At 37.0% G+C, this 138,023-nt stretch overlaps 12 protein-coding genes and 2 pseudogenes across 17 annotated transcripts; 8 read left to right on the top strand and 6 right to left on the bottom strand.

Annotated features, from left to right (window-relative positions):
* Nucleotides 1–13,209: 13,209 nt before the first annotated feature.
* On the bottom strand, nucleotides 13,210–21,194 carry LOC110734456 (sulfate transporter 3.1-like). The gene is made up of 12 exons (XM_021914613.1): nucleotides 20,638–21,194; nucleotides 19,453–19,660; nucleotides 17,828–17,999; nucleotides 17,561–17,626; nucleotides 17,177–17,290; nucleotides 15,475–15,591; nucleotides 15,102–15,228; nucleotides 14,671–14,957; nucleotides 14,378–14,568; nucleotides 14,176–14,261; nucleotides 13,863–13,939; nucleotides 13,210–13,748 (listed from the first exon to the last, which is right to left on the bottom strand). The coding sequence occupies exons 1-12, from the start codon at nucleotides 20,987–20,989 to the stop codon at nucleotides 13,569–13,571; spliced, it is 1,977 nt and encodes a 658-aa protein (XP_021770305.1). The 5' UTR covers nucleotides 20,990–21,194; the 3' UTR covers nucleotides 13,210–13,568.
* A 17,900-nt stretch (nucleotides 21,195–39,094) lies between these two features.
* LOC110734454 (serine/threonine-protein kinase Nek2-like) lies at nucleotides 39,095–46,037 on the top strand. 3 transcript variants are annotated; one of them, XM_021914609.1, is made up of 15 exons: nucleotides 39,095–39,446; nucleotides 40,529–40,667; nucleotides 40,784–40,850; nucleotides 41,173–41,238; nucleotides 41,750–41,796; nucleotides 41,908–41,953; nucleotides 42,076–42,156; nucleotides 42,248–42,290; nucleotides 42,372–42,421; nucleotides 42,511–42,592; nucleotides 42,686–42,735; nucleotides 42,974–43,047; nucleotides 43,206–43,257; nucleotides 44,421–44,885; nucleotides 45,298–46,037. In XM_021914609.1, the coding sequence occupies exons 2-15, from the start codon at nucleotides 40,582–40,584 to the stop codon at nucleotides 45,910–45,912; spliced, it is 1,824 nt and encodes a 607-aa protein (XP_021770301.1). In that variant the 5' UTR covers nucleotides 39,095–39,446; nucleotides 40,529–40,581; the 3' UTR covers nucleotides 45,913–46,037. The 3 variants fall into 3 exon arrangements, with proteins under 3 accessions (XP_021770301.1, XP_021770303.1, XP_021770302.1); XM_021914611.1 differs by lacking the exon at nucleotides 39,095–39,446 and adding an exon at nucleotides 39,500–40,337; XM_021914610.1 differs by lacking the exon at nucleotides 39,095–39,446 and adding an exon at nucleotides 40,343–40,433.
* Nucleotides 46,038–46,802: 765 nt separating this feature from the next.
* On the top strand, nucleotides 46,803–53,107 carry LOC110734455. Of its 2 annotated transcripts, XR_002513808.1 has the most exons (4): nucleotides 46,803–47,488; nucleotides 48,720–50,062; nucleotides 50,363–50,432; nucleotides 52,319–53,107. XR_002513808.1 is itself a non-coding variant. In XM_021914612.1 (2 exons), the coding sequence occupies exons 1-2, from the start codon at nucleotides 47,216–47,218 to the stop codon at nucleotides 49,830–49,832; spliced, it is 1,386 nt and encodes a 461-aa protein (XP_021770304.1). In that variant the 5' UTR covers nucleotides 46,803–47,215; the 3' UTR covers nucleotides 49,833–50,324. The 2 variants fall into 2 exon arrangements, 1 of the variants encoding a protein (XP_021770304.1); XM_021914612.1 differs by lacking the exons at nucleotides 50,363–50,432; nucleotides 52,319–53,107 and having other exon boundaries at nucleotides 48,720–50,324.
* A 1,375-nt stretch (nucleotides 53,108–54,482) lies between these two features.
* LOC110734451 (VAN3-binding protein-like) lies at nucleotides 54,483–75,938 on the top strand. Its single transcript, XM_021914606.1, has 7 exons — nucleotides 54,483–55,006; nucleotides 55,360–55,506; nucleotides 73,829–74,276; nucleotides 74,704–74,922; nucleotides 75,008–75,057; nucleotides 75,146–75,200; nucleotides 75,366–75,938. Exons 1-7 carry the CDS (start codon nucleotides 54,665–54,667, stop codon nucleotides 75,605–75,607), a joined length of 1,503 nt encoding a protein of 500 aa, XP_021770298.1. The 5' UTR covers nucleotides 54,483–54,664; the 3' UTR covers nucleotides 75,608–75,938.
* Nucleotides 58,081–72,341, bottom strand: LOC110734452 (caffeoylshikimate esterase-like). Its single transcript, XM_021914607.1, has 3 exons — nucleotides 71,792–72,341; nucleotides 59,116–59,260; nucleotides 58,081–58,550 (listed from the first exon to the last, which is right to left on the bottom strand). The coding sequence occupies exons 1-3, from the start codon at nucleotides 72,289–72,291 to the stop codon at nucleotides 58,212–58,214; spliced, it is 984 nt and encodes a 327-aa protein (XP_021770299.1). The 5' UTR covers nucleotides 72,292–72,341; the 3' UTR covers nucleotides 58,081–58,211.
* A 651-nt stretch (nucleotides 75,939–76,589) lies between the features above and the next one.
* LOC110734453 (BI1-like protein) lies at nucleotides 76,590–79,463 on the bottom strand. Its single transcript, XM_021914608.1, has 4 exons — nucleotides 78,844–79,463; nucleotides 78,158–78,271; nucleotides 77,223–77,380; nucleotides 76,590–77,096 (listed from the first exon to the last, which is right to left on the bottom strand). Exons 1-4 carry the CDS (start codon nucleotides 79,085–79,087, stop codon nucleotides 76,890–76,892), a joined length of 723 nt encoding a protein of 240 aa, XP_021770300.1. The 5' UTR covers nucleotides 79,088–79,463; the 3' UTR covers nucleotides 76,590–76,889.
* A 3,227-nt stretch (nucleotides 79,464–82,690) lies between these two features.
* On the top strand, nucleotides 82,691–83,880 carry LOC110734629 (annotated as a pseudogene).
* A 2,723-nt stretch (nucleotides 83,881–86,603) lies between these two features.
* On the bottom strand, nucleotides 86,604–87,449 carry LOC110734628. Its single transcript, XM_021914786.1, has one exon. The coding sequence runs from the start codon at nucleotides 87,447–87,449 to the stop codon at nucleotides 86,604–86,606; it is 846 nt and encodes a 281-aa protein (XP_021770478.1).
* A 3,498-nt stretch (nucleotides 87,450–90,947) lies between these two features.
* LOC110734450 (ETO1-like protein 1) lies at nucleotides 90,948–96,054 on the top strand. Of its 2 annotated transcripts, XM_021914604.1 has the most exons (5): nucleotides 90,952–91,893; nucleotides 92,004–93,716; nucleotides 94,039–94,330; nucleotides 94,920–95,229; nucleotides 95,652–96,054. In XM_021914604.1, exons 1-5 carry the CDS (start codon nucleotides 91,763–91,765, stop codon nucleotides 95,870–95,872), a joined length of 2,667 nt encoding a protein of 888 aa, XP_021770296.1. In that variant the 5' UTR covers nucleotides 90,952–91,762; the 3' UTR covers nucleotides 95,873–96,054. The 2 variants fall into 2 exon arrangements, with proteins under 2 accessions (XP_021770297.1, XP_021770296.1); XM_021914605.1 differs by lacking the exon at nucleotides 95,652–96,054 and having other exon boundaries at nucleotides 90,948–91,893; nucleotides 94,039–94,325; nucleotides 94,920–95,089.
* Nucleotides 96,055–97,157: 1,103 nt separating this feature from the next.
* On the top strand, nucleotides 97,158–101,181 carry LOC110734448 (probable protein phosphatase 2C 51). The gene is made up of 7 exons (XM_021914603.1): nucleotides 97,158–97,470; nucleotides 98,302–98,592; nucleotides 99,133–99,352; nucleotides 99,743–99,827; nucleotides 99,964–100,111; nucleotides 100,221–100,395; nucleotides 100,791–101,181. The coding sequence occupies exons 2-7, from the start codon at nucleotides 98,325–98,327 to the stop codon at nucleotides 101,071–101,073; spliced, it is 1,179 nt and encodes a 392-aa protein (XP_021770295.1). The 5' UTR covers nucleotides 97,158–97,470; nucleotides 98,302–98,324; the 3' UTR covers nucleotides 101,074–101,181.
* A 755-nt stretch (nucleotides 101,182–101,936) lies between these two features.
* Nucleotides 101,937–116,499, bottom strand: LOC110734447 (annotated as a pseudogene).
* Nucleotides 116,500–120,452: 3,953 nt separating this feature from the next.
* LOC110734446 lies at nucleotides 120,453–121,099 on the top strand. The gene is made up of 2 exons (XM_021914602.1): nucleotides 120,453–120,642; nucleotides 120,783–121,099. Exons 1-2 carry the CDS (start codon nucleotides 120,478–120,480, stop codon nucleotides 121,083–121,085), a joined length of 468 nt encoding a protein of 155 aa, XP_021770294.1. The 5' UTR covers nucleotides 120,453–120,477; the 3' UTR covers nucleotides 121,086–121,099.
* Nucleotides 121,100–121,590: 491 nt separating this feature from the next.
* Nucleotides 121,591–126,037, bottom strand: LOC110734627. The gene is made up of 4 exons (XM_021914785.1): nucleotides 125,572–126,037; nucleotides 123,130–125,324; nucleotides 121,737–123,035; nucleotides 121,591–121,646 (listed from the first exon to the last, which is right to left on the bottom strand). The coding sequence occupies exons 1-4, from the start codon at nucleotides 125,594–125,596 to the stop codon at nucleotides 121,596–121,598; spliced, it is 3,570 nt and encodes a 1,189-aa protein (XP_021770477.1). The 5' UTR covers nucleotides 125,597–126,037; the 3' UTR covers nucleotides 121,591–121,595.
* Nucleotides 126,038–128,213: 2,176 nt separating this feature from the next.
* Nucleotides 128,214–134,857, top strand: LOC110734445 (heat stress transcription factor A-2c-like). 2 transcript variants are annotated; one of them, XM_021914601.1, is made up of 4 exons: nucleotides 128,214–129,344; nucleotides 130,091–130,949; nucleotides 131,035–131,256; nucleotides 131,358–134,857. In XM_021914601.1, exons 1-2 carry the CDS (start codon nucleotides 129,033–129,035, stop codon nucleotides 130,931–130,933), a joined length of 1,155 nt encoding a protein of 384 aa, XP_021770293.1. In that variant the 5' UTR covers nucleotides 128,214–129,032; the 3' UTR covers nucleotides 130,934–130,949; nucleotides 131,035–131,256; nucleotides 131,358–134,857. The 2 variants fall into 2 exon arrangements, with proteins under 2 accessions (XP_021770293.1, XP_021770292.1); XM_021914600.1 differs by having other exon boundaries at nucleotides 130,091–131,256.
* The last annotated feature ends 3,166 nt before the right edge of the window (nucleotides 134,858–138,023 follow it).

The following is a 138,023-nucleotide window of genomic DNA, read 5'->3' as shown; positions in this document are numbered from 1 at the left end:
TTTTTAGGTACTCAAAAGTCATAACTCACTTTGTACTAAGAGTGGACTTGTTTCCCTAATTTTCAGCTTTCATAATTAATAATACAAACTAATTTAAGGGAGAACAATTTTAAATAAATTAAGTACGTAGTATGATATTTATATAATCTCATAAGTTGCATTATTCCTCTATATGGTAACATAAGAAAAAACAGTCATATGCAAAGTAAGATTTTATTAGATTTATTTCGCTACATATTATTAAAGTATCAATCTAACACGGTGTATAATACCTAATGATCACTGAAGATGTTAATGGTGAAACACTATCTATATTGTCAATTTTTTATTATAAATGACAATCTAACAAAGTAAATTTCGTACAAAAGAATTACACATACGGAGTACATTTTAAACTTGAGATATTTCTTAGTAATAGTTAGGCCTCCTTATTTAACGATTATCATGCTTAAACACGTGGTATAGACAAGATGAAGACATGAATGTCCACCTTATTTTTCGTCGCTAAGCTAATTTAGGTGGAGAGAATAGTGGCAGTAGGTCAAATGATCAAATAACCCCCCCCCCCTCCTCTTTCCTCCTCCCCAACCCTAAAAAGGCAATCACAACGTACTTTTACATATACAAATTTGTGAAATTGTTTAAGAAATTATATAAGATTACAACAATTGAATTTAATTTCAACAAAGTGGTATAGGTTCGGCTCCTCCCGCTATATTATTGGGGATCATGTAATTAAAGTTTCTTCGAGTCTCTGATTCAATAATATATAAATTAAACAAACGAACAATTGACAAAAATAAAGTATTTAAGGTCAAACTTATGAATTGAAGGTGCATATCTAAAATATAAAATTAAGATTTGAGTGTCCAACCCGAATATATGTAAATACCATTGACATGCTCTTATCTTTCCTTTTTTAATGTGGGACAAAATCACATGTTTTCTCCGACAAGTCCTTAAAAACAAAAGGTTAGGGATAGTTTGATCTAACAAAGTGACATATGATTAGGGGATTTTTATCCACCAATCACCGCCTGACAAGTGGACCAACCAGGTTCCGCCACGTGTCCTTCACGAAGGCCAACAGGAGCCTGCCACGTGTCAATCACAGATACGTCCTCTACGGACCAATTGAGACACGCCACGTGTCCACCCATGCCAAATGGGAAAACCGGCCATCAAGGCCCAATCTTGTCTAGAGGCCCGCTCAGCTCTAGGTTTACCCTGAACCTAGAGAGTGGCACGCTTCTCAAGGCTATAAATACTTAATTAATCCTCATTAGTTAGGCAATCGAGAAATCAAGAAATCAAGCAGAGAAGAACAGAAATATTACGGAACACCAACAACCGGCTAATCTCGCTAACGACGCAGATTACCAACATTAAGCACTCTCACCTAGAGAGATCTTAGTACTTTAATTTCCGTATTAATAACTCCTTAATCAGGTACTAACTTGACCGTTGGAGGCGGAGCTCTCAGGAGTCTCCGTTATTTTGCAGGTACAGGCGTCCGGTTCCAGTCTCGGAATTGTAACTCTCCCGCAGGACATCAGAAAACCCCGAAACATTTGGCGCCGTCTGTGGGGAGAGTACTTCAGAGATGGCATCCAAGTTTGTACCGACTCCAGAAGAGAGGCGTCCCCTAGACGACCCTCAAGTTCAGTCGGACCATGATACCGAAAGTGAATTTGAAGTTGAAACTCATACAGCTCCAGACGGGACCCTAAGGGCCCGACGTACCCGTCATACCGAAAGGAGGGAACGGGAGCATCTTCAAACAGGAAGCGAGCCAGCAGGCGCACCGCTTGCTCGGCAACAGCCGACTGATGGGTCTGCTCCCATCACAAGGAACGAACTCATGACCTTCATGAGGGACTTCAAGGGAGAGATTCAAGAGTTGATCAACAAAAAACCGCCTGCTTCAGTCAAAGAGCAGTCGGCCAAGAAACCTTCCACTTCACTGAAGAGGAAGCCAGTTCAAGGGCGAGAGGCGACTCCTCATCCTAAATCCAAGAAGCGGGAGCCACCTGCTCTTGATTTCACAAAACTCCGTTATCCTACGGGAAATAGGAAACCGGTTCGTCATATTCAGGCGAACGGGTCAAAGCAAACGTTCACAGATGCTCGGCTCCTGCTAGAGCAGAAGAAGAGTGACCGATTATCAGAGTCGGCTTCTACTTCAAATTTTCAAGACACTTTGCGAAATGCCTCGATGAGGCATACTCAGTCGTACCATGAGAGTCAGTCAGGCGGCACCTCCCATCAGTCCGGCTTTCATAGTGCCCAGGCGGTACCAAACTTACCATTTGTGCCGCAACAACAGTATTTTATGCAGCCACCTCCATTTGGTGGACCTGCAGCAAAAAACGTCCAACCTATGGACTGGCAGCTACGGCTGCTTAGACTTGGTGAACAACCGTCGGCCTTCTCCAAGGAAATTACTGAAGCCGCTCAGCCGGCCAAAGTAAAAAATGTTCTAGTAGGCGCCTATGACGGCACTACTAACCCAGAAGACCATCTGATGGCATTCACCAACCTGATGTACCTTCAAGGGTTGGATGATCCCACTTGGTGCAAGTGTTTCCCAGCGACTCTCAAGGGAATTGCACAGCAATGGTTCGGCAACCTGCCGACTGGTTGTGTAAACAGCTTCAGGACGCTTGCTTACTTATTTGCCTCCAACTTCGCTATGAACATCCCTGCGAAGAAAACGACCCTTGATTTGGGAACAATTCAGCAGGGCGAGGAGGAGCTTCGTTCTTACATCAGGCGGTTCAACCTGATGAGAATACAGATTCAAGGGTTACCGGATGAGGTAGCTTATACTGACTTTTTTAGAGGTCTCAAAGACGGGTCTACCTTCAAATTTGATTTAGTTCGAAAAAGGGTGGCGACTCTTCAAGAGGCCTTGATTGAAGCAGAAGCCTATATACAGGCGACTGATCTGTGTACGATAAAACAGTCGGACGGGAAGAGGTTCGACAAAAGAGAGGGACGACAGAAACAGTCGTCCAACAAAGATGAGAAGAGAAAAGAGGTCTGGGCGGCTGATTCCTCTAAACAGCCGGCTCAGAAAAAGAAAAAAGAATTCAAACCATACTCCCCAAAGTATGTGTTTAACAAGGATAACCAGTTTATCCTAAAAGAAATAAAGGGACGGTTCTCAATTGAGAAGCCGCTCCCCATGAAGGGTTCTCCAAACAACCGGAACCAAGATAAAATCTGTGCTTATCATGATGACGTTGGTCATCACACCAATGACTGCATCAGTCTCATGCGGTACATAGACCGCTTGGCTGATCAAGGTGATCTTGACACTTATGTCGAGAAATCTACGGGGAACACTTCCTCAAAAAAGCAGTCGGCCAAAAAGAATCAACAGGCCGACAGTTCTGATACAGATGATGCAGTCGTCTACACCATTGCAGGCGGCTTCTCAGGAGGCGGCCCCACTATTAGGGGCAACAAAGATAATATAAGGCGGTTAGATGTAAATTCCGTTCACCAAGAACGGCCGTCCAAATATATATTTCCTGAGATTGTCATCACTGAAGAGGATCTAGGAGGGGTAAGGGGGCCGCATGACGACCCTCTCGTTATTGAATGTAAAGTGGCCAACCAGAGAGTTGGCCGAATCCTCATAGATACCGGGAGCTCCTCAGATCTCATCAGCAGCAAATGTCTGTCAAAACTGAAATATCAGACGGACTGCATACATCCGGCCTCCCACCCTTTAATAGGGTTTGGAGGAGGAGTCGTCCACCCACTGGGACGAGTAGATTTACCCATTCGCCTGGGCGAAAAAAGGGGAAGGACGACACATGGTAGTCCGGTTCCTAGTAGTAGAGGAACTCTCGGCCTACAACATGATTCTGGGTCGACCAACCCTGAATAATTCCAAGGCTGTTATAATCCCGTCTCTTATGCTGCTTAAGTTTGAAAGGGATAATGGAACAGTCGGCTCCCTAAGGGGAGATCAGAGGATGGCCCGAGAGTGCTATCTCTCGGATGTCAAGCCCACTGTTATGACCACTGGGTCAAGTGGAGAAAAAACAGACCTTGACAATGTCAAGGAGAGTGCGCCTGTTCAAGAAACAGGCGACAAAAAGAGAAAGGCGTCCCAGACAGAGTCCGCAAGAAAAGCAAGAAAATAGCAATCATTGGCAGAGGAGCGGTCGGATGAGTTCCGCCCTCAGCCGGCTGGTGAGCATGCGGACCTGATATTAGACGACTCACGTCCTGACCGAACAGTCAAGGTTGGGACGACTGCTCTGAGAAACCTTGGTGACGACTTTCACAACTTGTTGAAAGAATACAAGGACATCTTTGCATTTGAAGTCCATGAAATGCCAGGCATTAGTCCTGATCTGGCAGTACATAAACTCGTTGTGGATCCGAAAAAGAAGCCGGTACGGCAAAAGAAGCGGAACCATGGTGAAGAAAGAGGTCAGGCGGCAGCCGCTGAAGTCAAAAAATTACTTGATGCAGGGTTCATTCGACAATGTTACTTCCCAGATTGGGTTGCAAATGTGGTGCTTGTTAAAAAGCCAAATGGCACCTGGCGAATGTGTGTAGACTACACAGACTTGAACAAGGCGTGTCCCAAAGACAGTTACCCTCTGCCTAAAATTGATAACCTGGTCGACTCAACAGCCGGCCATGCCTTGATGAGTTTTATGGACGCCTATTCTGGTTTCCATCAAATTCCTTTATGGAAGAAAGATCAGGAGAAGACGGCCTTCGTCACTGATCAGGGATTATACTGTTACACGGTCATGCCGTTTGGTCTTAAGAATGCCCCGGCTACCTTCCAACGAATGATAAACACAGTGTTCTTTGATCAGATTGGGAGAAACGTCGAGGCATATATTGATGATATGATTGTCAAGACTAAACTTCAGAAAGATCATCTGGCGGACCTCCGAGAAACTTTCGCCACACTCAGGCGGCACCATGTCATGCTCAATCCCAAGAAATGTGTATTTGGAGTTGAGTCTGGGAAATTTCTCGGATTTCTTATCAATCAGAGAGGAATAGAGGCGAACCCTGAGAAGGTACAGGCGGTCATTGACATGTAGTCGCCTCGTACCGTCCGAGAGGTTCAGAAGTTAACAGGTTGTCTGGCGGCCTTGGGGAGATTCCTAAGCCGATCAGGCGACAAATGCCTATACTTTTTCCAGGCAATTAAGAAAAAGGCAAGGTTCGAATGGGGGCCGGATGCTGAGGCCGCCTTCCAGAAATTAAAGGTTCACTTGCATTCCTTGCCGAGGCTGGTCAGCCCTTTGCCCAAAGAATATCTCTACATGTACCTGGCCGTCTCTGATCATGCGTTAAGCGCTGTGCTCCTTGCTGAAAGGGACGGCTGTCAGCTCCCGGTCTACTTTGTCAGTCACGTACTGAAAAATGCCGAGTTGAGGTATCCCCTAGTGGAGAAATTTGGTCTTGCACTCTTCATGGCTGTTAAAAAATTGAAGCCCTACTTTTTGGCACATGCAGTCGTCGTGTATACCGACCAACCAATCAAGCGGCCCCTTACCATCATGGAGTCGTCAGGACGAATGATCAAATGGGCCATAGAAATACAGAGCCTCGAAGTTACTTTCGAGCCTAGAAAAGCAGTGAAGGGGCAAGCCTTTGCTGACTTTATTGTAGAGATGACTCGTCCTCCTGACTCTCAAGTTCCAGACCAAGTCTGGAAGGTATATGTGGACGGAAGCTCTACTTCAAATGGTTGTGGAGCAGGCGTCGTATGTCAATCTCCAGAGGGCGACAGGTTCGAGTATGCTCTACGCTTCAGTTTTCAGGCTTCAAACAATGAGGCAGAATATGAAGCTTTACTAGCCGGGATCCGCATGTGCAAGGCGGCAGGGGCAAGAAAAATAGACGCCTGTTCTGATTCACAATTGATAGTGAGTCAGTACAATGGCGAATACGAAGCAACCCATCCGGCCATGATCAAGTATTTACAGGCGGTCCGACAAGCAGTCGGCTCCCTTGAGGATTTCCATCTGATCCAAGTGCCGAGATCAGAAAACAACCAGGCAGATGCACTGTCAAAATTAGCATCATCCGCCTCCTCCGATACTCCTCGAACTGTTTTTTGGGAAGTAATGGAGAAGAGAAGCATCGAGGAAAACCCTATTGGAATCCTAGACAGAAGCTCAACCTGGATGGATTCAATCAGGGCATATCTGACAAACGGTACACTGCCAGATGATCCTCAACAAGCGGCAACACTGAAAAAACGAGCCTCCTGTTTTGAAATGATACAGGGAGAACTTCACAAGAGGGGGTACCTTCAACCCTTCTTAAAGTGTGTTACTCCTGAAAAGGGGCGAGAGATACTAGATGATCTTCACTCTGGTTTCTGTGCTTCCCATATAGGTGGTAGGATGCTTGCTCAAAGGGCAAGGCGCCAGGGCTACTTTTGGCCTACTTTGGAAGCAGATGCAATGGAGATGGTGAAAAAATGTGACAAGTGCCAAAGGTTTGGCAAATTAATTCACCGTCCGGCTACTGACCTCACTACCATTCACAGCCCACTACCGTTTGCTAAGTGGGGCATGGACATTCTGGGTCCATATACGCCTGCTACAGGCGGCAGAAGGTATATACTTGTTGCCGTTGACTACTTCACTAAATGGGTAGAGGCGGAGGCTGTAAAGGGAATCAAGACGAAAGATGTAATTTCATTCATTTGGAAAAACGTCATCACTCGGTTCGGGGTTCCCATGTCTATGGTTTTTGATAATGGTCCCCAATTTGAGACGCCTGTTCTCAAAAGCTGGTTGGGAGACCAAGGAATTGCACACTACTTTGCATCTGTCGGTCGTCCACAAGCAAACGGGCAGGTAGAAGCCTTTAATAAAATCATCTCAGACGGTCTCAAGAAAAAGATTGAACGAGCAGGCGGCCTATGGGCAGATGAACTACCACATGTTCTCTGGGCCATTAGGACGACTGAAAAAGGGGCGACTGGAGAAACTCCATTCCTCCTAACTTATGGTGCAGAAGCTGTTCTTCCAATAGAACACCACGAGCCGACTCTTCGAGTAATGCTGTATAACGAAGAGGCAAACTGGGAAGCCATGCGCCTGGCATTAGACTCACTTCCTGAAAAGAGGGGCAATGCTGTTTTGCGCCATGAGATCTATCGCCTGAGAATGACTAGATCATACAACAAAAAAGTACACAGGCGTCCACTCAAAGTGGGGGACTTTGTACTTAGAAAAATGGAAGCAGTAGGTAGGGCTAATGAGTCTGGCAAACTAACTCCCAACTGGGAAGGACCCTACCGAATCTATGAGGAAGTCAGGGACGGTACCTACCGTTTGGAAACACCAGACGGACAAACGTTGCCTCGAACTTGGAATGTAGATAACCTTAAAAAATATTTCTTCTGAGAGATATAAAGTAAAGAGCTACTTAATAAAGTTTGCACTTACTATTTCATTTTGTATTACGAGGGGCATGCCGTCTGTACCTTTACAGTCAGCTACTCTCCATTGAGTGTTTCACTCTATCTTATGAGGGGCATGCCGTCTGTTCCTTTACAGTCGGCTACTCTCCATTGAGCATTTTACTCACAACACTTAGCTAAAAAGATTAGGGCCTGGCCGACCCTGTGCCTAACAGGCGGCTACCCTTCTTTTACTTAGCACCTACGTTCACCAAGAACTTACCAAGGCCACTGGCCGAATGATCAGACCAGGCGCCAAGCCAACTGATCAAATCTACAAAACTAATTCGACCTGTCCCAACATCATAGCAGGCGTCCGACGGCATCCCTTCGGATGAAATTCGTCGCAGAGAGCAGCTCCCTTTTGGGTGGAACATTGTTCTATAAACTAATTACACGGCACCTATACGACTGTCCCCAAGGGCAACCACGTAGCCGTTTTTGAGACAAGGATAACTCTATCACTAACCAAACCAGTGGTAGCAGTTGACATCTGAGTCAGATGACCGCCTGTATTACTTGGGATAAATGCAGGGGGTACCTATTGAGTTAATAGCCAACAAACATTGGCGAATCAAGGGGTCTAGCCGGCCTACGCCGCCTGGTACCTCTACTTCTCAAACAAAAGTGACGGCGACTGAGTAACTCCAACGTTAACTCATAGTCACTCCTTCAAATTTGATATGGAATCTAAAAAGTTTGAGTCGTCCGCCTGTTTTAAACAAACAAGGGCACTCAAACCCCTATTCCTACTAAGTAACTTATTGAGGTAATAGCCAACAAACATTGGCGAATCAAGGGGTCTAGCCGGCCTACGCCGCCTGGTACCTCTACTACTCAATCTAGATTGTGACGAAGACTAAGTAACTCCTATGTTAACTTAATAGTCACTCAAACTTAGTATGGAGCCTAAAAGGTATGAGTCGTCCACCTGTTTTTAATAAACAGGGGCTCTCAACCACTACTCTTGCTAGGTTAACAAATTACGAGTTAACAGCCAACATTGGCAATAAAGGGAAACAACCGGCACCAGCCGCTTGTTATCCTACTTAATTCCTTGGCAACTAGGTAATACTATTTACTTGGTCAGACCAATTGAGTAAATAATTCGAATACCGATTGAATAAATGGCCGACTGATCATCTATCCTGGAAACAGACAACCAGTCGTCCAGGGGCATAGGCGGCGTACTCACTATTTGTACCTGTCTGCAACGTTCGGCCATACACAGCAGTCGGTCTAGTGAACAATGGGATATTAGATATGGAATACTTAGACAAATTTGAATCAAAACAAAAATTTGATTGAAAATAAGCCGGTCATTAAAGACCAGCAGAATATTCAAAACCCCGGCCCCCTGGCCGGGTAATTACAAAGCAAACGGCACGCAGGCCGTGGAAAAAATACTTAAAGCTTAAGAAGGGGGCAGTTCAGTATCAGCAGCTGCCGCCTGGTCAGCACTCTTCTTGCTGGACTCGGCTTTAGCTGCACCCTCTTTTGATGCCTTACCCCCAAGTGGCACAAGCGCCACAACCGGCTCTTCCTCCTCCAACGCACCTTCCAACGCCTCTTCTTCAGCAGCCGCCAGGATCTGTTGATTATATGTTTTCGAACACTGGCGGTACGTTCTTTCCCATGAGGCAAAGTCGGCACTGGGGAACAGTCGTTCCCAGGTCATGCGCTGGATTTGAGCGGAGTCTTCCACCATCTCCCGGACGAGCTCTTTCTTCTCTTGCTCGGCCTTTTCCGAGAGCTCTTGGGTAAGACTCTTCTCTTGGCTCACCAGGCGTTCTTTTACGTTGGCCAAAGATTTCTCCATGGCTTCGTAAGAGTGCATTTTTTGGCGAAGAGGTTTCAGCTCGGCCTTAAGGTTTGTGACGGTCGCCTCCAGCTCGTCAACCTTCTTTTGGGCCGACTCTAACTGAGCCCGAACAGCGGCGGTAGCCTGCGCCTGATAATAAAGAAGATCAATGGTCAGTACTTCATTTTGGGCAATTTGAAACATTGCCTTATCACAGCTGGAGGCGGCCATAGCTTTTGCGGCCTTTACCTCTTTGTTTTTCCGATCAATCGGCTTGCGAAGGCTGTTGACTCGGAGCAGGGCCTAAGTACAAAGAAAAACAGGCGTCACCTTCCAAACAAAAAAGATAACAGGCGTCCTGGAACTCAAAAACATGCTAAGTATACCTCAGCAAGGACCCCTGAAATCCCATCAAGGTCAAGGGTGCCGGCACCCCTGACCGCCTCCCTTTCAGATGGAGGAACTACTTTAACCATGGACTTGGCTACCTCAACCAAGTCAAGCCCCTGAGGCCCGGCTGCATTAAGCGAAAGGAAAAAAACAAGTTAGACCTAGTCAAGAAGGAAGCAAGTGTGAGATTTTACAAGTGATTGTCCATACTCCTAGGCGGCCCCGCCGGGGTTTTAGAAGAAGTGGCCGGCTGCTTCTCAGCCGCCACTGTTTTCCTGGAAGACCCAGGAGAGCTTGCAACAGTCGTCCTCCGGGCCTTGGGGTCCGGCTGTTGCGAGGAAGAAGCCCTTGGAGTGCCAGACTGAAAACAAAAAGAGTTAGTATATGCATAAGACAACTAAAAGAGGAAGAGTTTTCGAAGCTTACCAAGGGTGCCCCCTTGTTGGGGAAGTCGGCATAAGACTGTTGCATGAGAGAGGCCCGCAACATGGCCGCCGCAGTCTTGGATGCTGTTATTTTACTCATGGCGTCAGCTGCAAGAAATAAACAGCAAAGTTAGTAAAAATCCCAAGTAAACAAGGCGTGAAAAAACAGAGTAATTGTCAGGCCGGCTACCTCTAGAGCACCGACTGCTGAGGCCACAGGCGGCCAAAAAGTACTCGTCATAGAGCCACCTGAAGCTCGGGACGCAGTTTAGGGGTACTTGCTCTCGTACCCCTGACGTAGGGTTCACCCTAGTCTCTACTTTGAAGAGTCCTTTGTCTAGGATCTCTCTTTTAGCCTTTGGGGGAACAGGCGGCATGCTGCGGCCGCCTGCGAGAAGAGGCGGATCCCTATTCCAGTTGTTAAAACGTTGGTTCAGCTCCGTGTCTGAACCCTCAATGATAAGGAAGGTGTTCCGCCAATCCTTCCATTTGTTCGCTTTACCTCTCGTCATGAGGTAACCCCTATGGCTTGTTAATTGATACCAGCTGGTACCTCCCGACTTAGGGGTCCGGCTGAGATAGTTCATGTGGGCGAAAGCCTCAAAGCTTGGCTCCACCCCGTACATTTCGCACCCGGCCACGTAGCCGAGTACGTTTACCCAAGAGTTGGGGGCTAACTGCCATAACCCCAGATCATACCCATCTAAAATCCGCTGAACAGCCGGATGTAATGGGAAGCGCAGTCCGGCTTTGATGGCCGCCACATAGCAGCCAAAGCAGCCGTCATCATAGCTGGTACCAGCCGGCCAGACGACAGTGTCTTCTGGATCTGGCACGAACAGTAAAAATTTCGGGCCCATTCTGTGGTTAGCAATAAAGCTCGCCACGTTGTCTTGCATGGTTGCGATCCGGCCCCGGGGTACCATGCAGTAGTAGGGGGCGTTTTCCTCTCTGTAAGAGGCGGACGGCTCCGCCCAATTGTCCCCCTTCTCAACTGCGTGAGAAAGTCTCGCCTCTTGTAGGCGGCTATGTTTTTCTTCTGAGCCTGGAGAACTGTGGCCAGAAGAGCTGGACTCGGACTCGTCCTCTGACGAGTCCGAAAAGGATGACTCCTCCCCTCTCCCAGAGGGGCCCGCCTCCTCTCCCTTAGAAGGGGCAGGAGGAAAATTAGACATGTCAACGGTAAGATGGGAAGGGACCACCTTGGCCCCTCTCTCAGAACTGTCGGCTTGGCAGTCGCCTCGTTTCAATTCTACATCTGGCGCCTGGTCAGATGTTTCACTAAGGAGCACCCTTTGGGAGGAGCCGTCTGAGTTTGATATCATAGCAGTCTGTTTCGTTCTGGCCATCACGTTCTGCATAGACACAGATACAGTCGGACTTTGTATAAAGGGCAAAGATGGGTCCAGAAAAGGGCAGGCGGCACTCCTAGTCCTAGATTCAGCCGTCCCCGGTGACCGGCTGATCACTAACTTAGGTCGTGTCGTGTGCTTCCGTGGTGCTATTTCAAAAAATAAAAAGAAAGTTAAGAGTAAGAGAACTGAGTTACCTGAACGAGTGACGGTTGATGAAGTTCTGGAAGTCCGGTGCAGTCGGCTTGTCAGAACAGGCGGTAGGCAGAAAAGGTCCGAAATGTCAGAGCAAGTTCAGGGGTCCGAATGTTCTCGCAAAGTTCTCAAATGTGAAAATGACCAAAGTCAGCACTTCCTTATATAGGCAAGGTGAGAAGGCGAAAGGTCGCTTCCAAATTCAAAATTTGGGCGGGAAAATCTCTCGGCCGTTTGCAAGGTGACACTTGTAACAGGCCGTCGCCTGTCACCGTGCGACACCTATCACAGGCGACACGTGACCAGTCACGTGCCACCTGTGAGGGGCAAATGATTAGGGGATTTTTATCCACCAATCACCGCCTGACAAGTGGACCAACCAGGTTCCGCCACGTGTCCTTCACGAAGGCCAACAGGAGCCTGCCACGTGTCAATCACAGATACGTCCTCTACGGACCAATTGAGACACGCCACGTGTCCACCCATGCCAAATGGGAAAACCGGCCATCAAGGCCCAATCTTGTCTAGAGGCCCGCTCAGCTCTAGGTTTACCCTGAACCTAGAGAGTGGCACGCTTCTCAAGGCTATAAATACTTAATTAATCCTCATTAGTTAGGCAATCGAGAAATCAAGAAATCAAGCAGAGAAGAACAGAAATATTACGGAACACCAACAACCGGCTAATCTCGCTAACGACGCAGATTACCAACATTAAGCACTCTCACCTAGAGAGATCTTAGTACTTTAATTTCCGTATTAATAACTCCTTAATCAGGTACTAACTTGACCGTTGGAGGCGGAACTCTCAGGAGTCTCCGTTATTTTGCAGGTACAGGCGTCCGGTTCCAGTCTCGGAATTGTAACTCTCCCGCAGGACATCAGAAAACCCCGAAACAACATACAAGTATATATTAGCTAAAATACAGCTCTCAAGCATCAAGTTGCATTACATGTAGTTAATTATTAAGTAATTTAACTTATTATTACGTTAAGCCTTCCCAAGGTCCGTGATTTTAAAAGGTCTCCACCAATTAATTCACGAGTATAATTCAGATTAAGCACTCATATTAGTCATACAGTATATGTTATTATGTTATTAAATCATCAATCATCTAAACAATGAAAATTAAAGCTAAGCTAACAGCATTTCACAAATTAAATAAACTACTAGGGCCTAATTAATTAACATCATAAACATGCAAATTGGATGTAATTTAATAAGAAAATGTTGAATTATTATATCTTTATTTGGAAGCTTTGTTAGTCACCAAGTCAATAAGGATAGAAAGTAATAAACAAGAACATAGCCCTTAGGCGGAGCTAGGACTATTATGATTTTTAAAATTATGATTGACTATACTGTCAGTAATCTATCCTATGATAATCTTGTCATTATATACTACGTATGTTTTTTGTTTTCAATGATTAAGTATCTATGTGAAAGTGTAAACTTTTTGAATACAATGTTATATATTAAACTTGTCGAACTGTGTGATTGAAAGATAAACTAGAGAACCAATCGACTACATATAGTATTATTCATACACACATAACAAAAGGTAATTCATTATATATAGGAGTAGATTATAAAGAAAGGACCTTTAATTTATACAAGGATAAAGAAGCTAAGTAGCAATGACGTACAATACATTACAATGTGAAGAATATTACAAATTTCATGAAATATTTTATCATGATTCTTAAATATACACAATATAGCATCATTTTGATGCACTACAAAATAGTTTTACATGTTGATGGTTTGGAAGGTATAAAAAGCTTCCAATATATATAGAATCACAACTTCTCTCTAAACTTCATTAAGTTGCTATAAATACCTTCTTCCCCACCTAATTAATGTAATTGTTCTTAATTTCTTATGATTAAGCACCAAAACAAAATTAATTAATATACTAGCAAATTTATCAATAATTTAAAACGAGTCAAACATTGTTGCTCCACGTCTCGGGTTGACCATCAGCCTTGTAAGTATGAAGCGTGTACCTACATGCTCCAACTGCCTCCCCAACGGTCAAATGTATCCATTCTTGCCCTAAATTTTCAATGAATTTGGCTCTGTCCAATTTCTTCATCACTTCTCCTCCTGGACTTGCTAATACAAGCTGAATTTTACAAGAAAAGAACACATAAAAATAAGAAACAATATTACTTTTAGTAAGATAATATGAATCGATTTTCGTACTTTTAAGATTGAACTATTGTGAAACTATGTATACCTGAAGCTTTCTTCTGTCAATGATCTTCTTAACTTCTTCAAACATGCTGATTCCACTTGTATCAATGCATGAGACGGCTGCAATAATACCGAATTTAGTCTTTTAGTTTATGTCACGAGTTTAAACTCGCCTTTATATAATAACAACCACACAGTATGTTGTGGTCTAGAGTTGTTGACTCCCAAGAGCTAAATAGTGGTAAGATTCGAACTTGTAACCTTAGGGTAACAAGAATCCTACCACTTAGCTAGACAAACAAAAACATTGGTTATTGGCCTTATTGCCATTTTTATGACTTTTATATATAACGTACCTCTCATATCCAAAATTACATAACGTAAACTAGTCTCTCCAGATGACTTCAACCTCTCTTCCTCATCATCGATCCACCTCGAAATCCTAAGAACAAGCATACAATTATTCATATAAGTATATAATTAATAATCTAAATTCCTAATTAAAAAAATGCTATTCATTATATATAAAAAACATAAAGAACTATTCTTTTGAATTACCTTTCTCTTAAGTAAGTAGAATTGGCAAAATATATAGGAGCACCAATTTCAAGTATGAGAATTCCTGGCACAGTTTGAGCTGCAGGGTATTGATCAACACTCCTATAGCAAATCGAATTCGGCACATTACCCAGGACCGTGGTCCTTGGTCTAGCCACAAATAGCAACACCCTCAACACGGACAATGCAACCTACTTATTACAAACAATGTTAATTACTTAGCTAGCATGTTCTGAATAGAGCTTATTATTAACCCTTATTTGAACTTATATTTTCTTGTAACTAATACTTACCGCGATCACTAGGCCAATTTCAACGCTGCCAAAAACCACGCCAATGTAGGCACTAATGCAAACAACAAAATCAAATTTATCTGTTTTCCATAGATGAACCGCGGCATCATAATCTATAAGGCCGAGCATAGCAGACATGATAATGGATGAGAGGACCACAAGAGGAGTGTAGTAGAACAATGGTGTGAGGAATAGAAGTGTGATCATCACAGCAATTGACATGATTACGTTTGAAAATGCTGTTTTGCACCCGGCGTTGTAATTCACAGCTGACCTCGAAAATGGACCTAGCAAGTGATTTATTTGAGGTTAGTATAATGAGAAAACTTAATCATTTTGAAGTACTTCTATATTACGCTAATTTATTTTGGTGAAGCTATTACACTAATTTTAATTAGTTAATTATATCATATGTAAAATTTAATGTATACCTGAGGTAAGATAACAAGAAGTGCAAGAGCCAATAATGTTCATCACCCCAAAGGCAACCATTTCTTTGTTCCCATCAATATTGTAGTTCTTGAACATAGCAAAGCTTCTTGCCACAGCAATTCCTTCCTGCATTTGATTATATCATAATAATTAATTAAGGCATGCACTTTAATTTTTGTTCATAAATAAGTTATGTGGACGACCTTGACGTGGTGCAAAAAAAGTCGTATAAGAAATCTTACGAAACCATATATTCCAAGCTAAGGTCATAAGAGGTTAGGTTATATTTTTGATGTGGTGCAGCAATTGTATAAGAAATATTGTTGTATCCTTGCTTAGTAAGAAGATTAAGGCAAAGATGTAGCAACTCACCGCCATAGCAATGATACCGGTAACAATGCCAGTTTTGAGAGCCACCGGAAAGTAAGGAGAGTACAATACAAAGTCTCCAAAAGAAGGTGGATTAATGCCCTTCTTCAAGAACCCAATCTGCATATCCATCAAAAATGAAAGCTCAATGATTATTCATTCGTTCATATATTGATAAAACTGAAACTTTTCGTCAAATCTTATCTTTGGTATATAATATATTCAATTCATTGGTATCTGAGTGCCAACTAGCTTTGTTAGTTAAATTATTAAAAGACATATCCGTAGATAGCCAAAATGTTGGATCAAATCTCAATCATCTACATTAAATGCCCTTATGGATCAAATCACTAATGCACCCCTAAATGTTCACAAAGTATACAAATTATTCAGTATAATTGTTTAGTGGGGCTGTCCCATGCATGTATGTGCATAAATACACCCCCAAATAAAAAGGAAGATTCTGCCATATATAGGAATCTTCACACAACCAATTATGATATAATGGGCCAGCCCAAAGACTTCCTCATGGCAAACAGCCATTTATTTAATAGCTTGAGGGCCCAACAACTAGTGGTGGGCCCTACTTTAGTAATACGTCAAGATTTAAAATGTATAGTGGGTATGGATTTAGTGGCACAGACCAATATTCTTTTTCAGAGTTCTGATTTTATGTATGGAATGGAACTCACTACTTATGTCGTGGACTGTGGTCCAAGGTTACCACTATTACTGGATATTACATTGTGTAGATCTCATTTTTGGCTAACTTTCAAAACACCAGAAGGACAGATAATATAGACGGGATTTGATCACAGATCTTAAGTACCATCCCTCGAGAGTCAAGACATTAACCAATTAAATTAGTTGATATTCTACTGTCAATTTTATTTTCTTAAATATACCAAGAAACTTGTTAATTTATATATGCCCCAAATAGGCTACTTTCAAAACGTACACACCCGCTTATCCTCTTTGTTTTTCCTAGTTTGTCCCCTTTTTTTTTCGTTTTACAAAGATATTCTAAATGAGAAGAATAAAAAAGATCGAATAAGTACAAGGAGTTTGATAATATTATTTTTAATAATTTAATCTGTAATAAGTATAGAAGGTTGTCTTCAATAATTGTTATATAAAATGTTATGTTTTTAAAGTTGTGTTTTTGCCTTGTATTTATCTAACTTTCACTATATTTGATAATATTTATGGATTTTATATTAATCAAGGAGGTCATTTTCCAAGTTCAAATGTTGTGTTGATCTAATGTGTTTGTCAATGTACTTTTATGTTTATGTGTTTTTGCTACTTTAACACTTTGTTTGGATTGAAGGAAATGGAGGGAAAGAAAGGGAAAGGAAATGAAAGAATGAACTATCTTTCATTTGGATAAAAATTGAGGGAGGAAAGGAATTAGAGGGAAGAGAAATGGAGGGATTATATTGTGAGAAATTGAGCTATCCAATAATGGAGAGATTTGGAAGGAAAACTCATCTTTCTTTCCTCCCCTCCCTTTCTCTTCCCTCCCCTTCTTTTTTTTTCCATTTCTTTATCCAAACACACCGTAAAGGTTTGATTATCTCTAAAAAGTGATATGATTGATATAAGAAGAACTGGCAATCAATTAATTTAAGAAGCATGAGTCATATACATAATAACAAAAGTGTAGAATATTGAGATAAGACGTCGCTAAAAGTCTAAAACTTACCACTTGGACACCATGATTTTCAGCATGGGTGAGATAGACAAGTAGGCTTCCCAATATGATTGAGATCAAAGGAGACATCACTGATATCCAAAAGAATATTGGCTTTCTCTTGCTCTGCATTTTTATAGTACCAATAAGCAGCACGTAATTAGTAACCGGAAAGGAAAGACACAAAAATCGCGTAAACATAGACACTTACTCTATGATATATCCTACATCTATTCCTTTTTCTCATTCATGGTTTTCTAAACTTATACAGGGTATACTTACTTTTGTCACTTACAACCCCGCTTTTTGACTTAATGTCTTCATTTTTCAACTGGATCTTGTGCATGCATATAATAAGTGTCAAGAACATTAAGAAATAATATAGGTTAAACTTACAAAGTATTTAGTGAGAAGAAGAAAAAAGAGGAAACCACATCCTAGTACTGCACTTTCCCATCTCCACTGCACAATTACAAAAAAATCAATTTTTGGCAATTTGTCTAGTCAAAACAAATTAAATACTCAACATTTTACATTATGAAATGTAAAATTAATCAAAAGATCATTGATGAAGATATGTACTGTATTAAAAAGCAAGTGGATGGTTTAATTAAACTTTGTACATCAAGTATAATTAGTAATTAAAGAAAACAAATATAGTACCTGGTGTTCTTGGGAAAAGACAGAATGCATAACATCAATGATATCTGTAGATTTAGTAAAATGAGTGAGTCCAAGTATTCCTTTCAGTTGTTGCAAACACACCACTGTTGCTGCTCCTCCCATGAATCCCACAATTGTTGCATGTGATAAGAAATCCACTATGAAACCTAGCCTTCATTATTATCATCATTATTAATCAAACAATTAATTATCTATTTTAATTTAGAATTAACTCATCAATCTATACATACATACCGACTCAACACTCTAGTATTAACATTTGCATATTAAATTTGTCGTTTGCCCATTAGTCATTTTAGATCAAATTGTATTGTATTATCAAAAAAAAGTATACTCGCATATCATATTTCAAAGTTGATAATGTTATCGAATTGATTTTAGAGATATACAAGTACTCAACTCGTATATCATATAAGCAAAACCCTTAATTTATATACACTTTTTATAATTGTACACTTTTATAGTTTTATAGTGAATGACAATTAGCCTAAATAGATCTTAGCAAAATCATGTCCCAGGAGACAAACAAAAAAAATCTCCATATGGGAAAAATCAATATTCTTATCTTTTTTCACGTTAATACTGCATTGAAAAAATAAAGTTTAAGATCAAAAAGTAAGAAATTAAAATTCCAACAATAATTTCAAAAAAAGTGCTATCTCTGAAACCCTTTTTTTGTCTAATAATGCGTGACTTATTGTGTTTGTGAGTGCAAATAATTTTATTCCTTGGCATAAAATATGCACAAATATTAGAAATTGTAACATTGGATATTTGGATAGCATATGCTTCGATAAGGTGAATCGAACCTTACCCCATGCTCCCAAACAGCGATCTTACTGGCATTTTTCCCACTATTTTCTGACCAATCACAATCTAAATATATGGAGAAAGTGGTATGAAAAAAGATGAATAATGCACCCAAAATCAACTTAAATCTCTACTTAGATATGGCCACTTGCTTCTCAAAGATATTTCTCTGTAAGTGAAAATTATAGTCACATATACGAAGTACTATTTTAGTATATATTTGCATAGTTAAAGTGATTCATGAACGATTTATGTAGATATTAGTATATATTTGCATAGTTAAAGTGATTCATGAACGATTTAGTATATATTTGCATAGTATATATTTGCATAGTTAAAGTGATTCATACCCTTATTAAAATTGAGCGAGTGAAAATATGTAGATAGTGCAAGTTGCGCAACTGTTATTATATAAGTACTTGGTACATGTTATATGTAGAAGAGTTTTGAGTGAAATTGTGTACTGTCATGTGTTAAAAAAAATTAATTAGCTTTATCCATATTATTGGTACAACAACGTTAAAAGTATAAAGAACAATAAAATAAACTGTGCTTTTTCTGTGTGGCCGTCCACATTGTGTGGTCGAGATTATTTATTTAGGGTTTACTCAGTCGTTCACGGGTTACTTATAATGAGGTTACTCATTCGGTTAGCACGTTTTCTGTGTGAGAATAACTCCTGACCAATTAACCGAGTAACCCCTGAATAAATAATCCCTAAATAAGTAACTCCGGCCACACATTTTAATCAGCCACATATAAAACTTTGTGTAAAATAAATTTACTGTACCGACCTTAATAGGCCTAAAGTGGCTTCAAAAATTCCAGCAACAAGGGTGGCAGTAAAAGCAAGGTGAAGGAACAGCTTCGGATTCTGGTTCGGATCAACGGCGGTGCTTAGCATAGCTCCCGTCAAGAGTGACCCCACCGCGATGGTTCCTACGGCCACATCTTTAGAAGTTCCCATCATGGCATAGACCAAAGGTGGAACAAAGCTAGAATCTGATTATTTAAAGATCCACAAAATAAAATTAATTCTTGATAATATATCACAAAAAAAGTTAATTTAATGTTGTCTGGTAATCGAATGACATGGTCATTGATTAAATCATTCACTCGGATCACATCGTACATACCATCATGTTAATTAATTAGTTCTACTAGTTATTAGCAATAATTGAACTTTTAGTTAGTCGTGAATCGTGATATTAATCTTATATGTTTGTACTACGTAAATAAATCAATATAATATAAATTAGTTGAAATAATGAATAAACTTATGTTACCACTTAATTACTGTAAAAAACATGAATAAACTTTAGTAAATTTTTTAACCTAGATAGTATACATATAACTCGTATAAGTTGTCTTATATCATTGATTAATGAAAATGACTAATTATAAGATTCGTTTACTTTAGAATGAAACAACATTATAACCGTGTTAGGCTTTCCTACTAATTAGTGTGCATATACTACGTATATAGTATATAAATATGCCTAAATTATTACGAAGTATATATTTATAGTTATATAATTTAGTGCTCTCCAGTCTCTCTACACCACTTGCAACATTCAGAATCTTAATTAAGATTACTACTAAACAGTCATGCACTCCACATTATTACTATTTTTTTAATACAAAACACTCGCTCTTATTTGTCATTAAAAATTTAAAACTCTAATTTTGCACTAAACGTAGTTTTATTTAAGAAAAAGTAGCTGTCCTTACATTACTAATTAGCCCCTTAAAAAGATAAGTTGACTAATTAATCTCTTCCACTTTAGTGCATGAAGATACTTAAATCATCATATGTACAAGTAGCTTTATTTCGAATCAGATTAAGATATTAACATCTAAAATAGTTAAATATAGTATCTCATATTTTAATTTCTAATTAATAGTTTCATAAAGTAGAACACTAAGATAAATAATTAAATTTATCAACATGAGTATTATTTTACTATACTACAACTTACATAGTCCAAGAATTGGGGGCAAGTTGGCAAGCTTAGCATAGCTGATCCCTTGGGGGATAGCAAGGCTAGCAATGGTGATCCCGGCAACGAGGTCCGACTTCAAGAAGTTCAACGTATACTTCGGCCCCCACTCGAGGATGGGAAAGAAGTATTGCAACCCTAGTATGAACTTCCTAGACCTTGGCTGGTTTTTGAACTGCCTCAAGGGATCGTCGGGGAAGAATGTCTCTTTCAATGAGCCTTGTAGAGACTTGAAAAACGGCTGAGGTGGTGGCACCGCCACTCGGCTCTTACATTGCTCCATATTCATGTTAGGATACACGTACTGATGATCCTCTAGCACCGTCCCCATATGATAACAGTAACACTGCTGACGGGGTATTACAAATAAAAACTTGAGATATGTATAAATGTTATATGGTCGGTTCGAGTTATAGTAAGTTGGGGAAAATGAAGAGGAGAATAATGTATAAACAGTAAGTGTATGAATGTTGTAGGAGAATTTGGAGGATGAGAAGGTTGAGATGAAGGTAATGATGTAAAATGAAGGGTTTATATAGATGAAGAGATAGATTATTTATGATTTAGGCATTGTATTTGGTAATGGTGTACTAAGTAGGGTTAAGGAGAGTGCGCAATGGGACCCACTAGTGAGTATGCGTCAGCTGGACACGTGGCTGGTGTTCATGCACGATGATAGATGTTGTATTATTTGTACAGTATGTAATGGAGAAGAAGCGCTTTTCCGATTGTTATACTCTTTTTTGCCTTTTGTAAGTATTGAGATCACAATAGCTTTTGGTATTGGTCATTTTTTACCTAGAGAATAAGAGAATGGAGTTAGATCTTATCATAAAGGTTGTAATGCTCATGTTTTTTAATTATATAATAGGTAGGTATTGCTACTTGCAATATATTGTCCCATTGTTAGAATTGTTATCAGATGTGTACATGACTACATGTATTGATTATTCTCTTTAATTTTTAAGGGAGGTTTTCATATATACTTGTAATTTAGAAGAACTGATTTTTGGAATTGGTGTGATAATAGAATTGTAGTATTAAACTGGAACTAGTGTGATAATAGAATTGTAGTATTAAACTATTAATGATTTTTTTTTTTTTTTGACAGAGTATTAATGATTCTAAATCAGTATAATTTCACATATTCTAAATGGTAAGTATTGAGATACAATTCAGGTTGTGGTTGTAAAACAATATGATACCAACTTATCAAGGGCCATGATACGGTTGCTCGTAAGTTATAGAAATGGATTGGGTTTATCAAAAGAAATTTCTAGCTAGTTTTTTCAAGCTATCAAAATTTTCCACTTCATTAATTAGCGTTCTAATATATGTATACAATTAAATTTTAACTATTCTTGGTTTTCTTAATATCAACGAAACAAGCACTATAAGTAATTGCAAAGTATGTCGTGATTTGTAATTAGTTTGTTACTAATGCATATGAAGAATTAGTGAAGTGTATCACGTAGATGGAAAGGAGGGACATGGAAGGTTCTTGGTTGCATATTGCATAGGTAGGTTCATGCATGCATTGTATCATGAATATCCTAAAAGTGATAGATTCTAGTTAGGTGTTGGACTGTGATTGGCTTAGGTGTTTAACCTGATTCATTATAAACATGACACATGGTACAAAGATTATTGGCCAGCTAGCTTACCTAGCTATGACCAGGCTAAAGGTTACCGAAAGGGAAGTTTAGGTTTAAAAATTATGGAATGATAGTAGACCCAGGGTCGTGCTATACAGCTAGGGGTGAGCGCGGATGGATATCCGATCCAAATCTCGATAGCCCAAACTTGGGATATCTGTCTAATTGATAGACTGATATCCAAATTCAGTCTAAAAATTTTCGAGATATTTGAAGATTTTCGGATTAAATATACCGGATATCCAATATCCAAACTAAATATTTAGTATATAATAAATTTTAATTTTGATTTATTGTTAAAGAAAATGTGAAATAATACCCAATTGGATCTTTGGATCCAATATCCAATATTCAAAATCTTGATACTTCGTATTTGGATTATATATCCAAATACGTATTTGATTCAGAATTTTTCAAATCAGATATCTTAAAATTATCGGATCAAATTGAATGCAGATCGGATCTTTGGATAGTTTTGCTTAGCCTAAACTATACCTGAACTTTGAGTTCTTGAGTCATTAAAAATTGATTTGATTTTATGTATATTTAAAGTGTATACTTTATCTATTTTAATTTTCACTTATATCACGACTTATAAATATAAGTTTTAGCGAACATATTGAAACTAAACTAAATTTATTTGAACTTATTTTTATTGTAATATATTAAACTTGCGTACTCATTAATAGTACTTGTCCAAATTTATTTAAACTTAAATAATTTAAATTATCAAAATTTATATTTTTCGAAAATTAAGTGAAAATAATATGAACAAAATTAATTGACCCTAAAATGGCCATAATGTCATATTTGCATTCTTTATTTATACAAGTACAATTTTTATCAATTGAAGTTGTAATGACTATCATTGTACTTAATTTTCATTAGCCGATTTTTTATTTATTCTTTGGAAAATTCTACATGAAGGCCTCCAAGTTTTAAAAATTCTACATGGAAGACAATTTTTTTTTTCAATTCTATCAAGTGGCACTCTGGTTTTGCAAAATTAAGTGTAGTGCCCTTTTATTGGTTTTATGGCTAACTTTTACAATTAAAATGGTTAACCTTAGATTTTTTTTTTATTTAAAAATTCATTTAATTATATTTTAAAATAATAAAATTAAAAAAAAAAAAAAAAAAAAAGGAAAAACCACCACCACCCTTTTCCTCTTCCCAGCCACCAAATTCGCCGCCGTCGCTATCCTAGCCGCCACCTAACCTTTCTCTGCCCAGCCAACCCTAACCTCGCCGGTGAACAGATCCCCTGAGCCGGGGACCCACCAAGCCTCCCCACCCCCCTTTTTCCTTTTTCCTTTTTCCTTTTATCTCGACCTCCGACCACCGATCCCCTTTTCCCCCAACCCTCCTCTCCTTTCACCGACAACCCCCAACCAAACTCCTAAACCCTGCACCTCTTCCCCCACCACCGAAATGACGACGAAAGGAAGGGGGAGTTGTTTCGATGGAGAGGGAAGACGTGCGGGGGTTTAGAGTTTAAGAGATAGGTCAGGGGTCGTCAGTGAGGGAAGTAGAGGGCTGGGGTGCCAATGGGATCGCCAGTGGGAGAGGGGAAAAGGAAGAGGTGGTTGGCCGGCGAGGGGATAAGAGGGCCTGGGGAGGTCAGGGCAGCGGATATGGTGGTGGCTGGGAAGAGGCGGTGGTGGTGGTTTTTCTTTTTTTATTTTTATTTTAAAATATAATTTAATTAAAAAAATAAAAAAAAAAGATAAAATAAAAAAACCTAAGGTTAACCATTTTAATAATAAAAGTTAGTCATAAAACCAATATAAGGGAGTATACATTTAATTTTGCAAAATCAGAGTGCCACTTGATTGAATTGAAAAAAAGTTTGTCTTCCAGGCCACCATGTAGAATTTCCCTTATTCTTTTGTTGGTCAAACTTATTAAAAATCAATTTTTCCTTTTTTAAAATTCTTTTTTTTTCGAAAATTAGTTATGAAATCAAAATATATTTTTGAAAATTTTGAAAATTAATTTCAGAAAAAAAATAAATTTTCAGATATTTCAATTGACTACTTTAGAATTTTCAAGGGACAAATAAAAATTGACGTGATATTTCACTTGATTAAATTTGTATCTAAGTATGATTATCTTTGGATTTGAAATTAAATTACGTCTCATAACTTACTTTTTTTACTTATCATTAATAAGACAACAAAATTTTATAACTACTTTTTTAAATCTCGAATCCTAATTAACTAATTAATGTTGGCCACCCACATATAAATTATACCTTAATTAATTATCTTACGGATGATCAATTAAAAGACAAACATATAAAAAAAATCGGATGTACAATAAAATATTGTACATTAGTTATAAAGTTATCTTAAAATGATCAAAAATTACCCTATAATAAATGAAACTTATCCAATATATAAGTTACCCTATAAATAAAAGTTAACTATGTTTTATTGATAAAAGTTAAAAAAAAAAAAGTCTGAAAGTTCTTTTTCTCAAACCAAAAAAAAAAAAAAGTCTGAAAGTTACCTAAATTCAATAAAAATTATTTATGTTTAATTGATGTATACAAAAGTTTTTGCAATTAAAAAGACCGACAATAATCTACCAACTATATAAATATATATGGACTCATCTAGGCCAGCTAATAACTGGTTAGATGAAGGCAAATGTTGCAATGTATAATTGTGTAATTCTATAGTTATTTTCTACGTGATTTAACTTAACATGGTTGTAGCAAGAATTTGCGTATCATCATTCTACTTTACAAAGGTAAGTTCTTCTTTGTTTGAAGTATTATTGCCCATTTATAGGACACTGACAGGAAGGTTATGGGCCTATAGCCCATAAAAAGGCATACATGTCCACATGCATAGTCAAAAGTTTTACCTCTACTCCTTTTTGTTTGCTTCGTTTAGAATAATCCCTCCGTTTTTTTTTTCTTATTTGCATCACTTAATGATGCGTGGTATTTTAGGAGAGTAATATAATATTATAAGTGGGTGAATAATTTATTATAGTAAAAGTTAGATGGGACCATGAAAGAGAAAGAATGTGAGAGAGAGTAAATATTTTTATTATATAAGTGGGGACCATGAAGGAGAGAGAAATGATAAAATAATTTAAGTAGGGTTTAAAATAAGAGTGAAAAATAATAAAATATTGTATAAAGTTATCAAATAAGGAAGTGATGCATTTAAAGAAAAACACCCATAAAAGAAAAGTGATGCATTTAAAAAAAACGGAGGGAGTATTTCATTTCATTAAATGTGAGATGTGAGATGTAGATAAATTCATCTTGACATGTTCTTTTAAAATATATACTTGTAATTATAATTTATTATTCTGCATATATTTATTTGTAGATTATCTCATTGTGATACTCATTATGAGATAATGGAAAACATGCTTCTTGAAGATACTTTTTCATTGTATGTCCTCTAAATTTTTTTTGCTTCTAAGTTTGCCATAGTTTTTAAGGACAATTCGTCGATGTGATAGTCATTTTGGTAGCAAAGTAAATAGAGAGCTCGTATGATAAACATTGAAATGGATATGAGATGGGAGCATGAGAAGTCTTGATCCAAGTAATTAGAAACGTGTACATACAAGCAACCATATCAAATCATGTTACACATTTTTTTGAGCACGTATCATAAGAAATAAACTTATTATTAAGTCTTGTTATTGGAGTGAATTTATACCCTAAAAAGGCACACAAGTCAACTCGACCCAATTTAACATGCTAGATCCTTTAGAGTGTCAACTCCATCCAACCATTCACATATTCACAAATCACAATGAAAGAATTGCTTAAGAGTCAAAGCATCATTGTCCATGAGTAATCTCTATCAACAAGCTAAAGTCAAGTTAGTTTCAAGAGTTATCAACTTATCATAGTGTTGAGTTTTTTTTTTTTTTTTTTTTTTGGCAGGAATAAACTCGGTTAGTTGCTACCGATGAATTCCATCAAAGCATTTACGGGCTATGCTATGTATATAGAGACTAGAGATAAGTCTCCAAAAAAGTGTATAGCCCAACACTACCATCAAAGCTCATCATTGTCAAATTAACCTATTACAGTTGTACAGTAGTCTCCATTATTACTAGCGTATAGTCGTGCCTTGAAATTGGGATAACGCAAAAATCTAGCTAAAGGAGGTTCCATTTCAAAACTAATTGAGTAATTAGTATTTGAATGACAATCCCACATGAGCAAAGCCTAAATAACTATTTTAATATATCCCTCTACTCCATATTGTTCTTAATTCCAATTCAAATTACCATATACATGTCCAAGTAAATTAATTAAGTCATGCAAGTGAATAATCCTTGTGATATTTTTTTTTAGAAGATACGAGTGAAATAAATAAATAACTTTGGAATAGTGAGCTAATTTGAGGTTAAATAATACTTTCTTTATTTCACATTAAATTCCACTTTACGTTTATCATGACAATGTGATAGATAATTAAGTTGCTCTTTTTTAAATTTTATAAATGTGGATGTGATTCAAATTATTAATGATCACATATTTTTTGAAGAATGTTGGTAGGAAATTATTTTATAGTTACAATTTACAAATTTTGTGGAAGAAAATTTTCAAGGGGTTGACATTGTGATAGATAATCAGGGATGGAATAAAAAGAATGTAACAGCTTATTGTCCACACACTTTAGAGTGATCAATGATAATTGATAAATGTTCTTTTTGCGTTGTTTGTTTGATATCCATTAAAAATAATGGGAATTCACATGTATTGAAGCATATAAAGGACTAATTAGGAAATTAGGAGTGGTATAAATAATGCAGCAAGTCAATGTATACAGAAAGGAGCAATCACAGATGATACAATACTATTGCCGATTGCGCAAGCATTTTGGGTGGCTACAGTAACTAAATACTTCGCGGCATTATCCAATCATCAATCATCAATATGTTAATACCTCTTCTATCTTTTTTGTTGACGTCTTGATTTTTGACACTATTTATTTTATTTTATTGTGACTATATTTTATGATTTATATTTAAAACGGAATATAGTCATTTGAAATAGAATTAAATTCGTTTTCAACCTTTTAACGGCGTACCTCCATTTCATATTAGATGTAACTTTTGAATTTTTTATGTCTCACAAAATAATACTCAAAAAAGGTGCATCTGATTAATATGAAATAGAGGTAGTAATTTATATTGGCAATTGAGATATAAAAAATTTGTCAACTACAAAGGAATAGAAGAAGATAAAGCACAGATTTTACTACCCTTATAAACTTTGCAATATGAGAATAATACTCGTAGTCTCGTACTACATAAGTTGTTGGTTACACAACTTACACTATTTCGATGACCCACCACATTGTAACGATCTACTTTAAAAGTTTGAATAATTATTTTGAATAACATTAGTTTTACAAAACGTGTCTATATGATATTGGGGTGTATCTTTAATTGTTCAATTCCTTTCATATATACCAAAACATGGGTGTGCCCACACACCCACATTAAGTGAATATTTTTAAGTTACCTTAATAATTGAACAGTGTTGGTTTGAAATTGAATTGTTAGGGTAAGGCAATGCCAAGTAGAAATTTTTAATAAAGAACTATATGATTGATTGCTTGAACAATAGTCTTTGTCTTGCAACATACATGGGCTTATCTAGTCTTTGGCCCATGGGGCAATCGGATGGCATCCACAGACAATTTGAAGGTTTTTTTAGGATCTAGGTAGCTAGGCAAGTCACAAGTGAGTGTCAACTTTTAGTCATGTGTCACTCATTCACTGAACATTAATTAAGTCGTATCAAAATAGAAAACATTGATAACATGAGAAGAAACTCTCTACCAATAACTATATTTGTCAAACATGACAATAACAAGCGTTATTGTTACTTTTTAGGCTTTGCCTTGATACAAGTATTGTACTAATGGAAGGTTTAAATAGCATCAACAAGACTATTGGTGCTTGTAAACATCATGTTGATACAATATTCGTACCAAAGTAAGGTCTTGTTATATCAATTCAATAAGCATCTATATGTTGTATTGTTGTCATGTTTAACAAGAGTGCGTAGTTATTGAATTATAAAATCCCTCTAGCGTGGATCATCGCCTCATCGGTGTTGAATGCCATTCAAATTGTCTAAATTTCTCTGAACGATTATTATAATTTTTAATATTTTAAAATAAATTATCACCAATAGAACAAAACCGAGTCGTTCCTAGTTTTACTCTTAAACTCAAAAGTTTGTCCAAAATTTGGCTTCTATTTCTTTCAAGAAAAATTGGATCTCACCATCTCACTAAGTGCCAACCGTTAAATCAAAATTTTGAGAAGAAAAAGTGCCCCATCCTTAATTGAAAGCAACTACCACCTTCTTGGCCATCATATAACCGGTTCACATGGCCTTACTATATTTGTATACGTACCTCCATTTTCCGTTTACCATATCAAGAAATTTAAAACATAATTAAGTTCCCTAATCAACGTATAATCAAAGTCAAATCATATTACATACCTAAATTCTTTGCTACCTAGCTTTTCGTTATTTGACGGTTGCTTTTACTAGTGCTTTGCCCTTAAGGAGTAATGTACATGTGTATTGGTTGATAATATAATGACATAACATGTATGTATTTCGGCCTACTTGAGAAGTTGTGATTGTGATTGATCCAATGTTATTTGAACATGGAGTAGACTATTCAGATTAATGGCGGACCATTCTCTGAAAATTACTTATTTATTTATATATTATCAATTACAGTTCAAGGTAGTTTTGGATATATGTACAACTACTACTACAAAAATGGGAATACAAAACGCCTAAAACAAGCAATATAGAACGCCTCAGAGGCGTTCTTTTGGGGGGGGTGCCCTATAAAGTCTACATAACGCCTCTTTGAGGCGTTCTATATCAATCACAATACAGTTCGCCTATCTCAGATAGGGGCTTCATATTCTAGGTACAAAATTATAAGGAAAAGAGAGTTGTCATCTTAGGATAGGCTTTCTATAGATATATAAAAAGAGAACGCCTACCACAGACAGGCGCTCTCTTTTCCTTACCTTTCTGTTAAAAAAAATTATATTATTATTATTAATCAATAATAATAATAATAATTTGTATACAATGAATAAAAAACCGTAGCAATAACATTAAATTAATTTTAAAAAAATTACAAATATTTCAATTGCAATTATAAAATTCCTTACAAGAAATTTACATTACAAGTTCTATAATACAAACTACTTAAGCCGATTGTGTCAAGAAGTCAGAGCCTGCCATTGTCAAGCAAATTTCCACTCATAAAATCTGTAAAAACATATAACAACAAATGATAAGACTATAATTGCCATGTAATTTAAAGTGAATTTTATACAACTTCAATCACGTCCTTGCTAGAAACCCAGATGACTCCACCGAATTCAACATAATATTAATTGACTCATTCAAAACTCAAAATCCACCCCAACAAAAATAGATCTTAATACAATTTTAATTACAACAATAGTATTATCATCCCACAAGAAATTAAAATAAGGGAATTGTTAAACATCGCCCACAAATCTCTACATAACGCCCATAATTATTTTTATTTTGACGTTTTTGCCCTTTTTCTAATTTTTACCCAAAACGTAATTCTCTCTCACGAAAAAGGTCTGGATCGCCGAGGGACACCGGAGAGCTGTCGTCGTCGCCGGAAAGAGAGGTACTTTTCGGTCAACTATTATGAAATGTTGGTCGGCGTATGGCCTGACCGCCACCACCGTGGCGGTGGCGTCTGGCCGGGACGTCGTCACCGTGGCGGTGGCGCCTAGCCGGGACGCCGCCACCGTGGCAGTGGGGTGGCGGCGGTCAAGCCATACGCCAACCAACATTTCATAATATTTGACAGAAAAGTACCTCTCTTTCCGGCGACGACGGCGGCTCTCCGATGTCTCTCGGCGATCCAAACCTTTTTCGTGAGAGAGAATTACGTTTTGGGTAAAAATTTGAAAAAGGACAAAAGCGTCAAAATAAAAATAATTGTGGGCGTTATGCAGAGATTTGTGGGCGATGTGTTTATTATTATGTTAAAAGCAAATGGAGTTGTTACCTAAGATAGGCGCTCTATATTGCAAAGTCACTTTTTCATTAAAATAATAATAAATCATATAGAACAGTTAAGTAGGGGAGGCGTTCTATAAGTTTCAACTTACACAACGCTCATCTTACTTAGGCGGTCTGTAAAATTCTAGAGATCGCCTATCCAACTTGACTGTTGTGTATTGTATGTTGCTTATTCCTATTTTTATAGTAGTGAACCCTATTACTATTACGGCCCATAATTATTATATTTAAAATTTTGTATGCCGAGTAGTCAATGCAAGCGCGGAGTACATCAGTCTTACATTATTCTTACTTATCTTGTCCGGGTAAAAGGATATTGTTTGTGGACGACCCTACCATTCATAAACGACTCGTTGCTTTGAAATGGTCGGCGTTTTAGATAAGTCGATCTTAGTATGGTGCTGACTGCTACGGGTTGCGCTACTCATGAAGATTTAGGTGCGATGCACTGCTCGCATACACGAAAATGGTCATCTGTTTCATAGGCCACGTATATTACATGTGGACGTGTAATATATAACTTCGTATTTGTAGTTTGGGGCTGTAACATAGCGTATGGTCTTCCATGCAATCATGCATATCAATGAGGCTCTTAATTGAACTGATGCAAAAATTTTCATCCATCATCACTATTTCAATTAATTAGTTGTGTTAAGTGTTATGTGTTCCGGGTCAGCTTATATAACTTGTATTTGGAGTCGGTAAAGATTTATCGTCCAACTGATTACCTACATAGTCAACGTGGATTAGCTAGTTCGGGGTTTTATCCGGGGATAACCGCTCCGACAATGAAGTCAGTAACATGGTGATATGAGTAAGAAAGGAGATTAATGAGAGTTCTAGATAGAGGTTTAGAGAGATATATAAAATAATACCTTAGAAATGAATTGTGTTTGGGTATTTATAGGTAGATAACCAAGCTGGTGCCACGTGTAGGTCCACGTAGCTAGCATGTCAAATGTAATACCCTTCAAATTTCCTTCTTTTAAAATACTCTTTTTACTCTAAATAAAACCCTTTTTAGGAAATAACCAAAATATTACCGCTACTGTGATAACGGTTAAGGCTAATTTTCAAAGTCTTACAGCGGAAGTCTAAAAACAAAAAAAAAAAACCAACTTTTAAAATAAAACTTGAGTTCATAACTTCAAAACAAAAATAGAATAAAACATTCACAAGTTGGAACCAATTCAAACATGGCCCTTCTTAAAAACCAATTAAAAATAAACACAATAATGTTAGTCCATAAACAATAACCAATAATTCAAAAATATTAAAACTAAGAAACACAACAAGTAGCTCTCTGCACTCTATCTCATCATGCTCTTCATGCTTCAAGTACCTGTTACTTCCCCTTTATTTCAACCCTCTACTCACCATATAAATGGGTCATAGTAGGGCCAATCCAAACACAAAAGTACGAATCAGCAAAGCTGAGTACATATGCACCACACTAACATGAATATCCTAGTATCAAAATAAAAATAATAATTAAAACATGCTCGCCATACAATCACAAGTCAACTTACCTTTGACTCATAACTAGCAATATTAATCATCAATAATAATTTTGGATTACGTATCGAACGGGTTCCCTTCCTTTAAAATAGCCTATTTTAAATATTGAGTTTCCAATCAGGGAGCTACCCCAATTGACACCTACTATATCAAACAATATGCTAATTGTTTTTTTTTTTTTTTTTTTTTTGGTAGGACAATATATACGCAAATTGTTATTGGCTTATTGCCACGCATAGAGTTGAGGACCACGAAAACAAATGTCCCAAGGAAATCACATGGCAAAAGGGGGGAAAAGCTTTCAACCTTTCCCTCACCATGTATGGTGTTGTTACTTGTTAGGTCCATTGCCCAAATCCCTTTTCCAAGAAACGCCAAAGAATGAAATGAAAATGAAACCCATGTTTTGAAGCTTCCTTTTTTTTCCTTTATTAGCTCTTTATACCCACTACTAGCACTAGTCCATTCATTTCAATTTTGTTAAAAAGGAGCATGAAACAAAATAACTGAATATACTAAAATTTTCAAACGTCAAAGATATATACATCATCTTCTGTTGCTTTAAAATTACAATAATTTGACCAAATGATAACAAGCGGCCCGAGGGCGTTATATAAGTACTAAATGTGAAAATATTAAAATAAAATTAACATTAATTACACCGATCGATGCGTGGTAATATATTAATTAGTTATCTAACGCCTTGGGGTGCTTATTAACAAGATCCATATAAAAAAAAAAATATAAGTATATCTTATTTAAATTTCCGTTATTAATTATTTGATACAATTAATGTACAATTTGAAACATCGATCATCCTTTATATGAAATAGCTAATTAATACATACTTCTGATTATGATCGGATCAAAGTTAGTTGTACGTTGTATGGCTAACGTAAAACTCAACTTGTTAAAGCAATCAAAATGGAGGAAGTCAACCCTAATTTAATTAACCTTACTCAACAATATAATAGGAGCATCAATCACTTTTTAAAACACGCTTTATATTTGAAAAGCTTTCCACCACAAAACCTTATGCTTCTGAAACTCTCTCCCCCCTTAGCAAGCTAGGTTTAGTGGTGTTTGGGTGACCACAAACACACACATTCAAAACATTTTCGGCCTTAACATTTCATGTCGAAATTGTGATATGTTGCAGCGTACGACCTTGACAGTCCATTCATAACATTGTAATATTATGTGATGTGATGGTTTAATTAATAATGAATATTGTTGTACATTTCAAAAGTAATGGTTGCTATGTTTTGACAAAAAAAAAGATGCCAAAAGAAGAGGCGGTAATGAGGTACGTAGTAATGATCTAAAACAATTTGGAAGACGAAAGGTCACATCTTAAGTCACTTAAATTATATGCATAAATCGTGAAATCCAAATAGGAAAAAGATGTGCATCACCATATATAGCTCATAGGTGGTCCGTGGTCATTGGTTGCTCCGATCATTGCTAGTTGAAAGAGGTTTTAGCCCGATAGAGTATAAAACATAATCCTGGGCTAAGCTTATGGTTAAAGCCTAGGATTATGTTTTATACTCTATCACAGCCAAAAAGAGAGGACGGGTTGATTCAAAATTTTAATTAGAGTGTGAAAGGATTGAAAAAGTGTAAAGGTTTGAACCTAAAAGAATAGTTTTGAAAAATTGATTGAAGGAGGTTTTTTTAAACAAAAAAAAAATAATTCTTTCAGTATAATTCTTAATTATGTTGTTTTACACAAAATGAATTAATTATTATCTCTCTTTCAATATAATAGTCTCATTGTGATTTTGCACGGTTTTTAAGATGTACTTTTGACCATCAATATCTTTAATTATTATTATATATTAACAAAAATTATAAAATTTGATACTATAAAACTACATATCAAGACAAATCTAATAATATACGAAGTATCACATAACTATATTTTTTAGATATATTAATGTGAGGTATTGGTCAAAGTTTTAAAAGTTTGACTTTAAAAAAGCCAAAATAAAACTATCAAATTAAAACGAAGGGAGTATCAACTACTGAGTAATTAAAAATTATTTGCCAAATATTTTTACACATAGAACTAATATGATTAGTTAAATAGGAAAAAAGATTGAGGTTTTTTTTTTTTTTTTTTTTTTTTAACAAGTGAGAAAATAAATGCCCTCCACTAGATATATTGAGAAGAGTATTTTGGAATGATCATTGCCTTAAAGACCAACCCCCACCTTGTGTTTTTGTGGATTGATTTTGTATGGAATCATTCTAGGCGACTTTATTGGATCAATATTTACTTAAAGAAAAACATTGGGCCTTTTGAGTCAATGTTCTTGAAAAGCTTTACCCAAGGTATTAGCAGCCCAAATCTCCTTCATTTCCTGCCCAAAAAAAGGTGTTACCTGGACCGCTAGTCCAAGTATCCCAAAGCCCAATCCTCTTTCTTTAGACTTTAGCTACAATTTATTATTGTAAAAAAAAAGGAAAAATTGTGACAAAGGTCCTTTTAAAGTGACTCTCTTGTCACAAAGGTCCTTATAAAAAAAAGGTGGCAGTAAAGGTCCTTATAAGTGAGTTTGGTTGTGCAGAGGGGCCTTTGACCCAATTCCGGCCAAATTTCGGCATTGGCTTTTGAATTCAGGCCAAAAAAAATCACGTGCGTTGCACGTGACTTCTTTTTTTAATTTTTTTTTCTTTTTTCTTTTTTCTCCTTTTCTTCTTCTTCCTCGTTTTCCCCTTTTTTCAAGCATTTTCCCCTTTTTGAACCCTAAATTGCGAACGTGGTTGCAATTTGTAACCCAAAAATTGCAATTGAAGGCGAATTGAAGCAATTGAACGCAAGTTGAACAAGGTAAGGTGACAAACCCACTGCCAATTCCAGTTTAATTTTTCAAATTGAAATTTATCTTTCTTTATTCTTAATTGTAGTTGCGCATTCATGAAGAAGTGTAGTTGCGCATCTGCAGAAGGATGTGATTAATGTGTTGTTGGCTGAGAAACACAAGATGGCCACTGACCATAATCTCCTGAAGGCAAGAGTGACATCTTTGGAGCAAGAAAACAGAAGACTCACTCAGCAAATGCCAGGAAAGCCAACTGCAAACAGGGTTGTTCATGGCCACTGACCATAATCTCCTGGGTTGTTCTTCACCATTTTTACAGAAAAAATTAGCTATTTTCGTAAAAAAATTTGCAAGATCAAAAACCTTTCAAAGAGACTTACCACAGACAACAGCAGAATTGTTTAATCTCCACCTCAATTGCACTTCACCATTAATTCGCCATTAATGGTTGCTTGCTTCCTGTCAGCAATTAATTGTGGTGAATGAACAGGAATGGAACAAAGGTGAAAATTTGGGAAGTAGTAGAAGAACAGGGCTTGCTTCGTAGTAGAAGAAGGAAAGGAGAAAAAAGAAAAAAAATTAAAAAGAAGTCACGTGCGTTGCACGTGATTTTTTTTGGCCTGAATTCAAGAGTCAATGCTGGAATTTGGCCGGAATTGGGTCAAAGGCCCCTCTGCACAACCAAACTCACTTATAAGGACCTTTAGTGCCACCTTTTTTTTATAAGGACCTTTGTGACAAGAGAGTCGCTTTAAAAGGACCTTTGTCACAATTTTTCCTAAAAAAAATTATAAAAAGTTCATACAGTTTTGCACTAAAACCACACTATATACAAAATTACACTAATATAAATAATTCAAATTTAATTTAATAATACGGTTACACGGACCATTTTTTTTCTTATATATGAATGAATATTAATAATGGTGAAAATTACGGACAAAGTTTGTATTTTTTTTTTTAGTGATCGAGACAACATTTCATTTAAGATAAACACATAGGAATAGAACATGTAACAAGATTAACAACATATAAAATCAAGATACAAATTTAAAACTCTGTGATTTTTCGAAAACTCTTTTGCCACAGCAACATTAGTGATTAGTGAAAAGTCTAGCACATATATAATTGATCGATAGTCAATCAAAAACTCCATTTTCCCTAAAATTATTGACAACCAATATATTATCATTTCAAAAATCTAATCTTCCTACCTTCCAAATATTATCATTAGATTTGATTAATAAGTTGGCGTAATCGACGGATGGTGACTCTCAAGTGTATGGTGTGCGGTGTGCCTATATCCATAATCAAGGCGAAAAGCATGTTGAAAAGATTGGAAATTCCTTTCACAATATGACAATATACCAACCATATATATATATAGATTATTATAGTACTATTAATATTTGTAGCTAAAATTAATTCTTCAAATAATAATTAATTAAACATCCAACCGTGTGGCACCAACCCTAGATTATTGAGACGTACCATACCCAAAAAACCTTTTTTTTTTAATGCCTCCAATGTCCCATCTTTAAAGGGCTATTTTACTTTTCCATGCAATTTTCCTTTGTATTAACATTGCCGTCAACCACAGAAATTTGTGCATGGCAAAGAGATACTCCGTATATTGTATAGATCGAGCAAGCCGATAAGATATGCCTCCACGATCTAGTCCTCGGTGCCTTCAGAGGAGATCGAGCCTTTAACCTTGTAGTATATCTCATTTGTTTCCCTAATTTGGGGGCCGGACATATATTCAATATCATCATTTATAAGATAGGACAACCAAATAATGAAACTCAAGCGCTTATATCTTATACATTATAATTAATAGAATATATGATAAGATATTCTGTCATAGGTTAGGACATTTTTTGTGAATATTGTATAATTATTTTTAGAGATTTTTTGATACAGTTAACTACTTAAACTCACTTTGTAACCCTATATATTGATCAATGGAGATTATTTCAATCTAAGGAGTACAGTTTTACAAAATCTAATGAAAAAAAAAAGAAAAAAAACTCAGAGATTTTTGTTGTGTTTCAAATCATTTAATTCAATGATTTTGGGTATCTAAAATAGTGTATTACTATGTATTGGTACACAAGAATCTACATGGTTGAATATATTTATGTACTATTATGTCTCAAATAGGATAAAGACATCTTACCCCATTTATTAATTTGCTTGATATTTCTTTGTTGATCATTTATTACCATGATTTTGTTCATCTGTTCATGGGATAATGGTGTTTGAAGAAAATAGTGGACACTAGTAGAAGTTGCCCTAGCGTTGGTATGAGGTTGACATAATATCATAATTAAGCATGTACTAATTCGATCGAATATTGTGAGTAGTTGTGGAGGATATATTATCGGGACCTTAATTAAGTTTTAAGTACTTGTACTTTGTGTATATGATATTCAATTCCGTCAACTTGATTATTAGGTGTATAAATCGAATACAAACACGCATATATACCTATATGAATGTTTTTTTTTTTTCAATTTTATATACATAAAATGCATTATCAAGCGGATGAGCGGTGCGTATAAATTTAACCGTTCTGAAACATGTGGAGTACTAACTGGTCAAACTAATTTTATCTGTAAAATGTCAATGAATATAATGTTGAAAATTACTACAAGACCATACTTGATTTGGTAGAAAGATTATTGAAATCATATCATGGTAATTAAGGAGCACTTTAAGGGTAAGAATTCCCTTACCCTAATCCGGCCACATGCCACATTACCACATTACCTTGTTATTCAACACTCACCTATTGTATGGGTAACTAAAACAAACACTCCCTTAATGACTAGAATATGGATTAGAAAATTAGCAGGTTTTTTCAAAAATTGTCTCACAAAATAGTATATGTACAATAATAAAGGACTAAATATTCCGATTAACTACTCCGTATTAATTAATATTTTAAAAATATTGTATTACAAACTGGATCATCCTTAATTTGTCATAATCAAATCCGATATTGTCTGAGTAGTTTAAGTGTCTACTTCAAAGTTAAAAGGACGCCGAATGCCTTAGGTTTTTAATATTTGATCACCTACTACTTGCATGAGTTGTGTCCACATCTTATAAAATTCAACAAGTTTTTTAGTTCTTCATTAGTCATTACATACAAACAATAATACAGTGCACGAGTGCTTAATGTCTTTTCCACATATTTATAATTATTATGTGACGCACCTCAATTATTTTTAGTACTTGGAAAAATAAAATACATAAAGCTTATGAAAAAAGTGTCCAACCACCTTAATAGTATTTACGAAAAAATTACAATAACTTTCAAATAGAAAAGCGTAACAATGTACCATGAACATGGTACACCCATACTTGTTTTGCTCATCATCGTTTGCTGATGACTGTTCTTTCTAAGTTACTCTTGCTAAAAAGAGCAAGTGTATATTAGGACATGCTTATCACTTTAGCTCAATCGAATTTTTCCCAAACTAACTCCATGCACACTGTTAGAAAAAGTTTGTTCAATTTAGATTTTTGCCGGTGAATATCTATAGTTGTTAAATCTTCGTTCATGTATTATTTCTCTTAGAACAAATACTACATACAATTTTTCATTTAACAAAATTTATTACTCATTTTTCCATGCGCAGGATAATTGTTGACTCTTTTTTAAACTACCATATATGGGCGAGACCCAAGATTAGGGCTGGCAATCCCCGACCCGATAACCCAACCCGAAGTTACTGAGAGAAACCCGAATCTAACCCAAATCGAACCTGAACAACCCGAATTCGACCCAATAATTTGACCAAAGTTCATATTTCGTAATAATATTAAGTTTTATACTATTTTTGATAGTTTTTAAGCACAATCCGAAATTGACCCGAAATCTTACTCAAACTTGACAAGCTAACCCGAATTGCCACCCCTACCCAAGATCAACTATCATCGAAATAATAACAGTTATGTCTATTAATCAATAATCAATCGAACGTAGTTCAGTAGCAACCTAATAGGCGAATTGGTCCATAACCCCGCACACCAACAAAACAAAATTCATTAATAAATTCAACTTTCCAAGGTGCAAACATCTATCCTTAGTCAAATTAAGCCAACTACATACACAAAGATACCATCCTCCTAACTTCCGAACACAAAGGTTATCTTTTTAACTTAAAAAAAGGTTAAAATTTCCTCATTACCCACCACCATTCCAAGTGCTAAGCTACCGACAAAGCATGGAATTTTATCCTAAGTTTTATATAATCCTCTAACCTCCTTGAAAGTGCTCATATATTAATATCCAAATATTTAAACACTAATTAGCAATTAATCAAATCACGTGGCATAAATTGATTAGTTAACCTCCAAAGCACGGGGATCTTCCCATTTTCCAACAGTATTTTTTATTTTATTTATTTATAAATTGCTTTACTTCTTCTCCTGTCTTTTTCAGGATTCTCTTCTTCTCTTCTTCCCCACTCTCTCTTTTGACTCCCCCATTTTTTCACTTCTCTTTTTCTTTTTTTTGAAGTTTGAATTTCTAATTTCTATAACTTTTTTTTTTTGTCACTTTGTTTATTTTAAATAAATTTTCTGGTTCAATTTTATCTCTTTCTCATTTATACTTGTTGAAGAGCGGGAAAAAGAAGAACACTAAGAGATCTGTTTTACCCAAGAATGCTCCATTTTCAGGTACTCTTCTCTACCTATTTCTTTTTTCTAAAGTTTTGGTCTTTTTTGGTTTTATTGCTAAAATTGTATGCAATGCAGTTTAGTTTTCCTGGTTAATTTCTGGGTTTATGAAGTTTTGGGGTTTTAGTGAAATTTTTAACTTATTTTTTTTTGGGGTTTTGGGGTCTGGGTTTTGTTTCTTGTGTTTAAATGTTTAATGGGTACTTTATTAATTTTGGCTTTGTGTATATTGCTGGTAACAGAAACCCAAAATTTGAGGGAAAATTGTATTTGTTACTTTCTTAAACTTGAAGAAGATGGGTTTAAGTTGCTTAGTAAGATGGAAAAGGGTGATTTTTATTTTTATTTTATGCGGGTGAATTACTCAATAATGCTTTAGCATGTGTTGTAGAAAGTAGAAACCCAATTGTTGAAAGCACATTTTACTGATTTTAGTGAGTTTTTTTGTTAACTAATTTTGTGCTAGGGTTTTAGCCTAAGTTATGATTTATGACTAATTGAAACTTTGTATTATGCATTAATGTGGTATATTAAGAGGGTTAGTCACTTTCATATCCTGTTTTAGTTTGAACTTTAGCACTACTGGGAGGCTTATTAGAGAGCCTGAAATTAAGAAATTGTTTCTCTTTTACTTCACTTTGTTGGTATGAAAGATTTCACTTAGCTTTCTACAGTACCTGCTAAAAACTCTTGTGAAAAGGGATGCCACAAAATTTTCTAGCTATGAAAATTACATTTATATCCATGCACCTGCTTGCGAAAAGAGTTCGAGGCTGACTGTTGCTATTAAGAATTCTAGTAATTTAGTTTGGGAGTGTTTCTGGCCTCTCTGTTACTAGTAATGTGCTAATAAATGGTGTCATGTATCAGATGTTGTAATATTTTCTGCAGGTCTGAGCTTAGATGCAATAGGAATCATTTATAGAATGCTAATGTTATGGATTATTTGATTTAAAGGCTATTAATAGCAGTCAAATCCCAAACTGTGTAACTGCCTTTTGAATTCTTGCCGCCTTACCCTTTTCTTTTCATCTTTATGCTTTCCGGGAATGTTATTTATGTTGGCTTGTTTTAAATTGTAGGAGTAGAACTTGTTCCTGAAGTTGCCAGAACTTAAGAGTTAACGGCGGTAGAAATGGATCAGTATGAGGTACTAGAACAAATCGGCAAGGGTGCCTTTGGTTCAGCCCTTCTTGTGCGGCACAAACTTGAGAAAAAGAAGTGAGTGCATTCCTTCCTACCATTTGCTTTGAAAATATAGTTTTAAGTTTCTAGTGATGCAAGGTCTATTACCTATTTTAGCTATTTTCTTAATCTAACGGCCATATTCTTCCTAGGTATGTCCTGAAGAAGATCCGACTTGCTCGTCAGACTGACAGAACGCGCAGGTCTGCCCATCAAGAGGTCAGTTCTAGATGTGTATTTTACAGACATACTGACTAGATATGTTATTCAGGCATAATTTAAAGCTTTCATGCTAGAGATAAAATATGATGAATAGGTGCAGTATAAAGATGTTGCTGCACTAGCTTTAGTCTATTTTCATTGTGTGGACTACTGGACTACAGACAATAATCCATGGGGTTCATTGAGTGAAGGGGACAAGTGGCTTCTTTTTACAAAAATTTGGAGTAATTTATAATCCCCTTGATTGTTCCTGCAAACAGGCTATTCACTTTCTAACTATGAGTATTGACTAGTATGTTATGTGTCCAATTATTTGCAGATGGAGCTGATTTCTAAAATAAGGAATCCATTCATCGTGGAGTATAAAGATTCATGGGTGGAGAGGGTAAGTAGTTCCCTTTTTGTAAAAAGGTCTCTCAAGTATATCAGTCATTTTGATGTCTAAACCATATTGTATTTTTAATTCTCTCAATTCTCTATAGTATCCATTGGAAAATGGCTGATGAATTGGCAAGAACTATCTTACTAGATCTTGAAAGTCAATTCTAATCTGCTTCTGGGATTGCAACTTGTAACTATCATCTGCATTTTGGCACTGAATAGTTAAAACGTTATTAAAGTGCTAACGTGGCATGATAAGTTTATTTAGTGCAGAACTGCCACCTTACTGTATAACGTCAGAGAAAGCAAGCTGTGTCTTTCTTATCTGAAGGCTCTGTCTTTCTTATCTGAAGATAATTCTTCATCAAATAACTTCGTTTCCTTACATATATCTAGATGCTTTTTCTGTACATTCTAAAAGACAAAAATTGTCTAGTCCTTTGGTTATGTGCTATAGCTGTTCATGGTGTGTATACTCGTAATAATTCTGATAATTTTTCTATGCTTTATCACAGGGTTGCTATGTCTGCATTATCATTGGTTATTGTGAAGGAGGTGACATGTAAGTTATCCTGCTTTTCTTTTATACGTGCCTGTGCTGCGCTGCTGTTAAATTGTTTGCCTGTTGGCCTTCAGTTTGTAATCTGTGTTTTTTGTCTTAATGTGCTTGTAGGGCAGGTGCCCTTAGGAAAGCTAACTGCACTCATTTCTCTGAAGAGGTAAGTACTAAGTAGTTAGCAGCAGTTTTAGTTTCTCCTGCTTTAATTATCACTTAAATTTTCCAGACTTGATCTTACTTATGTGGCCGCTTATTTTATCTTAATATATTGAGCTCTTGTAGAAACTTTGCAAGTGGCTGGTTCAGCTTCTAATGGCGCTTGATTACTTGCATATGCACCATATTCTGCATCGAGATGTTAAGGTGAGGCAGGCTTTTTTTGCCTAGATCTTTGCCATGTGTCTGTCATAATTATAGGTCTTCTCATATTGTCCTTGTTCTTTTCTTTCCGCAGTTGTCAAATATATTTTTGACGAAAGAGCAAGACATACGTCTTGGTAAGATTTTGCCTAAATCAACTCTTGTATAATGACATATTTTAATACTATATATATTAACATTTTAATTGATGGACGCAGGTGATTTTGGTCTAGCTAAACTGTTAACTTCAGATGATCTTGCTTCATCTGTAAGTAGTTTTTTCTATCTATTGGTTAACTCGACAATTTAATGTTTTTAAATGTGTCTTAATCCTTGGTTTACCTTTTTCAATTGAAGGTGGTTGGAACTCCTAGCTATATGTGTCCTGAGCTTCTCGCTGATATACCTTATGGCTCCAAGTCTGACATCTGGTCATTAGGTCTGTTAATCTTATAAAGCCTACCTGACACTTTGATTTTTCTATTCCCTTCTATTTGTTGGGTGATCGCAATCTGTCATGTGTCATTTTCAGGCTGCTGTATCTATGAAATGGCTGCTTTGAGACCTGCATTTAAGGCCTTTGTAAGTTGCTTGTATCCATTTTCCAGCACTGATTTATGTAGTTTTGGATGGCATCATATGATCATTGCGCTTCTGAAATATTCATTTAGAGTCTATGTTATGTAAATATATAAAACCTTCTTTTAGGTTTTATTACCTAGACATTTTTATGAAGTTTTTTCCATTTGTGTAATTTGCTCCCTTGCATTCGTGGTTCTGCACTTAATATTTTTGAGTAAATTGTTATCTTGTTGTGCAGGACATGCAGGCACTGATTAACAAAATAAATAGGTCGATTGTTTCCCCACTTCCGACTATGTATTCTGGTCGATTGTAAGTGCTTTCTTTGCAGTATGTGAAAACTTTCATGCGTGTTATGAGTTGCACACTTGCACAGTAGGAAATATTTGCGGGCTTGCCTTTTTTTTTTGCTGTGTAAGGTATATTTAGCTATGGTCTTTCTCATTTCACTGTATCATCTCATTTTGCAGTAGGGGTCTTGTTAAGACCATGCTGAGGAAAAACCCTGAACTTCGGCCCAGTGTATGAATTCTCTTCTTTTTTAGTTTCATACTTACAATGCTGCATGCCACTTTGCTCTGATATTATACTTGTCACTATGACTCTGTAAGCTTTAGGTGAAAACGTTGATTAAAATCAGGGGTCTTTTGGTTCGCTGTAATAGGGAAAGGGAATGGGAATGATTACCTTTGTTGGTGTTTGTTTTCCCTCTTTTGTCATTCCCATTCCCCCTTTTTATTTTTGGGTTTACCCAAAATCCTCCTAATCCCATTCCCCACCCCCCCTACCTTTCCCATTCCTTTCCCCAACCACCACCATACCCCTTAACCCTAAACCACCTCACCGGGACTAGTAGCACCTCGCCGAAACTCGCTGCACCTTGCCGGATGCTCGCCGGCCTTCCCCCAATCCTCGCCGCCCTTCGCCGCCCCTCCTCCCACCCACGTATAACCCTTAAAAAACCCTCCCCTCCACCGGAACCAAAGGCCGCACCTCACCGGACGTGGTTTGTGGGGTTGCTTGGCTAGGTTTCGGTCGTGGTTTCGCCGCACCTCACCGGATGTGGGTTTGGATTTCAGTCGTGGTTTGTGGGGTTGCGTGGTTTGGTTTCGGTCGTGGTTTGTGGGTTGCTTGGCTGGGTTTCGGTCTTGGTGGTTCTTGGGGGTGGCGTGGGTTTGGATTTGGGTTCGTGGAGGTCTGGGTGAGGTGCAGCCGTTGGGGTGGCTGTTGGTTGGGCGGTGGGGTGGCTGGAGAAGGTGGAAAAAAATGAAGGGCGGGTGTTGTGGTGGTGCAATGGTGGTGTGATTCCCTAGCTTTTTTTTGTAAACAAACAACATGCTTAATTTTGAGGGTTTCATTCCATTCTCCTCCATTCCCTTTCTGCATTCCATTCCAATTCCCCTCTGCGAACCAAACGGCCCCTCAGTAACTTCATTTCAGAAATATATTAGTGAATTGAACAAAATAAATAAATCAGGTTCTATACTTTATTCAATAAATATCACTTTATCAGCAAAAATGAAATTTTACATGTAAAACTGTAAAATTATTTTAGCTACATAGGTCTTGCAATCGTTTACAAGTTGAAACAATTTGTGTCCTTGCATCTGAATTTCATTTTTCCCCTATCAGCACATTGGCTATGATTATTTGACGTGGATATGATTTTGGCTGCACTGTTTCAGGCTACTGAACTGCTCAGGCATCCTCATCTTCAGCCATATGTTTTCAAAATTAATCTAAAGTTTGGGAGCCTCAGAAGAAACACCTTACCAACATCCTATTATGATAATCCAAGGAAAACCAGATTTCTCGAGGCGGAAGAGATTCCAAAGCGTGTTGACAGACAGAACAGAAGATTGTCATACAGTAATGACCGAACCCAGAATCCCAGCATCTCTGGAGCTGAACCAGACTCCCCGTATTCTATCAGACAGCAACAGGAATTTTCTACTTATATGAATCGAAAGCTGGAGGAAATGTCCATTAGTAGCTCACACAAGGAGATAGGTGTGGATAAGCCAATAATTGGCAAAGCTTCTACTGTGGCAAAAACCCCTAGGTTCTCAACTCCTTCAAAAGGTTCTTCTGCCTTTAGGAGGTTGTCAACACCCTCTAAGATGTCCACAAATGCATCCAGTCGTACCTCTGTAAGTTCATTTAAGCCATTACTATTCAGTTTAATAGGCCACATCTTTGTTTTGAGACATGCCATAACAATAGACCACTAATCTAAAATTTCTTAAGTGAAAATTTTATGTTGCCCATACAAACCTTAAAGATATCGTAATACTAAAACCTTTAATATTAACACGAGCTGAAAAACTTGCAAGGAGAAAAATACTTGTGGAATTTCAATTCAATTGAAATTATAGAAAAATTCAACCGATCAATGGTTGTCCTTTAGAATTGGGATGAAAGAACTAGGGGGTTGTACATTGAATCATTGATATCATTTCCCCTGATAAAACCTTTCTGATGGGCCGTGTTAGTACGTGTTTCTCTTGCTAGTATGTATTTGACACTATTAAACTCTAAGCTTTGAATAAATTAAATGTGCAGCTTCCCATGTCGCATACTCCGACGACCAAATATTCCAGATCAACACGTAGAGTTTCCCTGCCGCTTTCAGTCTCAAGCAACAAGGCAGCAGACTGTGAGACTCAATATAAATCCAAGACAGGATTTCTTCACGGTGTCGAGTCTCCTGATGTATCTGTCAATGCCCCACGTATTGACAAGATGGCCGAGTTCCCATTAGGATCTTCTGAGAGCCCCCTTTACCCTGTAAATAGAACCTCATCAACCTCTGCTCAGTGCTCTTCCACCTCCCCAAAGGCTGCTGATCGCTCGATGATGAAGGACAAGTGTACAGTCCAGATAATAGACAGAGCCTTGGATAAGCCAAGTATGGCCAATGAAAATTCAGAGCATAATCAAGTCAGTGGTTTATCCAGCAAATCATCATCAGACTCCAGGCAACGGCGGTTTGATACCACCTCATATCAACAACGTGCTGAAGCATTAGAAGGTTTGCTTGAGTTCAGTGCCCGACTTTTACAGCAGGGGAGACATGATGAGCTTAGTGTACTCTTGAAGCCTTTCGGTCCTGAAAAAGTGTCTCCAAGAGAAACTGCTATATGGTTAGCTAAAAGCATCAAAGAGACTGGAACCTAGCTATGGTACTAACTTTCTTCCACAACTAGTCCCTTGTATATTGGCTAGCAATGTTAGTTTAAAATTGTGTGAACTAGTGAATCTAGGCCCTAGGATCAAAATCCTTGGATGGGATTTTTGATTTGTTAAGGAGGCTTGAAGCTGTAGTTTAGAGTTGCAGCTGTTTCTAATTTTGTTAATCCCCGCGATAACCATTACAGGTGCAAGCAAACGGTGCTACATGCACTTGAATAATGTAGTGATGTGATTCTAACAAGTTAGTTCTCTTAAGGATATGGGTTCTAAGATGTGAATTTTCCGGAGAGTAATAGTATGTTGGTATCAGTTTTTCTTCCTCGTGTCCTTGGGAAAGAGATGTTTCTGGAATGGAAAGAGGTTTCGGGAAGACTGGAATGTAGATTATGCGAGTTTTACATCTCTCAGTCTCTCATGTAATACAATTGTTTGGATTTTGCATGTAAATTTTTTGCATAAACTTGATACTAACGCACAAGATAGGGCACCGTTTCGTCTAAATCGTACTGACTATGCTATGTTGGTTGTCATGGTTGAGGAAATACTAATACGAGTACCGATATAGTGACTCTTTTTCCGAAACAATAAGCTGTTGCATGCTAAGTAGTAAGTACGCCTAAATGTCTCAATTATACTCTAGACGGAAACACTCTATAATCACTCTCTTAGGCTCCGTTTACTTTACCTTATTTTTGTTAATCTGAAATTATTTTTACTGAACTGAAATTAATTTTGTTGAACTTAAATTATTTTTACTGAACTTAAATTAATTTTACTGACCTGAAATTAATTTTGCTGAACTGAAATTATTTTTACTGATTCTCTATTATATCTTCTTTAAAGTTACTGATTTTTACTGAACTGAACTAAAATTATTTTTGCTGAACTGAACTGAAATTAATTTTATTAAATATTTTTTTTAAGGTGAAGTAAACAAGGTCTGACTCTATTCTCATCAGTTATCTATAACATTTAATGAGTAAGTTTATAAACAATTTAATTACCACAATATAAAACTAATATAACAATTAGATTATATTTTACAACACGAGTGTGCCCCCATCACTTCTCTAGTCTAGTACTCTAGTGATTAAATTTCTAATAATCCCAACGTCCAAAAATCTAGAAAGAACCATAAAATTTAAACCTTTTTTTTTTACGGGAAAGCTTTTACTTATAGCGGGAAATGCTTAATTGACTTGGAATTTTCTTAAGAACCCTAAAATTCAAATTTAGACTTAAAAGCGTCAACTTTTGGAGAGAGAAAGAAGAATTTGCAGAGACTTCAATGGAGGAAAAGAAGATAGAAGTTCTAGAACCCTACCAACTCCATTACTCGGATCTTCTCAAACTTTCGTCATCGTCTTCATCTTCATCATCGATTGAAATCGGACAGTTGGAATCAGTCACGAGAGCAGTAATGGAAGCCCTAGGGCCCACTGGTCCAGGCCTTCTCACCATTACTGGAGTCCCTAATGTTGCGGAACTCCGCAATTACCTGCTCCCTCGCGCACGGGATCTTTCCCTCCTTCATCATCGTCATCGCAATCGCATTCTCAAGGTCTTATTTATTTATTTTAGTTTTAAAAGTTGTTTTCAATTATTTGCAGTTTTGCTGAAATTGTTGGGAATTATGAATGATGAGACTTATTTTAATTGATTGTTTGTGATTAATTGTTAAATAGTGAATGTTTTCAATCATATAATTGGTAAAAAGTTTTTAATGTGGATGAGGATAATTTTTCTTTTTTGGAGTGTTTAAAATGTCATGATTGTATTTAATTATATAGGAATTTAGTTTGTTAAAGACAAATTGATGAATTTTCTCGAATCGTGTGGTTGAGGATACTCGAGAAATATTGATGAAAATCTAAATTTAAGCTGTTAGAAAGGGCAGAAAATAAGCAAAAATTGACCTTGGATAATTTCACATTAATGGAGAATATTGATAGGTGACATTAATGTTATGGGGATTGGGGAGATGTTGATTGATAATATTGACAGTTATGGCATTGAAATTTAAGCTATTGATTGATTTAATCTGGAAATTATAGGATAATTTTGATTGATAACATTGATAGTTATGTCAGTGAAATTTTAGCTATTAATTGATGTATTTCTTCAGGAATTTTGATTGGTCATGTTGAAATATATGGAGAAATGCTGATAGGTGTCAAAGATGTTTGTCTAGTGTTGAATGAACAATGCCAAGGAAATGGCATGGTGGTGCCCAAAATGGCAAAAGATATGAGGTATCTATTGGTCAGTTGGTCTTATCGAGACTTTGGAATTGGTGTGCTATGATGCATTGTTAAACATAACTTTGGTTGAGAACTTGTGATATATGGGAGATCCTCGCAATGACATGCGAAAAATATTGCAAGTTTTGCAGATCCTTTACTCATTAAGTCATACTGCTTTATTTATTGCTTAATGGCTTCTTTATGAGATTTTTTTGGTGGGTTTCTTCATTAGTTAATTTTGGAAAAACATACTTAGGAGTGTCTTGTACAACCTGAGCCTTGAGGGATGATAGGCACATCCCATATACCGGAGAAATTTGGATTGATATTAGGATTTTGTTGACCAATACGGATATTGTATTTTAGGATATATACCCATTAGAATGTATTATTTTGTCCACTCTCCAAGATGGTTTAACGTTCCTTGTATACAACACTATAACATGTACTTAATAATTGCCTTGATCTTTTCAGCAGTTTTCTTCTAGATGTTTTTCATACCTGTCTCCCATACTGTACTGTTGACTTGTAATTAAAGAGAAATGGCAGGATCATGGCTTAGGGAGCGATGTTCCATTGAAGAATTTGGATAGATGTGTCTCATCATTTGCTATGCAGCTGAAATATGGGCATGAATTGGATATGAGTAAGTTGAGCCATGTATGTTCTGAGGGCCTTGAGAAGCACAATGGGGCTGAAGAAAATATTGATGCTGATGAGTATGTCAAATCAATGAATGATCACTTCAAGGATCTTGGTTGTAATTTTAGGGAACTTGGGTTATGTATGATGGACTTGGGACTTCGTGTAGCACGTATTTGTGATAGGGCAATTGGTGGGAAGGAATTGGAGAATAGCTTGTTAGAGTCAGGGACAGCAAAGGGTCGTCTCATTCACTATCATTCTTTTCTTGATACTTGTATAATCAAAGAATCTGGGAGAAGACAGGGGTCTAAGAAAGGACAACAAAAATCTGTACCAAAGAACTTTCATTTCAAGGATGAAAAGAGGTCATGCAGGAGTGAGGAAATGCATAGAGATGGTGATAGAAGGGCATGCAAGAAACATTCCGATCTTTGGCAACAGTGGCACTACGACTATGGTACCTTCACTGTTCTTACTAGTCCAATGCTCATCAAACTAAGATGTTGCCACACAGAACAAGGGGATGATGATTACAAGAAATTCAGTGGGTTAGAATGCTCGTCACCCAGTGGGAATACTTATATGCAGATTTTTCATCCAAAAAATAACAACATTTGTGCTATAAAGGCTCCTCCTGAGAGTTTCATTCTTCAGGTGGGAGAATCAGCTGATATTCTGTCAAGACATAAACTCCAGGCAACGCTTCACTCAGTATCACAGCCAGTAGAGCTAGAAATTTTGAGCAGGGAAACTTTTGTTGTTTTTTTGCATCCTGCGTGGAATAAAGTTTTTGATATTTCAGATTATCCAATGGAGCAGTTAACATTAAATGATCAGAAGGGGAATCATGGGGAGAGGCCTCAAGGTGAGGGAGAGCTCGAGAAACTTACACAAGAGATTCACAGAATCATTCCCCCACTCTCTGCACGGCTAAAGGATGGGATGACATTTGCTGAATTCTCCCGGGAAACAACCAAGCAATACTATGGTGGTAGTGGCTTACAATCAAACAGATGAGGGTCGCGAAGCAGTGAGGTTGCATTTGACTCTGCCATATGCATTGTATTCTTGTTGTGGTTGGTCTACTTGCTCTGGTGTTGAGGAAGCATCTGCAGAGGAACACCTTATCTTATTTGAGGATGCTGTGATCCAAGTATATATTCAATTGACAAAATTCTTTATTGAAGAATTTTGCCATTTTACTGTACATCTACTCTCTACCAAACCATATGAAGCTTCCTAGAAAGGTAGCTATCTAATTTCCTGTAGGATGATTTGGGGATGTAAATTTTTAACCTGCAGAAGGATTATTCTCTTTGAAGCAACATTACTGGCATCTGTCATGTCATAATTTATTCCCTTGTCCATTCATTCTGATGATTATTGAATGACCAAATATCTTGTTGTAAAGTGTTATGGAACTTGAAATTCTTGTTAGTAATTGTGAAGAAGACGTTTGAACTTCTGCAATGTATGAAATGATTTCAGACCACCTCAGATGTAATTTTTAGCATTGAGGAGGCTCTTAATTTTCTTATCTTTGGCAGGGTGAATAATATTGACGCACGCTTTGCCTACAATCACAACATGATCATTTCTCTATGATATCCTGACAAGGTAATGGAATCTTTCTCGCAAGCAACTTTAAGCTTTGATTTAAGCCCATTGGTTTCACCATTTCAGTGAATTTAATGTTTGAAGAGTGATTTAGAATGTTTTGGTTTACTATGGTGGATTGTGGGATAGACTTGTAAAAATAGAACTAAATTGCAATCCTGGGATCTGGAATTTTCATCAAATTGTTCAGTAGTTTGTTGAAATAGTAACAAAATTCTTGTTTAGCTGAATCTAATCACGTATGTTCAAACTTCAAAGTTTAAATTAGTTTGACCTATAACATCTCTTAGTATATGTTTTGGACTTTTGATAGCATCATTTTAGAGTACGGATCTAAATCATAGTGGAAGATGGAAAAGATTATGATTTAATAATAATAATAATAATAATAATAATAATAATAATAATAATAATAATAATAATAATAATAATAATAATAATAATAATAATAATAATAATAATAATAATAATAATAATAATAATAATAATAATAATAATAATAATAATAATAATAATAATAATAATAATAATAAGGTGAACAAAACCCTTGCTTTATTACTTTGCACTTTTCTTTATTGCCCTTCTTAATAAGTCTCATTTCTGAAGTATAGCTATTATAGGTACACCAATTACCAATTAATTGACCCATTACATAAAGAGAAAGAAGAGAGGGGGGGGGGGGGGTTATATGTGGCAGCTTCACCCCATCAAACACTTTAAGAAAAGTACGTATCACGGATGACATCTGGGAGTTCCATCTTTAAAACTTAAGATCAAACTCAAGCTTTTAAAATCTTACTTTCTAAGGTGGACTGTTTGTTGTCCACCTTTGCTAGGATTTTTTCTCCTCACCTTTACATCCACAACTTTATGTAGGACTAGTAGTTTTATCATTGGTAATTAGTAGATCATAGTTTTTCACTTAGATGTTTTATCATGAATGTGGATTATATTCATTACTCTGCCCTTCCTTCTGTGTTACACTTGCATACTCCATTATGATCATACAGTATAGTGTTATTCATTCCAAATTTCAACCCAGAATATCACTCTCCCGATTCTTCATTTTCGGACAATCAAGTATGACACAACACTTTAGATTAGGCCTGATCTTTGTATTAACTCAGTAATATTGATCTGTGTTAATTTAGCTAATAGCATTTTGTTTCTCCCCAAACAAACGCAGTGGGAATCTTCTCCAGTCCAAGTTTTACAAAGTAAATAGGAGAAAACAACAGGGGAAAGGGGGGTAAAGTAGGGAAGTTATTGGTTAGCTAGCTATTTGCATGGCTGATGGCTTGTTGAAGAGATCAACCCCATTCATGAAAATGAAATATGATTTAAACTTTTCCTCAGTATAGGCAAAGGGAATAAAGGGTTTTTTTCCTCTGAACTGTTGCAGGAGTCCCAACTTATTAAGGTCCCCCTCTTTGATATTTTTTCAACATATTTTATGATAAAAGAGAAGCATTATTTGACATTAAAATATACTTACTTTATTTGCTTATTTTTACTTGAAACTCATTACATGAGATCAATGTATTCGGGCCCATTTATCCATTTCCGACATGGGTAAGTGTCCAAGTGTCTAACTTGGTTATTCTGTGAAGTTTTTCCATGATTTTGGCCTAAAATGAAGTGTCTAAATGTCCCATCCATGTCCGAGTGTTGAAAATATGACAATGATACTTGATGTAAAATGAAAAGTCCAAGTAATATAGCATGAGATGTTAGCTAAGGTGGAGATTAGAGAGGGTAAATAGACAAATTAATTAAAGTAGTTTAAACCCAAATAACATAACCTTTTCTTCTTATTACTAGTAAAGTTATTATAAATAGTTCATCTATTTTCCCCTTATAATCTCTTTCTTAAATTGCGTGTCCAGGTGATGAGTTACGAGTAAATAACTACATTTGTTGAACTGGTTGTCATCAAGTGAGGCTTAACTTTGTGTGGAGTAGGAGATGATGACGTTTTACAGTTGCAAACTGCAAAGGTATCAAAAGGGCACGCTTCTGTGCTGAAGTTCATCTTCTCAGTTATATTTCAGCCTTTATTTTATAATTGCATAGTACCCCAAAATGGTTTTAGATTAAGGGGCAATGTTGGCTTGGTCTGACCTTCAAAAAGGGAAGGTCCTTTTGTCAGTCTACGATGTTGCCAATTCCTGTAGATGTTGCGACACCCATCAATTCATTTTAAGATCATTCTAAGTTTTGATTTCATTCAGTTTAATTGTGGAATGTTATGTCTGTATACTTTCTTGGTTCATCACTGTAATGTCATTTGGATTTGAAATTTAAGTGTGACTACGTGGTCTTCGTCGACTAGAAACTAGAATCAGTGACGGTTTTTTTTTTTTTTTTTTTTTTCATTTGATGTGAGACATGAAGGCCTTGTAGCCTTGTAGGTATCACTTCCAAGACTTATCCAGTTACTCTACACTAATGTTGAGGTTTGGGATCCTTGCATTTTGAATTTTTAGGTGTCGGAACTGTGACCCTAGGAGTGTAGGGTGTCCATTGTCAATGGTAACTCTAGATATGCTTCATTTCCTAGAATGGTGATTTAGGAACTTATGAAAAAAAAAAAAAAAAAAATCACATTTGACTATTTGAGTAAGTATTAGTGTATTACTCAACCTTGTATGAATTATTGTGAATGCTAGAATATACTTCCTTGGCTTTTACACCAAACACAATGACTAATTGGAAGAATTAAGGAGAATCTGCAGATCTGCTTGTATGTTACCAATTGCAGATTTTGGGTGTAGAAATCAATACTGTAAATGTATTGTTAGCTTAGATCATAACCTACGTTCTAGGAAATGTTTAAACTTAAAATTATCAACCTTTCATTTGCGTAGAATTAGCAAATATTTCCTTTATTACACCCTTTTCTTTTGTATATTTCTTTTTAAAAAAGGTTTAAAGAAGCTTTACAATTATTCGATAATAGCATCGTAGTGGACACATTCCTTACCGTTAGCTTAAGGGGAAAAAAACCAAAAGATCCACGACTAACTAAAATTAAAATATCCTTCATCCAACACCAAATGTACCATACATGGCACCTGAACAATTTTTTACATTACAAACTTAGCACTCTTAAAAATCGGAAGGAAAGCCTCTTAATGCCACATCCATGGAATGCAAATGTGCGCAATAGTGATTTTGCAAAACCATATTCCGTACTTTATTGGGTTCATGATAGTTGATCATGACTTGACCCAAATAATCAGTATTTAGAGATCCAAGAATTTGGTAGTGAGGATGATTGTGTAGTATACTTAAGGAACATTGGATTTTGTCTATACTTGCAGTACAAGAGGACCACCATAGGACATAAGCTTCCTGTTAAAGTGAGCTGAACAAAGGCATCAGTAATCAGCTTAATGCACCTTTGACTGTAACCCCAACTCAATTGTGTCGAAGCACCCCAACCCCATATCTAGCCCCGTTATCATTAAAATACGTTCATTCCCAAAGGATACCCTTAACAGGAAAGTACGAAGTATTTTCTTTTTTACCCTTCCTTTCTCCTAAGGTTATTGGAATAGTATAAGAAAATTAGTTTTTGAGTAAGGTTAAAAAATCAGTAAATTGTAGATTTATAAAAAATGGCTTGCACCAAGTTACTTGAATAGATTCAAATTGTACTTGAAAAATGAAATACTGATTTTGATTGAATGAAGATTTCTTATCCAAATTGATGTAGCATGAAAGTTCACATTACTACTATTGATTGATTTATCATAAAAGTAAAGTTAATTCGAATGAGTCACAAAGACAATACAAATTACAGATAGGGTTGGGAGATTTGAACATGTAACCTATTGTATACATGTCCTTTAGTCTAAACTAATAGGCCAAAACCTCATTGGTCTCATTATTTGAATATAACCCTAACCGAATTTACTTAATCCAAACAATGCTTATTTCTTCCGTCCCTTTAATATTATTCCACTGCTTATAAGTTTTGTCCCTCTAAGTTTGTCTACTCATTCTCATAAAGCCAAGGCCATTGCAAATTCTCCCAAAAAGAAATAAGCAGCACAAATATAAAAAGAGAAAAAAAAAAAAAAAAACATAAAAAAATAGTAAAAGTAACCACCCTAGTCCCTGGTAAGGCCACAGTAGTATAAAAGAGTAAACAAACCCATATTTAATTCAAGTCACCAAGAAAGAACAACAAAACAGAGAGAAACTTAAGAAAAGCATCCCCTGAAAAAATGGAGGATACAAACCCAATGCTAATGACCAAAGAATCCAATTACAACAACAATGATAACAATAAGCTACCAGAAAGTCCAAGGTTACCAATGGAATTTCTGTCAAGATCATGGAGTTTACCTGCTCTTCAACTCTCAAAAGCTCTTTCTCTCTCTCTTCCTTCTTTAGTCTCCAAAACTGTTGCTCCCTGTAATACCCCTCCTATCTTTGAAGAAGAACATCATTCTCTAGTTTTTCCTGCTGACCAAGATGATCAAAAGAGGCTTATTTCTGGAAATTCTTTCTCTTTTGCTTCTTCTGCTACTTCTCAGCTTGTTCTTGAACGCATCATGTCTCAATCTGTAAGTTTTTTTGGTCAAAATTACCCAAAGTTGCATTTTTTGGGTTTTTTTTTTTTTTTTTTAGAATTAATTTATCTTTGTAGGATTTTTCTAAGAATGCTTAACAAACCAACAAACTTTTGCATGATAAAGACTATTTTTTTCATGCAAAGTTTACATTTTTTGAGACTTTTTCATGAAAATAATTCAGAAAAAAGACTGTTTTTCATGGGTTTAATTGATTTTGCTCACACACTTGAAAATCACCTCTTTTTTTTTTCTTTTTTTTTTTTTAAAAAAAACATTTAAATTTAAAGGGTACATATGCTTTTGTGATATAGTTTTTGAATGTTGTACGTTTGTATGTGTTGCAGGAAGTGTCACCAATGACATCCGGAAGGCCTTCATGTAGTGAGCCACCAAATGGAATTGGAGGTCAAAGTTTTTCTGCTTCTTCTCTTACTCCTGAAATGTTTGACAGCCCTACTGATCCTATTTCTCCTCCTGTGGATTTTGACAAGGTATTGTTTCCTCAGTCTTGGATGAGTCTAGTATTGTTTTAATTTATTGTGAAACATTAAATATACACCTCATGGATGAGTCGAGTATTGTTTCAATTTATTGTGAGACATTAAAAATACGACGACTCGTAAAAAAAAAAAAAAAAACATATAAAATAAAAGCCATGCCGATCTTACAAATACTATGTGACCTTTTTGCCTTGATAGGAATTATTTTTTTGACTAGTTAAAATATTTGTGTGATGTGAACTTTTTCTGTTTTGCTTCCAAGTACCATTGTCTAAACATTAAACATGCTTAAGTTGTACTTAAAGACACTTAACATTCCACACACTTATTGCTTGATTTGAACTTATTATGAGATTTTGTTGAAAATTGATATGGTAGGACATCTAAAACTTCTAAAGTTGGTATCTAATGAGAGAGTATGAATACTTCACCCTCAAGAGTCTTTTATCTTTTTAGATAAGATTGCCACTAAATAGAAAATTCAAAAGAAATACTCTTAAAAGTTGACGGTTTTGTCTAATTTCAAACTATAAGTAAAACAAAGCATATTTAAGTATTTACTCTGTAATAACTTCTACTATGTGAATTAGAGATATTTATGCGTTATAACATATGTTAAAAACCATGAATAATCAAATAGGGAAGGAACACAAAAGTAGTAGTAATTTTTATCCCAACCTTATGTTATTAAGAGAGACTTAAACACAACTTGAAACTAATGATTCAAGTCGACCATTTATCCGAAATTATACAGTATGTAGGGAGTACAGGATAAAAATTGTTTACAATAAACAAATGTCAGGAGAAAACCAGTTTAAAGTTCATCTTTGCCTTAAATTTCACTCAAAACTAAAAACCAAGATTATTAATTATACTCCTTAGTTCTAGCTAAAAACAGATTTAGGCTAGAGAGAAACAGAGAAGACAGCAATGACCTGCAGAGAGTAGAGAGATGTCAGCTATGTTTCCTGAGGCTTCTCCATTCTCCCAAATTTGACGCTTACTTTTTAGGTTGTCCTCTATTCAATGGGTCTATCAATTATGATTGTTGTTATTGTTAGTACACTTTTTTTACAGTAATATGGAGATATTGCTTTTGTTTCTTTCAATGCTAACTTTATTTTTTTCCCATTATCATAGAGTAGGTCTTTCTATAGCATTGTTTAGTGATTGTAAATTTTTTATCCTTTTCCTTCTTTACCATAGGCCCCTCTGATTGGTTTGGATAAAATCAATTTTTCTTAGATTCTGAACCCTTAACTTGATTCTGTATTGCATGGTCTATTGGTCTTGTATACTCACTCCGTGCAATGTAGCTCCAAGAAATTACTGTACTGTTAGCTACTCACCCATGGGTTGCATTGAGTAAATTGATACGAGTACTCTCCCCGTCTCGAAAAGATAGGTCACTTTGGAATAGTAACTCGCGTAAAGAGAGTGTTTCATTGGGTGTAAATTATTTTTCGGGAAAATGATTTTCCATTGTTTGGTTTGTAAAGGAGACCCTAGTTGATTTTTTTTTCCCCTTTTGTAAGGAAGAAGGCTTGTTTTCCTCCCATCTTTACTCCTCCTTTTTGCATCTCAACCTTTCACTTTTGTTTTTCGTTTTTGTTTTCTCTAATATACTTTTCAAGAACCAAACAAAAGAGAATTAATTTGCAATTGTATGTTTACTAAGAAAATTTTCAATTAGAAATCACGTTTATCGTAGATGTTCTCTATTAAACCGGAGTCAAGATATAAAGAAGTCAATTTTTTCTAAAGGGAGGCAGAGTGTGGACAAATTGGCACATCATTATTCTTATGACTCTAAATGATTTAGTGCTCCTTTTTACTACTTAATTAGGGTTAAATTCTTTGTTTAAACTTGCTTTTACTTTGTACTATTGTTTATTATTGCTGCATTCAAACTGAATACGAGGAAAAGGATTCTCAAAAGGGTAAGAAAGGGGACAGAAGGAAAACTGGAAAAGTAGAGTGACCAATCTTTTTCCTTGTTTGGCTCATTTTTTACGTGGTAAAAGGAATTCCCTCCCTTTTTTGACTAATATTTGCTTTTAAAAATTTTACTAAGGGAAAAAAGCCAATAATAAGACAATAAATAGTACCAGCCTTTCTTTTTCTTTATAAAGAGTTCTAACATGTTTCATGAGGTGGCCTTGTGAAGTTGTGGTCTATACGAGTGCATCTACACGCATAGAGCCTATATGTTTCACATGTATATAGAAGAGCTGAGGTTTAATTATTTTTTTTTCTCTTTTAATGGTACAGTGGTACATTTAATATACCATTATGCATGTAGTAGTACTTTTTGCTATTAAATTTTCCACCACTGTTTTTTCTCATGTTTTCATTATTCACAAAAATGTCATCCTATTTGTTTCATTGGCACATAGGCCATATGCGCCAATAATTCTCCGGTCTATACTCTATAAGCGGTTTTTGGGATTTGTAGATTTTGAATATCACCTACTAGAGTTTTTAATTTTACTAATCATTAGAACCAAAATCCCGAATATCTAAATTGATCACCCTTTCTTAATAGTTAATCACATTCTTTCCGGATTAATAGTCCAATTTTACGCCTTTTTAGAGTCCATTTTATTAATTTCGAAAACTTATACACATAAGAAGTCGAAGTTCAAACACACCATTTAGGATAGAACTAAATCACTAATACACCAATTCGATATTGATCACTTGCTACCTAAAGCTCTAGACTTGAGCCAATCCAAAGCATCACCAAAGACAAGCTCAACATTCTCCTCAGGCTCACCAACTAGCTGATGCCACATACCCGGATAGATCTTCAGTGTCTTGTCCTTGCTAGAGGCGCGTTGATGAAACTCCTCTACGCAGGCTGGGTCACATACAACGTCGTCTCCACCGTGAATGATCAACAGTGGAATATCAACTTCTTCGAATCTCCCTTGAACCTCTCTGCATATCCTCATCAGCTCATATGCTGTGGCAGCGCGTGGCTTCCCCATGTACCTCTTTGGGCTCGCGATTGCTAGCTTACGCTTCCATTCCACCTTAAGGATACAGTAGACATTAGACCAACGTGTGGGGAACACGGACCATATAAGGACAATTAAAGTTTTTGAGTAAATAAAATTGAATAAGCAGCTTTTTGTACCAAGTCAATAGAGATGACCTACATATTAATGAATGTGGGTACTCCAGCTAGATCATCCGTCCATTTTGATTTTTTTTTCCCCCTCTTATTTTTACTAAGCAATAGCTGCAATAATCTAGCTTTAATTTTGAAGGTGCATTCGATTCACTTGGTTTACACTCATCTCAACTGAACTGAAACTAGTTAGTCCTTATTTTTCATGAACTTAGAGAACTTATTTCTCCTATAACATTTGAATTGTTATATACTATGTATATATTTTTTTTTTAAAGTATTATAAATGTTATATACTTTGTATATTCATATTGATAATTAATTAATTATAGTTACGTTTTTTCCTACAAGTATATATAATTAATTAATAAAAAAACACCCAAACAAAAATGTACAAGAAATTATACTAGGTATATAAACATAATTGGAAAATCAATTAGAAAGAGGATGAATGAGAAGTTCCAAACCTTAAAGGACACATCAGGAATAGAACCACGAGTAGGAACTACGCGCCAAGTAGGCAAAACCGTAGCAGCTAACCCAAGAAGGTGTTCCAAAGGCCAAGGTGGCTTAAACTTCTGACTAATCCCACACATAGCCCCATTCAACACTGTTTCGGTTGAAAACAATGGGACCTTGCCGAAGGTCCACTAAAATGGAGAAGACTGGATTCGATCCAAGCTGTGTTGGGCCGAAGGTTTCCTGCACAGTGAACACACGTAAACTAGCCTCGGGGGTGTTTCCGAGGAAGGCCCCTCCGATGCTAAAGTCAGTACAATGTGTAAAAAGGAAGACACTATGCAAGAGAGTTTGTAGCTTGAGGCTTTTGTGGAGTATTTCTCAATGCAAGAATGAGCATATGAGTTGGAATAATCCGTGTATGAGATAATGTATGTGATGATGCCTGTGTTGTTGTGTCTGATAGTGTATATGATGTTATGAGATGTCCCCTTGAATGTGTTAATATGAGGGCTTTTATACCTCATCATATTTGGAGAGGTTGGGCTTTTGCCCAATTGGCTTACTTTGTGGGCTGACTTTTGACTTTTGAGCAATTGGAGAGTTGAACCTTGACCTTGGGCTTTTAATTGGATCATTTAATGCTCCGGCCCAATTTTGACTAAATTGGACCCAAACAACTTGCCCCCCAGACCCGATTTGGAAGAATGACGGGTCGGGTTTGATTTAACTCAGAAAAGGAGGGAAGTAAATGATTTAATTGATCCAAAAATTTGAATTTAAACCGTAATTAATGAGATAACAACGGTTAATGATTTGCGGAAGTTGGACGGATAATGGGCGGTTTAATCACAAGACATGTGTTTAATGGTTACTTAGTGGGTACTTAAGAGAAATTAAAGCACAGACTCTTCGTATCCCGTACCTGGAGATATAAACAGAGGCGCGTCATTCTCCTCACTGATTCACCAACACAAACCCAGAATTCTTCGAGAGAGAATCCAAGAATCCGTATCAAAACTTCGCAAATTCCCCCGAGCATTGAGCTTAGAAACTGAGACTTGCCACTACGAACTCGTAAATCGGCAAATTTCGCTTCAGATTAAGGTAAATTCCTTTGATTTCAGTTTATTTTTCTTCGAATTCGAACTCCTTCCCCTTTTCTTTCGACTTTTCTCTTCGAAATAGTCCATGGCAAGAGGAGTTAGAGGTAGAGCCCGTGCTCCAAGAAGAGCAAGGCCGATTCCCGATCCTAGGAATAGGATTGGGACCTGGAATGGTCGAAGGCCGGAGTCTGACCCTGCTGATGGGATTAGGGCGACTCCCCTTTCCTCGGCTCCTCCTCAAAGAACGGATGAGCCGAGTGCTTCTGGACGGGATGATGAAATTCCCGCTGTCCTTTGGGATATCCTCCCTGGGTTTTCAGAGTGGGAGAATGCCGAAGTCGCTTCGGCCATGATAAAGAACCGCCCCTACTCATGGTGGGTAGAGAACGCCGATCAATATCGATTTGCTGAGCAAATTGAGTTGCACTACGGCATTTTTGAAGCTGATGGATATTGGTGCCGAATGCCCTCAGCATCCGATAGAATCCATCGTCCACCCCCGGGGTATGTGGGGGTGTACACGAGACAGCTTCAGTATGGGCTGAGGTTCCCTTTGGACGTTTTCGTCCGAGACTTGCTGATCCATTACAACATTTCCCTATGTCAGCTAACCCCCACCAGCATCCGAAGGGTGATGACATACTTATGGGTCTGCAAGTTCTTCAAATACGTGCCGAACCTGCACTGCTTCAGAAAGCTCCATCGGCTAGTGCCAAATATTCAGAGTGGGCACGGAAGCCATGGTTCTGGGTGGTATCGGATTGAGTCCCGGCCCCAATACTTGACCATGTGGCCAAATGACTCTTCAGACAAGGACTGGAGAGGTCAATGGATTTGGGTTAGGGCACCCATAGATCCGGGCCACCCTTGTGTCTTCAGCGCTCCCCGGTACTTAGCTGAGCCTGATCCCGAAATGGGAAGTCTAGGTCCCCCCGCAGATAACGGGGCGGATCCGAACCTGGATCAGCAACATATCTTCGGCAAGCTGCCGAACCCGGGGGGGAGTGGTCGAATGCAGCATATCCCGGAGACTTGGCTCCCCGATACGCATTACGTTTTCCAAGAGAATATGCTAGCAGCTGTTGGCCTCAGCCGAAAGTTTAAGGATGGTAAGCTTCTTCGGCTGGGGCCGAGGCTTTTAACTACCTCTTTTTCTTCTCTCGCTTTGCTTTTTTATGCTGTGCCAACATATCTGAGCTAAACTTTTTCCCTTTCCTTTTTTCAGAGCGGGACGAGACCAACGTTGGTATTAACTACGCTCGTCTTGGTGTTAACCGAGAGCGAGTTGTAACTGAACGGGCCCCGTCTATCACTGAGCCGAGGCATAGGGAAGTTCATCTGGACTCTTCCCACTTCCAAATTGAGGCTGTTGCTCTGTATCAGAGGCAGAAGCCTTGGTGGAAGAAGAGAGACCCTTGGTTTCAGCTGCTGAACGAAGAAGCTGAAGCTGCCCGCACAGCCGAAGAGGTTGCACGGGTACTTGAGGCTTGTGAAGGAGGAGAAGGGTCCTCCAGAGCTGCTGAAGCCGAAGCTGCAGCTAGAGCAGCTGAAGAAGACGAGGCTTTGCTGAAGACCTCGGTGAGCTTTCAGACAACTTTTTTCTTTTCTTCTTTTTTTTTTTTTTTTTTTTTTTTTTTTTTTTTTTTACTCACACTCTTCTTCCCCCCTGTCTGTTACAGTCTGAAGAGAGTAACAGACACAGAGAAGGCAAAGCTCCTGTTCGTCCCGAAGATCAAATACAAGAGTCTTCAGACTCAGATATGGACGAGCAGCCTCTTCTGAAAAGGCGCCGAAGGATGGCCATCATCGGCCCTCATGATTTTCAGCAGAGGCCGATGACCATCGGCGTCGCAATAAGGGAACCTGAGGAAGGCAATGGATCGCCGAGGGTTCCCCAGCCAACACCCCAATCTCCTCAAAAGACCCCTCCGCCACCTCCTGAGATGGAGGTGGATCAGAGAACTCCCGAACCTAAGGGAGGGGTCCAAGAAGAAATCAAGGAGAGTGCTGCTGAGCACGAAAATAAAGATGCCGTGATGTCAAGTGCTGAAGGCTTCACGGCAGATATCGCAAGAGAGGTTGAGGCTTTCGTCCTCACCCCTGAAGAAGAGGAGGTCATAGTACTTGACTCCTCTGAGAAGGACGATGCTGAGACAACCAAAGCTAATCAAGCTCCATCGTCGTCCTTCCCTTCTTTCCAGACTCTGCATTCTGGAGAAATGGGTTTCTCGGCCCCCCGAATTCCAATCCCAGATCACATCTGGGACCTCATATGGGGTCAAAACCGAGAAGGAGCTGCAGCCTACTTCGGCAATTTTGCTGGCATGTCCGAAGTAGACAGGGCAAGGATCTGGTCGCTGAAGGCCACTGCTGGGATGGGCGAATCCAGTAGATCAGTTCCTGACCCAGCCAGGTCTAACCAACTGCTGATGATGCAGGTAATTTTCCTTCATTTCCTCCGAAATTCAGCTCTATTTTTTTTTTCTTATTACTTATTTTTTATTTTTTTTTTTGTCTTCCTGTTTTCAGTTCGTGCACAATCAGACTCTCACTGTAGAGCTGATTGATACCCTACAAGATAGGGTAGACGCTGCTGTGCACGAAAGGAAGGTGGCTGAAGAGGAAGTTAAGCTTGCTAAGCTGAAGCAAGCAGCAGCTGAAGAGAAGCAGCAGGAGGTTGAGGAGTACGGTAAAAAAGCTGCCGAAGCTCTGAAAACCTTCTGCGATGCTATGGAGATGGAGGTTTTTCCCCCACTGATGGAAGGGGAAAAATTCCTCCAGGAGCATATGGGAGTGGACGTCTCCAAATTCAAGGCTGCTATTGAGAGCCGAATTCAAGAAGGAACTGCTGCACAAGCTGAAGTGCAGCAGCGTCTAGAGGCTCTTGAAGCCAGCCGAATGGCTGCTGAAGAGTTGCTCTTGGCCAAAGACGTCCAACTCTCAGAGGCTGCTGCTGCTGCTGAAGCTCAAAGAGCTAAATTCCAAGAGGCTGAGGATCAACTGCTGATCCAGAAAGTTGAAGTGGCCCAAGCTCAGACAAAGGCTTTCCAAATTCAGCAAGAGCTGAATGAGCTGAAGGGTTCCTCCTCCAAAGTCGCTGAACAGCTGAAGAAATCCAAGGAAGACTTGGAGGAGACCCAGAAGAAGCTGGCTGATGCTGAGGCTTTACTCAAAGTCCGTGTTTACACCCAAGAGGAATATGAGATGGGTTTCAGAAACGGATTCCGAGTATGCCGAAGACTCTGCCTTCATGCTGAGCCGAAGCTGGACTGGTCTAAATGTGCTGAGTGGGTCCAGAATCCCGAAGACCCTCACATGAAGTATGCAACTCCAGCTGAAGCTGAAATTCTTAAGGCTGAGGAAGCCGAAGAGGAAGCTGAAAGACTGGAGTTGGAAGCTGAGCAGAGGGAAAGGGAGGCTCGGCAAAATGCAAAGCCCGCCTCTTCGGCTGCTGGGGCTGAGGCCACCATGGGACTCAACGCTGATCAGTCTGATCCCCCGGCTGAAGCATAGGAACTCGGGCAGTCGTCTTCAGAATCTTGCGGTTCATCATGTGCTTAACTTTAGACTTGCCGCTTTCTGAGTTTTTTGCCTTGTTTTTTGCTTCAGCTTGCCTTGTCGTACAGCAGTTTTATTTTTTTGCTTATGTACGTATTTCGGCAGCTGTTATTTTCCGCTTGTGGGCGGCTGCCGATACTGAATTATTGAACTTGTAGCTCAAAAATTTTTTCTTCAGTTGCTTTATTTTTGAATGCTTTACTGTTTCTTTTCTTCAACTCTGCCGAACATAGCTGCACTGCGTGCTTCTTGCCCCCACAGAAATTGAAGTATGACTTTAGTTGAATAAGCAATTTCTGAACTTCTTCAAAATAGATATCCGAAACACAGGGCCAACTTAAGGCAATGCTTCTGGGATACAAGTCTTACTGAAGATTGACTGTCTGAAAGTTGGATATCCGAAACACAGGGCCAACTGAAGGCAATGCTTCTGGGATACAAGTCTTACTGAAGATTGTCTGAAAGTTGGATATCCGAAACACAGGGCCAACTGAAGGCAATGCTTGGGATATTAGCTTTCTGGGACTAACCTCTTTAGAACAAGTCTTACTGAAATTTGACTTCAGCTGAAAGACCAGCGTTCTTAAAGAAGACGTATATCCGAAACACAGGGCCAACTTAAGGCAATGTTTCGGATAATGGCTCTCTGGGATACAAGGCTCAGTTAAGGCAATATCCCAGGATTGTCCATGGACTCATGTCTTTGGAGAACAGGTCTTACTGATGTTTGATTTCAGCTGAAAGACCAGTGTTCTTTAAAAAGACTGAGTTTTGTAAGCCATCTGAAACCCAGTTACCCGAAGGCGAAGGTTTCAGACGAGGCTGATTTAAAAAGGCTGTTATCCTTGATTTTCTGTCTATCTTTGAAAAATGGATACCCGAAACACAGGGCCAACTTAAGGCAATGTTTCGGATAATGGCTCTCTGGGATACAAGGCTCAGTTAAGGCAATATCCCAGAATTGTCCATGGACTCATGTCTTTGGAGAACAAGTCTTACTGAAGTTTGACTTCAGCTGAAAGACCAGTGTTCTTTTAAAAAGACTGAGTTTTGTAAGCCATCTGAAACCCAGTTACCCGAAGGCGAAGGTTTCAGACGAGGCTGATTTAAAAATTTTCAACTGTTGCTGTTATCCTTGATTTTCTGGCTATCTTTGAAAAATGGATACCCGAAACACAGGGCCAACTTAAGGCAATGTTTCGGATAATGGCTCTCTGGGATACAAGGCTCAGTTAAGGCAATATCCCAGAATTGTCCATGGACTCATGTCTTTGGAGAACAAGTCTTACTGAAGTTTGACTTCAGCTGAAAGACCAGTGTTCTTTAAAAAGACAGGTTTTGTCAGCAATCTGAAACCCAGTTACCCGAAGGCGAAGGCTTCAGACGAGGCTGAATAAAAAACCCTCAAAGAGTAGATAGAACAAAGAAAATTTTGAAAGGATAAACAGTTGTAAATTTTATATAAATGGCGGCTCCAAGGCCTGTCATTAGTTCAAAATGTACTTACAAAGATTGTTCTGCCCCGAAGGGTTTACACATGGTATTTTTTCAGTACATCAGCATTCCAGTGATTCTTCAACTCAGTTCCATCCAACTGCCGAAGTCGGTATGTCCCTGGCTGAAGCTCATCATAAATTTCATAAGGTCCCTCCCATGTAGCTGAGAGCTTCCCATGGATTCGGCCTTTCTGAACTGCAGCAGCATTCCGAAGGACAAGATCCCCAATTTTGAGAGGCCTTGCATGGACCCTTCGGTTATAAAATTTGCTGACTCTCTGCTTATAGGCCGCCATTTTATCTCGAGCTGAGTCTCTTACTTCGTCGAGGAAGTCGAGAGATTCCCTCATCAGTCGCTCATTCTCAGCCGAGAAATGGTGCACTCGAAGGCTCTCAGAGCCAATTTCCACTGGAAGGACGGCTTCGGCACCATACACCAGTTCAAAAGGTGAGTGGCCCGTTGCCTCTTTTTCAGTTGTCCGAAGGGACCAAAGGGTTCCAGGGAGCTCCTCTAGCCATTTGGACTTTTGATCTTCCACCCTCTTCTTGAGGGCACTTAAGATCTGTTTATTTGCTGCTTCGGCTTGTCCGTTACTCTACGGGTGGCATACCGCTGAAAATGCCAGTTTTATGCCGAACTGATCTGTATATCGCTTCAGCGGTAAGTTGTCAAATTGCCTCCCATGATCGAAAACAAATACTCTCGGGATGCCAAAGCGAGTGATGATATTCTGCCAGATAAATTTTCTGACAGTTTGCTCTGTAATGTTCGAGGCTGCTTCGGCCTCGATCCATTTACTGAAGTAGTCGACGCCAACTATCAGCCATTTTTTCTGGTACACAGCCTCTGGAAATGGTCCCAGTATATCCAGTCCCCATTGGGCAAACGGGAGTGGATTAAGGATCGGCTGAAGATCCCTTGCTGGCTGATGGATAACTGGAGCATATTTTTGACATTTTTCGCATTTCCGAACCAGCTCCTTAGCATCTGCGATCATGGTGGGCCAGTAATATCCGGCCCTCAATGCCTTGTGGGCTAAGGTTCTTCCCCCAATGTGGTTCCCACAGATGCCGAGGTGAATCTCCCGCAGGATATAATCTGCATCTGTTGGTCCCACGCATTTCAGCAATGGGGCTGAGAAGGACTTTTTCAGAAGTTCCCCCTTGAAGACAATGAACCTAGAGCTGGTTCTCTTCATTTTGGAGGCCAAAGCTTTGTCCTCAGGAGTTTCTCCCCGAAGCTTAAAAGCTAAAATGGGTTCCATCCAACTAGGCTCTGGGTCGGCGCAGCACACTTCAGGTGCTTCGTCGACACTTCTTACTCGACGCACTTCTACATATACAGATCTGTTCAGCTCGGTAAAAGATGAACTAGCAAGTTTGGAGAGTGCATCGGCCTGAGTATTCTGACCCCTTGGGATCAGCTGAACCTCAAAAGTTTTCAGCTCTGCAATGACTGATTTGATCTTGGCAAGATAAGCTATCATGGAGGGCTCTTTGGCCTCATAGCTGCCACTGATCTGATATGCAACTAGCTGAGAGTCTGTTTTTAAGCAGACATGATCGGCTTCCAAGGAGATGCACAATTGTAGGCCGGCGATTGCTGCCTCATATTCGGCTTCATTGTTCGAGGCCTTAAAAGAAAATTTTAGTGCATACTCAAAGGATTTGCCTTCGGGAGAAGTTATCACTACTCCTGCCCCCGAACCGTTTTCGGTGGAAGACCCATCCGTAAACACGGTCCAGACTTTCTTTTCACTGTCCAGCACTTCTTGGTATGAGCATTCGGCCAAGAAATCCGCCAGGGCTTGAGCCTTAATGGCAGCCCTCGGACGGTAGCTGATGCTGAATTCGGTGAGCTCAAAAGCCCACTTGGCTAGCCTACCGGATTTTTCAACCTTGCCAAGAACTTTTTCCAATGGCTGATCAGTTAAGACCACTATCTGATGGCAATCAAAATAGGGCCTCAGCTTCCGAGCAGCTACTACTACCGCGAAAGCAACTTTCTCGAGTAGAGGATAGCGGGTCTCGGCATCCGTCAGTGTATGACTGACGAAATAAATCGGTTGCTGACTCTTACTCTCTTCCCTCAGCAATACTGCGCTGATGGTGGCCGGGCTAACGGCCACATATAGGTATAGAGTTTCTCCTTCAACTGGGCTAGCCAGCGTTGGGAGTTGAGCCAGATGCTCCCGAAGCTGTTGAAAGGCGTCTTTTTGCTCTTCCTCCCAAACAAGCTCTTTTGTTTTCGGGAGTTTCAGGGCTTTGAAGAAGGGTAACCCCTTATCCGAAGCTCTAGAAATGAACCTCGAAAGGGCTGCCATTCTTCCGGTGAGCCGCTGAACATCCCTCTTCGTTTTTGGCTCAGGAAGGTCGAACGCCGCTTTGACTTTAGAGGGATTGGCATCAATCCCCCTTTTGCTGACCATGAAACCCAGGAATTTCCCTGACTTCACGCCGAAGACACACTTCTTCGGATTCAGCTTCATTTGATGCTTTCTCAAGGTGGCGAAAGTTTCAGCCAGGTCCTTTACATGGTCCTCTAGTTTTTTGCTTTTGACGATTGAATCGTCAACATAGACTTCCATGTTTCGGCCCTTTTGATCGGCGAAAACTTGATCCACCAGCCTTTGATAGGTTGCCCCCGCATTTTTCAATCCGAAGGGCATCATTTTGTAATTATACACCCCAGCGTTCGTGACGAATGCTGTCTTTGCTCGATCGTCGGGGTGCATGAAGATCTGATGATACCCTGAGAATGCGTCCATGAAACTAAGCAAGGCATGGCCACTTGTCGAATCGACTAGCTGATCGATTCTTGGCAAGGGATAGAAATCCTTTGGGCAAGCCTTATTTAGGTCCGTGAAGTCAACGCACATCCTCCAGGTACCATTGGGCTTCTGAACCATCACCACATTTGCCAGCCATTCCGGATATTGGCAAGGTTCAATGAATCCTGCCTCCAATAATTTTTTGACTTCGGCTGCGATGTCTCGGTTCTTATTGGCGGAGTAATTCCGCTTCTTTTGCTTAACTGGTCGACACGCTGGGTCAACATTAAGCTTGTGGGAGATGAGGTCTGAACTTATCCCGGGCATATCAGCTGCCGAGAAAGCAAACACATCTCTGTTATCCCGAAGGAGCTGAATAAGTTCACAACGGGTGTCAGGATCAAGGTCCATCCCGATTGTTACACATTTCTCAGCATCTCCTTCGGCCAACTCAACTGTTTCAGTCTGTTGGTCCATGTCCATTGCCGATGGACTGGACTCTTCAGAATCTGGTCTGCTGCCAATGTCAGCAGGTGTCCCAGTCTTTGTGTTCTTCGGCTGGCTCTCTGAGTCTTTCGGCTCAGATGAAGAGTCAACCTTTTCCCTTTCGGGACCTTTTTCTCTGGGCACTGATCCTTGGGCCGAAGCACTTAGGCCTTTCGGCTTTTTTGTGCTCGGCTCTCTTTCTTTTTCTTTCTCCTCCTCATCCTTGTCGTTATCTGGGCGACTACTGGATGGCTTGAGGTAGTTGCACCTTCGGGCGTCCTTCTGGTTGCCCTGTATCCTTTCGGGGAAGCCGGCGTCTGAGACGTAAATCATCAGCTGATGATAAGTTGAGACGACCCCTTGGATCTCGTGAATTATGGGTCTCCCCAAAATCACGTTGTACACTGAAGGAGCGTCGATGACCAAAAACTCAATCATGACGTTCCGGGCTGCCTCATCGCAACCGATGGTGACAGGAAGTGTCACCTTCCCATCTGGATAAGTTGAAGCCCCATTGAACCCGGATACCGGATAGGGTACCGGCGTAAGGTGCTTGGGCTTCAGCTTAATTTGGTTGTAGGCCTTTCGGAACAGAATGTTTGCTCCGCTGCCACCGTCAACAAGGACCTTACTGACGTCGTGGTTGGCCACCGTGGCGATGATCACCAACGGATCCTCGTGAGGGAACGTAATCCCCCGGCAGTCGGCGGCTGTGAACGTCATGTTCGGCACCGGCGACTGGGGAGATTGAATGTCAGCGTTGTTCACCTGGTGAGTCAAAGCTCTAAGGTGACGCTTGTGCTCCCTCCGAGAGTATATTCCTCCCGAGATAACATTGATCGGAGGGAATTTCCCCTCCGGTTTTTTACTGTTTTTCCGGGGGAAATCAAGGTCCTGCCGAGAGTCCTTTGCTAACCTCTCGGATTCTTTTTTCTCGCGGTGATCCGCGATGTATTTTTTCAAGTATCCCTTCCGGACCATGTCTTCTATCTGGTCCTTCAGCTGGATACACTCTTCAGTGTTGTGGCCCGAAGACTCGTGGAACTCACACCACTGATTTTTATTTTTTTGCTGATACCACTCTGGGAGTGGTTTCGGCTTTCGGTAACTCTGCTCCTCCTTCGTCACACTGTAAATTTTGGCGCGTGGAAGAGAGAGCGGAGTGTAGGACTCGTATCTGCCTGTGTATGAGGCAAACCTGTCCTTCTTTAGGTCGCTGGCCGAAGATGGTTCCGAGGCCTTTGATTTTCCCTTTGCCTTATGGCCTCGGCCTTCAGACAAGGGTATTTGCCTCTGTTTCCCTCCCCCGGATTGAGGTTGGGTTTTTGCTTTATTCCATTCTTCGGCTCGGATGAACTTATCCGAAGCACTAAGAGCTTCCTCCAAGGTCTGCGGGGTTTGCATGACCATGAAGTCTAGGAATTTTCCTGGCTGAAGGCCATTCTGCATTGCAAAAACAGCTAGCCCCTGGTCCAGCTGAGAGACGCTTGATGACTCGTTACTGAAACGGGTCAGGTAGTCTCGGAGGCTTTCAGTTTCCCCCTGTTGCAGACCCATGAGCTCTGCGGTAGTCTTCTCTCGGCGGTTTGCCGTGGAAAACTTGCTTCTGAACTTGGAGGACAGATCATCCCAACCTGTTATGGAGCCTTGCCTTACTCCCTTGGAGATCCACGCTTGCGCGACCCCCTTGAGAGTGGTTGGGAAATATTTGCACCAAGTCGCCTCGGATCTGGGGCAAAGATGCATATGAGTCTCATACGAGGCCACGTGGTCCTTCGGATCCGTGGTCCCGTCATATGTGATATGCGACGGTATTTTAACCGTGGGTACGCGCTCTTCTAGTATCCATTGCTCGAATGGTGAACTAGCGGGAAGCATAATGGCCTTGCCCTTGTTCCTGGCCGAAGGGACCGCGCTCCGCCCTCTCAGAGAGGTAGGAGTGGTTTTCGTCCCTGGCTGGGAAGTCTGGGCCTCGGCTGCAGGGAACGTGAGGCGACTACGCACGCTCGGTTCCTGGCCGCCGAGTCGGTCAAGGACGCTTCTGCGAGCAGTCTCGGGTTCCCGGCGAGCAGATTCTGGCCGAGAAGCTGAGCTGCTGCTCTTATGCGCTGCTGGTCTTGAGGATGAGGATCCTTTAAATAATTGAGAGTTCTTCTTCCTCTGTTTTTCATTTTTCCAAGAATCCTCCTCCCACTCTTCCAGTTCCCGGAAGGAAGGAAGCTTCCCACCGTCATGGTCTAACTTCCTCCGCTGATGCCGGGTATGCGGAGGAGTTCGATCACGAGGCGGTGGCATATTCTGTGCCCTCATTGCCTCCATGAGTACTGCCAGCGCTCTTGCCACCTCCTCCGAACTGGGCCCCGTCAAAGGGGTCCCCGGCCGAGTGTGGTAATGAGGCCGTGCAGCCGATGGTTGGCTTTGGGACACTGAATATGTCCTATGATCAGACTGACCCCTGCTAGACCGAGAGTGGTCCGGCCTATATTGAGAGTCATGCATTATAGGAGATAGGGAATCCTCCTTGTGTGATCCTCCCCCCGAGCCGGCACCCTTGGGAGAGTTCCGGTCCGGCGAGGGCGATGGTGTAGGGGTTTTAGGCTTTTCGCCCGCTCCTTGACGGAGGCTTTTGCTCTTGCGGTTCTTAGCCATGGCTGCTAAGATAATTGCAAGATGATCTTGGTTAGGAATTTGGCTTAAAGATTTTTGAAAGTCTTCCCCACAGACGGCGCCAAATTGTTTCGGTTGAAAACAATGGGACCTTGCCGAAGGTCCACTAAAATGGAGAAGACTGGATTCGATCCAAGCTGTGTTGGGCCGAAGGTTTCCTGCACAGTGAACACACGTAAACTAGCCTCGGGGGTGTTTCCGAGGAAGGCCCCTCCGATGCTAAAGTCAGTACAATGTGTAAAAAGGAAGACACTATGCAAGAGAGTTTGTAGCTTGAGGCTTTTGTGGAGTATTTCTCAATGCAAGAATGAGCATATGAGTTGGAATAATCCGTGTATGAGATAATGTATGTGATGATGCCTGTGTTGTTGTGTCTGATAGTGTATATGATGTTATGAGATGTCCCCTTGAATGTGTTAATATGAGGGCTTTTATACCTCATCATATTTGGAGAGGTTGGGCTTTTGCCCAATTGGCTTACTTTGTGGGCTGACTTTTGACTTTTGAGCAATTGGAGAGTTGAACCTTGACCTTGGGCTTTTAATTGGATCATTTAATGCTCCGGCCCAATTTTGACTAAATTGGACCCAAACAAACACTAACCCATCAAACCCCCCACCACTCTTTCCCACGCGCTTCTTCCTCAAAGTAATCAACAACGCAATCGCCCCTCCAAGAGATTCCGCGTACATAAACGCCTTCAACCCCGGCGCGTGTCTCTCACGAAACGCATCAAAGAACGAAATGCAATCATCAACCACGGGTCCGATATCGGGGATGTGAGCCACGTACCCATCAAGCGCGTCGGAGTAGCCATGACCCTGGTGGTCAATCGCGCAAACAATAAAACCGGCTTTTGCAAAGTGGATGGAGGTGAGTTGGACGGTCCAGCTTGACTCGCCAGTGTAGCCATGGACGACGCAGATTAACCCGAGTTTTTCACCGTGAAGTGGGGTCCACCATTGGGTGAAAAGCTTCATACCTCGTGAATTGGTGATGTACTCGGATGAGTGGCTCACTGAGTGCTTTGCGTAGAATTCGTCCGGTGAAAGTGAGCCGAAAGGGCTCTTCTCGTTCGCTTCTGCGATTGGGTGCGCCATTTTTTTTTTTTTTTTTTTTGTTATCTCTTTTTTTTTTTCTGAAAGGATTTTCGCCTGTTTTTATTTATTTATAACGATGATGATAAAAAATAAAAAAAGTAAAAAAAAAATAATACTTAGATAACAGTTTAATGGTGCCAATAAAAAGTCTTAATAAGATCAACCAACCAAAGTAGTTGGGGAAATGTTGTTGGGTTTATTTTTTATTTTTTAGCTGAAATGTTTCTCTTTCTTACTAGATCTATAGGTGAAAATTTTAGCATGTTCTGAATGCTCGAATATTTTACAGCCCATATTTTACTGTCAGCTTTTTTACTCTTTCCTGGATGCACTTATTGTAGGAAGTCTGTGCAAGGTACTTGTAGCATATCACTGACTGGTTTTCTGAAAACTGGCTTTTGGAAGTTACCATGTCCCCAAATTTTACCCTTTTCACAAGGTGAAATTCAGATTGGGTTCGAGTGTATAATGAAAATTGTACGAGTACTTTGTATTTAATTAGATTTGAAGTGTAATAAAAATTTAATACCTTGTATTTTGTGTGATTTCGATTAATCAACTCTAAAATAAGCAAATTACTGAGTCTGTGACAATCTTAGTGCGACAAAGTGTGTGCAACAATTTCATAACTATGAGCGTAAGATTTGCATAGGTTTTTGTTAACGTACGCAATTCATTCATACTACCCAAAACAAACACCCCCCTCCTTTCATGTAATTTTATTATCTGAGTAGTTGAGAAATGATTTTGACATGATTAAACTAGAAAATCACCCCAAGTGCCCAACTGGAAACTATCTATTTATTGTCTTATTTAATATAGGCCATTACTTTTTGTCTCTTTTGGGATCTTGGTAGTGTAGTTTAGTAAGTACTTTAGTAGTGCTTCTCTCATTAGTCTTGGCTTTTAAGTAATGTGCAAATTTGAACTATCTAAAGTCCAATCTTCATTTGAACAATTTCTGCTATCTTTGCTATAAAATTACTTTTTTTTATATGGTAAATAGAAAGTGACACCATTCCTAAACCAAGAAAAAAGAAAAAAAAAGTAAAAGAAAGCGTTACCCTTTAAATTTTGATGTTATTGACTCATATCCAAAGAGCTTTTACAAAACCTTCTTTATTAAAGGTTTGCTATAAAGGAAAGTATTCATGTGACTAGCATGTGATGCCTTCTCCCCTATCCCTCCCCCCCCCCCCCCTCTCCTAAGGGACATTTCAAGTTTTTGACATTTTTTGTTATTAGACCTGATGCCTTAAGTTATGATATCTGGAGTACTTCGTGTTAGAAAGAACAAATGCTATAAACTTGATCATTTCATTTTGTTTTTGATTCCAAAAATGAAGTAAAGGCCTCCAATGTATAGAGAGGACTACCTCGTTGTTTAAGAAATGCAAGTGCTGGACACGCCATTTTGACTTGTTTCTACTCTCCATGTCCCTATTATTGTGAACTTTCACTTGCCATAAATATATTTGTGTAAAGCAAATGGTGTGGCTTGCTAAACCTTGTGACTACTGTTTTCCAATGTTTGCAGTACCTGAGTACCAGCAGTACCCCACAACCTCTATTACCTCCCATCCGTGTGGGTCCTAGAAGTGGTGGAACCACTCCTTGTGCTGGCGGTTCTGTTGGGGGTAAGACAGTTGGGAGGTGGCTGAAGGAGAGGCGTGAGAAAAAGAAAGAGGAGCTGCGAGTGCACAATGCACAGCTCCATGCAGCAATTTCTGTGGCTGCAGTTGCTGCAGCAGTGGCAGCAACTGCAGCTGCGACTGCTGCAGCATCTGGATCATCTGGGAAGGATGAACAGGCAGAGCAGACAGACATGGCAATGGCTTCAGCCGCTACTTTGGTGGCTGCACGGTGTGTGGAGGCTGCTGAGGCAATGGGTGCAGAGAGAGAACAGTTAGCTACTGTAATTAGTTCTGCTGTTAATGTTCAATCCCATGGTGATATCATGACTCTCACTGCTGCTGCTGCAACAGGTTAGAGTTTCTGTTCTTTATTCCTACAAATTCTGTTAACCCATTGTCTGCATTGGAGTGTAACTTGGAAAAAGAGATTTAATGCGTGGGAAATTGATGTGATCATTTAATGTTTATAGCAATTGACAAATTGAAATAATTACAGATAGATTTCAATATCACATTTGCTAAAATCAGTGTCATGGAAAAATAATGGAATGCATATAATCACTTTAGGAAGTCATTTTGTCAACCGAGGCCTATTGTTTTGGAATGGCCTAAACAACTGTGGCTTGATAGTTAGGATAAAGGGGTATTACCTTATACTGTAGCAACGATAATTTTGAAATAACATTATACAGAGTGTATGTGTGTAGAACTGTACAAGTGCATATTCTATGAGGAGATTGCTTTTTACAAATCATTACATCCTATATGCATAATGCAGCTTTAAGAGGGGCAGCAACTCTGAAGGCAAGGACAATGAAAGAAGTATGTAATATAGCAGCTGTCTTACCCGTCGAGAAAGGTATAAAAGGTGAGAATAGGCACAGTCGAAATGGTAGCTACAATGGCGAGCCTGATCTACAAGGTGAAAACTTTCTTGGTTTATGTAATGAAGAACTACTTGCCAGGGGCTCCGAGCTTCTTAAACGCACTCGAACTGGTAATTTCAGCTTCTCTGGCTAGATTTAATCAAAGCCTATTAGTAAAAATAATTATTGATTGAATTATTTCATTTGTTTTACCAGGTGATCTTCACTGGAAAGTCGTCTCAGTATACATCGACAAAACAATCCAGGTTACGTTCTTTCAAAACCCACCCACTTGTATACCATTTTCTTCTACTTGTTAGTCATTTTCCTAACCATTTTTCTCTTGTCATGCAGGTTGTGCTCAAAATGAAGAGTAGACATGTAACAGGAATCACCAAGAAGAAAAAAAGTACTTCGCCATTCTCTTTCTCCCTATCAGTGCTCTGCATATTCCTCTAATTTTAAATTTATTGCAGAAGTCAAAACTTATGAATTTTGATAGTACTGGCAAGTGAATTTGGATGTCTGGTGAATCACTAATTAATGATGAGATTTATTGTGTAATTTGTGACAGAGATACTGATGGAAGTTTGCAAAGACTTGCCAGTATGGCCAGAGAGGCGGTTCATTGAAACTGGAGGAGAAAAACGACGTTACTTTGGGCTAAAGACGGCCACACATAGAGTAATCGAGTTTGAGTGCAAGAGTCAGCAGGAGTATGATGTTTGGACTCAGGGTGTCTCAAGGCTGCTCTCCTTGGTTAATGAAAAGAAGAAAACCAACGCGTGTCCAAGAAACAATATTTACTGGAATTAGACGAATGGACTTAAAGTATGAGAGCTAATACAGATATAGAGTAAGCTGTTTTGGTCAGATCTTTTTTGCTTCGTTTTGTTGATATGGTGTTCATAAATGTATGAAGGCTTTAAGTCTTATGGGAAGGCAAAGGACGAATTTTGAGGTACCCTTAGCTCTTTATAAATCCTATGTAGCTAAAGTTTCAAATACAATCTCTGTGTCCATATTTTGATATTTGTCTCTAAAGTTACACAGTACCATGAGGAAAGGGTGGTTTTTGAGCTTGGTATTGTTCATACTCATACCACTCACATATGAGCTTGAGTTGAGTGTTGCTTTGTTTTTTTGAGCTCGAAATTTTCAAGTTTAATTTAGCTTAAAGTTCGACTTCAAGAGATTTTATAAAGAAGTAAAACACTAATTATTATACCTAGTACGAGTACTTAGATTTGCTCACATTATGAAATACTTGTGAGAAGTATGCATTGTAGTCTAATATGTAAAAAGCTAAGAAAAAACTATCGGGTTTGTTGCACACCTCTCATGTTCAGTAGAAGAGACTTCTAGGCCAATGTCATTCCTCATTATAAGGTACCAATAACCTAAGGACGATTTGTGCCATAAATGAAGAAATCCTCCTCCTGAAGTAACACCCAAGTAATTAAAATTTAGAAGTATATCTTGATACTTCTACTAACAATCAAGCTATCTCGAAAACCTTGCTTTACTCATTGATTACTTGCCTTGAACTAGGCATAATGTTTCTGTAACTAACTGTTCCTCTCTTATAGTTCACAATTTGCAAGCATATCTAATTCACACAGGGACAGAATCATACGACAATTGAGAATAACTTGGTTAGCTGGAAGGAAACTTCTGCAGTCCTTTTGTTTGAGTAAAAGCATAAAAAATCACTCGGTGATAGGCTGCTAGCAATTGTTTAACAGCCTTTCCCTTTCAGTGACACCATCTACCAAATCTGGCATTATCGACATCGACATCGACAAAATACATCCTTTATTAATGCCCTTTCCTTTGTAAGAAAGGCCTAAAGGTTAACACAATGCATCAAAAAGGCAAAAGATGACCTTGCTTCACAATTAAATGCATTTCATACAACCCGGGCTAAAATGAAAACAGTATAAATTGGAAAAGAAATTCGTGTACAATTTTTCTCCTGCTAGAATAACAAAATATCTATGTACTTATAAAGTGGTTAACAAATTTTTTTTTTTTTTTTTTTTTTCTTAACATGGTTTTGATTATGGACACAATGGCAAAAGTTTGAAGTTCCTCTCGCCTAACTGTCAGCAGCTCTGAAAACTGTTAGCAGAGAAAGGAAGAGGTTGATAATATCAAGATACAATGCCACAGCAGCCCATATATACTCATCATAGGTGTATCGCTTGATGAGGTTGTCTGTGTCATAAACGATGTAGCCACAGAAGATGATGGATGCCACACAACCATAGATCATCACACCAATCTTGCCCAATGGAAAGAATATCTGTAAATATAGAATTTAGCATTTTCAGAATGTTGAACAAACAAACATTGGAAAGATTTTTTTTAAATAAAAAAAATAAAAAAATAAAAGAAGAAGAAGAAGAGGAGCAGCTGAAAGGCACTCTACCTGTATTAAAGAGAATATGATCAGCACAATCAAAGCCCCGAACAAGAAGGGACCAAGGAAATTGAAGTCATGGCCTCTCTTTGCCGCCCAGAATGTGTACGCAGTGAGACTTAGAACCACTGCAGTCGTCAAAATCACAGACTCCAAAATAACTTTCCCTGTCCATTTTAAAAGTGTCAGTGACTCAGTGAGTGCAAACGTGCCAAATTAAGCTAGTTTCTTACATCATGCAATAACCTATTCAGAAGGTAAGTTCGCCACAACCAGAACAGATTGCCAAATTGAATTTAGATAAGAAAGACAATAACTTAGACAAAACGGCGACAAACATAAGTCTGGTAAAAAGGTTGGCAGCTAGCACATTCATTCACAGTCTTCAGCATTAAACTCTGTCCCATGGAAACCTCCTATATTTTTTATGTCATCACTTCTTTCAATGTAGACCAGAACCACACATGCTGTACTTTACAGTGTAAGCATTACTAAGATACCATGCCAAAACATCGGTTTACATGTTATAGTACCAGCAAGTTAGGTTTGTACACTAAGCTATTCACTTGGACAGTAGTAAGTAGCAATGTGAGGGTATATATGCTGTCTACATGTTCATCTAATTGAAAATTTCACATTTACTTTTCCCAAATCCCAGTATCAGATTCTCAAAACTGTGCAACGGGGTACATTGAATTATCAAGACAGCAAAGAATAATTAATAATGGTTGCTTGCAAGAAAGTCATCCATGATTACCACAAACTTAACCTACTAAAGATACTCAAACAAAGGCAACTTCGATCAGAAAAAACCACATAACATCAAGGGGGAAATATTGTCAATTTCGTTTCAATCAAAGTTCATTTCTCATCAATGGCAGAACGAAAACTATTATAAATGAAACTATACGAAACAATAAACAAAACGAGCAAGGAGAACTTACCACTAGTGAATGCACATGTCAGGCCAATGGAAAAGGCAAGTGAGATAGTGAAGATCCCAAGCAGCAGATAATTCACCGGATGACTTTGATGATAGTAGTACAATGGACATAGCACTACAACACAATAATCACACAAAATTAGCCACACCGTGAAAGTCTAACATTCTAAACAGTTCTTCAACAATAAAATGAGTAATTAATTGATAAAATCATCATAATAACCGCATTCCCAGCCAAACCATCAACTAAAATTCACAATATATCAACTAAAATAAGCAATCATTTAGCAAAATCATCAAAATAAGCACATTTCCAACTTAGAGAAACATAAAATACATCAATTGTCATACAATTCCCCACCCAATTCATCTGCAACAAAATTACTAAAAATGCTAATCAACCCACGAATTATTATCCAACAATTAGTCTAGCATTCCAACGAAATATAAGAAATGATGCCGATGCCAATGCCAATTCCATTTAACTTCTTTAATAAGTCAACCAAAACCATACGAAAAATTAACAGCAATTAACCCAATTCAATCCCCCAACAAAAAAAAAAAAATCAAACGAACCCCAGAATCTCAAACAAATACCCAGTTCAATTCACCAACAATACAATCAGATTCCAACAAAAAAAATCACAAATAACTCGGAAAATTATTAAAAGGGAGAACAAAAATTACCAATAAAAGGGGTGATGATGAGAATGATATAACAAGCGAGACCACCACTACTAGAAGTAAAGAAATGAGCAATTGGTTTATACGAAACAACAATAGCACCAACAACAACGGTAGCAAGCAATTGAACTGCGATGATTGAGTAAACTTTTCGAATAAAACTCCATCGAAGCGTTGGGTCTTCAAGCATCACAGGGTAAAGTTGTTGTGATCCTCCTTCAAGATCATTTTTCCTAGGTTGCCACATGATTTCTAACTTCTTGCTTGCTTTAGATTTAGATGAGAGAGAAAATCAGGGGTTCTGGGCTTTCCTGGGTACTTGGGTTTGGGTTTTCTGTAAAATTAGAGAGAATTTGGTGCGTTTTAAGGAGAGAGAAAGTGAAACGAAAGTTCTTGAGAAGTCTTCAACTTCTACCGTTCTTGTGAAGGCGGTGATTAGGGAGAGAGGATCATGAGGTGGAAGATTCTGGAAAATGTGCGTTTTAGAAATAAAATTAAAAATTGAAGTCAAGATAAAATGGAATTAAAAATGAAATTCTAGGATTTTCTTTCAAAGGTTGGAACTTGGAAGATGGCTAAAAGCTAAATCCAATATCCAAACATTATTGCAAATTGCAAAATTGGATTGTTGTATTTATACGACATGGTACATCATTGTTTGAGAGTGGACATGTTAAAGGTACCTTAAACGGTTGAGCAGCGTGTGGCTGTGATATTCACTCAGTAGCTATTAAACTAGTTGTTGATAGTATTAATATTTGACAAAATAATTATTGGAGTATAAAAATACAATAAGTTATGTATTTCGTATACGTTTTTTAATCTTTTTGAAATTTTTTTTTTAAACAAATCAATTCATTATCAAAAGTCATACGCCATCTACAAATGAAATCTAAATCAACAAATACATAAAATTGAATCAAATAATGGTTTCCTTAATCAAAGTTACGATCGTTGAATGTATCTTGCACTGTGGTACATTTATCGCAGACATCGCTGGAATATACGGCCTTTTCGGAGAGACAGTCTAACGATTTGTTGTAGCCATAAGGATAATTTTCATCTGATTCACTTGAACGCCTCTAAAGATTTGACAACCGTTGCGATTCCGGACGACTCTTTACCAACGAACTGATAATTGGGCAAAAAATGATTACCTTTTTAATAAACCCTAACACACACACACAAAAAAAAACCCTAAACAAAAACAAACAACAAAACTAACAAAAACTAACGACTCCACCATAGGGAGACGAATATCTACACTACTCTTGTAGAATTATTGAAAACTAAATTGCAAAACTAAAGAAAACTTAGGGAAAAGGGTCGAAAATAGTGAAATTAGACTATTTTCGGCCTAAACAGCCAATAATTTGGAGAAACCCTAAAAGAGAGGAGGAGAGAAAGGAAAGGAAATAAATTCTTTTAACGTATATGTTTTTAAATGGTAATATAAAGTACGAGTATAATTTAATAGACGTTATTTGGTATTATACCTTTGAACTGATAATACTCCCTATATATTTTTTTTAATGCATCACCTTTTTTTTTTCTTTTTCTTTTTTTTTTTTTGAAAGCAACACTTTTATATTTTGTAGCTTTACATTATATTGTATTATTTCTCGCTTCTCTAAAACCTCATACGAGTACAAAATATTTTATCATTTCTCTATTTTTCATGTTCCCTAGCTACTTAATTAAATGATTAAAAGACTCCAATTTCACATACTATCTCTTTCATGATCCGTAATGTACTTTTATCAAAATAAATTAACCATCACTTACATAACTTACACAATATAAAATTAGAGGCTTAGAGCATATAAATACTCCTAAAACTCCATATAAATGCAAATGATGCATTTAAAAAAATATGGGAGGACTATGTTTATTTTTTTAATGATGTCCAAACGTTACCAGTCTTACCACCACCATTACCATTAACCACTACCTAAATAATTACCTGATCGAACATTTAATTATCTAATAATGTTTGTATAAATACTAGAAATTCCTTGCTTTATCTAAGAGTATGGGGAAACACCTTTATTTTTCTAAAGAATCAAAAAAAAATTCTGCAACTTGAAAAGTTAATTCAGTTGTAGAATGTCTTTGAAGTTGGAAGCTGACAGTCCTAACAATAAGATTAGCTGAATGAAGGAAGAAGGAGAACATGGAAACCAAAGGAGGTTGAGATTTTGATCTTTGTTTTATGTTAGTGTTTCTTGGTTTTGACCCCGCTTGAAAATATGCCTTTACAATTTTATTAAAAATGTTTTACATCAAATCAAACAGGGTTTTTAGTTACACCTTTTAATCTTTAAATTCTCTACAATTATCGATTATGAATGTAATATTGTCAGTGTTATAAAGAAAAATACTTATAAATTAAGACTTTAAAAGTTGGATATAATTAATAAATTAATATTTCATATTCAATAATATACGAGTAGGCAAGAAGTGTGCACATGATTACATGAGTCATCAATCCAAAATCAAGTAGCTGGTCATCGGAGGTCATAAATAATACGACTAGTTTATTACAAGTACAAGATTACAACTTTACATGTTCAAATCTATCACCTATACATTGAATTTTAATCTTTTCAACTTACTTTGCTGGGAGCCTGGGAGTATTAAGCTATTATATCATACATATATCATTTTTATAGCCATCCATAGCACATAGATTAAACCTTGTTTATGTGCAACGCACACAATTGGACGATATCGGTTTTTAAGTATATTTACCATACACCCGTAGGACGTAGCCCGTAGAGTTTGGAGTTGAGAGGCGATCTGCTGGTCAGTGTGGCCGGTGTACATTTATTTAGGTATTCTCTTGAATGCGAGTTAATTAGCATGGACCATCATTAGATTCTGATCCAATTTGTTCCTAAGACTTTTTTGTGATATTAGATATAGGGGAAATGATTTTAGCACACCAAAAAGTGATTTAGGCACACCCATTGTGAAAGCACATTTTTCTATACCTCTCTCACATGAAGGTGTGCCAATATCAATATAATAATAGATGTATCAAAATCAGCTTTCTTTTTGTTGAAAAGAAAGCTCTGACGTGATAAAACATGTAAAAATTAAACTTTATCCTAGCTAGAAATCGGATGACACAACATGTGACTAGTAAGTTGGGTATAGCCAACAAAATCCTGATCTTATACACGTGGCATGGCTCGACACGATCTAATGCCATCTTTACTACTTTATTAGGACCTAATTATGTAAGGTGAAAAACTCTTACTTGTATTATAATTGGCCCAACATGTACAACACAATCATCTCTTTTCAAAACAGTAAACATACAGATCAAATAAAGTAGATTACTAAAGCTCGCTAAATATATACCGTATATTTGGTATTTATATAAGCTGTAATAGCTACTAGTATTATCAAAAAATTATACTTCAGCTAATAGCCTAGCTAATAAGTAGCCTATAGCTATTGATTATTGAATTCAAATTTCGGAAAGACATGAATAGTTTAACAATCACAACCAGTTTAATTTGCTGCTGTATTTGAAAATGCATGGTTATGAAATATCCGTACATTTGAACTACAGCCATAGATTTCATGTACTGGCCTTTCTCAGTCTATGTACATACAAAGTACTAAAATTTCAATATGTAGCTGTGTGTTTTATTACAAGCTATGTATAATTGCACATCGTTTAATACTGGTATAATTTATGTGTCTTAGCTTGCTTAGAGTACAAAGCCATTAATCGATCATAATTCTTGAACTCTATAAATATGATCGCTTATTGAGCTTAAAATGTACCAAGACACAGAAATATACATATATATTACGAAAAAAAATTCACATACGCAAAATGAGTACTACAAAAATCATGTTTGTTTCTTTCCTTGTCCTAGTCCTAGCAATTGATGCCGCCTTTGGGGGTAGCATTCCGATCTATTGGGGCCAAGGTCGTGAGAGTACTCTCAGCCAAGCATGCTCGACCAAGTTATATTCACATGTTAACATAGCCTTTCTTAGTAAGTTTGGCAAAGGTAGAACTCCTATGCTAGATCTTGCTACACATTGCAATCCATCAACAGGTGGTTCCAGATTCCTAAGTAACGAAATCAAGTATTGTCAATCGATTGGGGTAAAGGTTTTACTCTCAATAGGTGGTAATGGCGCGGATTACACCTTGAACTCTCCCTAGGAAGCTAAAGACCTAGCAAGTTATTTGTGGAACAATTTCTTGGGAGGCTACTCTCGTACACGACCATTTGATAATGTTGTGCTTGATGGGATCGACTTTTATATGCAAAGTGGATCAACAAAGTAAGAATCATAGTAAGGAATTATAACTTTTTTTTTTTTTTTTTACTGAATTGAATCAATTACGACTTTTAAAACTATTTTGTTTTGTTTTTATTTTTTATTTTTTTTATTACAACTAATTCGTACAATTTATTAGAGGATCAAGGAGTGGAGGGCCACCCCCGTATCTTACCGTGTAAAAAAAAAAAAAAAAAAAAAAAAAAAATCATACAATCTATTACATACAACTCAAATACTTTACTTCACATAATAGTAGTTTACATACATCAAATGTTACATATTACATATACCCCTTTAGTCCTTTATGACCTATTGGCGCGTTACTTGGCTGCCTACAATACAAAATCTCCAAGAAAGGTGTACCTAAGTGCAGCTCCTCAATGCCTCTTGCCAGACAAGCATCTAAATGCTGCCCTAAACACTGGCCTTTTCGACTACGTTTGGGTTCGATTCTTTAACAATCCTTTATCATGTGAGTACACTGCATGGAATAAGAAAAACTTCTTTAAGACATGGAATTATTGGACATCAATCAAAGCAAGAAATGTGTTCTTAGGCTTGCCTGCGTCTCCCAAAGCCGCCAACACCGGGTTTATTCCGGTAGATGTACTAAAGTCACAAGTGCTTCCTGTTATTAAGAAATCTCCCAAGTATGGAGGTGTGATGCTTTGGTCAAGGTATTGGGATCAAATTGAAAAATACAGTCCTTCCATCAAATACTACGTTTAATTTGATAAATTTGTGAACACAAATTTATCAAGAAACTCATGATGAATAAGCTAAAAGGATGTGTCAAGTATGTACGTAATTTATTTACGTGCATGTTTATTTGGTGTTGTTATTTTCATTTTATGTATGCATGTAGTGTGTAATAAAATGGGAGGAGAAAATAGAAACACTTCTCATCTCATATCATTTTATATCAACATAGGCTTCGTAAAACAGCCGATATAAAATTATGTATTTCAAATAAGATTAATAAACTTAATACAAGTATATGTATATCTCTTTTATATGGAGTATACTTCATGCATGATATACTGTATTAGAGAGTATACATTATTGTGTTACGATATCAATACACTTAATTATATTAGCAAATAGCAATAAAACTTTGAGGTCTTAATTAAGGCCAAAACACTTGTTGATTCACATCTACCGCGGCTAGGCAGCATATATAGTAATGTACTTCGTATTAAACTTGCATAGACAATAAATAGTAGTGATTTGTTAAACTAGATGTGGAGGTAGTGATACTTTATTTAGTTGTGAAATTGACTTGTGACAGTATATACGTATGCTTTATCACTTTTATGGCAAATTGAAAATAAGTTCAAATAATGTGATGATATTTTCGATTTTGTGTTGGTTGAGTGCAGAACTTGATGTCTACTTAAGAGAGTTCGTACTCACGTTTTATAAAATAAAAAAATAAAAAATATAAGTTTTAAGATGTTTGATTCCATATATTCTGCTATGTATGTATTAAGAATAATATTGACAAGATAAACAACATGATAGACAATATGAGTAGAATATATATACTCCCTCCGATTTTTATTAATTGCAACTTTTGCTATTTTAGTCTGATTCAAATTAAATGCAACTTTCTATTTTATTTCTATTTTGGGTAAACAAAAACCCTTAAAATTACTATTTTACCCTTATAATTTGTAATTTTTTTAATTTTACCCCTTATTAACCTTAATCCCCCATTTACTCAAAACATCCCAAATACACTAATCTAATTATTCCGTCCAATAAATTTCCCCAAACAACACCAATCTCCAAAATCCCCAACTACCCACATTTAAGTGAAGTAGTTTGGGTATTTGTATTTCTAGAGTTCTCTGAAGAACCCTAGATCTGGTTCTTCGTCTTCCTCATATTCGCTCCTTCGCGTCTGTCACTTTCTCCATTCTACCTCCTCCATTCTCACCTTCACTCCTCAAAACTTATAAAACTTGAGTCCCCCACTACAATGGTAGACGTAGATCCACTCATCGACACCTACATAGCAACGGATGACAACAGCGAAGGAACGTTCATCAAGAAACTTATTCTTGATATCCAAAGGGGAGATTCTTTCCCTCGTCGTCTGTACCATCATAAGGATAGGAGGAGTTGCTGTTCTCCCAGTACCTTCCAGGGTTGGGCGAAGTTCTGCAACGTATGGATGATGAAGAGAAAAAACAAAAGGCTGATGGTGAGGGAAGTGGTGAGTCCCAGGGGAAAAAAAAGCTTGATTTCAGTCCTGTTTGTGTAGATGTGGAATGCGAAAGTAGTGAGGGAAGTGATGTGCCGACCTCCAAGCCCAGATCTAACCCTTCCAGGCCGCCGCCGAAGATTAGGACAAAATGGAAGGCGGCGTTGGTGGCTAGGAGGCGTTGGAGGGGTTTGCCTGACAAGGAGGTGGTACTGCTCTCTTCTGATGAGGAGGATGAGGAGGGTGACGGCCCTTCTGTCAAGAAGCCCTCTGCGAGGCGGATGAACCCTAGGGTTCAACCCTCCCAGTGACCCTTGTGTAACGACTCCTAACCCTACCTACCTTTAATTTTTTTTTTGAAAAAAAAAGTCCCTTTTATCTAATTTTGTCAATTTTCTGTTGATTGTCCATGGTATTTGGTTAGTGTTGTGGGATTTTGTGACTAAATCTGGATGCACGTTGTGTTGCTTGGTTATTTGTCAATTCCTACTCTGTTTTATGCTTTACTAATGATGCATGTAGGCTTGGTTGATTATTTGTGAAATCATGGCCTGATGTAGTTGGTGTTGTTGATCAATGTTGGCTTGATTGTTGTTTCCAGCTGGGGTGTAGTTGGTGATGTGGATTAAATTGTAACCGTTGTTTAGTTGATGGTATATGGCATTTGGTGCATATGGATGTTTGGTTGATGAATGATGAGGCTAATGTGTGAATACAATTGTTAAAAGTCCCCTGGTCATACCTTGAAGTGTTCTCAATGATCAAATTAGTAGAGAACACATGACAATCCCTTATGTGGTAGCATTACTTGTATGAAGTCCCCTAGTTGTCTGTGTTATGTACTCTGCCCAAATCCAAATGAGGAAGGGACTCTGTTGACCTTCACAACCCACATGTGTCTTGCTCCAACTATGTGGTTCATGCCTTTGTTGTTGAGGTAACCATGTGGGTTGGTGTTTTATTGGAAAAAAAAAAAAAAAAAAAACCTTCTGATGGATTGCAATGGCCACATAAACTCAGACAAAGAACCATTTCTATTCAATGTAACATGAGGTTACAAAATGACTTTACATTAGACTGCCTTACATGTTTGAAAAAATAATGCAACAAAATACACATAACCACCCAAAAAATAGAACATGTTAAAAACAAAATGACCATACCAACTGTAAGTGGTTATGTGTGGCAGTCCATGTGTTTGTACTTTGATGTGATGAGTCCCTCAATCTGCATCTACCTCCCCATCTTATGTTCCTTGATCAGTCCCCTCATTCACTGGCCTAAACATAGTGTCTAGGTACTCTACTGCCTCCAACACAATTTCTTTCTGCACTGCTACTTGATTTGGTAACTGTCTAAGGTTTTCCAGTTTTTTCTTGTTCATGTGGGGGAGTTTGTACTTGTTCCCACCTTGTACTTTGAGGATCTCAATCGTGCACTTTTGCAAAGTTAGCCAAATATACTTGTTGACTTGGGGATTGAATGCCTCATAAGATTCTTGCACTCTTGTAACTAACTCATCTAGGTTGTTAGGAAAAGACTGATATTGCAATGATTGAATGGACCTAAACAACCCTAATTCAAGCACATTCAAATCTGGTGATTGTGCTGGTTGGAATACAAAATTAATGTTAAATCCATGAGCTGTAGTTGCTGCCATAAACTCTGCATCTGTAGGAACTTGGTGAGGCCTTGCATTGTCCCATTGGATCAAAATGTTTTTTGGCTGACTGTGAGGCCACTTTGAAATAATTGATGGAATGACATGGGTCACCAACATGTCCCTGATGACTTCTCTGTTCACATTCTGTATTGCCTTTGTTTCCCATGTTCCTGCTACTCTGTTTTTACTTGATTTATTGGCTAGTTGTTTCACTGTGAATGGGAACACTCCATATTTCCCATCATGGAGTAGTCCCCCATCTGTGTCATACAAAGGCTTCCCAATTAAGCCCATAAACATTACTTTGAGCTTGAATCTTTTGGATTGTAAAGGCCTATAAGGATCTTCCTCACTAGATAGGAGGTAAAACCTCCTCTTGTCTGGGTTTAGATAGAACCATTTTTCATCTATGTGTATGACATGGTTCATATCCACAAATGTTGGGTCCTCATTACTTGCCAATGGATTTATGTATGATAAAAATCCATTTCAGCCTTGCTATCTTGTGGTCTGAGGTCAGTGCTGGCTTGTTGGTACTTGTGTGTGTTCTTAACCTTCCCTTTTCTTCAACTTGTGGAAGGTTGACTGGGATATATGTAATCCTGCTGCATAACTCCTTTCTGTCTGCCTTAAATGCAAAGGCACTGACTGCAGGAATGCATCAGAAAATTGCTTTGCCTTTCTGCCAACTCTGCTCAACTTCTTGGTCCTGACATCAACCAAATTGCCCTGTGCCATCTGTTTTTTTACGTCTGAAAATATTCTTGTGATGGTTGATTTATGCACATTGAAATTCACTGATAAGTGCTTTAAGTGACCTCTTGGTAAGTTACCTTGATGCATGTTTACCAACATTGAGTCCACTACTTCCCTTCTTTGTTTCATTGTCAGGTTTTTTCGTTGAATGTGTTGAGTCCCATTGTCAGTGGGTTGTTCCATTTGCTGGTCCCCTGCCCCATCTTCTCCTTTTGTGTTCTGCTGCCCTTGGTCTTCTCCTTCTGTGCCTTGCATTATTTCATCTTACGAGTCGTAGTAATCCATACCTAGGTCTTGCATATCCTCTGCATAATCATAGTACAATTCTGCCACTTCTTCTGTGAGAATCTGATCAACATCAAAGTACATAGAACCAAATTCTGCCATGGTTGACTAACGTGTTTTGTTTGCTTAGCCTCAGTTTTTTGAAGTTATGGCGGCTGCTCTGATTTTGAGAAGAAGATGAAGGGCGAAGAAGAAGCAGCTGCCTTTGAAGGGCTTAGGGTCTTAGTTGGGCTATTAATTTTAGATTAAGGAATTTTTTGGGTATATATTGGGCTTAAATTTCTGTAATTAATCACTAAACTAGGGTAATTTCAGTTGGATGAATGTTTAATTTTTTGAATTGACAACATTGAATTCTCTCTTTTGGAGGAGGTCTAATTTATGAGGCCTCATAAATATGAAGTACAATGGCTATTTATATGCTTCAATTTCAGAATATTTGGTGTTTTGTATGGAAAATTTTTGGAGGGAATTTAAATTTCCCAAAAATTTCAGCCATCTGAAATTTTGGGGAAAATTTTGGGGGGAAAACAATTGGGGGGGGGGGGGGGGAAAAGTTCAGCAATAATCCAAGGATTTTCCTAAGGGTGGGCCACACTTTCTCTCTCCAAAAACTTTAATCACCTTTAATTAACCTCACTTTCATATACCCCTTAACTTTTAGCTCGTGAACCGCATATAGCCCCAAAGTTGCATTTAATAAAAATTGGAGGGAGTATATATATATATATATATATATATATATATATATGTATTATTTTATTTTATTTTATATTTTTTTTTGACAAGAGTAGAATTTATATTGATACAATCATATATGATTGTCATAATTGTGTAAAAAATAAATATCACATCAATATTCATAGTGTTATGATTAACATTGTTTGGTTATTGATACGATACTTTTGACTTTTCTTGTGAAGACGGAAAATATAAATATAAATATAGGTCGTAGTATTTTATTTTTATAGTCATATTTTCGTATATTATTGTAATTTAATAATATGTAAAAAGGTTAAAATTACTTTTCTATTTATTTACTACATTGAATGCACCAAGTAATTGACTAACATTCTGCAAGTATACCATTAGTCAAATAGTCCTTTCTCTTAATATAATTCAAAATTGGTTAGAATGTGAGTTTGAGTCGTTGAGGTCCCCTATATATAAGTATGTACTTCCTCCGTTTTATAAATATTGCAACAAGAATAAAATTACGCATCCTAAAACACATTTTATATGTTAAATATGTATAATTATATAAGAGTAAAACTTATAAAAAAAGTTGATATTGTGTAAGTATTTTACGAGACGAATCTAACAAGATCTCATATGAATATATTTTACTTAATATATAAATCATAATACGTGGTCAAACAAGCATGATAAATAATGCAAAAGTTCAGTTATTGCAATATTACAAAAACGGAGGAAGTAGTATATAGTCAAACTTAAGATGAACAAAATTTCTCCAACGGCACAAAAACACCGTTTGAAAAAAGCCTCCAACGGCTATATTAATGGTTGGGCTTTTTGTTCATGCACCAAATGATTTTGTTGGGTTGTGTGCGTTATGCTGACCAGTCTATGGGCCCAGTGACTTAGCCCCTTTTAAGAGACAAGCCCGGTTTAAATAAAGCAAATGAAAAATAAACCTCCACTACCAAATCGCAGAGAGTACAAAAACCAAAAAAAAAAAAAAAAAAAAAAAAAAAGAAAAAAAAAAAAACTTGGTTTCAAACTCTCAATTCATTCAACTAATGCACCGTTGTAAAATTTGTTCATTTGACTTAAATAGGCAAAACTTATACTAAGAGTGCATTAATGATATATTAATAAACTTAACAAATGTTTCAAGCTACTCCAATGGCAAGCTAAATAAAAAAAATGATCACATCAATTAGAGCAAAAACCTACACACTAAAGTAAACCTTATTCCAATCCAATCAACCTACTCAATTAAAGTATGCAAATTGAGAGTAGCCACTATCCTATATTAAGATAAGTACAATCAAATAATCAATAACTTAAATCATAGATATACAAGAAAATTAAGATTAGTTGCACCAAAGGCAAGAACATACAAGACAAAGTTTCTACTATTTGTATTTTTCCTCTAAAATAAGAAATTAAAAATTTCACATTACTACTTTGCATCACAAAAATGTAGAGTATAAGAAATTGATTGAAGATGACATTCGGCTAACTCACATCACCATCTTTTCTTGTTCATCTATGGGAATCATACACATGTGAGAATAGATTCCACTCTGTATTATCATTATAATTAATTAAATAATTTACTTTATTAATTTTATTTATTTATTTTCTTTTTATCTGCCATTATTATGTTTTAAACCAACAATCATCAAAGTCAAGGTGGCCCACTAACACCATTTCATCTTTGTTATGTGAGTGGGGTCCACCATCCTTGCTGTTCCACATGCAAAAACGTCGTCGTTTTACCCTTACCCACCTCACGCTAATCAAACACCACGGCATCACATCTTTAATGTTTATTGCTCGTTGCATTCTCACCCAACAAATATAATAATCGCATTAATTAATCATAGTTTTAATAATTGCATGAACTTCTTTTTCTTAAATTTTACGTACCACGTATTTTTTTTGGTTATCTTGTAAATGTCTTTATGCCAACTAATTTAAATAAATCTCTTGACATCGAACTCCTTACATATCACTCTATCACATGTCATTAATTTTAATCAGCCGAGTTAATATAATATGGAGTTTACATCAAAAATAAATCTTGTATACATTATTGTCCAGTACTTTGCATAATGTATGATTATCTATCGAGTATACGAGTAACGAGTACCCCTATTTTAATAAATTACATAATTCCCCTAGTCTAAGGTATGAGTCATACCGTATGACCAAACACAACAGTAAACTGCAAATCTTTTCTGGGTTTCCCCAACGAAAGAAATCAAATTTGCAAGGTAAAGTGAGCAAATGAGCAAAGGAAAAAAAAAAAATGAAATAAATAAAGGAGGGAAAAACACACATATTATACTTTATACTGTAATTAATAAAGCTAAAACTTTTTTCAATTCAACCAACAAACAAAAAGGGGAAGATTAAAAAAGTGGGAAATTTCTTCCTTTGGATTCTCATTCTCTTTTCTCTCTCTCTCTCACTTTGATCTCACGCCTACAAGCTCATTTCCCCATTTTCTGTACTGGGTTCTCTAAATTCAAGCTAATTAATTTCTGGGGTTACTTCTCTTTTCTTGTTAAAACTCCAATTTTTAATTTCTGGGTTGTTTATGCAGCAACTAAACAAGAGATTTCTGGGTTTATCTCCTCCATTTTGTTGGATTAGGTAAAAAAAAATTGGTTGGCTTTAATTTATTTGAAGTGGGTTTGGTTTAATTTGTTCTTATTTAGGCTTCTGGTAGAGATTCTTTTGGTGTTTTCTGGGCTTATAAAAGTGTATTTTTTCATTGCAAAGTGTATGTAAAACTCTGTCAAAAAAAGTCCCCCCTTTTTATTTTTTCACTATTTATGAGTAAATTAGTTCAAAATTTGGTTAATTTCTGTAAAAATTTCACCTTTTTTTGGTAGTCATAATTTGTGATTTATAAGAACCCTAAAGAATAGATTCTTCCTCTGGCTGAAGAGCTAAGAGGGAGGTTTAACATTGTGGAGATCTGGGAATTGTTCCGTGCTCTATGTCCTATGAGGACATTATTTAATTCTGAATCTTGTAAAGAAACACATTATCTCAATGTTCTAAATCCACAGTCATGGCTTCAAGTTGAAAGAGGAAAATTTTCTAAGGTAGCAGCTGCTCAAGCATCTACCTCAATGTAAGTTGTAATTTCTAAGTTTTGCTTGATTTTTGTAAGAATTTTTAGAATTTATTTTAGATGATTGTTGATTGTTTTGTTGATTGATAGTTGTAATTTGGTATTTGTAGTGGATCTCTTATCAAGGTTCCTGAACCACCTATTGTCCCGCACTTTAAGCCTCTTGATTATGTACAAGTTTTAGCTCAAATTCATGAAGAACTCGAATCGTGTCCGAAGAATGAGAGGTCAAATTTGTATTTACTACAGTTTCAGGTGTTTAAGGGATTAGGAGAGGTTAAGTTGATGCGTAGAAGTCTTAGGACTGCCTGGCTTAAGGCTAGTAGTGTTCATGAAAAGATTATATTTGGGTCATGGTTGAAGTATGAGAAGAAAGGAGAGGAAATTATCTTTGATCTACTTGGCTCTTGTAGTAAATGTGCTAGAGAGACTGGGCCGATTGATGTGGCTTCTGAACTTCAAGTTGATTGTGGTTCACGGTCCTCTGAGGATGCGTCCATCAGTGGGAGTGAAAGTGCTGAGACTGTTGTTTTTCGGATTGGGAATGAGAGAGTACACTGTGACAGACAAAAAATGGCTCGTCTTTCAGCTCCATTTCGTGCTATGTTGAATGGTTGCTTTACTGAATCATACTGTCAGGAAATTGATTTCTCTGAGAATGATATATCACCTAAGGGTATGGAAGCCATCAGTGCATTTAGCAAGGCTGGGAATTTAGATGAAGTCTCTCCAGAACTACTTGTAGAAATATTGATTTTTGCTAACAAATTCTGTTGTGAGGGCTTGAAAGATACATGTGATCGAAAACTTGCATCACTTGTTTCCTCCAGGCAGGATGCAGTGGATCTTCTGGAATGTGCAATTGAGGAGAATTCTCCAATACTTGCAGCCTCATGCTTGCAAACTTTTTTACATGACCTTCCCGATTGTTTAAATGATGATAGGGTTGTGGAAATTTTAGGCAATGCTAACAGGGAACAGTTGTCTATTGTGGTTGGACAAGCCTCATTTTCACTCTTCTGTTTATTAAGTGAAGTTTCCATGAGCCTTGATGCTAGGTCTGACACATCTGTGTTATTCTTGGAACGATTGGTGCAATCCGCAAAGGATAATCGACAAAGAATGATAGCTTTTCATCAGCTAGGTTGCGTGAGGCTTTTTCGGAAAGAATATGATGAAGCTGAACAGCTTTTCCAGAAAGCCGTTAAAGAAGGCCACACGTACTCAATTGCTGGTCTGGCTAGAATAAGTTACAATAAGGGCAAGAAAAGTTGGGCGTTTGAGAAGCTTAATTCTTTAGTTTTATCATCAACTCCTTTAGGATGGATGTACCAGGAGAGGGCCCTCTATTATGAAGGAGATAAGAGGTGGGATGACCTTGAGAGAGCAACAGAATTAGACCCAACACTTACTTATCCATACATGTATCGGGCCGCAACCTTTATGAGGAGACAAGAGGCTGAAGCTGCAATTGGTGAAATAAATCGTGTTCTTGGTTTTAAACTAGCTTTAGAATGCTTGGAACTCAGATTTTGCTTCTATCTAGCGCTAGAAAATTACGAAGCAGCCTTTTGTGATGTTCAGGCCATTCTCACTCTTTCTCCTGGCTATCGAATGTTTGAAGGCCGTGTTGCAGCAACCAAACTTCGTATGTTGGTGCGTGAGCACGTCGAGAAGTGGACAACTGCAGACTGCTGGTTGAAGTTATATGACCGGTGGTCTTCAGTAGATGATATTGGATCCTTATCTGTAATATATCAGATGCTTGAATCCGATGCAGCAAAAGGTGTCCTGTACTTCAGACAATCATTACTTCTCCTAAGGTATGCTCTATCATGTTCCGACTTTAAATCTCATGGACCAGCTTTAAAGGGGCATTTTTTGCACTAGGTTTGTCTTGGTCAGTTTATATAATCGTGTTAACAGTGCTGTAGGATTTTTTAAAGCGGCATTCATTTGCACTAGTTTTGAAGCATTGAAAAGTTAAAATTTGTAGATTACATGCTTTATGATATGGAAACTAGGAAAAACATGGCCTTGCTTTACTTTAAAACTTGGAAACTAGGACACGGTGAAAGTTTAACATTATGGGACATACGTGAATGCTGCTTGCTGTTATAGGCATCTAATTCTGTTCTCAACCAGGTTGAATTGTCCTGAAGCAGCCATGAGAAGTTTGCAGTTGGCTCGTCAACATGCTTCAAGTGAAGATGAGCGTCTGGTTTATGAAGGCTGGATATTGTATGACACTGGACACTGTGAGGAAGGGCTTCGCAAGGCAGAAGAGTCGATAAAACTCAAGAGATCATTTGAGGCTTTCTTCTTGAAAGCTTATGCATTGGCTGACTCTAGTCAGGATCCATCATGTTCTTCAGCTGTTATTACACTTCTTGAGGATGCTCTGAAGTGCCCTTCAGATAGGCTGCGAAAAGGTCAGGTATGGTTTTCTTGGCATCACCCTTCTTTTTTTTTGTCAATTTCCAATTTGATTGGGAAGGCATGTACACATAAGTACTGTAATCGAAATTGGTCTTTGCATAGATATACACTCAAAATTCCTTTCTTATTGCATTTTGATACCATGGCTTCATCTAAAACGTTTTCTTAGAGGTATTGAAAGCTGTCATTCTGTTCTTCAAATGTGGTTAATCTTTTTATGTCTGCCCCTCTCCATGGCTTGTGGGTGGTTGTAGCTTCAACATAATTTTGTCCTTCTTCTGGGACTAGTAACCTCATCTTTGTCTTTTTATCTTTGCCAGAAATACTACATAAGATTGAGCTAACAACTGGATTTATCCTTGAGAATATTGATGCAATTGAGTGTACTATGAATTAGCCACAGTTGCTAGTTAGTTACTGTTAGATAGTATTTATTTCATGGTCCTTCCAGAATTGTACATAAGCTACTCCTAGATTATCTTCCCTTTGTTCCTCAATTCCTGGTTAAACAGGATAGACTGTTTTAAGTACGTGGAGTCATTATTTTCCCATGTTTAGTACGTGCTAATAAAATGCAAACATGACAGGCTCTGAACAATCTTGGGAGTGTCTATGTTGATTGTGGAAAATACGACTTGGCAGCTGACTGCTATGTTAATGCCCTTAAGATCCGTCATACCAGAGCTCATCAAGGCCTTGCTCGAGTTCATTTTCTCAAGAATGACAAGACTGCTGCATATGAAGAAATGACTAAGCTAATTGAAAAGGCGCAGAACAATGCATCTGCATACGAAAAGAGGTCAGAGTACTGTGATCGTGACTTGACCAAGGCAGACCTGGAAATGGTTACCCGATTAGATCCACTTCGAGTGTATCCATACCGTTATCGAGCTGCAGGTAAAATACATTTTACTTGAACTTCTGCATAATAGAACTCTAGGGTTGGAAAATCTCTGATTGTGTGTCTCAATAAAGGATTCTGTAGGGTGTTGTTGGGGGCTTGTCGCTTATTTTATTCCGATTTGCCTTTTCCTATTTTGTGGTTCAGTGTTTGAAACAGATGTCTGTGCTTTAGTAGTTTCCCTGGTTGTCCTTCAGATCCGTCATCTGTTATACAGTATAAATTTATAAGTTCCAATAAACAATAGTAAGATACTAAGGTCTGATATCCTTTACTAAAATCTCATTTGAATAGTTGCTCGAGGAGTCATTACCTCCAACTGAGGCACAGAATTGATGATAATGGATTGAGGGCATGCTGTGGTGATCAGATGCTACAACTAGATCTCTCCTAATGGTTTTCTTGTTGTTTTGTGCAGTGTTGATGGACAGCCACAAGGAGAAAGAAGCCATAGAAGAGCTCTCGAGAGCGATAGCATTCAAAGCTGATGTCCACTTGCTGCACTTACGAGCAGCATTCCATGAGCACATCGGTGATGTCATGGGTGCCCTCCGGGATTGCAGAGCTGCTCTTTCTGTTGATCCGAACCATCAAGAGATGTTGGAGCTTCATAGTAGGGTGAACACCCATGAGCCCTGACCATTCTAAAGAAATTTGCATGTTCATTTCTTGTAAATTCCTAAGCATATGTATTCGAATGAGGTGTCATTATTTTTTTCGCCTCAAGTTTTGTAACCTTTATGTTCAGTGTAGTGTATTTAATTACAGTGAACAGAAAATGAAGAAATTCTTATAGCTTCTGGAAGGGCTGTTACCATTGACGCATTCGCCGCATCCTAAAAAGTGTTGAAACCCAACATTTTAATCAACACCAATTCTTAACTACTCTTTAAAGCAGTACATAATCCTTGCAAACATCTTTTATCTTCTAAGGACTTATATTGGAGTGCACAAACTAGCCTTAGATAAGGTATTGGCTAAGTTGCCCTGAGCTTGTTATGAATGTTGTCTAAAGATTGCCTTAAAAATTTGAGTATAAAGGCGCTATAGAATGCCATGAAAAGCATACTAATTCGCCCTAGATTGTGCCTTAGAGCTGAATGTAGTTTCTTTTGCCTGATCAGAGTGATTGTGAGCATGTCTATGACCTTGTTCGTGGCATGCATGCCAATTGCCGGTCACAAGACTGATTGTGGTTAATATTGCCTTGGCGGAGATATTTGTATAGGTACAAAGATTACCTATATGTATATAACGCGATATATTTGGTTGTAATAAGGTTTAAAATACGTTTTACGATCCTTTTTTCATGATGATCATTCGCATTGATGTCCAAAATTATGGCCTACGACAAAAAATCTCAAGTCTAACAATTATTACACAATCCATAAAGAAACTCTGATTTTCCAATAAGAAATATATTATGAATATGAATCATATACTCTTCAAAATCGATTTACTACAATGATTTACATATTTCACACAATGTACCAAGATGACATATTTTACAAGCCTAAAATGTGTTCCTAAGCAAGGTTAAGGCCCTTTTCCATACAAATCATTCTCGAGTTTAATGTTTACAATTTCCATAGTAGTTATTTAGTGATCCAATGAGACTTCAAAGTTTACATAAATGCTCCCCTTAGAAAATTGCTTAAAAAATGATTTAGCCTTTGCTTTTAACCAGCATTGTTAGGGACAACTCCTGTACTTGCATTAATGTCAATCTTAGTCTCACAAAAAAAAACGTTGATCTTAGTTGCCCTAACATCGGAATAGACCTTGTTACACCTATGTATGTCTAGTTGACAATGGAATTGGATCATCTTTCCCCTTGAAAAAGTTTATAATTGCGTTACAAAATTAGCAAATTGACGTGTTTTCGAATAGAGGGGGGCAAAGGGCAAATCTATTGATAAATGATGGTAGTCATCAAAATGTGCAATCACTATAGTGAATTTTCATTTGATATAATTATGGTACGGAGTAGAACATTATAGAGTAGTAAAGCTCCTTAGTCGACACAATAACTATACCTGAATTTGACACGAAGAAACATGAACCTGGCACGACATAATAGATTGTATATTTGTATACAGATACGAATACAGAATACTAGAACAACCAATATTCCAGAATTTGGAGAAGGGGTAGTTTTAATTTTTCCTCTCAAGTCGTGTGATCGTATCTCCAAGGTTCCGGAGGATTTTATCATGAAAAAGAAGTGTGAAATTGGGGTATGTCTTCAAAAGCTAACTCCTTTCCTATCTAATTATGATTCCTTGCTCATCTGCTCTTCAATTTTCTATGAACTGTGGAATCCTAAATCCATTCATATAACTTTTCATGTATAGATTATTATGTTGAGACTCACATTTCTGTATGAAAATCATTGAGATAGTGAGATTGATCAGCTAAACTTTGGCCCTATTTATGTGAAATAGACTAATAGGATTACTGCTTATCTGGGCATCATCCATTGTTATTAAGATTGAATCTTGGAAAATTCGTTTTTTTTTTTTTTTTTTTTTTTTTTTTTTTTTGGTTTTTTTGGTGGTGGGGGGGTTCATGTAGGAGACTTAGAAAGATAATTTACTATTTTACTTAATTGAATGTTAGTGGATGGTTCTTGGAAGGTTTTTATAGTTTCATGGTCCTGGTTGGTATAGGGTTCAGGTAGGATATAATGTTAGGCCTTGTTCAGTTCGACTTACTTTCACTTAATTCATACAAATTAAGTTCAAACAAAATAAGTCGAATAGAACTGACCGGTATAAATTAAGAGTTTATTTCTTCTCTGTGGTGTATGTCTGCACAGCCAATTTTGAGAGTTTCGGACTTGTGTGGTGTTATTACTTGAATTTTAGTAGTATTGTGTAGTGATAAATTCGTTCCTTCGTGTTAGAATCAGTGTGTGTTTTTCGCCACCTTTGTTATATTGATTTCTTGTTTAATCACAAAAATATTGGGGTTTAATTAGTCTGATGCCTTTTATTAATAATAGATCAAAAGAAAATGTGTCCCATGCTGTTCTTTGTAAGAATAATAGCGAACCTGAATATTTGCAGGTAGCTTCACTGTGTTATTGTTAATGGAGAATTTCAAGATTGAGTGCATTTTGGTCGGAGTTCTCTTTAACATTATAGTAGGATGCCATGGAAGGTCTCACTCTTGTATGAGACTTTACAATGAAGGTGGTGCTCCAGCTGTTCTTCAATCTTCAGAATGTTCCTTTGAGTATGTTCATCCTAAGAACCCGAATCATACAACTAAATGCCAGTGTTCTTCACTAAAGGGGCGAAGGAAGTACCAAGAGGATCGTGTTTTTTGTGATCTCGATATGCAGATTGATCTTCTTGGTAATTGCTCATTGTTTGCCTCTTCTTTGTTGACCTCCCTTGCATTTGTATTTCTTTTTACCAATACTCTGGTATGTCTTGTGAATACGGTGCATAGTTGATACGAAATATTTTTTAGTTAAACTGCGTAATAGATACCTAAAAATCATTATTTCTGCTCTAATAAACAATACCAAATGATGCATGATTTATTCTTAAATTTTCAACAGGATACCAATTGTGAAATATATACTTCGTATAAAGCTATGCATAACCATGTAATGCCTTCCAACTTTCCTTGCTTTGCTCGAGACAGAATGTTGTACTTTCCTTCTTTATTATCACGGGGAATTGTCATGGGGCTGATGGGTGTGAGCTGATGCATTAAAAGATGTTAACCATTTTGTTTCCTATTATGATATGGAAATCAGCATGATTTATGATGATGCTCAGTTTGATCACCTTGAACCTAAAAAATTATACAAAGTTTCTGTTGGTGATAGGACTAAAAACAGAAGAAAGCAAATAGAGGAGAAATCATAAGATTCAACTTTGACGCAGGTAACTTAGGTCAAGAAAATGTGAAGATTGGTGTAGCGGCAGTGTTTGATGGTCATGGTGGAAAAGAAGCCAGTGAATTAGCTGTTCAACTCCTTCCTTACTATATTCAACTTCACATTAGTTTTTTAAGTCAGAAAGAAATGGAGCTCTTTGAAGACGGTCACCATATGGCTTTCCCATTGGATACAGAGTTCAACTCTTTGGAGACTCGTCTTAGAAGGTTCATGTCAATATATCTAGGATGTCAGATCAGGGGACGCTTTGGATTTTAACTTGTTGGCTTGTTTTATTTGTTTACTGATTACACTTTTTAATCTGTTTTTTTTTCTAATTTTTTAAAATAAAATTTAGGCATCGTTCGTATGAACACTGACCCTAGTCTGAACTTAATTTTCCTGATATGAGTTTATCTTAATCTAGTAGATATTATTGACCTTACCTGAAGTAATTTCTAAATTTTTTTTTTTTGACTGTTGTTTTGTTGTGGATGTGGTTGTCCAATAGCGCCTATATGCTGAAATCTTGAACTCTGTTGCATTTTAACTTTGATTTAGGGTACATAATGACTTTGAACATCACATTGAAGCAATCAATTTGTATTACATTTCAGGCGTATGAATGAATCAAAGACAATGGAAATTATACAGGAAGCAGTTCTCCTGGCAGTTCACAACATTGATTTAACATTTTCTGAAGTTTGTTCTACTATCTTCATCTAAAACCGGATTAAACTTTATGAAAGCTTCCGAGTGTAAAATTAATTTCATTGTTCATCCAAAAATGGGGATTAAGGCTTTGATTGATTGATTGATTGTTCGTCCAAAAATGCAGGTGGCCTTAAGAAAACATTTGCTATCAGGAACAACAGCCACCATAGCTATTCTTGTGGATAATGAGCTGCTGATTGCAAATGTTGGTGATTCAAAGGCATTTTTATGCTTAGAGATGATACAAACCTGTGATGTTACCAACAACAAAAGTAATTGGCTATTTGGTTTCAATGATTTCAACATTGCTGGACTGCTTAATTTATATTGCTGCTGGTTCAGAAATTTTAGATTATGATTTATGTATTTGAACTGTTATAGGTACCTCCATGACCAGCTTCCAAGTCATAGAACTAACAGCCGATCATCATCCTGATAGAGATGACGAAATGGCCCGTGTTACAGCTGCTGGAGGGTTTGTGTCTCTATTGGGAGTGCCTAGAGTTAATGGTATCCTTGCTGTATCACGATCCATTGGTGATGTGTACTTAAAAAGGTAATTATGTTCAACACACTTGCTTTCAGTAGTTATGCCTTGAGTGAAGCCAACCTTAGATTCATTGTGTCCCTTGTCTAAACTATTAAAAACCTTTCTCTCAGAGTTTCAGAACTCTGCTGCAAGTATGCTCTTTTGTTTTTGTAAGTGAATATCGTTACTATGCACAAAAGGGAAGTAAATGTAGACAAGTTGGGAACCCTAGTTTCCGGTACAACCCCTTAAAAAACTTTAACAAGCAAGCTGATATTCACTTCTTCAAGTGTATGATAGATTTAATTTCTGTATATTATGATTTGTTATCTAATTGTGAGATGCATTAATGGTTATATTATATCCCTCATACCAGAAAGTAACATAATAAAAATGGTTATTTATATTGTTCTCTTTTTCAGATATGGGGTGATAGCAGAACCAGAGGTTAAATGGTACCATTTGGATGCAAGTGCAGTCTTTCTGGTGGTTGCATCTGATGGCATCTTCGAGGGATTGAACACACAAGAGGTTTGCAGACTTTTGCACGAAGCATATTCTCAGGATGAAAACCAAAATTATTCGAGATCATCTAATTGTCAATCCTCATCATGGGCCGAATGCATTGTGAATAAGGCATATGAGAAAGGCAGCACAGATTACTTGTCTGTTGTTCTAATTCCCCTAAATAATGTGATTACTTGAAATTAACTGAGAAATTCATTGTACCGAGGTCAGTTTAAATCATACACTAATACTGGTTTGTTTAGTATCTTAGCCAATTGTTTTTTAGAACAGTGACCAAATAATGTAGATACTAATCTACAGTATTTATTATTGTGCATTCTTTGAAGTCTAAAAACCAAAAACTGAAGACATAGATCCGAGTAGAGCACATTTTTGGCAATTGAGTAGACAGATCAGAAACAAGTAGGTTCGAAACACCTTTATTCTATTTATTTGTTCATCACTTGGTTTTTGGTTTATTCCCTCTTAAATCTCCTGTCTGATTGATGCAACTTTTAAGTTTGATCTTAGGAGCAACGATTCCAAAACCCTAGTTAACAACTAGTTTGAACCTTAACAAAGTTCTCTTCAAGTAAAAGCTCAATAATCTCAACTTTTAATTCATAAACGTCCTCCTCAAATAATATAATTGACATACAACTAGTATATATAGGAAAAGCAAATCTATCCTACTTGCCCTGCAAGCAAACTAAATAATAAGCCCTAATAATTAATTAATGAACCAAGAGAACCCACTAATTAATTAACACAACTTTGGAAGCCCAAGGCCCCATAACTACTATGAAGAAAATAATAAAAACATTATTAAAAACTCACTTGTAAAACCCCTACTTTAAGAGTAAGGTAAAACCAAGAGAGTACCTAAATAAAGCAATAAAAATAGTTATAAGAAAGGGGACTCAATTCACATCACTGACTGCCTGCATGATTACTCAAGCCTCCTGTTTCAAGCATCTTGTTGATATTTCTTTATCGAACTTTCTTTTTCTGCATTCTAATTCTGGTTAGGATTTTCAAGAAAAATAAAAAAGCGATGGAAATATAAGTAAAGTAAAAGGTATATTAGATATTGAAATGAAATCTCCAAATACATCAGCTTTGCACTAAAATCTGTCAAAATTTTAATCCTGCTACATATTTACAACCCTGCTTTTCAATAATGAAATGAAATACTTCTGTTTCGATAATTCAGTAAGCACGTATAGTTACTAATACAACATGTGCACGGATGACTTGCGTACAAAGGTGAAAAAAAACGTCACAAAATAGGTGTAGGCAAGTCTTTCCTTGCCACTTCCTTGTTGGCATCGTCTCGATGGGAAAATTAGTACCGGTTTTCTCTTCTTGTGTGTTTCTGAACATTGAGTAGATTATATCTTCAGGGTTTCATAATCTTTTTGCAACTTTTACAGAGAATTAACTATTCTGATTCTTGGTCTCAAAGTAAAATGTTCTAGAAACTCCCTCAGAAAAAACACCAAGCATTTCTGTCTTTCGTCACATTCAGCTCATCCTGAAGGGCCTGGTTTATATAAACCATGAATAAGCATCTGCAACAACATTCACTCCTTTCCTCTGCCCCATCATTTATTGTTATGTGCTGACCCCTGTCGCTAACTATTCTTTTTCACGAAAGAATGCACTTATAGTTCCAAACTTTCAATGATCAGCTGGGAGGTGATTGGAAATAAGGATGCTGCAGAGCATCATCCACAGTCAGTCGATCATCCTGTACACATAACACGAGAATAAAACATCTATAAAACACAAAGCAGAAGTTAAACCATCCAACCTAGTCGCAGAAACGTGCGTCAATGCTGCCTTTTATGCACTCTTTTTAGTTACTAGCATCAAAATATTCTCACAACCCATTATAGCCATTAGCCAACAAGCTCAATTCCATCCAAAGCTGATTTGGTTACTAAACATAGGTATTTTACTTCGTATAAGAATGGAAAAGAGATTTTTTGACATTTTGAAGATGAAAAATGAAGCATTATTTGGAGAGAATGGACATTAATATATTTGTTAGAAAATGGTTGTCCACAAAGTCAAGTGAGATCCCCAGCAGTTGAGCAGATGAAAACCACTTCACCAGATAATAATTAGGAAAAAAAATAAAAAAATAAAATATACAGAAACTTTACCGGATCCCAACGTAAAAGCTGTCGTACTAGACGCATGGCCCAGACATTTGGAAACCTGATAACAATGTGAATTAGGTTCAAGAGTATCTATAACCTGACCAGTATGATGTAATTTCAACCAAATAATTAAGAGTAATGGTAACTAACCCTATATTAAGAGGGTCTCTACTTTTTATAAGATTCGAGAAGAATTCTTCAGAACATTTCCATGAAGCTGGTGAAGCTTTAGCCTGCAGATATACATTTAGTATATTAACCAGCACATTTGAATGAATTGGAATACAGTCAACCACATAGAATAGTATTAACAGTAAAGCAAATAGTTCTGTTTCTGTAGATCATGTTATCTCTATATGCCAAGCACAAGCACTGCCTTCTTTTTTCCCCTTCTAGAGGACCAGCCCTAGAGAGCTCTTTTGTGGGGGAAAGGGGGTGAGGGGCTCAATTCACAGGAAGACCAAATAACTTAAAGGCTGGGAAAGCAAACCCGGCAGGGTGACAATGAATCCCACCCAATATCTAAGTTGGGAAAATGAGAGCCAAACACCCAACATTATGGTTGGGACTTTGGAGATGGCAGGTGGAAGCACAATCACTGATTGTGATAATCACAACCACTATGTGAGTGCAAGTAGTCACACAAAAATAAATCAAGACCTACCCAAATTATGATATGAAGTAAAACATTAAATAATTAGTGGATCAAATAAAATCAATTAAAAAGCAGGGGCAATCTGGTTTAAACTCGGAGTAAACAGGCATTTAATACGTGACATGACTATCTTGATCAATACAGAATAAGGGAAAGTTGGAATAAAGTTCAAGGTTAACCTAAAACAGATTCTACATATAAGATATTCACCTGGTCTTGTGGACCCTTGCCAGGATGACGTGTACTGGAATGGCCAGGGACTAATATGCACATTTCCATGAAGGACCTAAGCCTGACCAAAGTGAGAAAAAAAGTAGCATCTTATCAGCAATAAAAGCCTTAGTTTCTCAATAGTACTGTCATGTACATGATTATTCATTTAACAACATATTAGCATCATTCAACACCATGAGTCCATAAGCCATATTTGTGTAGCTACATCTCAATTGAGGAGATAGATACTGAAGCAGAATTTCAAATGCTTCATTGCCAGCGATCATTCAACTAAGGCAAAGATGTCATAGTAGTAAGATGCTCAAACTACAATTTCAAATTTAAACCCCAGTTTATCAAGTGTATGTTAAAACAATCTTTGACATCATAATGATAAGTTGATTAACACAGTAGCATGCAGCATTTCAATAAGAAAAGAAAATTCTCAGAATTTCCATGAGCAACAGCTGACCACAGAAGATATAACTATCTCCTGCATAAATTATTCACATTTGAAAATATTTTAGTTTTTCACTGAGCAAAACACCCATAAAGCATCTGACACAGTTATAGGTGAGCAAGAAAAAGGCAAACATCTTTTTAAGCAAGGCTAGCAGGACAACAGGAACTCCTTCCATGGGACAACATGAACTCCTTCCATGCAATAATGCTAAAGATTCGTCACTTCAATCACTTGTAGTGTCAACAGCAAAGAATCAATTCAGTGAAGTAGGTAGATTATTTATGAACATACAACATTACGACAGATCTCACCTATAAGCAAGCTCCTTCAAGTCTTCATTCCAACCTTCAAGAAGCTTATCTAGAAGGGCATGGGATAAAGAGCTAATCTGGAAAACATCTGTTGATCCCAATACCATCTCCAAGAATACAACTCCAACACTCCACATATCATACCTACCAAAAAAAGGAACTTAGAACAGATGTATCTGGAAAACAAGGCATTTTTATGTGCTTCATTATTGGGTTGTTCCAATATTGAGTGTTGTAGCTAACATAAAGACATGGACATTTAAGTATAAATAAATAAATAAATAAAAATGCTTCATGAAATTAAACTTTTCAGCTAATTGGAATTGCATACTTGAGAGTTCTGCTTGTAGGTCCCTGAAACCAACTTGTATTCAATAAAGCTTCCGGGGAGTGTACTCAAATGTCTGTTCAGCTCTGTAATTATAAAAAAAAAAAAAAAAAATAAATAAATAAATAAAAAAAAGGGAAATTATGTAACCCATAACAGTAGAAACTACAATAGAACAGTATATTTCTGACTACAAATTCTCAGTCATAAAAACCTTCAAATATAGGATTGATAGAATATGGATGAAAATAATACTTTATTTTAATTTCCCTCTTTGAAGATAATACATAGTTCAACACTTTTAATCATTGTTTGAAATGACAGATCATAATTAGACTTGTGTCTTCTTTCTGTCTTTCTCCTTTCGCAATGACTAGTGATTGAGGGATCAAAAACAATATAATAATAATTACAGCAGAATCAGATAGAGGACAAATGAAGATTTGCAGTCCACATGTGATATAAATGCAGTCAGCAAGGATAGAACCTGCCTCTGAGATAACTGAAAAATATATATATATCAAATTCATATTAAAGCAACTCAAATGATGTAGTAATATGTTTTCATATGAACATCTTAACAGCCCTATCTGGATTCTGGAAATCTGTATCATATTTCCTATATGCTCTAGCTCTAGCAACCTTTTTTTTTCCCTTTTGGTTTAAGAGGTTTCATAAAGGGCAGAAATGTAAACAATATCTAATCGCAGGTCTTGGGGACCATCCTCTAAAGACTACCAATTAAACTTAGTAGCACCAACAAAAACAACTATATTTAGGCTGAGAAACAGATTTTATCTAGTCTCAAAGAAATCTTAATATGATCCTAACTAGGAAGGGGAGAAAGCATAAACAGAATTACATATAACCTATGAGCTTTAACACTTCATCACATCATACATGATCTGATAACAGTATGAATAAACCAGACATGAACTGTAGCTGTGAACAACAATTCTGATTACAATAAATGAAAGACATCTAAAGGAAATGCAAAGGTCTCAAGTTTGGAAAGTACCTAGATGGGCCTTTAAATCCATATAAACGCCTCATGGTGAAGTCATCGATTGCACTACCGAAGTCAATAATACGCCTGACAGACCAACATTCACCAAAGGCGGCACAATTGAGGAAATATTGGAGTCTAAAATATCCACTTTCATGTATAGAAACCATTAATAAAATTAAATTTAAAAAAAAAAAAAATACTGTGAAAGGAGTGAATACATTTTTCCTGCAACTTTTAGATCTCCAATTGATTTTCCCTTAACACATTCCCCTGTATCCTGATCTTCAACGCATATTACCATGTTCTCTGTAGAAACAAATTCTCAAATCATTATCCAAGAACCAGGAATCCAATTTAAATTTAAGAGTCAAAATTAATTGTATGGTCAGAAATCAAAAGGAGATACCCAATGTGTGAGCGAAAATTTTGATATGCAAGGTTGCTTTCTCTTGATCCACTATTAAATTTTAACAAACTAATGAAATATGGAAGCAATAGAAGATTTTAGAGGAAAGACCCACAATATAAGTTTTTAAAAAAATAATTATATATATACAAGGTACCAAAAAAAGGAAACAATTCTCACAGTGCATCAATTTGAAAATAGAAAGAAATAACAGGAAAAATAAAGAGAGGCCAGTCATATAATTCCAACATTAAATCTTCTTGATTTCACCCTGTATTCCCTTCTCTGAACTTACTAATTTGATTGAAACCAGACAATAAAACTTATGAGCCCTGGTAATCCACGATTATGAGATATAGCTTTGACAAGGATGATTGATTAGTGACCGATCACATAGTTTACTCATAAGGTCCATAGGAAGAGATCCATAAAAGATACAGCAAGTTTTCTTCCGTATTATTGCAGGGATAACCCACCTGAATAGAACCTTAAGCACATGAAGGAAAAAAAAAACAACCTACATACAATTCGTGAGACCCTAACATGCCACAATTATCTCTTAAATGATTGATAGCCTATAAACAACTATTAATATGTTTTACAAATCCTTCTAATTTTCTTATTATTTAATTAAGCAGAAATAACATGAAGGAGATTATGCATCACCATTTCAGGATGAATAGTAACAGACAGGGTATCAAGATCCTCACCAGGTTTAATATCTCTGTGGGTAATATTACGATCATGACAAGACTTAAGTGCCACCAACTGAGACAAAGAAAATAAATTATCTCAGGAAATCCAAGTAAGAACTCAAATGCACGTAACAATAACAAGCATACAGAAGTTAAAATATTTTTTTAAAAAAAAAATAATAAATAAATAAAAGAAAAGAAAGAAAAAAACAAAAAAAAAAAAGAACTTGGTAAGGTTCTAGTCCTAAGATCCAAAATAAATAAATAATAAAGGAGTTCTACAAATGTACGGAGCTATATTGAAACATGGAACTCCAATTGCTGGGACGGACTCACATATTGGCCAAGACAAGCATTCTGAATATATAAGACAACTTTCTAGCATAAGCATGCTCCTATTCATTCTTCATTTAAGATTTAACATTAAAAACACAAGTCATAAGTTGCACCTGAACAAGATAACTGAATAAAACAACTCAAATAACAACGTTGCATTTAAAACCTTTACAAGCACGCACCAATTGCTTGATAACACTGCGCATTTCCTCATGTCCTGCTTTTGTTGTCTTAAGCCAATGCCACCATTTTGACGGGCGCAATACCTGAGCATGTCCAGCTCTTTCTGATGGGATTTCATCGACATCTCCAGTTGTGTACATAAGCTTTGACAAAGAAATGCCTTCATGCCTAAAAACAAGCCATATTTCATTAGAACGAGACTCGAAAGATTCCACATATCTTGCAATATGATCAAGGCCTTCTTCATAAACCACTGTCCAAGTTCCATTTCCATGCATAAACCTATCTCCAGGATTCTCAAAGTCCTCATTCTCCTGAATAACAATTCTATGATTTTCATCTGTTCCAAAAGGACCATAAAAATTGGCTCCAAGTTTTCTAAATAATAAGCTTGACATTGTAGATGGTAGAAACCCTCCAAGAGATGTTGAAGCATTTAAGAATATTTCACCAAAATACTTCTCCCGCAACCCACTTAGGTAAACAGAAGATCCTCTCTCCACCTGTTCATAATAAAAAGAAACTAAATACTTGCTTTTAAGTTGATAAATCTCCGCATCTTTTAAATGACGCGACTACACAGCACTAATCAAAATGATAGCTGACAATTCATTTAAGGTACATGAGTAACATGACGATAACCCTTTGCTTAACTCAAATGCACACATAATATAGGCTTCCACACAAAAAGCAAAATTATATTCCCTAAACACAAACAAATGTACTTTAATGCAGCTTACCAGGCATATCGCATAGAAGAAATTTTTTCAATGAATGACAACAGAAAATAACAGCATGACTAATAAGCTGAAGTCAAAAGAGCAGAATGATAATGGTAACTTAGCAACATGCAGGAAAATTGACCACCAAATGGAGGATATAGAAATAAATCACAAGTACTCACTACTCAGACCTACCATTATGCGCTTCAAAATGAACAAGTTATTATCAGAGGACCCACTAGGACAATCATAACGTGATGAGGAGTTTTCTGAATTTTCATTGCATGACTCCATATTAAGATGGTGTCTGGAAAAAGTTCTGTTATTCTGATTCCAATTCCGGGCATTTTCTCCTTGAGAACAATTCCACTGAAAAGCCAACCAAACCTCACCATATGCTCCCTGGCCAAACCTTTTCCTTAGGATATACCTATTCATTGAAAAATAAAATATAGTTTAATGCCATGTGAGGAAGAACCAGAGATCAGCATCATGAACTCATAATTAGAAAAACAGGAACAATAAAAAGAAAATTGAAGAAGAAAAAACTAGTAAACCTTCTTCGTCTTTGATTTCATTTTCAAAATCTGTAAGCTTAAAGGAAAATTTAAAACAGGCCTCAAAAATCAAAAGATACATAGATTCCTAAATACTATAGTACTGCAAAGAGTTGGGGCAAAGAAAATAGAGTTTATACCTCATTTCAGGTTTAGCTTCCTCAAATGACCCAAAACTAGATTCAGCATGCTGAAAAGGGATTGATTCAAGCAGGGAAAGGAAACTGGAAAGATCTTCAGGATATCGGCTATCATCATTACTACCATCAGAGATCATCCCAGAATGAAAGCAAAAGTCATTCTCCACATTTAGCTTCGCAGATTCTCCTAATTCCAAAGGTAAACAGTCTTATAGTCATACTTCGCATACTGTCACACTGTAAAACTTGAAAAAGACACTACAATCCGTAGCTGAAAATAATAACTACTTGATTGAATGTAAAAGGGATGAACTTTCCACACCAATCACCATTTTTCCGTCCTACCTTAATAATGATAAAAGAAAAAAATATTGAGAGGAAAGAGAGCACATTTTGTTCAATAAAAAGATATATATTATACAAACTCAAAACCAGGGGACAGCTCCACTCACCACAGGTATGATCAAGGCGCCCAGGGAGAGCATGAGGGATGTCATAAAGATCTTCAGATATTTCATCCTCTGGATGACTAAAAGTATCCTCCTCATATTCCTTAAGATTCTCATACAAATAGTAACAGCCAAAATTACCTTGCTTGTTTTGCACCTGAAGCAAAAATGACTATCAAAACTTTACAAGAAAATTTTGGCCCATAGACATGGTCAAATGGGAACCCAGCATAACTTAATACTAAAAATTTTAATGGCCTCTATTAATTTAATGACATAAAGAACGGGCTTCAGAAAAAAAAAAACTAAAACAAATACTTAATAAAGCACATAGCCAAATATGCTTTTATCTTTCTGGGGAACGGTAGAATTAAAAGGATTACTTGGTACCTAGAACATTAATGCATACAGGCTATGGCATTAAGGTTTCTCCAAGTCAAAATCATAGTAGAAAAAGAGGTAGGTTCATCTTACCATTTATATCTCAGGACCAAATGAGAAATCTTTGCTGCCATCCCTACATCCTGAGATATAAATGTTAAGATGATCAGGATTATTGACTGTGTTATTGTTCTGTAAATTAGTCAAAGCATGTCTCTGGGGAAGATTTCTGGAATTCACCTATTAACAAATTATGTTATGTACTAATACAGTAAAATAGAAAGAAAATACAGTAAATATCAAGTTACATACATTCTAAACCTACTCATATGTACTTTGTACGCAATAAACTGAAAGGTAGCTAAGGGCAATGAAATTTTCAGTTTGCAATGAACAAGAGGTTATACGTATAATCATGGCACTAATGCGCAACATACAAAAGAAAACAAAGCACCAAAGTGCAGCAATTAAAGGGATTTATGAGCATAGTCAATTGTACTAATTCAAGTTTTTTCGAAAGGACCCGACAGGGACATCAGTTCAAGAGTAGTTAGCAAGAGTTTAGAAGGGAAATTATGACCAGAATGAGAAAGGAAAATTAGAAAAGGCAGAACTCACAACAGCAAAGTGATATACAAAGTCAGCATAAGCCCCCATAAGTCGAAGAAAATTTATACATTCCTTTTAGGATTATTAACTAAATGCCAAACAAATTCCCTTAGAATATGCACTCTTAAACCCCCTACTACTTTGTTCAAAATTTTTTTGGCTTTTATTACTTACCAATAACCTGTCAAACTTTGCCACGATAGGGTAAGCATGTTTCAGTTGAACAAGACTGATGGGAATTTCTGCAGCTAAAACATTGACAAAAGCAAAGAAGAATAATCATGTTACTTTCAGAGACAATGCATGGTAAAGACAATCAATGCTACAAATGGATCGATAAAAATGTTGGCCAAAGAAAGTGCAGCACAATGGACAATAAATGTAACCATGCAAAACCTATATTTAAAAATAATAAATAAATAAAACTGCTACAAATTGAACTTAAATGAAAGTTCCAGAACCAAGAAATGCAAGCCCAAACATTTCAACCGAGTTATTTCCAATTACAACAAGGCTGAAAAAATCTCCATGGATTCTCTATCTTTCAATCACACTACCACTACCATTTTCAAGATTAAATTCAAATTCCTTAATAAATAGCATACTTACCATTTATAGAGGTTTTAGATAAACTCATCAATCTTAATGGAACCACAGCAGTAGCCATATTATCTGCACTTCCTCGTTCAAAAGCTGTGCTTATTATGCAGTCAGCTAAAGAATCTGAACAAGCTGGAGAAACCTGTGATCCTAATAGGTCATCATTTTGCACTTCCCACAAAAGATCACAAACATCCTTTGAGTCCAACCCCTCAAAAACACCATCAGATGCAGCTACGAGATAGCTATCATTGTCATTCAGGAGTTGCCAATCTGTAATCTCTGGAGCAGCTATAACACCATACCTGCAACCAATGAAATAAAATACACGATCCTCTTAACAAATTTTTAGAAAAGTATTTAAAAATAAAATTAAAAAAAGCACGCTCGAACAAACCAAATAAACATTTTAATTATTGAACATTTAAAATAAACACACACTCAACCGAAACTGATCACAAGAAACTTCTGAATGTCACAGTGAAGTAGTGTGAACCCCCACCCCCCCACACACACACGGAGTACATCAAAGAGACAGGATTGTGCTACAGAGCACAGTTTTCTTTATTACCTTTTGAAAGGCACATCACCAATAGCCCTCGACACAGCAAGACGCCCATTAATTCGAGGAACTCCGCTCCACTCAATAACATAACCACCAGCATTTTCAACTCGGGACTTCTCATCATCCCTGTCTGGCCGATGATCACTAGTCAATTCTTTCACAACCAAAAGTTTCAGTCCCTTGGAAGCCACCATTTTACAGATTTCACAATCTTTAAATCGCAGTACAGCACCGTCACGTTGTTTCTGCCTATATATCCTTAAAGCAGTGGCTGCAATGATTCCAGCAAACTAGAACTTTAGCACAGGTCAATGCAAAACATAATAGCCTGCAAGCAGATTACCCCTTGCACGTAATATACAATCATAGACCAATGGGTTAAACGAGATAGTAATGTCTATCTCACTTCTGTGAACATCTCCAAAGAAAAAGGGTGCTCTCAGGAAAGATACTGTTACCTTTAGCATCAGCAGGGGGCTGATAATGCTCAGAGCACAAAAAAGCCTTCGAGTCTCCTAAATTTGCAACCAATATCTGACCATCTACGATCAAAACAATTGTGGCTGTAGAACCCGAATCAAGATGTAATCTGATGGCCTCCTTCACGGCTCAATTCAATGATTGTCAACCATAAACATAATCTAACGCTAGAAAGGCAACTCAACAGAAAAATACTTTGAAACTTGCCTTGGAAAAAGTGGTATCAATGTCAGCGATTGTTCTCAGCAATGCTTCCTTCAGTATTTCCAAATGAAATGATTCTCCAAAAATTTCTTGAGACATATGCCTAAAATCATATTACATTACAAACATTAACAACCTCACAAACACCTCCTTTTCTACTTTTTAAAAAAAATTACAAGTTTATAACCAACAATACCTACACGACCAAGATTTAAACCTACAAGCTACAACTATGTTCTTAGTACAGGCATAGATTTTTGCTACTATGTGTCTATATTAAAGCTAGGCAACACAATTTGCATCTATCAATATGTCAAAAGATTACCAACAAATCAAATGAGAAAAAGATGATACCCTCTCAATTCTTTATCAACTATTAATTTCAGAATTTAGTTTATATGGAGTATATTTCAATCACTAACTAGAAAAGAATACTCTTTCAACATTTTAATGATTTTTTTTTTTTTTTTTTTTTTTTTTTTTTTTTTTTTTTTTTTATTTTATGAAGGAATACTCTTTGAACATTCTAATTGTTCATCCAAGGTTAGTATTTTTCAGTTTGATCTTAAAGGTTATAAAACTGACAATTTTTTTAAAAAAATAAGCAAATAATTAAATAAAAAGGACTATAATTGTTCATTTTGAGGAATGTTGTTTGAGTATAAGCATACATGTAACTTCATATAAGGAAGAAAATAATTTTCCACTCATTTTTTTGCTAATGTGCATAGAATTCCAAGTTTCCCAAGAGCTACTTTTCCATGTGACATGGGAAATTGCTAATCAAGGAAGAAATTTGGCAAGTACAACTTCCAACATCCATGGAGAAATCTTTTATTTTTAAATAAAACATTTTCATACATTGGTAGGAATAATATACTACCTCCGTTAATTTTTAGTTGCAACAAAGGAATGTTTTTATGTCTCACAAATAATACCCCTTTGTTGCAACTAAAAATTTAACGGAGGTAGTAGTTTTCTTATAATTGCTTGCGAACCAACAAGGCAACAATCTATCTACAAAAACCGTTTCCATGAAAGTTCAACTTGCAGAAATAGACTTGTTGAATCCTGAGATAACCTTTTTTGTTGAGAACATAACTATAGTCGGCTGTTAATAGAAGACAATCATCTAAAATTATGTGGACCCCAATTGAAAGATCAAGAATCATAATATCCTTTATGTTTTAAGTCACACTTCAAATAGTGACAAACCTGGTCTAGCATAAGGGAGAATAAAAAAAAAACTCTCAAAACTTGACCCAAGTGCAAGGAACCTCAAAGGAAGAACAAGGCCTAAAAATCTATAGCATGCAGTATATTCCTAGCTAACTTCAAAGCACAATATTGTCTATATTATATTAGTAGGTACATGAAAATTGGCGGTGCTCATACATGTTATCCTCAAATTAGTCAAATGTGGCAATTGGCCATTCATCGTGAACAAAAAGATCCCAGAATATATTACAGAGGTAAAAGATGTAGGGGTGAGGGACATATAAAACAATAAATACATAAATAAAGAAGATTGTGAACAAGTCAACTTAATACCTTTGCTGATCATTAAAATGCAAAATCCATTCTCTATCCATAAAGAATTGAGAAGAAAATGTCACAACTTCCTTGTTTGTCAATCTTCCCATGGATTTCTTTAAAAAGGAAGGAAATGTTGCATCAAGAAGAAAATAAGTGTGCAGAATAAGATACTCCAAGAAAAGTTTTGAAGCCATATCACTAGCTTCAGAGCCATTATGTCCATCAAAAACTGCCACAATGCTCACATCCATCTCTGTAAATCCATTTGGACCTGCTCTAATATTAATGTAAATTAGAAATCCAAAGGTACTCATTATAAATCTGTACTCACAAAAATTCCAAACTAACTTGAATTCCAGAAGTCATCTATGCAGAGGGATAAAAAAAACCTAGGAGGAATCTTTTTTGTTTTTGTTTTTTTGACAAGGGGGGATGGGCCTAAACAAGTCCGTCCAAATAGAACGAAACAAAATGAAAATTACTTACACTAGGATGAATCATGTACACTAATTACTTAATTTAACAGTTGAAAAAGTTCCCAATGCTCAAAGACTCAAAGTACATAATACCAATTTTCAGACAGACAGATTAATTGATCACACTCCATATGATTGAGCACACCAAATTACAATAGTGCACCCTTCCTCTTTTTATGTTGATATAATGTAAAGAAATGGTTGTTAAGATTCCATCCAATAAATTCTTATTTTTTCAGTCTTCTTTCTCTGATTTCTCTCACAACCAGTTAATTTGATTGCATAATAATACCAAGGCATCCTTTTCTTTGCATATTGTATAGAGAGAGTGAGAGAGGAGAGAGGTATACAATGTGTAGAAAAATGAGAAAGGAAATCATCCCCATATCCTGTGGTTGTGTCAATGTCACAGTTTTAAGTCCTTCAGTAATTCCACCCTCCCAGGTCCAACCTTATCATTCATTCCATTTGAACATCTCATCTCTACATCAGTCACCAACACAAGCCACTAAAATGATTTATAGATTAAAGATGATCTCTACTAAAAATAGTTGAAGAAGACAAGAGCTTAAATCACTAAAACCAAAATGAACTGGCACCCCAACATAACAGATTAAAAAAAATATCCTACAACATAGCTTGTAAATCAGTAAAGGAACCAAAACTAATACAGAAACATGCACGAGATTGTAATGAACATTTAACAGCCCCTGCCCACCCTGAAAAAAATTAATATAAGAACATATGAGAGGATGATACTTATGAGCATCCTTATACCAAATGGCCTAAAGCTGTATAAGTGAATTTTTCGAAAATCGGGATTTTTTAAATGTCTTATTGTATACACTAAACCAATCTTATCCTGGGAGTTGTGTAGCATGACTTTTGCCAACAATCCACCCTTCACCTCAATTGTTCACTAATTCATACAACTATGCAATTCCCATTTTTCTATTACCCCATTTCAAATGAGACAAACAACATCATGATGGAAACATAATACACAAGCAATAATCACATAACCAACATAACAATAAGAATCAATACCCAGCTAAATCAAAGAAAATTACTACAAAATGAAAATCAAATCCAGAAAATGAAACAAAACAAAACCTTACGAACCCGGAAACGGAATTCGAACATCGAGGGCACATAAAATACGATCCTCCATCGAACTCCGGCGACCTTGAAAAGCGGCGACATGGCACTTGGAGCTCCCCGGCTGAAATTGGTGATGGGAGAGCTTCCAGCTAGGGCATTTTGGGGATTTGAATACCGCCGGAGCTCCTCCTTCCTTGTATACCGTCAAACATGTCGATGATTCAGCTGATAAACAAGTGATTACAAGCAAGAATAAGCTTAACCCCAATACATGGATTTCTAGGGTTTTATCCATTTTAGCTAAATCAAGCTTTTTGATGTAATTTTTGACGCGAAAATCTAGGGTTTTCCGCCATGGATGAATTCTTAGATATCAGAATTTTAGAATCTCGATTTTGTATAGAGATTGGGAAGAAGAGGTGGAAGATGTCAAATGTGAATTCTGTGAGTTTGAGCACAGAGGAAAATTACGCCAAATAAAATTAAATTTTAGGGTATTTATAGTTTTTACAGCCTTTGGTTTTTTTTTTTTTTTTTACAAGCTGTGAATTCCATTAAATGAGGTCAATTTTCCGCCAAAGTAATTAAGCTTTGAGGAAAGGACCTAACGATACAAGTTCATTACAACCCCTAGCGTCCCAACGAGCTACATTGTGCGCTAAAGTATTACCCGCACGCTGGACATAAAATAAAGAGAAAGAACGCACGCTGGACATGAAATAAAGAGAAAGAACTAAAAAAAGAACTAAAAAATATAGGAGAGAAACCCACTGCCTTTGATCTGATTGCACCTAGTCACCCACCACCTTCTCAGCATCACTCTCAAGATGCACATGAGTAAAGTCCAACCTTTTCGCAAGGGATAAACCGAATCGGCAAGCAGTAGCTTTAGCTATATGAACACCCCAGCCAGCACCTTCCTCACACACAACAACAGCAAGTAAGGCACCCTGCTCGCTCCTGATCACCACCCCCAACCCAGTTGCAACACCTATATGAGCATCGCAATTAATCTTAACAACCCTTGCAACCGGACAACTCCACGAGCCTACTGATCTACCAACCTGAGGAGCAGCCCTGTTGATTACTTTAGCTGCGTAATCATTACTTTCCCTCACAAAATTGACCCATCCTTTCGCCACCTTCACAGCATTAAACGAATTTTGCTAAAAAATAACCATGTTCCTGCAATGCCACGTAGCCCACGCGAGGGCAGCCATGGTAACAAGCTCTGCCTTCGCCACATTCTTTGATAGCCAAAGCAACCATTCACCAAAACTGCGAGAAGGAGCGAGGTTGAGGTGAACCAGAAAGGGGCTAGTATGTAGCCAGATCTCTTTCATTGCAGTACAATCAAACATAGCGTGCATTGTAGTTTCTTCTTGAGCATTGCATATAGAGCATGACTTCTCCGGAGTAATACGACGGAAGAAGAGATGCTCTTTTACAGCCAAAAAACCCTTACAAGCTCTCCATAAAAAATGCTTCAACTCAGTAGGCATACCATAGACAAAACCAAACGCCAAACCTCATACATATCCAAACTTTGCTCGAAACTCGGATCCCTTTTGCACAACCAATAGCCGATATTACATTATATGCGCCATCTTTTGGTGACCACCAGTACATCCTATCGGGGGGAGCAGTTTGAAGACAAGGGAATGGTAAGGATTTTTGCAATATTATCCTCATTGAAGGTATTACGCGGAACATTCATATCCCACGCATAGCAATAATTGCGATCAATCAAATCACTTACCCTCAAAGACATATCCCTAGTGGGAGTGGGAGATGGAACAATAGCCGAAGAATTTCCAGGCAGCTAGGCATCGCACCACACATTTATTGAGCTCCCGGTCCCAACACACCACTTTAGCCCCTCCAGAAGCAACCCCTTTGATTCCCACATACTCCTCCAAGCGTAGCTTGGGTCATAACCCCAGCTAAACAGATAATGTTTTTAATTACAATCTTCATTTTTTTAAGTTACAGACTTTCGTTTTTCACGGTAATACATAAGTTTAACAGATAATGTTTTTAATTACGATGAATAAAATTGTTTTAAAAATATAAACTAAAAGCATTAATTTAAATCATACGAAGTACATTATTTTACTGTTAATCAACAAATACACTCAAAATAAATTGTGTGAATTGTGTGAAAATTAACATTATGCAGCTATAATACAGAAAAAATATAAAGGTAAAAACTATCTATACCAAGTTATAATTTTTACAAGGTATGGAGTATTTAGTATCCCATAATATAATTGTATTTCTAATACTAATATTACAAATATACACATACCCATATCAATCTCTATGATAAGTATATATTATGTAGTTGATCAAAGTTTTGTATTGTTATTCATGTCTGTAGTAAAATTCGACTTGTGTGAATTGACAGTACCTTTGTTACTCTTGAGTAACCTCGTTTATATGTGGTCAACTGTTGGAGTAATGCAACCGGAAAGGTTTTATCTCAAATTTAAACGGGTTGGTTCGTCCGATCGATCTAGCGAGAGTAACTCCTTGGTTGAAAACTCATTGTTGTACAACTATCCGCTACATGGTCGTGTACCTTGTATTACATGATCGTGTGATATACAAGGCCGTGTACCTTACTTTACACGGTCATGTGGCTTTGCATACGAACTCATCTACACGGTCGTGTATCTTTTTCTACACGATCGTGTGCGTCAAGTATTATTTGAAGTGGCTATCAGTTGGGCTTAATTGGGCACAACGTAAACCGATAGGTGGTTTGGATTTATTTTATTTCCTTGTATTGGAACATTGTAAATATAAACGAGAGTCTCTTCGATGATACGACGTTTGAAAAACCCTAAACACATAAATACAAACCTATCTTTTGAGATCTGAACAGTTCTTGAGTAATTCCACTCTTCGGGTTCGGGTACATGAATTACGAGGAGAGTTGTGTTAACATCGGGGGGTGTGCGTCATCAGAAAACCTGTACCGGTGGTGGCATATTTCGCTTCTAATGCAGTAGATTCTGTTCTGCGGTACAACTGTATAATTGAGATCATCTATTAAGTATTTTTCCCTTTCATCTTCTTTATTTTGTTATTGGAATCAACAGGTATTTTACCGACATCTACTACCTTATTTATAATCTTACACATGCATTGTTAATAACCACAAATGAATATCTCATAATATCAACTAAAGTATGGTGTGTCACTGGGTGACATATAAATTTTGAGATATTTAAAGAATAGGTGCAGTATGTTTTGCTTGATCAGGTTAAAGTCAAGCACATAATAAAGGTCTTGTGGTTATTTTATCAACAAAAATCACTATATAGAGATGATGTCATGATAAGCATTTTTCCCCTTGTGACACTTAAGTCAAAATATAAGTTTTAAGATAAAAATAGACCAATGATTTCATTATCATAGGTGTTTATACTTGGAGCACCGAAATGATTGTGAGAGGTTTAATCCCTTGCACTATTGGAACAGGTGTTTGGTTAGCTCATGTACAGACTCAACCAAGACCAATATTCAAAATTATGGTTTCCCATATAATTTAACAACATATGAAAAACTACTTAAGGGCATGCTTGGATTGGAGATAATAAATTAAGGAAATGATAAAAGTCAAACTAGAAATAACATATGTAACTGGAGGTATTATGGAAGGAGATAATGTGTTTACGTAAACTGAAATAAAATGGCTATAACATGAGAAAAAAAAAAAAAAAGAGATGGAGGAATCATTACCCTCCTAATGAGTATAATAGTTACTCACCATTCCCCTGATGTAACTATTATTACCCCCAAATGAGGATAAAAGTTCCCTTTCTCTTTACTTTTCATAATAATGTCATTATATATAATTTCCTAACAATCATTGAATCACACCATCATTCTCTCATTTTTCCTTGTATGTTCACAATTATTTTTCTTAAGTTTTTTTTACCACGGTAATACATCACTCTCAATCAAAGCATGCCCTAAAAGTAGAATATCGTAGTAGATTGATAATATTTGATTATGACCTTAATGTGACAAATTTAAGACTTGTGAAGAAACACTCTTGGGGGTGTGAGGGTGTGACTACTTGAATAAATCACATTGACACACTAGAGTCTAAGAAAACGGTTTGCGTGAGATCGGACTCATCGTGAGTCCAATCTACCTGACATTAATAATCTAATATCTGACATTAATAATCTAATATTAGACATTAATAATCTAATATTTAACATGAGAAATTTAATATCTGACATTAATAATCTAATATCTGATATTAATAATCTAATATCTGATATTAATAATCCAATAATTTAATGTCAGATATTAGATTATTAATGTCAGATGTATTGAACTCACCGTGAGTCCGACTCATCAATACGGGTCATTCATGATAATCACACGTTCTAATTTCACTTGTTCTATTTGATGAGTTTTTTCAGATCAAAGTTTCTGGAGTATAATATACTAAAGTAATCCTCAAAATCATTTTTAGATTACACCTGTCAATACTATAAAAACTTTTTTAATACGAAAAAAAAAAAAAAAAAACACATTGGAATTTCTTAGGGAAATTTGCCCAAAATAACACGAACTTTGGCCGGTTCGCCAATAATAACACCACCTTTGAGTTATTCCAAAATAACACCAACTTTGGGGGGTGTCTTCCAAAAATGGTACAAAAAAAATGGTAACCGGATTTAGGAGGTAATATTGCTGACGTGTGTTATGTCTTTGCCAGGTTGTGCGTTGCTTCCCCTTAACCATCCAACGTGTTCTTTCTTCTTCTTTATAACCGTTAGAAAAAAATGCCAAGCCCTTTATTCTTCCTTCTTCTTCATTCTCTGTTGTTCCTCTCTCAGTAGTCGTTGCTCCATCTTCTTCCTCTGTTTCTTTGTTTTCCTCTCTCTTAATTTGTTGCTCCTTCTTCATCTTCAAGTTCTTTGTTTTCCTCTGCTCTTCATCTCTCTTTAATCGTTCGTGTTGTATCAATTTTAGTGCTCTTAAAAAATTAATCAATGGCTACAAGAAGGTCAATTTCGAACCAATCATGTTCATCCTCTAGCATAAAAAGGATGGGTAATTCGAAAATTCGTTGCAATTGTGGGAATGAAGCTTTGATTAAAACTGTGAGAAAAGGCCCTAATTTGGGGATGAAGTTCTACGGCTGCCCTATGTGGCCAGTAAGTTGTGATTGATTGTCCTATGTTTATTGCATCTTTTTTTGTTTATTGCATCTTTTTTTGTTTATTGTAATTTGGGGATATGTAATTGTAATTACCCTAATTTGGTGTTGTTTATTGTTCATATTTACTGGATGCAGGACACTCAATGTGATTTTTTCAAGTGGGTGAATGAGCAGGCTGAGATGGAAGATTATGAAGTGAAGTTGTTGGAAAAGGAAACCGTAATTGGTGAGTTACAGGTTGAACAAAAAATCGCACATGAGAAAATAAAGAAATTGCAATTAAAGAAAGGAAAATTGGAGGAAGACATCATAGGGTTGAAGAATGAAATAGTTGTAATGAAGATTGATTTAATGAAGTGTGGTAGGAATGAAAAAACGTTGTACTTAGCATTGTTGTTTTCTTGGTTGTTGTTTGGTGTTGTAATCTTCCTTTATTGATTAAGGAAGAAATGAGGATGTATGTTGAATGTTTTATGTGGAAATAAAAAGCAATCAGTGTAATTGATTAATGGATGCTTAATTGAATGTTTAATGAGTAATGTTTGCTGTTGTATTTTGTACTTAATTGATTTTCATCATAATTGCAATAGCAGTGTACAATTGACATACCAGAGCTAGATCAAAAGACCACAAATTTCCCAAATTATTTGCACAAAATGAAAAACAAACAAAACCAGAGCAATGTTAAAAGACCACAAATTATTTGCACAAATTGAAAAACACAACCACAGCAATATCAAAAGACAAAGGCAGAACTGTTATAATGCCTGCAAATGTTTCAATAATGCATGCAACTGTTTCCAAAATACCTGCAACTGTTTCCAATACTTAATTACATAAGATCTCTAACATTGTTTAACAACTAAATTGTTTGACAAATTACACACTTAGACCAAAAGCATACTTAGTAAGTACAAAAGAAATGGGGCACATAAGATCTTCACTTGATCACTGCTGCATCTGGGAGATAGATCTTGTGTTTGGTCTGGTACTTGGTGCCTGCCACACAAATTACAAAGTTATTGGCTTATTTTCCAAAAAAAAAAACAAAGCAAACACAAAAATGAAAGGGGGAGTACTAATTCTTACTGTAACAATTGGGCTTCCATCATCAGCAAACATTATCCCAATTCCTGATGGTTGTGCTCTTCCCCTTCCCCTTCCTCTTCCCCTACTTGTAGTTGTAGACCCTCTACCAGCCGAGCTTCTTCCTCTGGTGCTGCTTTGACTGACACTTCTAGCACCTTGACCTCCAAGTATCATTCTTCCACCCCTGCCTAGTTGAGTTGGCTGTGCAGTAGCAGTATGGTGGGCAAATTGTGTTGCAGGAGTTGAAGATGATGCAGTCTGTGTCAGGGTGGGTGTTGGGGTTGCTTGTGTAGATGGGGCATGTGAGGTTACATCAGTAGATGGGGCAGTCTTTCTTGGTCTTCCCTTGGGTCTTTTGGGTGCTGGTTCATCAGGGACAACAGAATCCTTGTCTTTGCAGCCTCTCTTGTTATGACCCTTCTTCTTGCATATGCTACAAGTCATTTCTACTCCTGCCCTACTCAATGACCCTGGCTTCTTAGGATTCTCAAGAGGGTGCTTAATTCTGTTCTTTCTTGGCCTACCAGGACCTATCTTGATAGGAGGGGGGTCCAAATTGCATGGACATCTTGGCCAATACCTCTCACCTTCACATGGAGGTATACAACCACTGTAGGCCTTCTTATAAGTCTCAACTTTGTAACATTCATCAACAAATACCTCAGGTTCTTGGTTCACAAAATAAATGCAAGCTATGGCATGACAGCAAGGAATGCCTACCATATTCCATTTTCTACAACTACAAGTTCTAGCAACTAAATCTACATTCAACTGATCCAAATAATACCTAACATTAAACTGACTCACAGAAGAAGGCAAGACTTCACAATCAGCAGCTTTCTCTTTCTCCTTTTCTAACCTAGCTTGTATCCTAGGGCATAGCAAAGAGGTCCATTTTTCCATCTCATGTCTTTTTTTTACTAACCTCTGCATCAATGCAACTCTAATTTCCTCTAACATGTAAATTATGTGTTTAGTCCTAGCATTAATGATATAAGCATTAAATGTTTCAGCCATATTGTTAGTAATGGCCTCAGATTTGATGTCTTCCTGTAAGAATGCCCTACAGAAGAACTGAGGATTGTACCTTGTTATTGCAAGGGCAGCCTCTTCATCAATCTGTCTCAACTCATCCATTGCTTCATTGAAATCAGCCTGGTTATAGGCCTTTGCTATCTTCCAAAACAAAAGCTTCATCTCATCTCCCTTGTAGGTTCTGTGCCAGAGGGCAAAAATATGCCTTGCACAGTGCCTATGTTCAGCCTTAGGAAGAACAACACTTACAGCATGTAAGATAGCCTGTGTACCAAAAAAAAAGAACCAGTTAATGTCAATCATCATCAATCATCATCATTAAATGAGATAACATATTACACAAATTAATGACTTATACCTGATGCTCATCTGAAATAATAGCTATCCCTTCTCCTTGTCCAAGATCTAGGCAATTCTTTAAGTGGTTAAAGAACCATTCCCAAGACAGATTGTTCTCCCCTTCCACAACAGCCCAACAAATGGGGAACATCTGTTCATTGGGATCCCTGGAAACAGCAGTTAATATCTGACCCCCAAGAAATGTCTTCAAAAATGCAGCATCCACACTTATCACTCTCCTACACCCTGCTGTCCACCCTTGCTTAACTCCATCAAAGCAAGTGAACATCCTACTAAACATTGGGGTAGAACTCTGAGGTTGTGGAGCAACTACCAAGTCCAACACTGTTTCAAGACTTGCTTCCTTCAATGCCTTCAAGTACCTCTCCACCTTCATATAATGCTCTTTCATAGAGCCATGTAACATCTTGTGTGCATGGTATTTTACTTTGTAAGCAAAATCTCTACTGACAATCATTCTGTAAGACCTCCTTACAGTGTCTACAATCTCCTTAGCTGGCCAATGTGGCCTAGCTTTGAACACATCAAGCAACTGCCTAGCCACCCAACTGGACTTCAACTGCCTGTTACTATTCATGTTCCTATGGCATGTGTGATTTCCAACTACTCTCTTCACTAGCCAAGTTGCATCTCTAGAATGCACAGAAAAATATAAATAAAATGGACATTCACCAACACATTTCACTCCCAACCTTTGTCTGTTTTTCCAGCTCACACTATACTTTAGATCTCTACCCTGTAATACAGCATACTTAGTGACAGCATCCTTAATGTCACTGGCATTAGCAAACCTCTGACCAACCTTCCAATGAAACTTACTGAAATCAGTTTCATGGCTCACTAACTCTCCCTTTTTCCCTTCTAATTCATCACTACTACCAGGTGGTGTATCAATGTCATTATCTTCATCACAGTCACTTAGGTTTACATCCCTTGCAACCTCTTCATGAACTGAGTTCTCCCTCTCTTCATCAACTTCAAACTCCCTCTCCTCATCAACTGCCTTTTCCTTCTCCTTCTCCTTACAAACTTTTTCTTGCAATCCCTTCACTATCTCAAGTAACTTTGTATTAACCCTCTTTACTCTATCCCTTGCTTCAATAATCTCATCATCAATGTCATCAGATTCATCTTCAAAGAAATCAGTTTGTTCTAGATCTTCACCTTCACCTTCTAGATCTATGTCAGATAGACTAAAATCACCTTCCTTCTCTTTCTCTATGCTCTCATCTACCTCAAACTGAAAATCATCTTCATCATCATCTTCAAACTCCCCACCCTCACAAAACTTCTGATACTCATGATCATATAATGGATCACTGTCATCACTAGACTCATCATCAGCAACTAATTCATTCCATTTCAAAGGGCTCTCTGGTCTGTCATCCTCCCACTCAAATTCATCATTGAAATCTGTGTTAACATCAGGCAACTCACCAGTAGAAACAAACTCTAAGGATGGGAATTGAGAAAGATGAAGAGACTGGTTTTGAGTGAAGGGTTGAGTTTCTGAAGTGATTTTCAAGGGGGGTTGAGTCTGTTTTTTTGTTTTTTTTTGGGGAAGGTCAGATGCTTTTTCTGGTAAAGTTATAGATGCTTTTTTGGGTGATGTGGTAGATGCTTTTATAGGTGAAGTGGAAGCATCTTCTTCAGTCAATGAGGGTTTCACCACCTGTGTTTGTGGTCCCTTCCTTGTGGTCAATTTTTTTCTTTTGTTCAGTTTGGGTGGGGGTTTCTCAAGTACCTTGCCTGTTGTTTTGGATATGGTAACTTTGGGGTCAGCATTCAACAAAGTACTTTTCTGACTTGTGTTGCCCACATCAACTTCCACAACTTCAGGATTTGAACCTTCTCCCACTTCTCTCTCAAACTGAACTGCATACACAACAATACTCCTATTTACAACAGCTAACTTACCCATCTCTAACACCTCAGCATCCCCTTGAATTACTCTCAAACCTTTCTCAATATTTAACCCAGGCATTTGGTAAAACAAAGCATCCACATGAGCAAGCCCACACTTACTACCATAATCCCTTAAGTCCCAGTAACAAAGTTCATCTGGGTCAACATCAAAGTTAATATAACTCCCACCCTTATACACCATTTCACCATTACGAACATGCTTAAATTGACCCCCATACCAGAATCGAACAGTCACATTATCAAAAACATGAGTATTTGCAGCAGACCCTAGAATTAAACAACTCAATTAGACTACAAACAAACACTCAAGTAATTAACCCTAATTCAGCAATTAACAAGAAAATTTATCGAGTGAACAACATAATTCACCATACAAATCAACCTAATTATTAAACCTACTTTAACAATTACCAGCATAATTAAACATACGAACATCCATATTCAAATTAGAACACATAAAATCCACCCAACAATCATAATTCAAACAAAACAAAGAAATTAAAAAAACACGAACCTTTCTTCTTCGTCTTTCTGGGCATTTTGGGAACCAAAGATCGCAACTTTTTCACTCTTCTCTTCACTTCACTTCAATGCAATTTTCTTTGGGAGCAGTAGAATTTCGGAATTGAGTTCTGATTATTTCAAAGGGAAATGACGAAATGAGGAATTGAATATGCTCTGAGATCCTCTGATAAAATGGTTCGAAGACGAAGAAAGAGAGTGAAATATGGAGGGAAATGAATTAAAGAGGGAGACAGGAGTTAGGTGTGCAAAATTTAATTACACGTTGGATGGTTAAGGGGAAGCAACGCACAACCTGGCAAAGACATAACACACGTCAGCAATATTACCTCCTAAATCCGGTTACCATTTTTTTTGTACCATTTTTGGAAGACACCCCCCAAAGTTGGTGTTATTTTGGAATAACTCAAAGGTGGTGTTATTATTGGCGAACCGGCCAAAGTTCGTGTTATTTTGGGCAAATTTCCCAATTTCTTATTGCAACTTTTTTTTTTAAGCAAAAAAATAGAATATTGGAGTAATAATTTATTTTTCGGAATTTTGTGTGATATGTCAAACCAAAACCCTTGCTAACCCCATAATGTTCTTCAATGGAGAGCAAAATAGGATTTAATCAATTACTATATTTGCTTCCAAAAATCTCCAAACACAGTCCCCTCAAAACCCTAATTTCTCTTCTCAACAAAGAAATTCGATTATCTAGTTCAAACGCTGAAAATTGACAAAATGGTTCATCAAACATTTCCTTCAAATTCTTCGTCTTCTCCCTGAAATTTGGATTTGGGATTCAATAATTAACGACGGTGGATATCGACGACGAAAGGGCGGAGTATGAGGGCAAAAAATGGAGCGTAGGATGCATTGAGAAGCTGATAAAACTCAAAGGCCTCATTTACAACCTTCCAAGGGTATTTTTCTTTTGCTCAATTTTTGGCTTTCTGTGGAACTATTATTATTTTTACCGGAAAATAAGTTGAACTAAACATTACTTTAGTCCAAAACCCCATAATTAATGGTATGACATGAATTGAGTAGATGACTCGATTGGTTATGGTTTTATAGAAATGTGACATCCTAGTATACGTGAGTACGTGACCATTGTTTTTGGGAGTTGCCTACGGAGTACTTGCGTTTGTGTGCCATTTGTTGTAGCATTTGTCCTTGCCTTTTTACAATGTTGATTATAGTAATTATATGATGGTTGGTGTGAAAATTCTATGGTAGTCATTAAAAATAAGGAGGAGAAATAATCAATATAGTGTTGAAATTGGTCATAATTTCTTACTCTTTAGCAACGATAAGTGTGCTAGGAAAATTTTGCAATAGTTACATAATTTTTGTAGCTATAAAATGTTTAAGGTCAATATAAAATGGATGAGATTATTTTTTAAAAATCGTGTTATTTTCTTGACCAACTTTTGTAAGGGGGTTTTTTTTTTATGAAATGTGTAAAGTAAAATAAGATAGAGGGTACATTAATTATTTATTATCGTCCAATCCTAAATAACTGCACATTTTTTTTTTTTTTAACATTTTACTCTATTTCTATATTAACTTACACGTTTATTTGTTAGCTATTATTTGAAAATAAATTTTATACTATTAATTATTGTTGTAATACACCTCTAAGCATATATTTTCAAAATACAATGTTTTTTTTTTTATAAATTTAATAAGATAATCTATATAACTAATACTAAAATAGAAACCCTTGACATTATTCCCTTCTTAAATTGTACACATGTCATGCTCTCATAAAAAATATTCCCGCCTAAATGTATTGATTACACCATTTTAATAATTTTTTTTTTCTTTTTGTGCTAAATCCTTCCATCTATTCATTCCCCCCAACTAAAACCCTTATTGCTTTTCTTCTTCCTCAATTATGTAGTTTTGTTGCCTCTTTCTTATTTCAATATTTAACTTTTTTTTTTTTTTTTGAATGTGTGCAGTTATTGATTATTTTGTCTTATAATTTTGATTAATATTCAATGTGATACAAAGTATTTCAATTAATTGTGTGTTTTTTGTTAAATCGTACATTGTACGGGAGCTAAACTAGTTATAGTCTAATTGACAAATATGTCTAATCAAAATGATGAAATTTTTAAGAAATTGCTGTTTTTTTTTTTGTTTTTTTTTTTTTGTTTGGCAAAGAGGAGAATTTTTTTTTTTTTTTTTGTGCTCTTTTTATTTATAAAAAATAAAACATGGACTAGAAACAATCAATTCAATCATGAAATTGCCCATAACTTCCCATTCTTCAACAATGTCAAGTCTGCAAATCAGCTTTCGTTAATATCTGTCTCTCATTAACATGGAGTACCTTTTATTTTCTTGCTTCCCAACCCTTTTTTTAATTAATTTTTTTCCCTTTTCAAAGTGCCTTTTTTGGGGGTAACCCAAAACAAAACTCAAAAAAATAAATAAAAAATAATTACTCGAAAAAAACCTAGAACCTTGTGAAGTTGTGATCAGTACTTCAGTAATGAGCACCTTATTTAGTTATTTTATATGACCCCCAATTACTGGTGGGGCATTTTCTCCTATCTACACCAATCAAATTGCTCAAAATAACAATTCTTTATTCCTCGTTTTTTTTTTTTTTTTTTTTTTTCTTTCCTGTTGGATAATAACCCCCTCCACATTAGCATGGTCAGCATGACTCAGCAAAACAAGTATTTTTTTTTTTTAATTTTTATTTTTTGCTCCCCTTCCTGAATAAATTCCAGAACTTTCCAAGGCTCCCCATCCCAATATATCAACCAAAAAAATAAAAAATTTAACAAATTAAAAAAGTACACCTACCCAAATCCACAAATAAAATATTAAGCCTTTGCTATTTTAGATGGTTCCTTCCTCCATCCCTTCTAAACTCTAGAACTTTCTACTCAAAATTATATTTTAATTAATATCATAGGTTATATAAGTTTCTATTTAAGGGTCCAATTGTCACACTTTTGATATCCCCTCAACCTTATTAATCACATAATCTCCCCCAACAAATCAACAGTAACTGCCAAAACCTACCTTCTTCTTTCCAAGCAGAGCTAAAACAGAGCATGTCTTACTGTCTTCCAAAAATTATACAACTTGTTTCTTCAAATTTCTTCTTCTTTCTCTCAATTTCTCTTCTTCTATATATACCAATCAAAGCTTCCTTCTGTTTTTCTCTAATTTCTAATTTTTCTCTTTTCTTCCCTTGTCTTTTAAGTTATTGATTTTGATATTTTCTGTACAAATTTGATCAAATTCAATCTTGGTTTTTGCTAAATTCTCTTTCAATTTAAAGAATTGAATTTCATCCGGGTTTGCTTCAATTTCAATTGTTTCACTTCAATTTGAGTCACATTGTGACTCAATCTTTGAAAAAAATTTGCTTTTTTCTTTGACTAATCACCAAAAGTAAAGCTTACCCAGAAAAATTCAACCTTTGAATTATAAATTTCGACTATGAATCCGTTATATCCAGTTAAAAAAGAGTTCCCAGAATCGAGCTCAACGACGTTGACATTTTCCGGCGAGATTTCAAGGAATTTTCCGGCACCTCAGCCTAGAGAAGGATTACATGAAGTGGGCCCACCTCCATTTTTAACGAAAACTTATGAAATAGTTGATGATCCAAGTACTGATAATATAGTGTCCTGGAACAGAGGAGGTCAAAGCTTTGTGGTTTGGGATCCTCATGCTTTTGCTTCTGGTTTACTTCCTAGAAATTTCAAGCATAATAATTTCTCTAGCTTTGTCAGGCAGCTTAATACTTATGTAAGTACTCTTATCCCATTCCTTTTTACTTGTACCATTTAGTTTGCGACTTAACGCGTTACAAGGATTGCATATTTCATAACCGTTCTTTTCCAAATACGATATTATATGCTAATTAAATGTCTAGTTTTATGGAGTCAATGACACAATTAGCAAGGGGCAGAAGTTGATTAATATTATAATTAGTAAAGACAAAAGTTGATTAAAATTCACCTCTCGACAAAAGCCACCTGTCTCATTGTCTTTCTCTTTCTTGATTTGTTGTGATATTTTGATGTGCTGGAATTAGAATTGGATTTGTTAGCAATTAAAAAAATTTAATAAAAATGTTAATGGGATTTTTAGTGAAATGAGTCGGCAACTTGTCAATTAACTTTAGTAATGTGGTTGAATATTTTAATGCAACTTTCCTTTCTTGATCATGTGAAATCTACCCGATGATTCTTTTTGAGTTTGTCCTATTATCTTATTTAATCTCATGACTAAATTTGAAATAGCAAAAATTCTAGATGCGGGTCCTTAGATTTTAATAAAATATTTTGCAACTTTGCTTGATGTAATTTAATAATTTTGACTTTTTACTGCTGCCGACTTCTCTTGATGGAAAATGATGTTTGTAATATGGACATTTTGGTTAATACTCCATCCGTCTCAAATTACTTAAAAATGTCTCTATAAACCGGTTATTTATTTCTAGTAATTTGATTAACTTGATATTTACAAAATTGTTGTTCGAAATTTTGCAGGGTTTTAGGAAGATTGATCCTGATAGATGGGAATTTGCAAATGAAGGGTTTTTAAAGGGGCAAAAGCATCAACTGAAGAACATAAGGAGAAGGAAACACTCATCTAATCCTATGTTTTCTCAACAGGGAGTGATAGACCCTTGTGTAGAGCTAGGAAGATTTGGGGTTGATGGTGAAGTGGATCGATTGCGACGCGATAAACAAGTGTTAATGATGGAATTAGTGAAGCTAAGACAACAACAACAGAACACAAGATCATTCTTACAAGCAATGGAACAAAGATTACAAGCTACTGAGATAAAGCAACAACAAATGATGAGCTTTTTAGCAAGGGCAATGCAAAACCCTGCATTTCTCCAACAGTTAGTCCAACAAAAGGAGAAAAGGAAAGAACTTGAGGAAGCATTAAGCAAGAAAAGGAGGAGGCCTATTGATCAAGGGCAAAAGGGTCATTTACACAGTGGGGAGTCAAGTAGGTATGCAAGTGTAACAAGTGGTAGTAGTGTACCTTTAGGAATGGGACATGTTAAGGCTGAGCCATTAGACTTTGGTGGTTCTTATGGGTATGATCAATATGATCCTCTTGGTCCGGTTTCTGAGCTTGAGGCGTTAGCCCTTGAGATGCAAGGGTATAGTAGGGGAGGGACCGAGCTGGGGGAGGAAGAGCGTGGTGGTTTGGACCAATTTGAAGGTGATGATAAAGAACTCGATGAGGAATTTTGGGAGGAGTTACTAAATGAAAGGGTTAAGGCTGCCGCCTCTAGTGATCAAGGAGGCGAAGAGCAGGAGGATGTGAATGTGCTAGCTGATAGATTGGGGTACTTAGGTTCAAGCCCCAAGTAGATGGTTCATTTCTATGGTAGGATCTTAATTAGTTGGTGCTTGCTTAATTAATCATATTTTCCATGTTTTTGTGTAGCTTGATGTGTTTGTTTCATTTACAGGAGAGGGGGAAGAACCAATCTGCAGCCAACAATAACTATTTAGAGGAAGATTTAAACTGCTTTTCAAGTCTTTTTCTAATGATTCCTCTCTTTGTTTTTCGGTTCAAGTCTTTCGACTTGTCGAATGTTCCTTCTCATTTGTGTTTACATATTGTAGGAATGCAGGAATATTTCAGAATGTAGAAGCTAAGTTGAAGTTATTTGCACCAAAATTGTGCAAAGGTTGCTACTTTAAATTAATTTCTTTCAGTAATATTTTTCTGTCTAAACAGTTGGTTACATAAGATTTTCCAATAATTCGGTTTTGCTTTATTAACATGTAGATTGATTGGATGAAGTTCAAATCGAAAAGAGCTTGCTGTGCCAACAAATCAACAAGATTGAGAACATGGTAGTTTAATTTCTGGTTGAAAATTTTTAAAGTTTTGTGGCTTTTGGTCAGGGTTCAGCTGGGGAATCCTGGTTTATTCACTGCCTTGTAAATTGCAAGTATCACACACCAGTCATTTCTTTTTCCACAATGTCCCTATCACCCCCATTAGTGATTAGACCCCTAACACTTTCTCTCCTTCCACCCCTTCCCCCTACACCACATCCCCACTGCTGCTGCTGTTTTCGACGTGTTTTTTTTTATTCGAAAAGAGTTTGATGGAAGTTTTTTCACAAGCCCATGAGGGGATGAACAAAATCCACGTGTTATCCTTTGGGCATGGACTTGTTCGTCTAGCACCCTAGCTTATGGGGCATATTGTTATATGAATAAGACCTATGTAGTGGCCATGGGTCTTATATGTTTCCCCATGGGTTTGTTGGAGAAAAAACTCTTGTCGATCCCCTTGTATTTACTTTTTTGAAAAAGTTGTCGAGAGATGGTTGCAGTGAGGATGCCAAGTGCTCACTAAGTCAAGGACTTGGCTACAATTGTGGAGGGGGAGTGTGACCTTTGTCCGCGGGTGGGGGCCTTGGGTGTGAGTCTGCGAGATGGTGATTTGCAAGGGAGAGTTGTGGTGGTGATGAGGGACTGGTGAGAGGGGAATTGTGGTGGGGAAAATTTTGGAGAGGGGGGATGTAAGATGATATTAGCTGTTGAGTTTTACCTAGTGCACAAAACTCTACATTACCACATTGAGAGAAAAGGATACCTCTAGTAGCCAAGATTAGAAGATGTATCAAATGTCAATGTTATAGGGGTGAAACTAGAAATTAAATGAGTGTATCGTATATAACTTGTTCAGTATTCCCAAATTACATTAAAGCCAATTATCTGTAAAGTTGACTATTATATGATTTGGGGTGACTAAACATGTTGTATACGATACATTTTACGTTACAAATGTACTGAAAATTTGAGAGGATTAGGGATAGCAAAGCAAGCAAATTTACCCCAACTTTTTATAGAATTTGTGGGGGCTATGATTCCTTGTTGCTCTCCTTAGTAAAGATTTTTATTTAAAATCCAATAATAATCAATATATAGTGGATTACATTAGCTGCTAACACTGCAAGTACTACATAATAACAGGTGTGTTATTAATTATTATCTAGGAAGACCAAATCTTCCTAAATTTTAGAATTCGATTTAGTCAATGGTAACTAGTATAGACTATATCTTACTGTTCAATGAATTTAAAATTTCTAAACTAATCTTTGTATTAAGTACACTGCTAAATTCGTTTGACTTTGACTTACTAGAGATGGAAAGGTGACAGATTAGTAGCTATTTGTAATCATAAACAACTCCTTTCAAGGCCTTTGTCAAATTCTTTGCAAGATGGTTGATTTGATTTGGTTGTAAACATTAGTCTCCCGCGTTTTTATATTTATAACTCCATTATTATAAAATAAATCGAGTTGTTAACTAGATATTTAACGCAGGTTAATTATATAGTCTCTTTTTATCGTAATTACACTTGTCATTGTCAAAGTGAGTAATTCACTATAATATTGATTTAAATTCATTAGAAATTATTTCTAGCAAATTCATATTGTTGTGCCATATTTGGTTGAAGAACAAATATTAGAGGTTTGACGAATGAATTCAATGTTCATTCATTTACTATGGAGAATCAAACCATTCAAATGAATTGATATAGACATGTAGGGAGGATAAGATGTAAAGACTTAGTAATATTTAGATGTTGGCAAACATGAATCAACTTAAAAAAATGCACGGGATGAACTTACAATGTCTATCACTGAAAAATGATTTATAAAACGATGTCCATATGTAGCCTATTACTCTATTAGGCTTAGGCAGTGAGGCACGGAGTGAATCCTAAAGTCAATAAAAAAGAAATATTATTCTGTAGTTCGTACTACATAATCTAGCAAAATCAAGGAAGAATACCTAAAACTTTTGTGGAATTTGCTGATATCTATAGCCAAATTCCAATTCGCAGAAGTATATCACAACCATTTGGAAAAAGGATAAAAAAAATAAAATTTTAGCAGGTGAAAAAACTGGTCCAAACAAGCTAGTAAAACCAACAAAAATGGATCCATACCCAAAAAAAAAAAAAAAAAAAAAAAAGTACACCAACAAAAATGGATTGGGCCTTGTAATTGACCAAATCCACAAAAGACAATCTCTTATGGGCCACCCACTAGGCCCGTGATCTGTAACTTGAATTGGGCCCGGCCTAGCAACTTAGAAAATGTTGGACACGTTCACATTTACAGAGTTACTACTTGGCCTTGATTAATATTTGGGTTTGGATATGATTATTTTTGTTCTAGATTCGGATTAAATTGTCATCCCGTTACCAACTCTTTTCAATAATTAGAGGAGACATTGTGGCCTATGTTTTTGACTCCCTTTCGATATATTACGATCATGTGTCAAGGTATATTCCATAATTTCGATTGATGCCTTTGTCTAATGCATGTGCTAGTTAGAGCTAATTTGTGGCGGTCTCGGACTTTCAAATTGACATTGAGTTTGCTACTTATAAGATTTAGAATTTCATCATGCTCAAGAGATGATTTTTGAGTTCAATTCAGGCACGTACGCTTCATCTTTTCGACAGGTTGGTGTAAAGTTGTTAACTATCAAGTGACCCTCGCAACGAACTAGGGAGGGAGAGCTAGCTAATAATAAGCATATCGATCTCTGATCCACTTGAGACCCTGTTCTTTTGAGTTGTTCTGCTCTGCTCTACTGAAATCTGCTTTGCTCTGCTCTGCTCTGCTCTGCTCTGTCAGAAGCTCAAAAGAATAGGACCTTACTTGACCGCAGATGATTAATAGTATGATCATATTAGTTCATCATATAACAAACATTATACATACTTCGTACTATAGTTAGTGTGTTCTTTTCTTTTTGATAATCTAAAAAGGAGTTGTTTTGAGACTCTTATTAATTACTATAAGCCTATAATATAAGGTCAATAGTAGTTAGGTTATCAGTTACTCTCGCTGCATTTTAGCCTAGGTGTGTAGTAAATTGTAACATTGAAGAAGCATATTATGCATTGCGTAGTTAAATGTTGTACTGTGTTTGACCATTTACTTGCTTAGTTTCTTAGTGCATATACTCTCCCTTTTTTAGTTGTAACTACTGTGTGGCTCGGACAATATTACACATACTTTTATCATCAATTATCTTATGTTTAGCTAATGATATCATGCATGTAAACCTATTTGATTAGAGGTACGTATAATGTTATTGTTAATCTCTGGATATATCAAATAATTAGCTACAATTCTTACAAAGGCCAACATGTAGACTCGTAAATATACATTTAATGACAACCAACTTAAAGAAATTTCATTCTTTATTTTTTTATTTTTTTATTTATTTTTTTATTTTATTTTTTATTTTAAGAAATTTCATTCTTAATTGTATATTTGTATTAACATTAGTTGCAACTTTGCATGCATGGTTCACATACTTCACAAATGTTATCAATGCACTATTCATTTCTTGATTATGATTTAATTTCATACAATATACCTTTTTTTTTTTTTTTTTGGCACACTAAAACTTGAATTTGGCACACTGATATACGTGTTTTATACAATGGTTTTCCCCGGTTTTACTTAGTAATTTTATATGGTTTTGAGCTCTACGGAGCCATTTCTTGCTAACAATCTCTTCTTTAGTGTATTCGATTGTTTTAGTAAGCTTTTCAGGAATATGAAGCGTTTCTAGGCAATTGGACGTGTTTTTAGTAGATTCGGAAGAGTTGATAGCCAAGAACTGCAATTTATGTGGAGTGCCCGACCGGGCATGGCTTGCCCGGGCAGACCGGGCAATGAAGAGTTCACAGGAAGAAGCCCAATTCTGAACGGTGCAACGCGCGCCCGATCGGGCAGGCTTCGCCCGGTCAGACCGGGCGATGAAGAAGTCAAGTTATGAAGATGCAATTCTGGAAACGTGTTACGCGCGCCCGACCGGGCGAGGTTCGCCCGGTCTGACCGGGCAAAGAAGGAAAACTGTCGTATTTTACGCAGCCTTCCTCCGCCCGATCGGGCGAGATCTGCCCGGTCTGACCGGGCGATGTTCAAGATTGCGCGATTTCAGCTATTTCCGAATTTCTATCTTTTGGGGGTATAAATACCCTTTTGTAATTAACTCTTAGAGGGAGTTTTTCATTAGTTTTTCTCCTTAAGCCCTAGAAAACTCTCAAGAACCCTAGTTTTATTTCCTTTAAGCAATTTCAATCTTTTAATCCCAGATTAATCAATTGTTCATCAACAATTTGAGTTCTTTCAATTGGAGTAATTGGTATTTATCTTACTTCACTCTTTTCTGATATTCACTGTTCTCTAAATATGTTTTCTTTACTGTTTCTTGTTTTTGAACTTGATTTTGATTTTATTATGATGTGTGAGTAGTTTCCTTAATCCGGGATCTTGCTAAGCCCGATTATGATTGATGTATAAAGTAGATCTTTAAATTCCCCAATAATAATCCCAATTGACATGCTTAATTGATTGTGTTTATGCCAATACTAGATTAGGAATAATTAGTATTGTTATCATCCCTTTGTTCTTATTGCAACGGAAGTTGGGTATTAACGGGATTAGGTTATTCCAATTAAGGGTTTGAAGATCATCACGGAAGTAGATGATTGAATAATTAGGAATCTAGGCATGGTGTTTAATGTCCCTTATTCGCTTGATTCCACGGAAGTAGGCTTGATAGTTAATTTGGGAAGCCATTGATAACTTGGAAGAGACCTTTGGTATTATTATTAGGGATTGCTTTTCTTCTTGTCAATTGATTTATATATTGGGGGTAGATTTATTAGTTTATCAATCATAATCGTGGTAATGCTTGATCTTGGATGCTTTAGTTTATTGATTAATATTTCCTCTAGTTAATTGTGTTATTTAATATATTAGTTGATTATTATCATCCATTATTGATTGGTGACGTGCTTAGTGATTAATTGAGTCTGATTAATTGAATGAACCATAGTCTCTTGGGATTCGATCCTTACTTGCCCTACTACACAGTTAGAAGGAATAGTTAGGTTATTTTTGTTAGGTACGCGATAAGCCTATCACACACAATATACTTCATACAACTAACATTTATAACTAGAAATAATTACTAAGATGATTACATTCAACAATAGGAGTAGAGGTGGGCATGGGTCGTGCCGGCCCAACACGAGATTGGGTCGGTCCGGTATGAGCCCGCCAGCGGCACGACACGGTGACCGAGGAGTGGGCTGTGGGCCGTGCCGTGAACACGATTTCAAGAATCCGGCACGAGCAAGGCACGAACCCGCGGGCGACATGGTAGTTTGGCCCGCCAGCACGGCATGTCAGACACGGCCATAAAATAACATAAATAATAATAAAGAATAATAATAATAATAATAATAATAATAATAATAATAATAATAATAATAAAAAGAACAATAATAATATAATAATATAAAAAACATAAACATAAATGAATAAAATTATTTAAATAGTATATCCATTTTAAAAGTTGTTCAAAAAAAATTAAAAAAATTATGGGCGGCCCGGTGTTCGGCAGGCACGGCACACTAGACACGTGGGTCCTGTCGTGTCGTGGGCTGGGGTGTGCTAAATGGTGGCCCGGCACGGCACGAGCCGATCACCAAGCACGACGAGACACGACCTACAACGGCCCAATACGACACGCTGCCCACCTCTAAATAGGAGTACATACTCATTACACAACTATGGAGTACACAATATTTATCTTTTTTTTTTTTCACATGTGAAAGACAAAAATTAAAGGGGTAAAAATAAACTAACCAATAGGAGTGAAAATAAAACAAACCAATAAAAAAATTGTGGCTTTTTTCTTCTCTTTTAGAGAGAGAAAGAGAGGGACAGAAGATGACTGCATGAGAGAATCTAGAAATAGAGAAACCCGTGAACCTCAACAAGCTAAGCTAAGTTGTGGTGGCCCCTCAATGTGTGTGTGTGAAACTTGCTGGCGATGTAATCCTTCCTTTGCTTCCTATAGCTTCTGCATTTTTCACGATTACATTGATGCATCTATGTAAGCTAAGGAATATTAATGATGCAACCCCAAGAATTTTTTATATAGGCAATTCATCATCCCCCCTCACTTTGTCAAATTCAACAACATCGAGCTAGCTAGCTCACCTCATGTACATGTCATAAATCTAACGGAATATGGATTTAATTTTGATAGAGTATAAAAATCAATCATGCATGGATGAAACTTAGCTTCATCCATGAGGTTAAGTGGATTATCTTACATTATATCAACTATTATGAACTGGTGTGAGTGCGTGACAAGTAGGTCACAAGTTCAAATCTCATCTAACCCTTCTTTATTCTCTCTAAAATATAACTATTGTAAGTCGCAAATGTTGTTTTTAAGTAGTTTTAACCAAACCTTAATATATTATAGACGTTATTCATTAAGTTGGTAATTGTGTTTTGTATTTCGAGAAGAGGAAATATCATGAAGATACCTTTTGTGTGTGTGTTAGTTATTCAAGTCTATTTTGCCTCCAATCAATTACCCTCATCGT

Source organism: Chenopodium quinoa, unplaced genomic scaffold (genome assembly GCF_001683475.1).
Source record: "Chenopodium quinoa cultivar QQ74 unplaced genomic scaffold, ASM168347v1, whole genome shotgun sequence".
NCBI classification, from domain to species: Eukaryota; Viridiplantae; Streptophyta; class Magnoliopsida; order Caryophyllales; family Amaranthaceae; genus Chenopodium; species Chenopodium quinoa.
Note: the sequence above shows the minus strand (reverse complement) of the source record. Positions and strands in the feature narration are given on the sequence as shown.

What these genes read in the sequence shown, in the direction of transcription:
- LOC110734456 (XM_021914613.1), bottom strand. Translation starts at nt 20,989, where the DNA reads ATGGGGACGGTGCTAGAGGATCATCAGTACGTGTATCCTAACATGAAT. An exon ending in TTCTTGTTATCTTACCTCAG is followed by an intron (nt 14,958 to 15,101) that starts GTATACATTAAA and finishes ATCACTTGCTAG; the next exon opens with GTCCATTTTCGAGGTCAGCT. An exon ending in TTGACAGAAGAAAGCTTCAG is followed by an intron (nt 13,749 to 13,862) that starts GTATACATAGTT and finishes TGTAAAATTCAG; the next exon opens with CTTGTATTAGCAAGTCCAGG.
- LOC110734454 (XM_021914609.1), top strand. Translation starts at nt 40,582, where the DNA reads ATGGATCAGTATGAGGTACTAGAACAAATCGGCAAGGGTGCCTTTGGT. An exon ending in TTCTGCATCGAGATGTTAAG is followed by an intron (nt 42,157 to 42,247) that starts GTGAGGCAGGCT and finishes TTCTTTCCGCAG; the next exon opens with TTGTCAAATATATTTTTGAC. An exon ending in CAGATGATCTTGCTTCATCT is followed by an intron (nt 42,422 to 42,510) that starts GTAAGTAGTTTT and finishes TTTCAATTGAAG; the next exon opens with GTGGTTGGAACTCCTAGCTA.
- LOC110734455 (XM_021914612.1), top strand. Translation starts at nt 47,216, where the DNA reads ATGGAGGAAAAGAAGATAGAAGTTCTAGAACCCTACCAACTCCATTAC. An exon ending in ATCGCAATCGCATTCTCAAG is followed by an intron (nt 47,489 to 48,719) that starts GTCTTATTTATT and finishes GAGAAATGGCAG; the next exon opens with GATCATGGCTTAGGGAGCGA.
- LOC110734451 (XM_021914606.1), top strand. Translation starts at nt 54,665, where the DNA reads ATGGAGGATACAAACCCAATGCTAATGACCAAAGAATCCAATTACAAC. An exon ending in TCTTAAACGCACTCGAACTG is followed by an intron (nt 74,923 to 75,007) that starts GTAATTTCAGCT and finishes TTGTTTTACCAG; the next exon opens with GTGATCTTCACTGGAAAGTC. An exon ending in ACATCGACAAAACAATCCAG is followed by an intron (nt 75,058 to 75,145) that starts GTTACGTTCTTT and finishes CTTGTCATGCAG; the next exon opens with GTTGTGCTCAAAATGAAGAG.
- LOC110734452 (XM_021914607.1), bottom strand. Translation starts at nt 72,291, where the DNA reads ATGGCGCACCCAATCGCAGAAGCGAACGAGAAGAGCCCTTTCGGCTCA. An exon ending in GGTGGGGGGTTTGATGGGTT is followed by an intron (nt 59,261 to 71,791) that starts AGTGTTTGTTTG and finishes TTCAACCGAAAC; the next exon opens with AGTGTTGAATGGGGCTATGT. An exon ending in TTCCTGATGTGTCCTTTAAG is followed by an intron (nt 58,551 to 59,115) that starts GTTTGGAACTTC and finishes TGTATCCTTAAG; the next exon opens with GTGGAATGGAAGCGTAAGCT.
- LOC110734453 (XM_021914608.1), bottom strand. Translation starts at nt 79,087, where the DNA reads ATGTGGCAACCTAGGAAAAATGATCTTGAAGGAGGATCACAACAACTT. An exon ending in GACATGTGCATTCACTAGTG is followed by an intron (nt 77,381 to 78,157) that starts GTAAGTTCTCCT and finishes TAAAATGGACAG; the next exon opens with GGAAAGTTATTTTGGAGTCT. An exon ending in TCATATTCTCTTTAATACAG is followed by an intron (nt 77,097 to 77,222) that starts GTAGAGTGCCTT and finishes CTATATTTACAG; the next exon opens with ATATTCTTTCCATTGGGCAA.
- LOC110734628 (XM_021914786.1), bottom strand. Translation starts at nt 87,449, where the DNA reads ATGAACCATGTCATACACATAGATGAAAAATGGTTCTATCTAAACCCA.
- LOC110734450 (XM_021914604.1), top strand. Translation starts at nt 91,763, where the DNA reads ATGAGGACATTATTTAATTCTGAATCTTGTAAAGAAACACATTATCTC. An exon ending in ATAGGCTGCGAAAAGGTCAG is followed by an intron (nt 94,331 to 94,919) that starts GTATGGTTTTCT and finishes CAAACATGACAG; the next exon opens with GCTCTGAACAATCTTGGGAG. An exon ending in ATACCGTTATCGAGCTGCAG is followed by an intron (nt 95,230 to 95,651) that starts GTAAAATACATT and finishes TGTTTTGTGCAG; the next exon opens with TGTTGATGGACAGCCACAAG.
- LOC110734448 (XM_021914603.1), top strand. Translation starts at nt 98,325, where the DNA reads ATGGAGAATTTCAAGATTGAGTGCATTTTGGTCGGAGTTCTCTTTAAC. An exon ending in TATGCAGATTGATCTTCTTG is followed by an intron (nt 98,593 to 99,132) that starts GTAATTGCTCAT and finishes ACTTTGACGCAG; the next exon opens with GTAACTTAGGTCAAGAAAAT. An exon ending in TTGGAGACTCGTCTTAGAAG is followed by an intron (nt 99,353 to 99,742) that starts GTTCATGTCAAT and finishes ATTACATTTCAG; the next exon opens with GCGTATGAATGAATCAAAGA.
- LOC110734446 (XM_021914602.1), top strand. Translation starts at nt 120,478, where the DNA reads ATGGCTACAAGAAGGTCAATTTCGAACCAATCATGTTCATCCTCTAGC. An exon ending in ACGGCTGCCCTATGTGGCCA is followed by an intron (nt 120,643 to 120,782) that starts GTAAGTTGTGAT and finishes TACTGGATGCAG; the next exon opens with GACACTCAATGTGATTTTTT.
- LOC110734627 (XM_021914785.1), bottom strand. Translation starts at nt 125,596, where the DNA reads ATGCCCAGAAAGACGAAGAAGAAAG. An exon ending in CAGAAAGACGAAGAAGAAAG is followed by an intron (nt 125,325 to 125,571) that starts GTTCGTGTTTTT and finishes GTTTAATTCTAG; the next exon opens with GGTCTGCTGCAAATACTCAT. An exon ending in ATGGAAGCCCAATTGTTACA is followed by an intron (nt 121,647 to 121,736) that starts GTAAGAATTAGT and finishes TTTGTGTGGCAG; the next exon opens with GCACCAAGTACCAGACCAAA.
- LOC110734445 (XM_021914601.1), top strand. Translation starts at nt 129,033, where the DNA reads ATGAATCCGTTATATCCAGTTAAAAAAGAGTTCCCAGAATCGAGCTCA. An exon ending in TCAGGCAGCTTAATACTTAT is followed by an intron (nt 129,345 to 130,090) that starts GTAAGTACTCTT and finishes GAAATTTTGCAG; the next exon opens with GGTTTTAGGAAGATTGATCC.